This window comes from Lathyrus oleraceus, chromosome 4, assembly GCF_024323335.1.
Source record: "Lathyrus oleraceus cultivar Zhongwan6 chromosome 4, CAAS_Psat_ZW6_1.0, whole genome shotgun sequence".
In the NCBI taxonomy this organism is placed as follows: domain Eukaryota; kingdom Viridiplantae; phylum Streptophyta; class Magnoliopsida; order Fabales; family Fabaceae; genus Lathyrus; species Lathyrus oleraceus.
Genome location: NC_066582.1, coordinates 141,649,052 through 141,793,230, shown reverse-complemented (window position 1 = coordinate 141,793,230; position 144,179 = coordinate 141,649,052). Strand labels below are relative to the sequence as shown.

Genomic DNA, 144,179 nt, shown 5'->3' with positions numbered 1-144,179 from the left:
AATAGATTAAAGACGAGAAGCCATGGTATTACGACATCAAGTGTTTCCTTCAAAGTCAGATTTACCCGTCTGGGGCATCTTTGAAAGATAAGAAGAATTTGAGAAGATTAGCCGGAAATTTCTACTTAAATGGTGATATACTGTACAAGAAAAACTTTGATATGGTTTTGCTCAGATGCGTGGATAGACACGAAGCAGACTTGTTGATGACTGAAGTGCATGAAGGTTCCTTTGGTACTCATTCCAATGGACATGCAATGGCGAAGAAGATGTTGCGAGCAGGTTACTATTGGCTGACAATGGAATCTGATTATTGCAAATTTGTGAAGAAGTGCCACAAGTGTCAAATTTATGCTGATAAGATTCATGTTCCTCCGACACTATTGAATGTTATCTCTTCCCCATGCCCTTCTCCATGTGGGGAATTGATATGATTGGGATGATTGAGCCCAAAGCTTCCAATGGATATCGTTTCATTTTAGTGGCAATTGCTTACTTCATCAAGTGGGTTGAAGAGGCATCGTATGCAGATATAACCAAGCAAGTTGTTGTAAGGTTTATCAAGAATCAAATCATATGCCGCTATGGTGTGCCAAGCAAGATCATTATTGCTAATGGATCGAACTTGAATAACAATATGGTGGAAGCTCTTTGCAAAGACTTCAATATTACGCATCATAATCTTCTCCCTACAGACCCAAGATGAATGGGGTTGTTGAAGCTACGAATAAGAACATCAAGAAGATTATCCAGAAGATGGTGGTCACATATAAGGTTTCGCATGATATGCTCCCATTTGCTTTGCATGGGTATCGTACATCCATCCACACTTTAACAAGGGCAACCCCTTTCTCTCTTATGTATGGTATGGAAGCAGTGCTCCCTGTAGAGGTTGAGATTCCTTCATTGCGAGTGCTCATGGAAGCCAAGTTGACTGAAGCTGAATGGTGTCAGACCAGGTTTGATCAGTTGAATTTGATTGAAGCAAAGAGATTGACTGCCATGTGTCATGGTCAGTTATATCAGCAGAGAATGAAGAAAGCTTTTGATAAGAAGGTCAACCCTTGAGTGTTCAGAGAAGGTGACCTTGTCCTTAAGAAGATTTTGACGTTCAAGCCAAATTCCAGAGGAAAATGGACTCCCAATTATGAAGGCCCATATGTTGTTAAGAGAGCCTTTTCAAGCGGTGCATTGATTCTTACAACTATGGATGGTGAAGAGTTCACTCGTCCTGTGAATGCAGATGCAGTCAAGAAATATTTCGCATAAAAATAAAAGAACAACTCGCTAAGTTGGAAACCCGAAAGGGCGACTTAGGCAAAAATGAGCGTCTCAGTGGATTGAAAACCCGAAAGGGCGATCCAGGCAAAAATTAGAGACTAAAACCAGAAAATTTTCCCGATAAGTTGAGTACCCCTCCTTGGGGAAACTTATGCAAAAATTAGGGATTATGGCAAGTAACTGCATTATACTGATCTTCAGTGTTTTGAAGACTTGTTTTAGCACAAGGGTTGACAGCAGTTCATCATCTCCAACAGCGGTCAAGAGCACAGTGGATATCAAGAGTTGGTAGAAGGATTAAGGATCATTTGTATTCAATGTAACCCTTTTCCATGTAAATTACCATTTTCAACTTTGTAAAATCTATGAAGTCTTGTCATTTACAGACTACCATCCAATTAAATAAAGTTGAGCTTTTATCTAATTGTTTTCTACTCTTATTTACTTTAGCCAATAGTTTTAAATTTTATTATGATCATTTTGAAATTAAAATTTTAAATCAAAATCAAGTTTTCTTTAATATATAAAAGCAAGAACTTTTCCAAAGAAACTAAAAAGAATATCAACAACATTTCAATGAAAAGAAAGTCCTTAAATGCGCAGCATCTGAGGTTCCCCAAGCAGTTAACCCTTCGAGTATCCCTAGACATCAGTGTTGATTCGGTTCCTCGGCGGAGTGCTTGATCCCCGACAGAACTTCTTTCTTTATCCTCAGCTGAGTTGGTTGATTCAGATACCCTGCGGCGTGGCCTTGTCTCCAACAGAATTTCGGCCTTCCCCAGCTGAGTTCGTGTAACCTCAGCAGGTGGATCGTCATCAGGATGTTTTGATCTTCCCCAGTAGATCGCTTTGGTGTCCCCACCAATCTCCATTTATCTTTGCTCCCAGTCAGAGTTTCCTCCTGGTTTCTGAGCAGCAGGGTTGTCTCCCATTTTTATGGTGTTGACCTAAAATTCCCCACGGATTGGATGTTTTATCTTCAGCAGATTTCCTCCATCCTCAGCTAGAGTTGAGCCCTTGGGATGTCGATCTCTCTTTTCTCCAGTAGTGGTCTCCATATTTTGTGGATTGACTGAGGATTGTACCGGTGGTTCAATTTCTTTGTGACACCTCTGTATCCTTTGTGATTGTTTTGTCAGCATAATCACCATATACACATATACATATACATTCATATAAATTCATAATTTGCATATCCCGCATCTTCATATTTGATTTGTTTGAGATTCTCATTCTCTGTTATGGCGGTACTTTATCCCCATACCAAATCAGGTGTTTGTCCTCCTTCAATTGTAGAGCGTTAGCCCCTTCGGCAGAAAGACTTTAACCTTTCTCCGTCTCCCCACTGAGTTTGTCTCCTCGTGGATGATTGTTATTTAAGTTTCCTCTCCAGCAAATTTTCTGGATTGAATTACTCCCCTTGAGTTATGTCCTCATTGGGTTGAGTCTTGATTGACCGTTTTGTTTCTAGCTCTTACCTAGATAGATCTTTTGGTCCCCTAAGAGTCTATTACCCGGTAACTGGTAATATTCTTCTTAGTTTGCCGTTTGTTACTTCTTGCCCAATACTCGACAAAAGTACCCGTTTTTCCTTCAGTAGAATCCCCAGTGGATCTTGTAGCGGGGTATTCGTTACCTTTAGATTTATTGACTAAATCAAAAGTAAGCATACAATTCGAATCGCCACCGCACTTCTATTTATCCAAAGAAAAGGTTAGAAAGCGAACAAAAACCAAGTAAGAAGTTTTATCAAATAAAAAACTAATAAAAATGTCAGAGATCTGAATAAGGGGGTTGGTTATGCAATGGGAATGTTTTAAGCACCCAAAGCATCTTAGTACTCTAAGGGAGCCCTTTTTACAAAGGTGTATTGTAGGTTGGTATTTGTGAAAAGATTTGTGCAAAGAAGATTGGGGAGATGAGAAAAGAATATACATATTATTTACAATTTTGTTGTTTGAATGGATAAACTCATTGCCTACGTACCATCACAAAGGTAGGATCAAAACCTCGTAGTTCGGGGTAAAAATCTCAAAATATGGGTGAATTGATTTGATCAAAAGCCTTAAGGTCTTTTGTTATCAAAGGGAGAAAACTCAACCTAAACCAACAATCCACCATGTGAGCAGAGCTTCAACATACTAGTGAGGGATCCACACTATAATAAGTATGGAAGACTTATAGTCCAAACACTAAGGATAAGGTGAGGTTTACATCCATCACTATGATAACTCAAACTTATGGGTAATGTTTATGAAAAAAGGTTTTAACAAAGGTGGCCATTGGAACCACAAAAATAACTTGAAGTGAGTTGTATTTACAAGTTAAGTATTCACAAAATGAAGTCAAAGTTGACTTAAGGTTCATTCAACATAAGTATTAATGAAAAGAGTTTGAAAAGTCAAAGGCATAATGCCTAGGTTTCTAATTTGAAAAAAAAAACAATGTCAATGTTTGCACAAAAATGAGTTTGGCTTGGGTTAGAGTGGAGAGAAGAAGAGAAGGGCTAGTCCTAAACATGCAAAGATGAGAGAAGAGATAAAACCCCTGGAGTTCCCTTTCTTGAGATCATAAAGATGATTCAAGATGCTCCTTTCCTTTGGACTTAATAATTAACTCAAGCAAATCAAACAAATATTCAATCAAGCTCCTAGGATCTTCCAATTGGACTTGTCTCTCTTAGCTTGGCTATTCATGACAATGGTCCTTCTTACTATCTCAAGTTTGGAATCCCTATCATACAAGAACAAACAATCAAAAGGTTCACAACACAATAAGAGAAATGGACAAAGAATGAGTTTAGATTAGGGGTCCTTTGAAGTCAACTTTGAGATTAAGCATTCTAAAGGCATGAGGCCTAGTTGCTCTTCAACAAATTGAGCATTCTAAAGGCATGAGGCCTAGTTGCTCTTGAACTCCTTTAAGCATAGGTAAGGTCCTAATTCTAAGTCATTTCTCCTTTTTGCATTGGGTTCATACAAGCAAAGGCAAAACAAGCACAAGGCAATAATATATTTACACAATAATGTGCTCAAATGAGCAAAAGAAAAATGGCATAAACATAAAATATGAGCTCAAGTGAGAAAATGGAAAAGGCAATATGAATAAATGAGCAAGAAAGTAAATTTCATTAAAGTAAATTACAAGAATTAAATGCTTGAATTAAAGTTAGTGTTAGTAGTTAATGTTAGTGTGTCATAAGACAATTTAGCGCTATGTTAAGCAATCGTAAGTGGACTAATGTAGTAGTCACACCTATCTGAGGCCGGTCAATAAAAACTATAGGCAAATAAACACAAGTTAGATATCATGACTAGTAAGCCAAGCTCCTACATCTTGCCATGCCAAAAGAAAAGAAGAAAGACCTTGTATGGATTTCAAGTTTTTTTTCTTGACCAAGAAGCAACCTATCTTGGACATAAAGCAACTCACTTGATCTTTGATCAAGTTGAGTTTAATTTGGATCAAATAAGGTTAAGCCTCACATGTGTCAAGACCAACCACTAATCATTAACTCATTGGTCAAAATAAAAAGAAGAAGATGAAGATGAAATGAAATGGATAAAACATAAGGAGAATTCAAAATGGAATATCAAAGCACAATGATCAAATGTGAATCAAAATCAACATCAAACAATGTTAAACAGAAGAGAAATCAAGATTAGAAGTCATCAAGGTCCAACATATTTTTTTTGGTATTTTTGAAATTTAAATAAATGCAAAAATTAAAATGAACAAAAAATGGTCAAACTTCAAATTCAATTCAAATCAACCTGGATAGGTCCAATTAAATCATCATAAGTCTAACATGGTCAAACAAGGTTTGACAAAAAATTTCAACATATTTTGAAAACAGAAACTATTTTAAAATAATTAAAATCAAGAAAAATAACACAAATGAACTAAAATCTCAAATAAATCTCAAATCAATTAAGAAATTGATGAGAATATTTTCATAGACTTATCATCATCCATATGTGTTAAGAAAATATTTTTGGAATTTTTGGATATCAAAAAGTATTTAAAATGAATTAAAAACTATTAAAAACAAAGTAATTCACGAAAAATATTAAATGGAATCACAAAAAATATTAAAATCAGATTATGAAACTAGATTTTGAAAGAAATTTTTTGCAATTGGTCTCATATTTTTTTGATTCCAAATAAAATAGTTGTGAATTTTTGAAAATAAATGGAATAAAAGAAAAATAAAACAGAAAAATAGAAAATAGGAAAATCAGCACCCCTTGGATGGACTTTATTAATTGACGTGGCAACATCTAAGGACTCAGAAGCGCGCGCGTACCGTGGTCCATAGTGAAACGTGAGGTACAACGAATTAAAATAAGTCAAATGAAAGCATGGCTGAGATTAGATCGTGGGAGCCTCATCCAAGGGCCTAGGTTCAACCACGTGGGGACGGTGGTGGAAACCATCGTCTTCTCCGGTGAACCAACTGATTCCGGCCACCAGTTGCAGGTTTTCAAACCTCAACCAAAATGCACAAACCATATGCCAAAATGAAGCTGGGGTGATGTACATCACCTCTGTAACCTTGGATTTCTCTCAAGATCTCTATGGAATGAGAAATCTGAGCTTGAATTTCCAAGTATGAAAACTGAAATGCTTCAATTCACAAAATCAAAGCTACCACTGGCTTGCCTCTCACACGAGGACTCAGAAAACCATTTGAACACAAGCAATTCACATTATATGATGAAATACAGATAAAAAAAGTTTGAACATCTACCTTTGAAGAGCAGTTTTATGCAGCACGATCCACTCAATCTCTTGCTTCCAACTTGATCTTGAGATGATGATGATGCAAGGCTTAGGAATTGGAACCTGAAGATCAACCAAGGAAGTTGAAATTCAATTTTGAATTTGAGAAAATAAAATCAGAATTCCTTTAGGTGAGGTTGGGTATGGATTTCAGCAGAGCTTCAGGTAGCCTTCAGGTTGAAATTTGAATGAAGCAAGCATTGTATTTATAGCTGAGATCCAAGCAATGAGGTGAATAACTCGTGTGCATGATCATTGGGTCCTCCATGCATGGGCTTGTACAGGCGCATGTGAGGCCCAAAATCAATTGGAAATGCAAGTTGATATCTCTCTGAAGTGAAATGGACGTGTAATTTGCCTTGTGTTTGCTTGTGCATGAAGATTCCAATTGAATTGCATATTTGGTCACAAATGTTCCCCTCTTCGAAAGTCACTCATAGAAAATCTAAACATAGGCATGTGAGTAATGGTTGGAAAGTTCTTGACATAAGGAACAAAAGATATGTTGGGAAAAAATCCATTTGGAGTTTGGAAATTTATGAAAACTGGTCTTGAAGTTTGATATACAAAACATGTATAAGGAAAATTTGTCAAAAATGATCAACTTCAAGCCCTTCTATTTCAATGATACATTCCTTAAATGGAAACACCTTCGACATCAAAGTTGTAGATATTTTCAAGATGATCAATTTGAAATTAAATTTTTCTTCATTTGGATTTTTGATGAGAAAGTTATGGGCACTTGAAGTTGGACTTTTTCAATATTCAATGGCTTTGGTCCAAAGTGACCTATAATGTTTTGTATTATCACATGTGTTTCTTTTAGGATTATGAAATTTTGTCCAACATAAAATTTGAATTAGACATCTTAATATTTCCAATTCAATTGGTCTAACCTCAAAATAATAAAAAATGAAGGAGTTAGGTCCTTGGGAAGTTGATCCAAAATTAGGGTTTCAGTCAAAATGACCTATAATGTTTTGAAATGAATTATGACCTTACAAGTTTCAAATGGATTGTTGATGAACATGAAAGTTGTTCATATGGTTCTTACGAACATTGTTTCTCTTGGGGACATCTTCATTTGACGAACACATCAAACGTTAGGCCTCAGTGGATCTCAGTTTGGTCAGATGACTTGACTGGTCAACTTCTCAAGTCCAACCCTCAAATCTTGATGAATGAATGATTGAGGATACTCACATAGGCTCATATATGCATAAAATTATGAACGAAAGAACTTCCCTTAACTAAATTTGATCATAGGTTGAGGTTGCTTCATAAGCAAGGCACAGTCAATGCACAGTTGAATTAGGGTTTCCTTGGGAAACAATCCCAAGCCCCTTGGTTTATCTTGATCAAATTAGAAAATTGAGATACTTGGGAGACATATATGATGTTTGAGAGCTTTGTGGACCATTTTCATGCTTGCTTTCATCTTCATCTGGCCACTTCATTGAGCATAGGAGCCTCATAGGAGCAAGGGCACATGTGATCACTTGAGCTTCAAAACAAAACATGTTGGTGACATATTTTTTTGTGCTTTTGGTTAGTAATCAAAATAAGAAAAGAAATAATATACAATTCAAGCATGCTTGGTGGTCTCAAACCAACTCACACAAGTCCCAACCCAAGGGTTAAGGAGCCAAGATGTTATGATCCTTGAGGCAATGCAATGAGCAATAATATGATGCCATGAGGGATCTTAGGGTCAAAATTAGGATCTGACAGATCTATTCCCCGGAAATTATATCCTTGATATGTTCACCTTAACCAGTGACAAATGTCTTTTCTTTCCCCCGCATGAGTCTATCCTTGATATGTTCACTTTAACTAGTGACATATATTCTCACTTTTGGTATTCTACCCAGTAAAAAGGTAGTTACAATCCCTATTTTGTTCCTCAGAGAGTTAATCCTTGATATGTTCATCGTAACCGATGACGGGTTTTCTTCTCCTTGTGGTTTTCTACCCAGTAATCGATAGTTGTAAATCCTACTTTTTCCCATGTGCAGAGTCAATCCTTGATATGTTCACTTTAACCGATGACGAATTTTCTCTTCTTTAGTAGTATATCCCGTAACTGGTAGATGTAATTCCTATTTTTGCTCCCCTTTTCAGAGTCTATCCTTGATATGTTCATCCTAACCGGTGACAGATTTTCTCTTTGATTTGATTTTCAACCCAGTAACCGGTAGTTGTAAATCCTGCTTTGTCCCCTCGCAGAGTCTATCCTTGATATGTTCATCCTAACCAATGATGGATTTTCTCTCCGACGGTTTTCTATCTGATTTTCGATAGATATTACCCCTTTTGTTCAGTTGGTATATCCTTAATATGTTCATCCTAACCGATGACGGGTATCCTCTTTGACATTTTCCAGGAAAGTTTATCCTTGATATGTTCACTTTAACCGGTGACAGATTTTCTTCCCTATCAAGTTTATCCTTGATATGTTCATCCTAACCAATGACGGATACTCTCACCTTTGGTCTTCTGCCCAGTAATTGGTAGTTGTAAATCCTATCTTATGGAATTTTTCCCCAATAAGGCTATTCTTACCCAGTAATCGGTAATGAATATTCCCTCCTGGCATTTCCTCGGCGAGTCATCCTTGATATGTTCATCCTAACTGATGACGGATGTTCTCTCTGTCAGATCTTTATTATCTCCTTACCCCAATAACAGGTAGTAGATAATAGATTTCTGCTCCTCCTGTGTTGAAACCTTATTTTCCTCCCCAGTTGAGTTGAGTGCGCATTTCCTTAGTGAAATCGTTTTTTCTCTCCAGCGTGAGTCGAGTACTTCAATTTTACCCTGACTTATTCGTATCCCCTACAGATGTTGTTATTTTCCCGGCTGAGTCTTTCCATTTTATATGGAATTCCTCGAGTCCCCCAGTAGTTTTAAGTCGTAGTCTGGTCTACGCATAACCCCTTTTTATCCCCCAGAGTCTTTGTCTCCCCAGCGAGTTTTCCTTACGGAATGCATTATATTCCTGCAGACTTTCGGTCTCTCTGATTTCTTTTTCCTTTGTGGCAATATTTCCCCACAGAGTATTAACTTTTGCATTCAATAATAACAACATTCTACAAATTCATTCTTCACTTTTTTTATCTGTAGCAGGGTTTTCGTTACCTTTAGGTTTATTGATTAAACCAAAAGTCAACATACAATTCGAGTCACCACCGCACTTTTATTTATCCAAAGGAAAGGCTAAAAAGCAAACAAAAGCCTAGTAAGAAGTTTTTCAAATCAAAAACTAATAAAAATGTCAGAGATCTAGGTAAGGGAGTTGGTTATGAAATGGGAAGGCATCAGCTGATCACACTTCTCTCATGTGCATGAAATTTGAGCTTTGATGTGCATGGGCCTGTACAGGAGTGTGGAAGGCCCGAAGATGATTGCAGAAGTTTGCTGAGCTCACATGAAGAGCATTTGGTCGAGCATTTTGGAGGGAACTAGCTTGCATACTCAAGTTTCATCATAAAATGCCAAAATGTACATAAATGAAGATAATTTCGAAACTCACAAATGGTAAATCCAAAAAAGTAATGTGGGTAATGGTTGGAAATCCCTTGAAATAAGGAACAAAAGTCATGTTGGGCAAAAATTAATTTGGCATGTGAAAATTAATGAAAACTTGCCTGGAATATCCAAGTACAAAACATGTTTAAGTCACATTTGAAAAATTTCACCAAAAGCAAGCCTAATCAAACCCCTATGTTTTCATTATGCAAGCTTCAAATGGAAACACCTTCAACATAAGAGTTGTATATATTTTCAAGATGATCAATTTAGACTCAAAGTTTGCATCATTTGGATTTTCTATGACAAAGTTATGAGCATTTGAAGTTGGGCAATTTTTCAAATTCAATGAATTAGGTCCAATGTGACCTATAATGTTTTGTATTATCACATGTATTTATTTTAGGATTATGAAATTTTTTCCAACATAACATTTGAAGTAGACATATCAAGATTTCTAATGCATTCGGTATCACCTCAAAATTATAAAAATTAAGGATGTTATGTTCTTGGTAAGTTGACCCACAATTAGGGTTTCAGTCAAAATGACCTATATTGTTTTGAAATGAATGATGACCTTAAAAGTTTCCAATGGATTTTTGATGAACATGAAAGTTGTTAATATGGTTCCTAATAACATATTTTCTCTTGGGGTCATCTTAATTTGACAAATACATCAAGAGTGGTATCTCCATGGACCTCAGTTTAGTCAGATGACTTGACTAATCAACTTTTCAAGGCCAAACTTCCAATCTTGATGAATAAATGATTCAGGATTCTCAAATAGGCTCACATATGCATAAAATGATGAATGAAATAACTTCCCTTGATTAAATTTGTCATAGGTTGAGATTGCTTCATGGGCAAGGCACAGTCAAAGCACAGTTGAATTAAGGTTTCCTTGGGAAACAATCCTCAAGTACCATGGGTTATCTTGATCAAATTGGCAAATTGAGACACTTGGGAGACATATATGATGATTAGGAATTTTGTGGACCATTTTCATGCTTTTTATCATCTTCATCTAGCTATTGCATTGGGCTTAGGAGCCTCCTAGGAGCATTGGAGCACATGATCACTTGAGCTTCAAAACAAAAAGAGTTAGTCACATATTTTTGTGCTTTTGGTTAGTAATAAAATAAGAAAAGAAATAATATAGAATAAAAGCATGCTTGGTGGTCTCAAAACACTCAAATAAGTCCCAGCCCTAGGGTTAAGGAGCCAAACATGCTATGATCCTTGAGGCAATGCACTAGTGCAATAACATGATGCCATGAGGGATCTTAGGGTCAAAATTAGGGTCTTACAGATGCCCCTATTTAAGGTCGTTCTAGCCGAAGATATGAAGGTTAAAATCTTCATCTCGACGAGATAGAATGAGCTTGAATAATAACAAAGACACGATTTTTGGTCCCTAAGAGACCTCGTGATGCAAGTGTACGCATGCAAAGATAAAATCTTCATGGTGAATAGTTGCCACAAAGGAAAAGAAATTAGGAGAAACTGAAAATCCATAGGAGTAACACACTCACTAAGGAGACAGATACTCTAGGGGAAATAAGGTAAAAATGCGTGAGCAGGTCACGACTTGAAAACTTGCTGGAAGACACGAAGGGATTCCACGAAAATAAATCGATGGAAAGACTCGAGCTGACGCAAAGATGCATGTATTGGGGAACATGCCAATACAACAAAACTATCCACAAAGGATACATCAGATAAAAATTCGGAATCAGGCGGAAGATGTCCACAATGGACTCAGCTGAAGAAGAAACAACGAGTTATTACCGGTTACTGGTAATAAACTCAAAGTGAGACATGTTATCAAAACACCGATTACTGGGTGAGAGAATAACACACTCAGGGAGAAAGAATATCTAAGACCGGTATAAGGGTGAGAGATATCAATCATCCGAACATCTGAGGAGGACCCAAAAGGTACACCTCAACTCAGGAAAATCTGACTCCACAAGGGACAAAAAGTCATAATAGGGAGCAGAAGGAAGGAACACCATGGATACTGGTTACTGGGTATATAATAGGTGACCAACCAGGCGTGAATTGGGAACAAATCCAAGACACTCATCATCCGAAAGGAGGCCTGAAAAAGAAAAATCGACTTACAGGATGGACATTCGATTCCACAAGGAAATACGAATCTTACTGGACTGGGGAAGAAAAAAGACTTCGACTAAAGAGCGCATGAGATATATTATTTATTACCATCATGACGTAGATAACATACTCACATGGAAGATTATCCACAACCGGTTACTGGGTTAATGAAGGATAAATCGACCGAAAAGAAAGGACATTGGGATACCGATTACTGGGTATAAAATGATGACCAATCAGAAGGAGAGACAATCATTACCTAATAAGGGTAAATGAAAGATGAATCTTCGGGGATAAATTGCCTGAAAAAAGCAATTATCCAAGAGATATATCACCGATTACTGGGTGATATACTCAGAACGAAGGAATATCAAAACCGATTACTGGGTAAAGATAACCAACAAAGAGGGGATTACATCTACCAGTTATTGGGTAGAAAACCACAGAAATAGGACTTACAACTACCAGTTACTGGGTAGAAGGCCATAGAAATCCGTTGGGGAAAAAGAAGAACAATTACTAGTTATTGAGCAATTGAACAACTGAACCACAGGGAAATGTAGGGGATAACAAGAAAGGAAGTCAATCTAGGAACAAACTAGAAAGACACAATCAAACAAGACTCAACCCGATGAGGATATAACTCAGGGGAGTAATTCCCATCCCAATACACACTTGGGGAGGAAACTAAAACAAATAGCCATCCCATCCACGAGGACGTAACTCGGTGGGGAATAAAGAAGGAAAGATAGACACTTTCTGCCTATGGGGCTGACTCTATATGGAAATATCAGACTCAAACATCTGCTTGGGGAAGAACATTTCACCAATAGCAGAAGATAACAATCAAAGATATATGGCAAAGAATGCAATTATGAATATCTGAATGCTATGATTATACATGTATATTCATGATTTGTGTATGATTAATGTTGACAAACAGACATATCTAACACAAACAAGTCCAAGAATCAAGAGCAGACACCCGACATAACATCTCAACAAGAATGGCAAAGCCTACTAGAGAACTCAACTCTGGTGGGGACGATCTCTGGAAGAAGAAAAAGCACGGGAAGACGTCGACCACAGCTGGGGATGAGGAAAGTCAAAGCTTCTAACTGCAAGAAACAATACTTTGCACATGAGGAATCTTTTGGGGGAAAACAATCCTGACATAAGGAAGATGTAGAAGATCTACCGTGGGAGTTTCCATCAACTCTCTCGGGGACAGATGGTTAACAACGATAAGATCCGTCGGAGAAGAAACTCTACTATGGAATCTTATCAAGGAACGATATGAAACTCTGTGGGGAATAACCACCAACCAGATGCACATCAATCAAAACACTCCCTTCTATCTGATGGAGTGGAAACTCTGCAAAGGGGAAAAATAGTAATTTGCTCCACTGGGGAAGGAAATAAACACATCTTCAACACCAACTCTCAATGCTAGAAGAAAATCTTCAAACCCATAGAAGATACCAACATCAAACTCGGATCAGGTAACCCTACTTGGGACAAGCTGCAAATATTCTCGAAGGAACTACCCTGGTTGAGGAACTCGGGAATGAATCCTTCGGCAACAAGCGACATGCTAGGGATAAAAAGGGAAACAAGCCCTTCATCAAGTGCTCTAGGCAACTTCCTGCTGAGGAGACCATTATCTGGAAAGATAGCTCTACAGGGAACACATGCTTACTCCGCTGGGGACTTCTACTCATGCTGGGGAAAGACAAACTTCCTCGTGAGTAGAATAACATATCAACCTTTATCAATCTATAAGGGATTTTAGGTCAGTCCACACAAGGGATGACAACCATATAATTGATAAAACACACAAAATGCTAGAGCCTGATATAGAGGGATACACGTCTCTAAAAGATCAAGGCAAGAACTGGAACAAAAGGGATCATCCACAGACCAACCATACAACCAATCATGGATTTTAAGACTCCGCGGGGGCAACAAGCATGTATGCACAAACAAACTATCCGGAAGTGCGTTGGATGAACATCCACAAATTCTGCTAGGGGAAAGCAATCCAATAAGATAGATCAATATACTACCATCAAAGAGGACTTCACATATCAAACTCTCTGGGAAGCTGATGATGCATCATTCTTTCTATGCTCGCTGGGGAGACAACCTGAAAGCTGATGAAGAGGATATAAACATGCCAGAATATGACCAAATGACTTACCTTTTAGTAATCATGCTATCCTTGGAAAAGCACTGAGGACATTCCACTTATCCTTTCAGTCATTGTGAATGTTCATTTTGTTTAAAATAGTTTATAAAAACTTTATTTGTTTAAAACAAATGATATTCATCAATTAAAACATGCGAACATTTGTTAAACAGAAATAAATAAGAGTGCAAAGAATTGGATAAAGGCTCAAATTTATTTAATAGAATGGTAGTTTGCAAATGGCGAGACTCCATGGATCTTTACAAATTTGAAATTGGTGATATACATGGAAAAACGGCTACATTGAATATAATGACCATTTCTCCACCAACCCTGAATCCACTGTATTCGAAGCTTCAGTTGACGATGACTGAGTGAGAATCTTTGACAGATGACAGCTGCAGAACAAAGTCTTGTCAGGATGCACTTACTTGCCAAATCCCTAATTTTTGCCTAGATTGCCCCAGGGTGAGGTATTCAATCTAGCGGGATATATATACATTTTTTTTCATGTCTCTAACTTTTGCCTGGATCGCCCTTTCGGGTTTTCAATCCACCGAGACGCTCATTTTTGCCTATGCCACCCTTTCGAGTTTTCAACTTAGCGAGCTATTCTGTTTTTATTTTTTTAGGTGAAGTATTTCTTGACTGCATATGAGTTCACAGGACGAGTGAAATCCTCCCCATCCATAGTTGTGAGCAACAAAGCACCGCCTGAAAAGGCTCTCTTAAAAACGTATGTACCTTCATAGTTTGGAATCCACTTGCCCCTAGAATCGGGCGCGAAAGACAAGACTTTCTTGAGCACAAGGTCACCTTCTCGGAACACACGAGGCTTGGCCTTCTTATCAAAAGATTTCTTCATCCTCTGTTGATACAACTGACCATGGCACATGGCAGTTAATCTCTTCTCTTCAATCAAATTCAGTTGGTCATAACGACTCTGAACCCATTCAGCCTCAGTCAACTTGGCTTCCATCAAGACTCTCATTGATGGGATCTCGACCTCCACGGGGAGCACAACCTCCATTCCATATACAAGGGAGAAAGGGGTTGCCCCTGTTGAAGTGCGGACGGATGTACGATAGCCATGCAAAGCAAATGGTAGCATCTCATGCCAATCTTTATACGTGACAACCATCTTCTGAATAATCTTCTTGATGTTCTTATTAGCAGCTTCAACAGCCCCATTCATCTTGGGTCGATAGGGAGAAGAATTATGATGTGCAATCTTGAACTCGCTACACAGCTCTTTCATCATCTTATTGTTCAAGTTAGATCCATTATCAGTAATGATCTTGTCTGGCACACCATATCGGCATATGAGTTGGTTCTTGATAAACCTCACAACCACCTGCCTGGTCACATTTGTATACGATACCGCTTCAACCCACTTGGTGAAGTAATTAATGGCTACGAGAATAAAATGGTGACCGTTCGACGCCTTAGGTTCAATCATGCCAATCATGTCAATTCCCCACATGGAGAAAGGCCATAGTGAGGAAATAACATTCAGAAGTGTCGGGGGAACATGAGCCTTATCCGTATAAATCTGACACTTGTGGCATTTCTTCAGTACTTGCAGCAGTCAGACTCCATTGTCAGCCAATAGTAGCCTGCTCTCAACATCTTCTTAGCCATAGCATGTCCATTGGAATGAGTACCAAATGAACCCTCATGGACTTCAGTCTTCAATAGATCTTCTCGTGTCTATCCACGCATCTGAGAAAAACCATGTCAAAATTCCTCTTGTAAAGCACATCACCATTAAGGTAGAAACTGCCAGATAATCTCCTCAAAGTCTTCTTGTCTTTAACAGATGCACCAGGCGGGTAAGTCTGACTTTGGAGAAAACATTTGATATCATAATACCACGACTTATCATCTTTCACTTCCTCAACTGCGAACACGTGAGCTGGTCTATCCAAGCGCATCACAGTAATATTGGGGACTTCATTCCAATAATTGACAACAATCATCGAAGCAAGCGTAGCGAGAGCATCCGCCATCTGATTCGCATCTTGAGGACTATGATGAAAGTCAACTTTAGTAAAGAAAGTTGAAATCCTCCTCGCATAATCTCTATATGGAATAAGGTCAGGCTGATTCGTCTCCCATTCACCCTTAATCTGATTAACAATAAGGGCCGAATCGCCATAAACATCAAGATGTTTGATCCTAAGATCAATACATTCTTCCAAACCCATAATACAAGCCTCATACTCCGCCATACTATTCGTGCATTTGAAAGTTATCCTTGCTGTAAAAGAAAAATGTGTGCCTTGATGAGTAATAATCACTGCCCCAATACCATTTCCATACTGATTGATAGCACCATCGAACACCATACCCCATCAGGAACCAGGCTCTAGCCCTTCATCGAGCGTAGGCTCATCACAATCTTTCATCTTCAAATACAGAATCTCCTCATCAGGGAAGTCATACTGCACAGACTGATAATCTTCAAGTGGTTGATGCGCCAAATGATCAGCCAAGATACTACCTTTAATAGCTTTTTGAGCTCGATACTCAATATCATACTCAGACAACAACATTTGCCAACGGGCAATCCTCCTAGTTAAAGCAGGCTTCTCAAAGATATACTTGATTGGATCCATTTTGGATATCAACCAAGTTATATGATTCATCATATATTGGCGTAAATGCCTAGCAGCCCAAGCCAAAGCACAGCAGGTCTTCTCAAGCATTGAGTACCGAGACTCACAGTCGGTGAACTTCTTACTAAAGTAGTATATTGCATATTATTTCTTTCCTGATTCATCTTGCTAACCAAGGACACACCCCATGGAACCATCAAGCACAATCAAGTACATAATCAATGGTCTCCCTTCAACCGGCGGGGATAGAATCAGAGACTCGGACAGATACTCTTTGATACTGTCAAAGGCCTTTTGGCAATCCTCGGTCCAATCATGACGCTGATCTTTCCGGAGGAGCTTGAATATAGGCGCACATGTGGCCATCATGTGGGATATAAATCTCGAAATGTAATTCAAGCGGCCAAGGAAACCTCGGACTTGCTTCTCAGGTTTGGGCGCAAGCATTTCTTGTATTGCTTTGACCTTGGCAGGATCAACTTCAATACCTCTCTCGCTGACAATAAAGCCCAATAACTTGTCGGAACGGACTCCAAATGTACACTTGTTCGGATTCAAGCGGAGTTTGTACTTCGTCAAACGCTGGAAAAGCTTCAACAAGTGCTCTACATGTTCAACTTCTGTTTTCGAGTTTGCAATCATATCATCGACATACACCTCGATCTCCTTGTGCATCATGTCATGAAACAAGGTAGTCATAGCACGTTGATACGTGGCTACGGCGTTCTTCAAACCAAAGGGCATCACTCGATAATAGAATGTTCCCCAAGGTGTGATGAATGTTATCTTCTCCATATCCTCGGGTGCCATTTTAATCTGATTATAATCGGAAAATCCATCCATAAATGAAAAGACATTGAATTTAGCTATATTGTCTACCAACATATCAATGTGTGGTAGAGGAAAATCATCTTTCGGACTAGCTTTATTCAAGTCACGGTAATCCATACACATTCGAACTTTTCCATCTTTCTTAGGCACAGGCACAATATTGGCCACCCATTGAGGATATGTAGAAGTCACCAGAAACCCCGCATCAATTTGCTTCTGAACCTCTTCTTTAATTTTCACTGCCATATCAGGATGAGTTCTTCTGAGCTTTTTCTTCACAGGCACACACTCAGGCTTCAACGACAAGAAATGTTGCACGATATCAGTATCCAGACTAGGCATGTCTTCATAGGACCAGGCAAAGACGTCAACATATTCTCGTAGCAACTCAATCAACCCCTTCTTAACAGACTCTTCAAGGAGTGCCCCAATCTTCACTTCATGAATGCAGTCTTCAGACCCCAAGTTGATTGTTTCTAGATTCTCAAGATGTGGCTGAATGATCTTTTTCTCGTGCTCAAGCAGACGGGTAATCTCATCAGGAATCTCTTCAACATCATATTCTTCTTCCTCAAACATAAGGAACTCAAAGTTGGGAGATGGTGTTGGATCACTATGTTCAATGGGTTTGATTAACCTGCATAATGATTTTGAGTATAAAAGAGATTTCAGAATTCAAATAAGGCAAATCATTATGCAGATGAAAAGACTGATTTTATTCTCTTTTTAGGATTTTATGGTGATCACCAATTTCATGCAAAAAGAAAAAAGGAAAAATAATTTGAAAAACAAACATTTAACATGCGATTATTGAATGAATATCATTGTATTAATCAATTATGCCAACAATGTCTTCACTTCTCCTTTTGGCATGGGAGAAGGGTTTTTTAACAAAATGAACACATTACATTAACTTATGGATAACTGTTGGAACATCAATAACGACCCAATTATTGCAGATTCCTCCAGGTATGACAAAGTTGCCAAGGTTTTCCTCGTCATCTCCTTCAACGATGGCAACAGCTTCCTGATCTTCAACGGTGTGGATGAAACCTCCACTCTGAAACAACCCAAGATCATTGGAAACACCAGAAGAATACCCTATGCCAGCCGGGATTTATTATCTTCCAACTTGATCATTTTCCCCAAACCAGTAGTTGCACCATGCTCAATGGCCAACTTTGCATCATTATAGGAGACAAATGAAGAAAGTCCTTTCCTAGAAGGCTCAACAGAAGATAAGGCTTGGAACGGAGTTCCAACCTCATCCTCAGCATCAATATAGGAAAAGGAAGATAGATGGTTGACCAAGAGAGCCTTCTCTCCCCCTATCACCACCAACTTTTTGTTCTTAATGAACTTCAACTTTTGGTGCAGGGTCGATGTCACGGCACCTGCCTCGTGAATCCATGGTCTACCAAGCAAACAGTTGTATGACAGATGTATATCCATAACCTGGAAAGTGATCTGGAAATCACTAAGTCCAATCTTGATCGGGATGTCTAATTCACCGATCACAGTTTTACGCGATCCATCAAAAGCTTTCACTACCACTCCACTTTGCCTCATGGGAGGCCCCTGATATGAAAGTTTGGCAAGAGCGGATTTTGGCAATACATTGAGTGATGACCCTGTGTCCACCAACACATTGGACATGGTGTAGCACCTCAAATTTGAACCTCCCATTTTGTACATACATTTTCATTTTAGGTCATTAATATTGCATTAACATTGCATTGTTCATTGCATAGTCCATCAAGTCATCAGTCAGTCTGGTCAGGAGATTCAGTTGTGCAAGCAAGCAAGTGCATTTTCTGTGGAATCAAAGCCCTAGGGTTGGTTTATTGAGTTCATGTGATCTAAGGATCATTTTGAAGTGATGTGGTCAAGCATTGGAGGCTCAAAGCTCATCAGTCAATGATCAATTCATCTGAAACCCTAGAAAGTCAACCAAAGTCAACTATCAGTTCAATCATGGATTTGAAGGTGGGAGATGGTTAGAGAGGCCGCATTCATGTCCATACAAGTCTCATTTGACATTTCAAACATCAACATTGAAGAATTTGAGGTCAGATCAAAACTTTCCAAAAATAGTAAGTGACCTGTAATTTGAATTTGCCAAAAATGGAAAGGTTTTCTCCTCAAGATTACATCATCAAAGAAGCTTCAAATGAATTTTTGTCCAACATGAAAATTTAAGATCTTTCTCTCCCCTTTCCAAAAAGTCCAAGATCATGAATTTCTCATGTATGGTTGAAGAGATATGGATCAATCATGGCCAAGTGAACATGGAACTTCAAACATGCATAACTTTCAAACCAAATGGCCAAATGAAGTGGTTCTTTTTTGTACATTCATATTTTGACATACACTATCCAAATCATACATCACAAGCCATGCATTCTCATCACATAATCATTTGGTTTTTCATTTAAATTTTGGAGGGAATTTTCAAATTTAAAAATAATGCATTGTTTTCACATTTCAACACTTCCATTGGCTTCCTAACAGAATTTCAAGTGGATTTAAGTTCATTTTCGTGCACTGTTCCATTGCTTTTCCCATGCATAGAGGTGAAGTGGTAAATTTGCATTTACACCTCTATTTCCCTAATCTAATTACCATAGGCTTAAGAGTGATTAAGAACATGATTAGGAGGGAGTATAAAGGGCTAAGCATAACTGTTTTTCTAAAAAACACAATCAGAATTCAGATCTAGATCTAGTTTCTCACACTTTTGCTCTCACTTTTTTCTCTCAATTTCTTCACATAACTTCATCATCCATTGCTTGATTCTTGACCTGGAAGCATAATTGAGCAAGGTTGAAGCCAGATCCAAGGGAATTCGTGCAAGGTGGAAGCATACTTGAAGCTTGATACATCAATGGTGAACTTCAATTCTGTTGGAGTCAAGCTCGATTAAGGCTCATTTCTTCATCCATTCATCCATACAAGTGCTGTAGAGGTTCTGTTTGAGCTTTTCAAGGCCTAAATCCATCGATTCTAGTTCTGCATCTTCATCAAGGTCAGAAATCGAATTTCTCTATTCATGAAATTGTTATGTGATTGTTGTAGATCTTTCAATGCTGAGCAAACTGAGCTTTATTCCATGAATTTCCATGCATTATTGTGTTAGATATAGTGAATTAAAGTTTCATGTGTGAAAATGTATGTGTTCGATTCTTCTTATATATGGTGATTCATGCTATTTCCATGCTGGATTTGTGATGAGGGATGAAAGACGAACACGTTTATATGCTTAAATTCTAAAACTGAGAAAAACGTTCTTGGCATGGTACTGTGCGTGATGAACATGATGAATTTGGTGAAGAACATTGCCCAGGCCGAGTTTTGATCCGTTTAGCATGAGTTTTTAGGGTTTGCATGTGTTTGTGGAAATACCTTGCATGTACTGGTCCACTTCGTATCCTGCATGGCGCTTTGATTCGTCCTCATTCGTTTGACCGCATCCAGTCACCATTGACCTGCCATTGGGATTAATGAAACGCAGCGTTTCAATCCCAGGCGCGCCACATTTCAAATTCATACTCACTTCGATTCTGGCTTGTGACGTTTATTCAAATTGCATTTCATGTTTTTTCATGTTATTCCATCCATGTTCATATGCCTTGGTTGCATTTTTTTTAATTTTTCTTTCACTTCCAAAATTCATATCTGGTTGATTAATGATCCAAATAATATGGGAATTTTTGAATTAGGTCACATTTTGTGTCTAGTTTTTTTTGGTTATTTTTTCCAGAAATTGTTCTTGGCTGAAAATTTATTTTTCCTAGGGTTTGTGCACATGTATGCTTTCTTGACCTTGCATTGCTATTTCATTTGTGAAATGATGAGTTTTAATCCAATGCATATGAAATTTGACATGCTTAAACTAGACTTCATGCTGGACATTTTGGTGTTGAGTTTGCATTTTTGTCATTTATGATTGATGAGATATGATCATGTGAATGTAGGTGTGACAATGTGTGTCACACCTTTGCTTGCTCAATTTGATTAATTTTTTTGCCATGCCAAATAAAATCCAAATGCTTTGATCTTTTGTATGATGCTTGATATGGATGTTGTGAATGCTCATGATATTTCTTGGAATTTTTGGATTCATTTCTGATTTGTTTGAGATTTTTCATTCTGGATGGTCATTTGTGAACTTTTGAAGTGTCTTGAATTTCCATTGCTTGTGAAATGCTTGTGCTTTATCATATGGATGTGAAATTTTGCACAATCTTTCTAGAAATGTTATAGATTGTTTTGGCTTTGGTCTGAAGTTTTTATCATGTTGCATTTCTGTTTTAGGCTTGTGCTAAGTTGGTGTAACATTTGGTGCCCCATTTGAGCTTGTTTTGAGTGCCTTGCCTTATACAATTTGATTACCATGCCTAATCATGTCCAAATGCCCTAATTTTTTGTGTGTTGATCATGTTGTATGTTCTGTTTAGCCATGATTTGTGTTGAGATTAATTGAGTCATTTTGGAATCAATGTGCATTTGTTCATTTTGTTGCTTCAATGTGCTTTCAATTTGCATACCTTGCCATGATTGGCTTGTGAAATGAACTTGGTTGATGCTATTGACATGAGACCTTTTGGATTGTGTTCTTAATTGATTGAGGTTGATTCATGTTGAATTTCATGTTCTGTTTTGAATTATTTCTCCCTCTTTGACCCTAGGCCTTGACCTAGTGGTTTGCCTCTCATGTTTGAGCTTTGTTTTCGGGATAAGAAGCACATGGCCATAATGGGATTGATTCACTTACTTGAGTTGACTAATTGGTTGATGTTGACTAATTTTGAGTTGTTTTGTAGGTTGATGCCAAGTCATTTATGTTGTGCATATTGGCTTGTGGCTTGCATTGCTTGCTTGTTTGACTGTGCACTATTGACTGTTGACTATTGGTTGTCTGTTTGACTTTTTGACTTGTATACTGATTGAGTTAGATTTTTTTTAGGTACATAAGTTGCTTAAGTTCTTTTGAACTTGCTTTTGCTTTTGCTTGGTTGCTTAACCATTTGAGGTATAACTCTCTGACTTCATGTAGTCTGGAAGACCTGTCCTGTTACTTGGGCAGGCACCTGTCTGAAGCCCTTCCTAAGAGGCAATGCTTGTGTTTGTTTACTTTTGTGCCAAGCAGGAAAAGTCCTCTTATGAGGCAATTGGCAGATAAAAGAGATGTGTAGTCCATCTCCTGCTATTCAGTGTGTCATCCACTTTGCTCACACACCTTGTGTTGATGCATTGTGGATATTAACCCAAAATCCATGTTGTGTCAGTCATATGTGGAGAAGAGTTCCTACTTTCTGAACTCCCACACTTTCATTTGTCTGAAGCTCTCTCAGGCCAGGGATAAGAGCTGTGAGATCTTACTCTCACTTCCCATCTCATCTGCTTCACCCTAACTCTCAATGTTAGGGTTAAGAGCTAACTACACCCGACTCCAGTTGGCTTGTGTTTCACAGCCTAGCCTTGTGTGAGCCCACTTTGTTTGTATATAGTGTGTGTTAATTGTGTGTATGTTTGCTTTGCTTGTGCTGTTTAAGATAGCTTGCTCCCTGTGCAAGTTAGATAGAAACTTCAACCTAGGACCATGGTGAATTTGCATGATAACTATTAGGCTCGAGTCAGACTCCCTTCTAGTTTGTCATTTCCCAGTCTCTGGTTAGGTTAGAAGTTCTTTCCCTGCGTAGGGGAACTACGTCGCCCTGATCCTCATACCAGATGAGGTACGTAGGCAGGAAATGAGCTGATCTCTCCGGGCGCCCTTTTTCTTTTTCAACCCCTTTGTATGTGTTTGGAGTCCGACATAAGTCCAGCGATTGGCAGTTGGTTTCCTGTGCCTGTTTGTGTGGAGTCTGACGTAAGTCCAGCGATTGGCAGTCGGTTTCCTGTTTGTGTTTTGTCTGGCGTGCGTTAGTCGAGCTACGAGTGCTCTGATTCTTCTCTAGTCCGAGAAGATACGTATGCATAGGATGCGACATCCTAGCGAGCACGTTTCCCCTGTCCCGAACTACGTCGACTCTGATGTCTGTGCCTGACAGACTACGTAGGCCCAGGATGCGATATCCTGCCGAGTCCCGTTTCCTTTGTCTTTCTGTGTTTCTTTCCAGCCTTGTGTGATGTCTGAGCAGTTTCTAGCAACCTTATCCTTTCTTTTGAGCGTGGATCCCGTCGAGTACGACGGATGCATAGGGGTGCTAATACCTTCCCTTCGCATAACCGACTCCCGATCCCATCTCTCTCTGGTCGCGAGACCATGTATTTTCCAGGTTTACTTTTAGCGTTTCCTTTCCCTCTTTTGGGATAAATAACGCACGGTGGCGGCTCTGTTGTTTTGTTTTCCCGCCGGTTTTTCGCGTAATGCGACAGCTGGCGACTCTGCTGGAACAAAGAGAAGTTGACCTCTTGCTGGTCCATCTTCCCTAAGCGAGTCTCTCCTAGCGCTCTCTAGGGTAGGGTTTGGTTGCTTTTGCTGTTATTTATTGCATTCATTTATTTATTGTTTGCATTTATTATTTGCATTTATGTTTGCATTCATTATTCATCATCTGTTCATCTGGCCGTGCTGTGTTGTCTCTCTGTTGGGGTGGGAGTTACATGAGGTAAAAGGCCCAATACCCAGGCTATGAGTGAAATCTAGGAAACCTAGGAATAGAGTGATTCATGGGAAGCGGGTGGTATGGTGCCACTTAGCGGAACATTGATATCACGAGCAGTTCAGACTCTGATGGGGTATTATCGGTGCATACATTAGGTGTGCACAGGATGATATTCTTGAAAGGGTTGTTTATCCTGCGTTTCTCTCGACCTTACCCTGGCCTAGATAACACCCGTGAGTGGGGAGGGAATGATCATTATTACAGGTACAGTTGGTGACTTGTTGGTGACTTGTGATCCTGTTGGTGACTTGGTTCTACAGATTGGGTTGTCTCAGATGACTTTGGGTTTCAGATGAATTGTGGTTCCAAGTTCAAGCCGATGCTTTGATCCTGTGTTCTGAGATGCACAGCCTGCCAGTCTTGTCTGCATCATTTGCATCATAGCATGTTTATTTTCAAAAAATAATGCAAAAAAAAAAAAGGAAAAAAAAAAGAAAAAGAAAAAAGCTAATCTCCTCATGCATATCATTTCTCAGGTTCATTCAGGAGTCTGTTCATTGTGAGAGATGGCAACCGTTCCAGAGTTGAAGAGGAAGACTTGCAGCTACATTTTTCACCGTGAGCCTTTGACATCCCTGATAGAGTTGGGCAATTTTGTGACCAGTGGTAATCAGAAGGGGTTTGTTGATCAGTATGGGGATTTGTTGACGCTATTGAGGATGGTGATAGATCCAGTGCCGTTGCAGACTCTTCTACAGTTCTACGACCCAGAGCTCCGTTGCTTCACCTTCCAGATTGTTGCCAGAGCTCTCCATTTGGGTATCAAAGAAGTCAGTGATAATTGGAAATCCAGTGGGGATGTTATGGGTTTGCCTTTGAGGTTCTTGTTGAGGATGGCTAGAGAAGAAGCAGGGAAGGGGAATTGGGAAGCTTTTCATGCTCAGTTGGCTATTATGATCTATGGGATTGTCCTGTTCCCGAGTATGCCCAACTTTGTGGACTATGTTGCAGTCACTATCTTCATTGGAGGAAATCCGGTTCCTACCTTGTTAGCTGACACTTACTATGCTATCCACAGTAGGCATGGTAAGGGTGGGGCTATCAGATGCTGTCTCCCACTTCTACTCAGATGGTTCTTGTCTGTCCTGCCAGTCAGTGGACCTTTTGTGGATGCCCAGAGCACTCATAAGTGGACTCAGAGGGTGATGTCTCTTACCTCCTATGATATCAGGTGGCAGTCATACCGGATGGATGTGCGGGATGTCATCATGAGTTGTGGAGAACTCCGGAATGTGCCACTTGTAGGGACTAAGGGTTGCATCAATTACAACCCGGTTCTTTCTCTTCGCCAGTTAGGGTTCGTGATGAATGGAAGACCACTTGACGCTGAGATAGCTAAGAGTGTGTATTTTGAGAAGCGGAGTGACCCTGTTAGATTGGAGCAGATAGGAAGAGCTTGGAAGACCATTGGTGTCAAGGATGGAGCTGTCCTAGGGAAGAAGTTTGCCATTGCTATGCCTGACTACACTGAGTGGGTCCAGAAGAGAGTGGAAACTTTGTTGTTGCCCTATGATAGGATGAAGCCTTTGCAAGTGCAACCACCTTTGATCCTTGCTGAGAGTGTACCTGTTGAGCAGTACAAGCAAGCCCTGATGGAGAATCGCCGGTTGAAGGAGAAAGAGCAAGATGCCCAGATGGAGCTCTACAAAGCTAAAGCTGATAAGTTGAACTTGACTCATCAACTCAGAGACATCCAGAGTGTAGATACTGGTGGAGTAAGGAGCAAGAAGAGATCTTATGAAGAGATGGAAAACTTGCTGAATGCAGAACACCGGGAATGCCTGAGGCTGAAGAGAGCAGAAGCCAGCTACCAGAAGAAGATCAGAGACTTGGAGAAGCAACTCAGAGACAAAAACATCCAGTTGAAGAAGGAAGTTGACTTGAGACATGCATCAGAGAGCCAGCTCGGAGGAGAAGTTGTGGAGCTCAGAAGACAATTGAAGGAGAAGCTCACTCCCTTGCCAGAATGTTCAGAGTGTGACTTGTTGATAGACCAGTGTCATTACTTGAAGACTCTCATTCCTGGAAGTCATTTGTCTTAGCTTGTATTTCTGATGTTTATGTTGAGAATCACCTCCAGGCTTGTTGGATGGGATTCATTGTTGTACTTGGATTTACTTGGATCTTTGTTGACTTTGTTGTATGATCTTGTTGCTCTTATCTATAGATGAGATTGTTGGTTTCACCTTGTGAGCATTATCTTGTGTTGCTTTTGTGTTGTTCTTGCTGCAGGTTGCCATCTTTCGAAGATGAATTAGGCTCTTTGAATGCCTGAAAAATGATCATATCATGTGCATCATATGCATTAGCATCATACTCATATCATTTTGCATAACAGGTGTTCTTGTTCGCGACTTCTCACTCTGGTTCCTGTGTCAGGCAGGATAGCTGATCAAAGACCGCATCGCTACTCAACCAGACTGAATCATCAAAGGAATATGGACCAGGATCAGACAGAGTTGGCTGAAATGAGGGCAAACATGGCCCAGTTTATGACCATGATGCAAGGGGTTGCGCAAGGTCAAGAGGAACTTAGAGCCCTGGTTGAGAGACAGGAGACCGTGATTCCGCAGTCCAACCGTGCTTCACCGGTGAGTGTAGCCGTTCATGAGAATGTTACTGTTGTTCCCGCCAACGACTACGCTGTGGGTGATGAGTTAAGGGGGATCAGAATCAACGGACAACCTCTTGCTGCAGAGACTGTCAATGCCAGAGCTACCCGGGCTCCGATTCGTCATCCTGCTCCGATTGTTGATAGACAAGAGGACATGTTCACTCTGCTTAGTGAAGACGATGATTTGGTGAGAGTTGAAGAGAGGGACCGCAAAGTTGATGCCCTTGCTGAGAAAATAAGAGCTATGGAATGTCAGAATTCCTTGGGTTTTGATGTGACCAATATGGGTCTGGTGGAAGGGTTGAGGATTCCCTACAAATTCAAAGCACCCTCGTTCGATAAGTACAATGGTACTTCTTGCCCTCGCACCCATGTGCAGGCGTATTATCGGAAGATCTCTGCTTACACTGACGACGAAAAAATGTGGATGTACTTCTTCCAGGATAGCTTGTCTGGGGCTTCCTTGGATTGGTACATGGAGCTTAAGAGAGATTCTATCCGATGCTGGAAAGATCTGGGTGAGGCCTTCTTGAGGCAATATAAACATAATATGGACATGGCGCCGAGCCGGACTCAGTTGCAGAGTCTTTGTCAAAAATCTGGAGAGAGCTTCAAGGAGTACGCCCAGAGGTGGCGTGAATTGGCTGCAAGAGTACAACCCCCTATGCTAGAGAGGGAACTTACTGATATGTTCATCGGTACTCTGCAAGGTGTATTCATGGACCGGATGGGAAGCTGCCCATTCGGTAGTTTTTCAGACGTGGTGATTTGTGATGAGAGAACTGAAAGTTTGATCAAGGCTGGTAAAATTCAGGATGCAGGGTCCTCGTCTGCTAAGAAACCATTTGCTGGGGCACCTCGCAGGAGAGAGGGTGAAACCAGTGCTGTGCAACACAGTAGGAGGAATGTAAACAGAAATCAGTACCGCCAGGTTGCTGCTGTGACTATTCCAACACCTCAACCTCGTCAACAACAACAACAGAGAGTTCAACAACAACCGCCACAACAACAACAACAACAACGTCCGTATCAGCCTAGGCAGAGGTTGCCTGATCGACGTTTTGATCCATTGCCGATGACCTATGCTGAGTTGCTACCTGAGTTGCTCAGACTAGGGTTCGTTGAATTGAGGACCATGGCACCGTTGACAAAAATACCACCTGGGTATGATGCCAACGTGCGTTGTGATTTCCATTCTGGTGCACCGGGGCATCACATTGAAAACTGCAGGGCTTTTCATCATAAGGTCCAGGACCTAATTGACGCTAAAACTATCAATTTTGCTCCTGTGCCGAATGTTGTAAACAACCCTATGCCTCCGCATGGTGCTCACAGAGTGAATAATGTTGAAGGAGGGGAAGCTGAAGATCTGGTGGTCAGTGTTGATGATGTTCAGACCTCTTTGTCGGTTGTAAAGGATCGTCTGTTGAATGGAAGTGTATACCCGGGCTGTGATCGAGTTTGTGCAGATTGTGCTGAATCTGAGAATGGGTGTATGTAGTTGAGGGCTGGAATTCAGAGTTTAATTGACGAGGGTTGTGTACAGTTTATCCGGGCTGATAGAGATCGTGGGATGGTGTCAACCGTCACAATCTATTTCAAACCGTCAGAAGGACGTGGTCAGGGGGCTGTTAGTGCGCCTGCAACTGGTGGTATTCCTGTTACCATTTCTGCTCCTGTAACCGTCAGTACTCCGACCACTATTGTTGCTCCTGGCAGAAGAGCTGTTGACAGTAGGGCTGTGCCATGGAGATATGACAACGGGTATCAAGCAATCGGAGGGCTGAGAATCAGGTTAGGCCAGTGAATCAGGCGCCTGTAACAATTGGTGTGCCTAGAACTCCTGTGGTTGTGAGTCCAGTTGTGGACTATGTTGGAGGACCAAGAGGGTTTACTAGAAGTGGACGTCTGTTTGCTCCGCAACCTTTAAGAGACAACAATGCCGAGGCACTCGCCAAGGCTAAAGGCAAACAGGCTGTGGTGGATGACGAGCCGGCTCAGAAAGAGGCGCCCGAGGGTTCGTTTGAGAAAGACGTGGAGGAGTTCATGAAAATAATCAAGAAAGGTGACTACAAGATTGTAGATCAGCTGAATCAGACTCCGTCCAAAATTTCTATACTCTCGTTGCTCCTATGCTCTGAGGCACACCGTAATGCCCTGTTGAAAATGCTGAATTTGGCTTACGTGCCTCAAGAGATATCTGTCAACCAATTGGAAGGAGTGATTGCCAATGTGAGCACCAGGCACGGTTTGGGGTTCACTGATTTGGATTTGACGCCTGAGGGTCGCAATCATAACAAGGCCTTGCATATCACCATGGAGTGTAAGGGTGCAGTGTTGTCTCATGTGCTGGTAGATACTGGTTCATCGTTGAATGTGTTGCCCAAGAAGATCTTGAAAAAGATTGATGTGGAAGGGGTTATCCTCACTCTGAGTGACCTGATTGTGCGTGCATTTGACGGATCCAAACATTCTGTTTTTGGTGAAGTCACCTTGCCGGTGAAGATCGGCCCGGAGGTCTTCGACATTGTCTTCTATGTGATGGACATCTAGCCCGCGTACAGTTGTTTGTTGGGGAGTCCTTGGATTCACGCAGCTGGGGCAGTTTCGTCAACTCTCCACCAGAAGTTGAAATATGTCTGGAACGGTCAGATTGTGACCGTGAGCGGTGAAGAAGATATTCTGGTGAGTCACCTATCCTCTTTCAAATATGTAGAGGTGGATGGCGAGATCCATGAAACTTTATGCCAGGCATTTGAGACTGTTGCTCTTGAGAGGGTGGCTTTCGCTGATCAGAAGAAGCCAGGTGCCTCAATTGCGTCGTACAAGCAGGCCAAAGAGGTTGTTGACTCCGGTAAAGCTGAAGGCTGGGGCAAGATGGTGGATTTGCCTATCAAAGAGGACAAGTTTGGAATTGGTTATCAACCCTTGCAGGCGGAGCAGGGTGTGCAGACGGGTCCGAGTACCTTTACCAGCGCTGGGCTGATGAATCACGGTGATGTCTTTGCAGCCAGTAGTGAAGACAGTGACAGTGATTACGATCTAAATAACTGGGTTCGCCCGTGTGCACCAGGGGAGATGATCAACAACTGGACGGCAGAGGATGTGGTCCAAGTTACTCTTCAAACAGAGTAATTTTCTTTTGTTTTTCATTTTGCACAAAACCCTACGTTCTGCCCAAGGAGTAGTGGTTCATTGTAGGGCCTCAGCATGTTTTCAATGATTATCATTAATAACGGACGTTTTGCAAACAATTTTGTGATCCCTGTCTTTCTATTTTTGTTTTTTCACTTTCAAAAAATAAAAATGGCAATGTTTTTGTTTTTTTGTGACTTTCTTGAACTCTTTTTCTAAAATAAAGCATTAAACATGCAAAAGTGATCTCACGGAATCCACTATGAACAATTCTGTTATGGCTCAGTATGATTTCAATAATCCCATCTACCAAGCTGAAGAGGAAAGTGATGAAGACTGTGAACTCCCTAAAGAATTGGTCAGATTGTTGAAGCAAGAGGAAAGGGTCATCCAACCTCATCAGGAGGAGTTGGAGATTGTCAATCTTGGTACTGAGGACGCCAGAAGAGATATTAAGATCGGGGCTGCTTTGAAGGCAGATGTCAAGAGCAGGCTGATTGAGATGCTGAGAGAATATGTGGAGATATTCGCCTGGTCTTATCAAGATATGCCTGGGTTGGATACCGACATTGTGGTACATAGACTACCTCTCAGAGAAGATTGTCCTTCGATCAAGCAGAAGCTTCGGAGAACTAGTCCTGATATGGCTGTTAAGATCAAGGAAGAAGTTCAGAAGCAGTTCAATGCGGGTTTCTTGTCAGTGACAACTTATCCCCCGTGGGTGGCCAACATCATTCCCGTGCCGAAGAAGGATGGCAAAGTCAGAATGTGTGTCGATTACCGGGATTTGAATAGGGCGAGTCCGAAAGATGATTTCCCATTACCTCACATTGATGTATTGGTTGATAATACGGCTCAATCCTCGGTTTTCTCTTTCATGGATGGTTTTTCTGGTTATAATCAGATTAAGATGGCGCCAAAGGACATGGAAAAGACGACATTCATTACACCTTGGGGCACGTTCTGCTATAAGGTGATGCCATTTGGGCTGAAGAATGCCGGTGCTACCTATCAGACGGCTATGACGACTCTCTTTCATGACATGATGCACAAAAAGATTGAAGTGTACGTGGATGATATGATTGCGAAGTCGCAGACAGAAGAGGAGCATCTTGTAAATTTGCAGAAGTTGTTTGACAGACTGAGAAAGTTCAAACTGAGGCTGAACCCAAACAAGTGTACGTTTGGTGTGAGATCTGGGAAGCTGTTGGGCTTCATTGTCAGTGAGAAAGGGATTGAGGTTGATCCAGCAAAAGTCAAAGCTATTCAAGAAATGCCTGAACCGAAAACAGAAAAACAGGTTCGTGGGTTTTTAGGGAGATTGAACTACATTGCAAGGTTTGTATCTCACCTAACTGCCACGTGTGAACCAATATTCAAATTGCTAAGAAAGAATCAAGCAATCAGGTGGAATGATGATTGTCAGAAAGCTTTTGACAAGATAAAAGAGTATTTACAGAAACCTCTGATCCTTATTCCTCCAGTTCCTGGGAGACCGCTGATAATGTACCTATCAGTAACTGAGAACTCGATCGGGTGTGTATTGGGACAGCATGACGAGTCTGGTCGAAAAGAGCATGCCATATACTACCTTAGCAAAAAGTTTATCGACTGTGAAATCAAATATTCACAGCTTGAGAAAACTTGCTGTGCTTTGGCCTGGGCTGCTCGCCGACTGAGGCAGTATATGTTGAACCATACTACCTTGTTGATTTCTAAGATGGATCCAGTGAAGTACATCTTTGAGAAGCCGACTCTCACCGGACGTGTTGCCCGTTGGCAGATGATCTTAACAGAATATGACATCCAGTACACGTCGCAGAAGGCCATCAAAGGTAGTATTTTGTCAGACTACCTTGCCGAGCAACCGATCGATGATTATCAGCCTATGATGTTTGAATTCCCTGATGAAGACATCATGTATCTTAAGATGAAAGATTGTGAAGAGCCTCTTGTCGAGGAAGGACCAGATCCTAATGACAAGTGGACATTGATGTTTGATGGGGCTGTGAATGTGAATGGTAACAGTGTTAGGGCAGTGCTTATCAATCCTAAAGGTGCTCATATACCTTTTTCCGTCAGATTGACTTTCGATGTCACCAACAACGAAGCTGAGTATGAGGCTTGCATCATGGGGATAGAAGAAGCCATCGATCTGAGGATCAAGACTCTTGACATTTATGGAGATTCCGCTCTGGTGATCAACCAGGTCAATGGAGATTGGAATACCAATCAGCCGCATTTGATTCCTTACAGAGATTACACCAGAAGAATACTGACGTTCTTCAAGAAGGTGAAGTTGTATCATGTCCCCCGAGACGAGAATCAGATGGCTGATGCTTTGGCTACTTTGTCTTCTATGATCAAAGTTCATTGGTGGAATCATGTGCCACATGTTGCGGTGAATCGACTCGAGAGGCCTGCATATGTGTTTGCAGTCGAGTCTGTTGTTGATAAGAAACCGTGGTACTATGATATCAAGAACTTCCTCAAGAGTCAGGAGTATCCTGAAGGTGCGTCTAAGAATGACAAGAAAACCCTGAGAAGGCTAGCTGGAAGCTTTTATTTGAATCAGGATGATGTGTTGTACAAGAGAAACTTTGACATGGTTCTGCTCAGATGCGTGGATAGACACGAAGCAGACATGTTGATGCAGGAAGTGCATGAAGGTTCGTTTGGTACCCATGCTGGTGGTCATGCAATGTCCAAGAAATTGTTGAGAGCCGGTTATTACTGGATGACTATGGAATCCGATTGTTTCAAGTACGCTCGGAAGTGCCATAAGTGTCAAATCTATGCTGATAAGGTGCATGTACCACCAAGCCCTCTGAATGTCATGAATTCGCCTTGGCCGTTCGCCATGTGGGGCATTGATATGATTGGGAAGATTGAGCCTACTGCTTCTAATGGACATCGCTTCATCCTGGTTGCGATTGATTACTTCACCAAGTGGGTGGAAGCAGCTTCCTATGCTAATGTTACCAAACAAGTGGTTGCCCGGTTCATTAAGAAGAAAATCATCTGTCGTTATGGGGTTCCTGAGAGAATCATTACTGATAATGGTTCGAATCTCAATAACAAGATGATGAAAGAGCTTTGCAAAGATTTCAAGATTGAACATCACAATTCTTCTCCTTACAGACCAAAGATGAATGGTGATGTAGAGGCGGCAAACAAGAACATTAAGAAGATTGTGCAGAAGATGGTCGTAACGTACAATGATTGGCATGAGATGCTGCCTTTCGCTTTGCATGGGTACCGTACTTCGGTACGTACGTCGACCGGGGCAACCCCGTACTCCCTTGTGTATGGTATGGAAGCTGTCCTACCAGTTGAAGTGGAGATCCCTTCTCTGAGAGTATTATTGGATGTTAAGCTTGACGAAGCCGAGTGGATTCGAACAAGGTTTAATGAGCTAAGCCTTATCGAAGAGAGACGGCTAGCAGCTGTGTGCCATAGGCAGTTGTATCAGAGAAGGATGAAGAGAGCCTTTGATCAGAAAGTGCGTCCTCGGAGCTATCAAACTGGTGATCTAGTTTTGAAGAGGATCCTTCCTCCCGGTACAGATAACAGGGGCAAGTGGACTCCTAATTATGAAGGTCCATATGTTGTGAAGAAGGTCTTCTCCAGAGGAGCCTTGTTGCTTACAACTATGGATGGTGAAGATTTCCCGTCCCCTGTTAACTCAGATGTAGTCAAAAAATATTTCGCATAAATTGACCTGCTGGACAAAAAGAATAAAAGAGTCCAGACAAAAAAGGGCATCCCGGCGAACCAAGAAAAAAAGAAAAAGGTTCGGGCAAAAGTTAGGGATAAAGAATGAAAAAATATGCACACCCGGTAAGTCGAAAACCCGCAAGGGCGACTTAGGCAAAAATGGGTATCCCAGTGGATTGAAAACCCGAAAGGGCGATCCAGGCAAAAGAGGGATTAAAGCGAAGACTACAGTCTGAGTTGTCTGTACTTCATCGCGCTTCATTGTCTGCCATCTCGAAGGATAGGATCGGTCCAATCATTCTTCTCAAAAAGCAAGAGATTTGGGAGGAAAACTGATGATCTGTGAGTCATAACAGAATTGGGAAATAGTGGATGTTGTGTTCACATTGCCATTAGGATAGATTTTTTCCTTTTGTGCGCAATTACCTCTTTCTAGGAATTGCTTCCCGATGTATTTGCCTCTTCAGGCACATTTTCAATCAATAAAAGTCGTTATTCAGATAAATAGCTCTCTTGTTTTTACTTTACTGTTTTGTTTGCAAAAAACATCCGAATTTTTGATAAACATTGCATATAAAAACATGAAGGCTGAACAATAACATGCAGAAAGATAAAACATGTGAAAATCATTTTGAATGTTGAGGACACTTGAGCGTATCTTGTCCATGCAAACCCCTGGGGCATGTTTGTTGTGCTGTTTTGCAGGATGTCATATGTGAGGACGATTCCCCAGCAGATATTTCCCCATTTGAGTTCCCAGCTGAGTTTTGAAGATGGGTTATCCCCACCGAGTTGGAAGGGTGTTGTATCCCCAGCGGAGGTGTCAGTGGAGTGTTATTCCCCAGCAGTCTAGTTTGAAGTATTGCTATCCCCAGCGTGGTCGTGAGCGCTTATCTCCAGCAGAGTTTATCCTACCTGTGGGTAGCTCTCCCCGGTGAAGTCGCCTTGTTTGTCCCAAGCGGAGTCCTCGAGTGGAGTTGGGATCCTTCCCCCAGCAGCAGTGCTATTCTCCAGCATGAGTGAGAAGTCGGTGCTATCTCCCCGCAGAGCATTCCTCAAGCAGAGTCTCCCCACAGAGTTGGAGTATCTGATCAGTTGGCTCCCCAGCCGGAGTTCATCATTTTGCATTTTGCATGTAGTAATCATTGCATCCTCAAATCGCGTAGCATTTCCATTCAATATGGAGCATTACACCATAGAAAGATTCAAACATATGCATTCATGTGTTGAAACCTAGTCAAACCATATCCCCGGTAGAGGCGGATCTTTGTTCAACATTTATACGACACGTTTGCTACGGTTGCTCCTGACAGCATTCAGGATTGATATTCCCCAGAGAGGTTTATTTCCTCACTCGTCCGCGAACGGAAAGCTTGATTCTCCCCAGTGAGATCCCCAGCAAGTGGTTATCCTTGCCCTGACATGTAGATGTCGTCCTTGTGATACCGGTAGGTGTCGTGTCAGCACCCGCGTGTGTTCTTTCTTTGGTGTCGGTAAACACCATTCTTTCGGTGTCGGTAATCGAGTCTTACCCCAGTCATCGTTGATGTCTGGTCATCTTTCTTTGATGTCGGTAAACATCATCTTTCGATGTTCATAACATCTTTCTCCTTCCCCAGGGGTCACCTCTCCGTTGGTGTCGGTAAACATTGAGTTTTTCCTATGCGTCCGTTGACGTATAGTTGTACCCTTCCCCAGTATTCACCTCTCCGTTGGTGTCGATAAACGCTGAGTTTTTCCTATGCGTCCGTTGACGTTTAGTTGTATCCTCCCCACAGGTCATCCGTTGATGTCTGTGTCACCTCTCCGTTGGTGTCGATAAACGTCGAGCTTCTCCTTCTCCGTTGGTGTCGATAAACGTCGAGCTTCTCCCGTTCGTCCGTTGACGTCTGGTCGAGCTTCACCTTCTCCGTTGGTTTCGATAAACGTTGAGTTTTTTCTAGTCGTCCGTTGACGTCTGGTCGAGTCTTCCCAGTCATTCATTAATGTCTGGTTACCTCTCCGTTGGTTTCGATAAACGTTGAGTTTTTCCCATTCGTCCGTTGACGTCTGGTTGTATCCCTTTCTTTCCATTCATCCGTTGATGTCTGGTCTCCTTCTCCGTTGGTGTCGATAAACGTTCAGTTTTTCCCATTCGTCCGTTGACGTCTGGTCCCTTTCTTTCCATTCATCCGTTGATGTCTGGTTACCTCTCCGTTGGTTTCGATAAACGTTGAGTTTTTCCCATTCGTCCGTTGACGTCTGGTTGTATACCATTCCCATTCATCCGGTGATGTCTGGTTACCTCTCCGTTGGTTTCGATAAACGTTGAGTTTTTCCCATTCGTCCGTTGACGTCTGGTTGTATACCATTCCCATTCATCCGTTGATGTCTGGTTACCTCTCCGTTGGTTTCGATAAACGTTGAGTTTTTCCCATTCGTCCGTTGACGTCTGGTTGTATCCCTTTCTTTCCGTTCATCCGTTGATGTCTGGTCTCCTTCTCCGTTGGTGTCGATAAACGTCGAGTTTTTCCTGGTCGTCCGTTGGCGTCTGGTTGTGATTTCTCTTCCCATTCATCGTCTTTCGATGTTTGGAGATGGTTGTACCTTTGAAAAGAAAAATCAAAAACCCCCAGTAATAAACATCAGATCCCAGTTGAGGTTGCCGTTGGTGAATTTTTTCTTGGATCCTCGCAGTGTGCAAATTTCTACGGTTCTTTGGTATTCAATCCCTGTTTACCCTGAAGGTCTGACAGCCGTTGCTCTCATCCATTCGGGTTCCCAGTTGATTGAATAGGGGCAGCTGTAGCACCTCAAATTTGCACCTCCCATTTTGTACATACATTTTCATTTTAGGTCATTAATATTGCATTAACATTGCATTGTTCATTGCATAGTCCATCAAGTCATCAGTCAGACTGGTCAGGAGATTCAGTTGTGCAAGCAAGCAAGTGCATTTTCTGTGGAATCAAAGCCCTAGGGTTGGTTTATTGAGTTCATGTGATCTAAGGATCATTTTGAAGTGATGTGGTCAAGCATTGGAGGCTCAAAGCTCATCAGTCAATGATCAATTCATCTGAAACCCTAGAAAGTCAACCAAAGTCAACTGTCAGTTCAATCATGGATTTGAAGGTGGGAGATGGTTAGAGAGGCCGCATTCATGTCCATACAAGTCTCATTTGACATTTCAAACATCAACATTGAAGAATTTGAGGTCAGATCAAAACTTCCCAAAAATAGTAAGTGACCTGTAATTTGAATTTGCCAAAAATGGAAAGGTTTTCTCCTCAAGATTACATAATCAAAGAAGCTTCAAATGAATTTTTGTCCAACATGAAAGTTGAAGATCTTTCTCTCCCCTTTCCAAAAAGTCCAAGATCATGAATTTCTCATGTATGGTTGAAGAGATATGGATCAATCATGGCCAAGTGAACATGGAACTTCAAACATGCATAACTTTCAAACCAAATGGCCAAATGAAGTGGTTCTTTTTTGTACATTCATATTTTGACATACACTATTCAAATCATACATCACAAGCCATGCATTCTCATCACATAATCATTTGGTTTTTCATTTGAATTTTGGAGGGAATTTTCAAATTTAAAAATAATGCATTGTTTTCACATTTCAACACTTCCATTGGCTTCCTAACAGAATTTCAAGTGGATTTAAGTTCATTTTCGTGCACTGTTCCATTGCTTTTCCCATGCATAGAGGTGAAGTGGTAAATTTGCATTTACACCTCTATTTCCCTAATCTAATTACCATAGGCTTAAGAGTGATTAAGAACATGATTAGGAGGGAGTATAAAGGGCTAAGCATAACTGTTTTTCTAAAAAACACAATCAGAATTCAGATCTAGATCTAGTTTCTCACACTTTTGCTCTCACTTTTTTCTCTCAATTTCTTCACATAACTTCATCATCCATTGCTTGATTCTTGACCTGGAAGCATAATTGAGCAAGGTTGAAGCCAGATCCAAGGGAATTCGTGCAAGGTGGAAGCATACTTGAAGCTTGATACATCAATGGTGAACTTCAATTCTGTTGGAGTCAAGCTCGATTAAGGCTCATTTCTTCATCCATTCATCCATACAAGTGCTGTAGAGGTTCTGTTTGAGCTTTTCAAGGCCTAAATCCATCGATTCTAGTTCTGCATCTTCATCAAGGTCAGAAATCGAATTTCTCTATTCATGAAATTGTTATGTGATTGTTGTAGATCTTTCAATGCTGAGCAAACTGAGCTTTATTCCATGAATTTCCATGCATTATTGTGTTAGATATAGTGAATTAAAGTTTCATGTGTGAAAATGTATGTGTTCGATTCTTCTTATATATGGTGATTCATGCTATTTCCATGCTGGATTTGTGATGAGGGATGAAAGACGAACACGTTTATATGCTTAAATTCTAAAACTGAGAAAAACGTTCTTGGCATGGTACTGTGCGTGATGAACATGATGAATTTGGTGAAGAACATTGCCCAGGCCGAGTTTTGATCCGTTTAGCATGAGTTTTTAGGGTTTGCATGTGTTTGTGGAAATACCTTGCATGTACTGGTCCACTTCGTATCCTGCATGGCGCTTTGATTCGTCCTCATTCGTTTGACCGCATCCAGTCACCATTGACCTGCCACTGGGATTAATGAAACGCAGCGTTTCAATCCCAAGCGCGCCACATTTCAAATTCATACTCACTTCGATTCTGGCTTGTGACGTTTATTCAAATTGCATTTCATGTTTTTTCATGTTATTCCATGCATGTTCATATGCCTTGGTTGCATTTTTTTTAATTTTTCTTTCACTTCCAAAATTCATATCTGGTTGATTAATGATCAGGAGCACCGAAATGATACACACAGTGAAGTTCAGGCTTGTACCACCACTGAGGATTGGCTGGCACAGCAGGAGGATCACGCGGAGTTATCAGCTTCCTATCGATTAAGGAAGGATAAAGTTCAACATAGGTCATAGGAATCGGATCAAAATTTACCCTCTTCCTCTCATAGTTACTGGTGCTGGTGTTGTTATTGTTGCGAGGCTGGTAAGCTTGTTATTGTTGACGATGTTGTTGTTGTGGTTGTTGTTGAACTTCTCTGAAAGCAGGTGCTATATGAGCCACCCGGTGTTGATTAATAGTCGGCCGGATATCTATCCTCCTCACATAGGGTCTTCTCTTGACATGGGAAGAAACAACATGAGTCTCCCCTTCCTTCTTCCCGGAAAATCCCCCATACTTCTTTGCCGAGTAACCATCATCATGAGACAAACGTCCTTCACATACCCCCTATTCTAGCCTCATTCCCATATTCACCATTTCGGTGAAGTCTGAGGGAGCACTAGCAATCATGAGCTCGTAGTAGAAAGAGCTCAAAGTCTTCAAGAAGACCTTTGTCATCTCCTTCTCCTCCAAGGGTGGCACTATCTGAGCTGCCAGTTCTCGCCACCTCTGGGCATATTCCTTGAAGGTCTCCTTGTCCTTCTTGGACATTTCCCTCAACTGATCCCTGTCTGGAGCCATGTCCATATTATATTTATATTGCTTCACGAAGGCCTCTCCAAGATCATTGAAAGTGTGGATGCTTGCACTCTCCAGCCCTATATACCACCGGAGTGCAGCACCTGTCAGGCTATCATGAAAGTAGTGAATTAGTAGTTGATCGTTGTCTGTTTGGGTTGACATTTTGCGAGCATACATCACAAGATGGCTGAGTGGACATGTATTTCCCTTGTACTTCTTAAATTCAGGCACTTTGAATTTAACTGGGATTTTAACATTGGGCACCAAACACAACTCAACAACACTCTTCCCAAAGAGGTCCTTGCCTCTCAAAGTCTTTAGTTCCTTGCGCAGCTCAAGGAATTGATCTTTTATTTCATCCATTTTCTCATATACGTCCGGGCCCTCAGATGGCTCGGAATGATAAATGGTGTCTTCCACACGAGGTAGGGTGTGCACAACGGGAGGTGGCACAGACAGGACCGGGCTAGATGCCGACATAGAAGCAAGAGTGGGAGCGAAACCCTCTGGCATGAAATTAGATAGCATTCCCCAAGGGAATCCAGCTGGCATATTCGGAGCGAAGTGGGCGGTGGCAGCAGGCACTGTAGAGGTAGCCACCTCAGAAATAACCGTCCTCGCGGGAGGAGTTGCAGGAGTTGGAGAAGCTTGACTTTGTGCAACAAGGACTGACTCCATCATGGCAGTCAGCCTGGAAATCTCTACCTTCAGGTCTCTGTTCTCTTTGTTCGAGGTGTTCCATGATCTTCTGATGATTTGCTCGAGTGTTATACCGGTGCGTCAGCTTGTCTTCAAAATAAATGAAGAGCAAAGAGTTAGACCATTGATCAAGAGCTCGAAACAAAACCTGCTTATGCATATGATGCATGCAATGTTTGTGCATATGATTTGTTTTTATCAGAGGAGCTTTATAAAGATCTATTTGCAAATGTTTTTGAAAATATTGAACATATATGGAATACTCATAGCAATAATATTTGGAAACTTTTTACACCAAAGAAGTAGTATAGTTTTGGTAACCAAATACAATACAAGAAAAAATGAGAATAAACATCCTATGGAGCCCTAGAAGCAACCGTCCAAAGCCTTCGAGATCGGAAGATAAGTCGCACGAAGCCTCTTCACCTCTCTCTCATAATTTGCTTCCATATCGGCCTTCTCCTTGGCGAGATGATCATACTTCCTCTTCCAAAACCTAGATGAGTGAGGAAGAAGAGAAGTAACCACATCATCAAGCTCATCAATAACCTGATGCTCTAGAAACTCTATCATTGCATCCTTATCCTTGAGCTGCTGAAGAAGTTCCTCACACTCACGAACCCATGCACGCGACCGGTCTTCGTCTCTCAACTCCTCTACTCCTCGATTAGGGAGGGTTGAAGGCCCAACCATAATCATAGGGGTAGGTCTCGGATAATCGTACGGCATGCGGTACTCAAGAGCTCTTTTCCTTACCCAAGAGGTGTAAGGTTCAAAAGCAACACAGTTCTTTAGACCAAGCTCATTCCTCCCTTTCCTATGAACCTTTCCCCAGGCGCGGACCATCCTATCCTTCAAATTTTGGGGGTCTTTACCCTCTTGAAAGAATAAGCCTTCCAACGAAATGTTGTTAGGTTTATCCTTTAAGGGGAACCCAAGCTGACGACGAGCCAAAGCAGGGTTATAGTTAATTCCACCACATGTACCAAGAAGAGGTACATTGGAGAACTCACCACAAGAGTCAATAATCTGAACGCCATCATACACACGATTATACCAAGAGATATCATCATTAGTGAGAGACATAAGTCTCGTGGACCACCGTAGCCATCCCTTGTTCTCCTTGAAGGCAAGTGTTTGAGGCAAGTGCGAAATAAACCACTTGTACAACAGAGGCAGACATCACACAATGGAACCACCACCCTTTGCATTCCTCATATGCAAAGAGAAATAAGTGTCACCCAATAGAGTCGGAACGGGATTAAGAGAAGAGAAAATCCTAATAGTGTTCACATCCACAAAGTTGTCGATGTTGGGAAATAACACTAGCCCATAGATGAAGAGTAGAAATATGGCTTCAAAAGCTTCCTTACTCATGGCCTTTCCAAATAAGGTAGCTTTGGCAATCAGAAAATCAGATGGGAGACCTTGAATTCCACCTTTGGTAGTCATATGGGCAACAATGTCAAATACATCCACATGAAGCATGTCAACAATCTCTTTAGAAGACGGAATCTTCTCCAAATCACTGAACGGTAACTGGTCCAGGATAGGTATACCCACATGATAGGCATACTTCTCCAATGTAGGCAGAAGTTGGAAATTCGAAAAAGTGAAGCACCGATACAGAGGATTGTAGAACTGCACCAACACACTCATCAGACCCTTATCTACCTTAGTAGAAATAATATACATAAGCTTCCCATGGTGAGCTTTGAACTCCAAAGGCTCTAATACATAAGATGTCAAACTTCTTAACTCTTTCAAGTCGGGTTGTCTGAAACTGTACTTCTTCGTATTCCTTCTTTGCTTATCCATGTTTGAAAATTTGCAAATAGACCTCTTAAGTTCCTTGTGAAATCTTTATTGTTGATTACATGGATGTGAATGAATGCATGAATGCAACAAACACACTCAAGGATCAAGAAAGTCACACCACACAAAGGTCACAGGATGGCTCAAGTTATCATCAATATCAATCATCCATTTTGGTGGATTATGGTTTACACCTTATCAACACCCAAGTTCCATTGATATTGAGGATATACGAGAACGGATCAACCGTGAATCACAGGTTTGTTGTAAGTCACGAGCATGGAGTCTCGGTTAAGAACCACCCAACAGGAGTGTACAATGGTTAAACCTGACAATCATGTTCTAAAAGGTTCCCATAGTTATCATCTCATCTTTCGGATATTATCGGATGAAACGACTACTCGTCTTCCAAAAATATTCTCTAGAGAGACTCTTATGAGTGTAGTATCGCGTAACAATCGTATCAAGTCTTACACTTGAACGACTTTCACACTACGTCCCAAAATAGGCCAAGATAGGCTAGGTATCTAAGGTCCCCTTGGTTTCTAAGGTTCCTATTGGAAAGAATAATGCCTAACCACGACTACTCGTGTGACATTAGTGATCCCAATAAAGACCTCCACCAAGTGAATGGACTTGCAAGTTAACTTGCTAAGGAATAAATCCACACAAGTCAACAAGACTATGTCATTCTCCTATCATAAGTGCACTCGAGTTCGAGTATAGAACTCATCTCACAAGAAACCACCAAGCATACAAGCAATTAATATATCAAGCAATTCATACATTACAAACAATACATTCATCCAAAATTTGCACAAAAATATGTCACAAATAAATATAAACACACAACACATACAAGCAAAAAGTAGGCTAAACCCACTAGGAAGCGATACTCCCCAGCAGAGTCGCCATTTTTCTGTAGTGGGGTTTTCGTTACCTTTAGGTTTATTGATTAAACCAAAAGTCAACATACAATTCGAGTCGCCACCGCACTTTTATTTATCCAAAGGAAGGGCTATAAAGCGAACAAAACCCAAGTAAGAAGTTTTTCAAATCAAAAACTAATAAAAATGTCAGAGATCTAGGTAAGGGGTTGGTTATGAAATGGGAAGGCATCAATTGATCACACTTCTCTCATGTGCATGAAATTTGAGCTTTGATGTGCATGGGCCTGTACAGGCGTGTGGAAGGCCCAAAGATGATTGCATAAGTTTGCTGAACTCACATGAAGAACATTTGGTCGTGCATTTTGGAGGGAACTAGCTTGCATACTCAAGTTTCATCATAAAATGTCAAAATGTACATAAATGAAGATGATTTCGAAACTCACAAGTGTTAAGTCCAAAAGAGTAATGTGAGTAATGGTTGGAATGCCCTTGAAATAAGGAACAAAAGTCATGTTGGGAAAAATTCATTTTGCATGAGAAAATTAATGAAAACTGGCCTAGAAGATCCAAGTACAAAACATGTTTAAGTCACATTTGAAAAATTTCACCAAAAGCAAGCCTAATCAAACCCCTCTGTTTTCATGATGCAAGCTTCAAATCGAAAAACCTATAACATCAAAGTTGTAGATCGTTTCAATATGATTAATTTAGACTCAAAGTTTGCATAATTTGTATTTTCTATGACAAAGTTATGGGCATTTGAAGTTGGGTAATTTTTCAAATTCAATGAATTAGGTCCAATGTGACCTATAATATTTTGTATTATCACATGTATTTATTTTAGGATTATTAAATTTTGTCCAACATAACATTTGAAGTAGACATCTCAAAATTTCTAATTCATTTTGTATCACCTCAAAATCATAAAAATTAAGGAAGTTATGTTCTTGGTAAGTTGACCCACAATTAGGGTTTCAGTCAAAATGACCTATAATGTTTTGAAATGAATATTGACCTTCCAAGTTTCAAATGGATTTTGGATGAACATGAAAGTTGTTAATATGGTTCTAAATAACATTCTTTCTCTTTGGGTCATCTTCATTTGAAAAATACATCAAAAGTTGTATCTCCATGGACCTCAGTTTAGTCAGATGACTTTACTGGTCAACTTTTCAAGACCAAACTACCAATCTTGATGAATAAATGATTGAGGATTCTCAAATAGGATCACATATTCATAAAATGATTAATGGAAGAACTTCCCTTGATTAAATTTGATTATAGGTTGAGATTGCTTCTTGGGCAAGGCATAGTCAAAGCACAGTTGAATTAGGGTTTCCTTGGGAAACAATCCTCAAGTCCCTTGGGTTATCTTGATCAAATTGGAAAATTAAGACACTTGGGAGACATATATGATGATTAGGAATTTTGTGGACCATTTTCATGCTTTTTCCCATCTTCATCTAGCTATTGCATTGGGCTTAGGAGCCTCCTATGAGCATTAGAGCACATGATCACTTGAGCTTCAAAAAAAAAGAGTTAGTGACATATTTTTGTGCTTTTGGTTATTAATCAAATAAGAAAAGCAATAATATACAATACAAGCATGCTTGGTGGTCTCAAAACACTCAAACAAGTCCAACCCTAGGGTTAAGGAGCCAAACATGTTATGATCCTTGAGGCAATTCACTTGTGCAATAACATGATGCCATGAGGGATCTTAGGGTCAAAATTAGGGTCTTACATTATCCAACAACAACAATCTTGTTTCCTTACTAAAAAAACCAAAATATCAAAAAAAATGTATCCTTTTATTATTAGGTTATTATATAGTCTTGGTAACTTAACGTAGTTTAAAAGTTTTTTTAATTTATGTTATTTTGGTTATAAACTATGAAAATACAAAAAACATATTTTTTTTCTTTAGTTAGTTTTACTACATAAAAATCAAAAATAAAATAAAATAAAATCTTTTCTTTTATAAATTAAAATCCATCTTATAAAAATATAAAAATAACTTTTTTCATTAAAAATTCAAATATAAAAAAAATACAAAAAATATGTCTTTTTTTATTAGTTTATTTATTCAATTAAATTACCCAATTAATCCATTTGTACATTGATTAGATTTTTTTTACGATTTAGTTTAACATCGGCGTCCACCTTCTACATAGTTCACAAATAATAACAAACAAAAAAAATCATTTTCTTTACACACGATAAAATCCATGTAGCCTTATTCAGTTGTCGATAATCAACACATAATCTCACACAACCATCTTTCTTTTTCACCATTTTTCTTCCTTTACATTTTCGTTTCTTTACGTTGATCTTTGTATGTTTTTCGATCCATTTGCAATGATCTTGTTTCGTGTTAGCAATTTCGTCATTCAATTCTTATTTGGCATGTGGCATTTCGATATCATTGCGTTAAAAATAACCAAACAGGAGAATTCTTGATGATACGAGAGAATTTGTGGCCTTACGGAAGAATTTGTGGCCTTACAAAATAATTTGTTTCCATACAAAAGAATTTGTGGTCTTACGAAAGAATTTGTAGCCTTACGATAGAATTTGTGACCAGGTCTTTGGCCAGGTCCGTGACCAGGTGTGTGCCTAGGTCCATTTTGCGACCTCGCATTACAATTCGTGCATGTTAACTCAGTATACATCTTTATGTGTTTACTTTTGCGTGTTAACTCTTCTCGATTATTTTGCATAACTTTTCTTCAAATATATTTTCACAACTCGATTAAATCTTTCTCTTAATAAAATCAGAAGAAAGGAACATTAGAGTTTCACATTCCATGAAAACCTTGAATAATCAGCACCGAGGCACACGTCTGGTCTTACCGAGCATTCTCCTCCTGTTATAAAAATCTTTTCATAAAATTTTTGGAAGAAAGGAACATTGGAGTTTCACATTCCATTAACACCTTGAATAATTATCCCCGAGGCACACGTCTCAATCTTACTGAGCATTTTTCCTCAATTATAAAATGTTTTTAAATAAAATCCTTAAATAATCGTCCCCGAAGCATACGTCTTGCTTTTACTGATTCTTTATTTTTTTCTAGAACACCTAATAAAACTTGGAAGAAGAGGAAAATTGGATTTTTACATTCCATGAAAACCTTAAACAATCGACCCTGAGGCACATGTCTTGGACTTAATGAGCTTTCATCTTCCACAAACAAATTTTCATAAAAAATTGGATGTAAAAGACCATGGGAGTACACACTCCTTGATAACCTTGAATGATTGACCCTGAGTCACACGTCTTGGACTTACCGAGCGTTCTTTATCCTCCTAAAAACACTCAGCACATCAAACCTATTTTCTCTCTTCCGCGCGATTGAAAACCTTTTCATAAATGATATTTTATCCATTCTACCGCGATACAAACAAATGCTTAAGCCTCTCATGCACAACCATATAAGAAACTTTTAACCGCTAGGACGTGATCAAGCAGGATACTTTTTATCGTGATACAAACAAACGCTTAAGCCTCTCATGCGCAAGCATACAAGCAACTTTTAACCGCTAGGATATGATCAAGAAGGATCCTTTCTACCGCGATACAAACAAACACTTAAGTTTCCCACGCGCAAGCATACAAGCATCGTTTAACCACTAGAATGCAACCTAAAAATTTGTTCATTAAAATAAATTAACCAACACTCATTTGCTACCAAGCACTACATAAATTTTAGTTTCCTATCGCACCTAGGGATACGTAGGAGAGAGATTAAATGTCTCGTCAAGCACTATAACCAAAAACCCAAAAATATCGTTTTTCTTTTCCAGAACTATGTCATTTTGAATTCCACATCGCACCTTAGGATATGTAAGAGCAAGACTCGCAATCTTGTCAAGCACCCTAACAAAAACATTTTTGCGACCCTTTTTTATTTTCCTTTTCAATCTTATATCACTCTAAGAGAACAAATAACATAAGCTAACATTCAATCTCACATCTAACTAAAAGGTACTCGTTGAGTACAATGGACATGTTGGGTGATAATACCTTCACCTTGCGTAATCGACTCCCGAACCCGAATTTGATTGCAAGGACCATCTTCTTTTACATGTTTTATCAATATTTTCCCTTTTCTTCTTTGGAATAAATAAAGTTTGGTGGCGACTGTAAGATCCCAATTTTGACCCTAAGATCCCTCATGCAATTCCATCATAAGCATAAGCATTAGGACCATACCTTGGCATCCTCCTTACCCCTCTTTCATTGGGTTTGTTTTAGGGAGAGATCACCAAGGACTTTGTGATTATATCATGCTTATATTTTATCATTTCACTAACCAAAATACCAAAAATATGTCTTTGTATTTACCTAACTCTTTTGTAGGAAGGGCATGATCTTATTGATTCATCAAGATCACATCTAGGGTTTGAGACCCTCATCAACAAAGAGCACAACCAAGAATTGATTCAAGAATGGTTATGAATATCATATATGAGTCCCAATGATCTTTACATGTTATATTGATCAAGTTTTCTTCAAGAGTTTGAGGGTGATTTGCCTTGGAAACCCTAGTTTGACTAGGTATCTTGAGTAACTTCTCCAACAAGCTATCCCACCAATTGATCAAATTTCTCAAGGGACGCTTCAAATTTCATCATCTTATGAATATATGATCTACCATGAGCCAATAAAGTCAAGAGAATTGGAAATTAGCAAGTTGGTTGATGGTGGTTGGCCAAATGGATTCATCTGATCAAAACTGGGTCTCCCTAGACCCTATCTCCTACAATTTTCACCATATGAAAATGATTCCAAGAGAAAACTTACTCTAAATGACATTACAAACAACTTTCATGTTGAGACCTAGAGCTAGGTTTTCTTGGAAAATCATTTTCTATGTTGAAACATTATATGCCATTTTATCTAAACCCTAATTTGAAAGTCAACTTCCCAAGGCCATAACTTGCTCAATTTTTATGAGATGGAATATTTCCAAGTTTCACAATCAAATTCAATGTGTCTAATTCAACTTTTATGTTTTTAGTGGAGCTAATTCAACTTTTTTGAGCATGTGATATGAGGCTACATTATAGGTCAATTTTGACCTATACCATTGATCAAGTGATTTTTCCAAACTTCAAAAATGCATAACTCTATCATTTCAAATCCAAATGACATGAAATTTGTGACCATTTTTAAGGTCTTTGAGAGATCTATAACTTTGATGAAGATACCTTTCTCATTTGAAGCTCCTATAAAAAGTTAAGCATGGTGGAATATTGAGACATATGGCTTGACACTTAGAAAAATTTTGATATGTCAAGTTTTTCCAAACTTCCACCTCAAATTACTCTAAGTTCCAAGCTCCAAATGAAAAAGTGTTCAACATAAAACTTGTTCCTCTTGATCTCACCTTTTCAAAGAGATCAAATTCATTCATTTTGGATGAGAAATGCATAGGTTGCGCATGGATCAATCTTCAAGCATCAATGTAAATTTGCCTTGCAATCTAAGCTAACTTCAAAGCATAAAATTTGGAGCTTCAACTATCATTTCATGGGCCTATGCACGCCCATGCAGCATTGCATCATCATTTTCCAATTTTGGAAAGTGAAAGTGAGTGTGCAAATATCACATGATTTAGCTATAAATAGAGTTTCAATTGCTCAGAATTAAACACACCATTGCGCCAGCTTTGATCCCCCATTGAAAACCCTTCACTCTCATAGGATAAACCTGATAAATTCATTTGAATTTGAGCTTAAATCTCCACTGTTTTGGAATTCAATTCTCCAGGAATCCATTGCTTCTAAACCTTTCCATTCTCTTCCTGCAAGCAAGTAGAGTGAGTCCAAGCACAATCCAGATCAAGATCCATCGTGTTCAGACCTCCATTGAAGGTAATTTGCAGAAATTTTAAACTCTTTGATTCTCTCAAATTCTTGCTCAATTACATTGATTCTTTGGTTGTCTAAAGTCCTACCAATGTAGGAAAGAAGATTGAGTTGCTTTGAGGTCAAATCGAAGCAACTCAGTTCATGTACCTCAATTTTCAAATCCACATATCTCTCAATATATTTGGAATTGGAATGAACAGAGGTCAGATTCGAGCTCAGTGCCATTTTTTCTTCAAGATCATGTCCATGTTTTTATTTTGGTAATGGTTCATGTTGACCAGTCCGGTGAGGCTCATCGGAGAAGATGACCGGAGCTCTGGCTCTGAGGATGAGGTGTCTTGCATCTGAACCATAGGATCTTCCTCTCACGTTTTAATCTTGAGAGTTTGTTTTAAATATCATTGGTACAGTGCAGTTGACTAAGGCACGTGTGGAACGCGCATTTTGGATCATCAGATTTTCCACCTCAATTAATGAGGGAGATCTGATGGTCCACGTAATTTAGAATTTCTGAATTTTCATTTTTATTGCATTTTCTTCAATAATTCATATTAAAATTAATATCCAAAAAATATGGGACTTTCACAAAAAAAAATCAAATATTTTTCTCTTTTATATTCTGAATTAAAATTATTTTTTGGATCATTATTAATATTTTTCATGAATTAATTGAATTTGCATTTGTTTTTAATTGTTTAAAAATATTTTTAAGTGTCCAAAAATTATGAATTTTTTTCTCCAAGGTCCTTTGACCTTGTTTGACCTATGATAAATCTCATGGCCATTTCTTTGATGTTTTGATGAGATTTTAGGAATTGGATAAAACATATTTGATTTCAATGCACTACTTTATTATTTTTAATTGAATAAATATCAATTAAATTTTGTTGACCATTTGTATTGACTTGTATGAGTTTGCTTATTGTTGTTGGTCTTGGTCAAGGTTGATTTGACTTTGTCAAGTTAATATCATTGGATTTAGGGAATTGATGGAATGTATATTCCATCTCCCAAAATTAATGAATGATATTAATTTGGTAAAAGTCCTCCTTCGACCAATTTGTGATCTCATTCATCCCCTCCCCTCTTCATCTAATTCCCCTTCTTTATCCATTCATTTCTATTTGGCCTATGACATCTCAAAGTCCTAATGCTAGTTGATTGAAAAATTGACATGAGTATGAATGAGATTAGGCCACACCTTTTGCATATTTTTTGTGTGTGGTATGTTTCATGAGCATAGTTCATAATACTATATCTCCAACATGCATTAACACCAAAAGTCTAATTCCCGACCTCAAATAGTTGTGACTTCTACATAAGTCCAATTACGATTGCTTAACATAGCGCTAAATTTGTGACACAAAAGGCATAAGCATTCTAGTTAGTGAGATTATAAGTCTCCCCTCTTTCATGGTATTGTGTGGAAACTTGACCTTGTTTCCTTCCTTTGGAAGATGTTTTGGCTCAAGGATCCATGCTTGTGATAAGTGGGTTGAGTTTTCTCCAAAGAATGTCTTGAAATCAAAAGCAAAACAAAACTAACTTCTAACCTACTAACTATTAACTTTTAACTTTAAGTTTTTACTTTAATGCAATTTACTTTTAGCACTCTATTTCATTTGCCATTGAATATATCATTCTAATTGTTTATGTTAATGTAATTTCACTTTGTCCATTTGGACCATATTGTGTGAATACTTTGTTAGTGTTACCCTATTTGTGTGGTCTTTGACCATTAATGCACATAATAACAACAAAAAACCCTAAAAAACTTTTTGAGTGGACTGTTGGCTTGATCTTGAGCAAATGGACTTAGAATCTAGGCAACCTCCCTAAGCTAAAGGACTTGGTCAATTCCAATTTGTTGAAGAACCAAGTGCTTGCAATTTGAAATTTATCTGATACATCTTTGAAGATCTCTCTAAGATTCATCTGCAACATAATCATGGTGTAGCTGTTATTTTGAACCTGTGACTTGTGGAATTCATCTGTTGCATGGGCTATTTTGAAGAAGATCATGGAATGGATAAGCTTGGACGAGACCATCTTTATTTGATGCCTTGCTCTTCAAGATAACATAATTGTACATTTGTGTGTTGCTTGATTCTAAAAGTCCAAGGGAATTCTGGGTTTCTATTGACATACTTGTCTACTGGATTGCTACCCATTTGGTCAGATCTTTTCAACTTTAAACTTTTAATTTTGTACATATGGTAATCTCTTCATCTTCTCCCCATTTCTTTAATTTCAAAATATCTCCCTCCATTTTCAAAATCTTCTTTGTGTGAACTACTTTTGTTCTAGACTTTGACCACCTTTTTTGCAAAAAAGATAGAAACTTTGGCCTTATGCCATTGCATTTTCAAACTTATTTTCTTAAATCAAACTTATAAATAAACTTAACTATACTTGACTTAAACTTTCAAAAAGCCAAAAAGAACTAACCCATTCAAATCATTTTTAGGCCTTTGTGCCTTTCAAACTTTAATTTTGTTAAAACCAACACACCCACTTTGAAATTTAATGCACGAACTATGACGTTTTGATCCCTCATTTTCATGTTGGTACGCACGCACAAGACCGAAGATCTTGTCAAACACAAAAATATAATTAATGAATTCTTTTCTCATCCCTCCATTCTATTTTGTTTGTAAACATCACTTTGTACAAAATACATATGCACACAAAAACGGCTCCCTAGGAGTACCTAGGACACTTTGGGTGCTAACACCTTTCCTCTATGTAACCAACCCCCTTACCTGTGATCTATGACTTTTATTAGTTTTTATTTGAAAACTTCTTACCTTTTGGGTTGTGTTCGTACTTTTTCCCATTTCCCTTGGAAACAATAAAAGCGCGGTGGCGACTCTTGTTAATTGATCTCTAGTCTGTCAATAGCTTGATGATCATGAATTTCCCGCTACAGTGACTTTGTTCATTCATTCCACGAGCACAAAATATGGTAACGTTGTATTTTTTAAGATGTGACACATACAACAACGGAAAGAAAAGAATAACGCATTCACTACACTTAGAGTTTTTCATCTTTAGGTTTTTTCTTAAGTGTAATATCTGAATTTCATTGTGTGTATCTACTTGTTAATAAGAATTCTTGTAAACACATATCTTTGTATTGTAACTTTGAGTTATTCCTTGAGGGACTAAGGTTAGTATGTAGCCTCAATAGGTCATCGACAGTTAGTCTTTGAGTTTTTTCTTGAGGGACTAATTTTAGTTAGTAGCCTCTGTATCGGGGTATTCGTTACCATTAGAGATATTGACTAAATACAAGGTAAACCATACAAGTCGAGTCGCCACCGCACTTCTATTTATCCAAAGGAATGGTTAGAAAGCGAACAAAAACCTAAAAGTTTTATCGAATCAAAAACTAGTAAAAATGTCAGAGATCTGGGTAAGGGGGTTGGTTATGCAATGGGAAGGTTTTAAGCACCCAAAACATCCTAGGTACTCCTAGGGAGCCCTTTTCACATTTGTTGTAAGGTTGGTATTTTGTGAAAATTTATTTGTGCAAACATGATTGAAGAGATGAGAAGAGAATATACAAGTTTATTTACATCTTGTGTTTGGATGGATAAACCCATTGCCTGTACCATCTTAAAAAGATTAGGATCAAAACCTCGTAGTTCGGGGTAAAAATCTCAAAATGAATTGGTGGATTGATTGGTCCAAAAGCCTTAAGGTATTTTGTTATCCAAGGGAGAAAACTCAACCTAAAAACCACAAATCCACCATGTGAGGATAGCTTCAACATGCTAGTGAGGGGTTAACCCTATAATAAGCATGGAAGGCTCATTGTCCATCACTAAGGATATAGGTGAGTATTACATCTACCTCAAGGATAACTCAAACCTAATAGCTAAAGGTTATGAAAAATTTGCTTATGAAAGTGGCCATTGAAACCATAAAAAGACATTTGAATGGGTTATATTTACCAATGAAGAGTATTTACAAAACATGGTCAAAGTTGACTTAGAGATTCAATTCAAAATAAGTGTCATAAAAAGAAAGTTTGAAAATCAAAAGCATAAGGCTTAGGTTTCTAATGTTTGAAAACAAGGATTAAATGTTTGCACAAAAGTTTTGGCTTGGGTTAGAGTGGAGGGAAGAAGAAGAATGGCTAAAGTCCTAATCATACAAGAGATAAGGGATAAGAAACAGGACCACAAATGGAGTTCCTCTCTTGAGATCATATTGATGATCCAAGTAGCTCCCATCCTTTGGAATATGCAAGCAAAACAAGTATAAGCTCAAGCAATCAACATAATCAAACAAGCTCTTAGAAATTTCCTCAATGGCTCTTAGACCTCTCTCTCTTGGAAGCTCATGGCAATGGTTCCTCACTTAGGCTCAATGTTGGAATCCCTAGCACAAGAACACACACATTAAAAAGTTCCATCAAACAATAAAGAATGAACAAGAAGGAGTTTTAGAGATTGGTCCTTTCAAAGTTTTCTTCAGCATTTATAGCATTCTAAAGGCCCAATGCCTAGTTGCTCTTTGACTTTTATAGCACTCTAAAGGCTCAATGCCTAGTTGCTCTTTGACTCCACATTTTCATAGGGAAAGTCCTAAAGTCTAAGTCCATTTTGTCCATTTATTTGCATTTGGTCCACAACAATCAAAACAAAACACAAGCACAATAGCATATACACAATTATGTGGTCAAGTGAGTAAAAGGCAAATTGCGTTAACATAAACATGTGCTCAAGTGAGAAAAGGGAAAAGCAAATGAATAATATGTGCAAGAGTAGTAAAGTGCATAAAAGTAAAGGGCAAGAATTAAATGTTAATAGTCAATGTTAGTAGTTAGTGTGTCATAAGGCAAATTTAGCGCTATGTTAAGCAATCGTAATTGGACTTATGTAGAAGTCACAACTATCTAAGGTCGGTCAATAATAATATAGGCAACAACACAAGTTAGAAGTCTTGATTAATGAACCAAGTTCCAACAACTTGCCATGCCAAAAGGAAGAAGAGAAATGATCTTGTATTGGTTTAAGTTCTTTGCATGATTTAAGAAGCAATCTATCCTTAATGCAAAGCCACTCACTTGATCATTTGATCAAGATGAATTAGATTTGAATCAAGGAAGATTAAACCTCCTTAATCAATGCGAATTTATCAACCTTTAACTCATTGATCAAAAAGAAAAGAAGAAGAAGAAGATGAAGATGAATAATGGAGATGAAGAATTAAAGTGCATGGAATAAAATGGAATGTACCAATCTATTAAGAGTTGACCAAAGACATTGAGGATCATGGTCAAACAATCAAAAACAGAAGTGAGATGAAGATTGGAAGTCAAGAAATCAACAAAGTATTTTTGGCATTTTAATATTTGAAAATAAACTTGAATTAAAATATTAAAGAAAGGTCCAACTTCAAATTCACTTCAAATCAACTTTAAAAAGTCCAAGTGAATTATCCCAAGTTCAACATGGTCAAACAAAGTTTGACAAAAAAGTTCAGCATTTTTAAAATTCAGAAACCTATTTTTAATCAATTAAAAATGAATAAAAATAACCTAATTGAATTAAAATCTCAAATATTAAAAATATTAAAAATATTAAAAATATCAAATGATAAAATAAAAAATATTAAAAATCATTTTTAGAAACTAGAAATTAAAAGAGAAATAATGCAATTGGTCCCATATTTTTTGGAATTAAAATGAGAGAGTTATGAATTTTTGAAATAAAATGAAATAAAAGAAATAAAATGGAAATTAAAAAAATCAGAAAAAAGGAGAGGCGTTGGATCCAGTTCGTTAATTGACCTGGCAGATCAGATGGATCTCAAGCGCGGGCCTACCAAACGTCTTAGTCAAACGCGTCACACAATGCATTTAAAAAAGTCATAACAAACAAAGGCCATGATTCAATCTCGGAAAGAGATCAAACGGTTGACATGCAATCTGGCAATGAGACGGTGGCCAGCGCCACCGTCTTCTCCGGTGAACTCCGGCGAAGCTCAAAAAATGCAGAGATTCAGATGTTCATTAAAATGGACAATCCAGACACCGTTCGAAAGGTGAAGTGATGTACATTACTCCTATACCACTCACTTCTACTCTAGATTCCTATTAAGAGAGAAATCAGAGATGGAAGCTTGATGGTGTTCATCATGAACTTGCTCGATTTAGAATATTAAGCATACAATAATGATGCCTCTATAGAGAGGACTTCAGACAACACAATATCAAGGCCAATAGCTCAAAGAACAAAGAGATTCGAAGCAAAAACCAGTTGATCCACACCTTTGGATTATGAAGATTTGAGTCCCTTTCCTTGGTTTCTTTTGCAAAACAAAACTTCAATGGATCAAATGATGAAGGTTTAGGAACTTTAGATCTGAAAATTCAACCAAATGCAATTGAATTTCAGATCTGAATTTTTGAAGAAAGATGAACTTAGTTCCTTTGGTATGGTTGGGGATTCACTCTTACAGCATTTCAGGCGCCCTTAGGTTGGTTAATTATGAAGCATAACACATGTATTTATAGCTGGAAATGGCTGAGTGCATGAGTTTACTCGTGTGCATGGCAAATGGATTTCTCCTAGCATGGGCTTGTGTGATCATGTGGAAGGCCCAATGAAGATTGGAATGACCTGCTGAGCTCATATGAATTGCAAATGGACGTGTACAAGAAGTGTAAACAGCTCATGCATGGCAATTTGAATTGAATTTCTCAAAATGCATTCAATTTTCATGTCTTCGAAAATGGTGCTTCCAAACTCCAAATGCTACCTCATGAGTAATGGTTAGAAAGCTTGTTGCATAAGGAACAAATGATATGTTGATCAAAATTTCAATTGGGCCTTGGAAATTAGTGAATTTTGAGTTTAAAGTGTAAGGTGCAAAACATGCATAAGTGAAGTTTCCAAATTTGGCCAATGTTCAAGCCCTTCTGTCTCAATGATGCAAGCTCCAAATGATAAAACCTTCAACATGAAAGTTTTAGATATTTTCAATACAATAAATTTGGACTTAAATTTTGCATCATTTGAATTTGTGATGAAGAAGTCATGGGCACTTGAAGTTGGACTTTTTTCCATTTTAATGCATTTGGCCGAAAGTGACCTATAAGGTTTTGCATTATCACATGTATTTCTTTTGAGATTTTGAAATTTTTCTCAATATAACATTTGAAGTATACACAATAAGATTTCCAATGCATTTGGTTCCACCTCAAAATCATAAACAATGAATGAGTTATGTTGTTTGGAAGTTGACCCAAAATTAGGGTTTCAGTCAAAATGACCTATAATGTATTGGAATGGAAGATGACTTTCCAAGCTTCAAATAAACTTTTTGTGAACATGAAAGTTGTTCATTATGTCCTTAAGAACATGTTTTCTCTTGGGACCATCTCCATTTGACCAACACATAAAACGTTAGGTCTCAGTGCATTACAAAATAGACAGATGAATTGACTAATCAACTTCTCAACTCCACAACTCATATCTTGATGAATTGATAATTGAGGACACTCAAATAAGTTCAAATATGCATGGAATGATGAATTAAAGAACTTCCCTTTATGGTATTTGGTCATGGGTTGAGGTTGCTTCATGAGCAAGGCATTGTTGATGATTAGATGAATTAGGGTTTCCTTGGGAAACAAACCTCAAACCCCTTGACTTGTTTTGATCAAAATGATGAATTGAGATACTAGGGAGGCATATTTGATGGATGAGAGCTTTGGGAACCATTTCCATGCTTGCTTTCATCTTCTTTTGACTTTATCATTGCACAAAGGATCTCTTAGAAGCTCTTAGATCTTGTGATTGCTCAAGCTACAAACAAGAAATGTTAGTGACATATTTTTGTGCTTTTGGTTAATAAAAAATGAGAAAAAGCAATGATATACAATTCAAGCATGCTTGGTGATCTCAAACCAATCACAAGAGGTCCCACCCAAAGGCAAAGGGAACCAAGATGCTCATGATCCTTGAGGCTTTGCAAATGCAATGTTATGATGCCATGAGGGATCTTAGGGCCAAAATTGGGGTCTTACAGATGCCCCTATTTAAGGTCATTCTAGCCGGAGAAGTGAAGGTTAAAATCTTCGTCTCGACGAGGTAGAATGGGGTTAAATAATAACAAAGAGACGAATTTTGGTCCCTAAGAGGCCTCATGATGGAAATGTATGTATGCAAAAAGGGTAATACTTCGTGGAAATATGTATCCACAAAGAGAAAAGAAATCCGGAGAAAATGATAATCCATATGAGTGACACACTCAATGGGACAGAGACACTGGGACTCTTATGGGGATAGAAAAGGGGATAAATTGCGTGAGCAGGGCACGACTCAAAGCTTAAGGAGCAGAATTCCAAAAGAATAAATCAATGGAAAGACCCGAGCTGACTCAAAGGCGCATGTATTAGGGAATATGCCAATACAGCAGAATTATCCACAAAGGATACTTCGGATGAAAATTCAGACTCAGATGGGGAGAATCCACTAAGGGATCTCGTTGGGGAACACCAGGATGAGGTATTACCGGTTACTGGGTAATAAGCTCGAAGAGACATGTGATCCGAACACCGGTATACGCGTGAGAGAACAACATGCTCGGGGAGAATGAATATCTAAGACCGGTATAAAGGTGAGAGATATCAAACATCCAAAATCATCTGAGGAAAACCTAAAGGTATATTTCAACTCAGGAAAATCTGACTCCACGGGGGACAAAAGTCATAATAGGGAGCAGAGAGGAAGGAACACCAGGGATACCTATTACTGGGCATATAATAGGTGACCGACCAGGGCGTGAATTGGGGAATATTTCCAAGACACTCATCATCCAAAAGAGGGCAAACAGCAAACTCGACTATAGGATGGGCATTCGATTCCGCAAAGGGGATACGAATCTTACTCGACTGGGGAAGATCAAAGACTTCGACCGAAGAGTGCATGAGATATATTATCTATTACCGTCAGAACGTAGATAACATACTCGCATGGAGGATTATCCACAACCGGCTACTGGGTTAATAAAGGATAAATCGACCGAAAAGAAAGGACATCGAGATACCGCGAACTAGGTACAAAATGATGACCATTCAAAGGGAGAAACGATCATTACCAACAAACGGTACATGAAAGATGACTCGCTGAGGATACATTGACGAAGGCAATGATCCGGGAAATATACTAAAAAAAAGGGGTGAAGGACTATCAATACCCAATATTGGATAATAATAACCGTCAAGGAGGGGATTACACCTACCAGATACTGGGTAGGAAACCACGGAAAAGTAGCCGTCATCGGTTAGGATGAAGCAAAAAAAAAGCTAACCCTGCCAAGGGGATAAAAATAGGGTTTACAACTACCGGTATGAGGGTAGAAAACCAAAGAAATGGGACTTATAACTACCGGTATGAGGGTAGAAGGCCACAGAAATGGGACTTATAACTACCGGTATAAGGGTAGAAGGCCACAGACTCCGCCGGGGAAAGGATGGATAATTACTGGTTAATGAGCAACTATTCATCTAAGCTACGGGGGAGCGCGGGGAGCGGACACAAGAAGCCATTCTGGGATCAAACCAGAGAAGCAATGATGAAACAAGACTTGTCCCTATGAGAATATAACTCAATGGGGAAGTTCCATCCCAATATATGTGTTGGGAGGAAGACAGAAACAACCATCGTCCACGAGGGCATAACTTGGTGGGGAATATGGAAGAAAGGATAATAATTTTCTGCTTATGGGGCTGACTCTACATGGAGAGATCAGACACAGACATCTGCTTGGGAGTATATTTCCAACTAGCAGAAGATAACAAACAAAGATATATGGCAAAAGATGCAACATGAATATCTTAATGTTAAAATTATGCATGTATGTATGGTTTATGTATAATGAATGCTGACAGAACAGACATATCTAACACAAACAAGTCCACCGATCGATTGAGTAAACCTCTGGTACTACATCTCAAGAGAGGAAGCCAGGCCTAGTGGAGAACATCCCATCTGCCAGGGTTAGGGGTACCAGGAAACAAAAATCCCTGAAGGGGAATGATCAACAACCAATCCAACTAGGAATAAGATCATTGCACAGATGAATTCCACTTGGGAAGCTGCTCCACCGGGGAAATTATCAAAGGGGATGATGGATCTCCGTGGGGAAAAACCACCAATCAGGGTCACCAAACCGAAAGCTTACACCTGCTGAGGAGGAAGCAGGCTAAAACTTTTACCATACACTCGACTCGAGGGGGGGGGGGAGCCACAAAAAGGTTCCGGAGGAAGAGGATATAAACACGCCAGGAATATGAACGAATGTCTTACCCTGTTGAGAATCATACCATCTTTGGGAGAGCACTGAAGACATCCCCAGTGTCCTTTCATCATTGTGAATGTTCACTTTGTTTAAAAACAAGTTTATGAAAAGTTTAAATAACAATGATATTTCTCAATTAAAACATGCAAAACATTTGTTGAGTAGAGACAAATAAGAGTGCAAATAATTGGATAAAGGCTCAAATTTATTTGATGGAATGGTAGTCTGCAAATGGTAAGACTCCATAGATCTTTACAAATTTGAAATTGGTGATATATATTGGAAAAAACAAACATTTAACATGAATTTATTGAATGAAAATATCATTGTATTTATGCGCCAACAATGTCATCACTTCTCCCTTTGGCATGTGATCACACTAAAATTTACGTATTTTTGACTCCGATTTCACATGCATTCTAGTTGTTTTATTATCATTTTATTATGTTATTGCTATGTTTTTCTTTGTTTACAGGTTTTTACTTTAATCGGAGCCCCGATCGAGAAAAGGAGTGAAAAAGGGCTAAAAACCCTAAAATTCAGCATTTTGTGCTTATGGCCTACCCCATGGCGGGCGCCACAAACCAAGCCATGACGTGTCCAAGTCCAACTTCCTCAACTCCCACGTTTCCCCACTTCATCCACTAAGGCGCCCCACTTTGTGCTTGTGGCGGGCGCCACAAGAAGGAAACGGTTTCCTCTATTTTCAAGTTGAAGGGTGTCGCATCCGTGAAAAACAACCGGCGGGCAAAACAAAACAAACAGAGCCGCCACCGTGCGTTATTTATCCCACAGAGGGAAAGGAAACGCTCGAAGTAAACCTGGAAAAGACATGGTCTCGCGACCAAAGAGAGATGGGATCGGGAGTCGGTTATGCGAAGGGAAGGTATTAGCACCCCTACGCATCCGTCGTACTCGACGGGATCCACGCTCAGAAAGATAGGATAAGGTTGCTAAAACTGCTCAAAAGAATGCACACATACACTGGAATAAGACACAGGTGGAAGAAGAAGGGAACGGGCTCGCTAGGATATCGCATCATATGCCTACGTATCTCATCTGGAATGAGAATCAGAGCTACCGTAGTTCGGCTCACGCACGCCGAAACAAAACACACACACACACAAGAAACCGACTGCCAATCGCTGGGCTTACGTCAGACTCCACACAAACAGGCAAACATGGAAACCGAATGCCAATTGTTGGACTTACATCAGACTCCGAACCAACAAACACACACAGGAAACCGACTGCCAATCGCTGGACTTACGTCAGACTCCACACAAGAAAACCCCAATAGGATATGGAATGCCAATCGCTGGTCTTACATCCATCTCCTAACACACACAAGAAGGTTAACAACCAAACAAGTTAATTGGGAGTCTGGAACTCGAGCCTAATAACTGTCAAGCAAACACACACAGGAAAAAAAGGGTGCCCGGAGAGATCTCGTACGATCTCCTGCCTACGTACCTCATCTGGTATGAGGATCAGGGCAACGTAGTTCCCCTTAACAGGGGAGAAACTTTCTCCTAACCAGAGACCGGGAAATGACAAACTAGAAGGGAGACTGACTCGAGCCTAATAGTTATCATGCAATCCACAATGGTCCTAGGTTGAGGTTTCTATCTAACTTGCACAGGTAGCAAGCTATCCTAAACAGCACAAGCAAACACATACAAGCACAAAAAGCAAGCACACACACTATATGCAAACAAATGGGCTCATACAAGGTTAGGCTGTGTGTCATACCCCAAAATTTGCCCATTAATATTTTAAGACATTTTTCAGGGCACTCCGACTCATTTTTATGACACTGATCTTAAAGGAACGAAGGCCCATCTCACGAATGGCCCAATCCAGAAAATGGCCCAAACTGGCCTGTTCGCTACGCGTTCGCTACACGCTCGCCTAGCGAACGTTCGCTACACGCTCGCCTAGCGAACGTTCGCTACGCGTTCGCCACCAGCTCGCCTAGCGAAGCTGACAGACAAAAAAAAAATTCGGGCTTCATTCTGAGCCCATTAGGTCATGAAAAAGAGCATTATAAATACCAGCACTTCAGTAATGAAAGGAGGAGGACGAAAAACAGAGAGGAAGACGGACGGAAACCCTGGCATAGAAACCCGGGAGATTAATTCAGAGCATTCCGAGTAAAGAAACCCTGAAGGCCGCTCATCCGCTCCGAAGCTACCGCCGCCAAACTCCATTCGATACCAAGCTCAGTTACAAACAGGTTTGCCTATCTCTAATGTTTTATGCTTCTAATCGATGATCTTTACATATATAAGGCATCATGATTAAACTTTCGGATATGTAATATGATTTCATGTATGAATTTAAGTATGCCTGAATACCCTGAATATTTGACCATGCTATTTCTGTAATTGAATGCCATAAGCCATGCAGCAGGTTGAGATTGTATTGTTCTGAAATTCAAAACCCGTGGCCGCTCGCTAGCACATCGCTAAGCGAGCCTGAAGCGAACACTCGCTAAGCCCTCGCTAGGCGAAGCAGGGGCGAACGAGACAGTGGCTGTTTTGTTTCTTTTATATTCTGCCTTATGTTTATCTAACCAAGATTTGTTACAGTTCTACATTATTTGGCCTGATTTTTATGACTGTTGTGTTCATTTTGTGGTGCAATTTTCAATTACACTTTATTTCGGTATTTTAACCCGTTTGCTGAATTTTGTAAGGGTTCACATATTCCCGAAGAAACGGCCGGCTAGGTATTCCACTTTATTTGTGGGATATCCTTGTGGATTTTCACCCTAAATTACCTAATTAATTTTAAATAATTAATTTTAATGTATTAATTTTAATGTATTAATTTTAATGTATTAATTTTAATGTATTGATTTTAATGTGGAGATTCATCCTAATCACCTAATTGACTTTAAAATATGACCTTTAAACATGTGATTTTGGACCTCTCTTTGCTGCCCTACGGTATTACGGTATAACGGTCATGTCCCGCGAATGTAGGGATACACTTAGCAAAGACCCTTCGATTAAATCATCATGTCCCTTTAAAATAAATCATAGTCCCTCGGATGTTGCCTTCGAATATATGATTTTGTCCCTCGATGACCCTTCGGTGTAGCCTACGGTTAAATGATGATCGTCCCTTCGAATGCTAAGGTATCCTTACAACTGTTGCCTTCAATGACCTATCGATGACCCTACAATGACCCTTAAACATCCAAAGGATAAAATTACTTACTTCTCAATAGTAAGGACAGTTTTACCCTCATAAGGATAGGAAACGTTCATAACGACCTTAGGAAGGTATAACTCTCAATTACTGGATCATAACCTAAAATATTTTCAACACCTCACACCTTTCAAAACCTCTTTTGGAAAATCACCACTTGGTATACATTCTTACTAGAATCATTACCGAGTTATATTTTTCTAAACAACTTTCAAAACTAAACGAGATAACCACTTTGTATACATTCATACGAGAATCAGTACAAAGTTAAACTCTCTTTTCGAAACATTTTTAAACAATTCACCAACACTTTTCATACAAAAATATAAGTGATCCAGCAATTAAGAGCCCATGGATAACCATAGATACAAAGGGTGCTAATACCTTCCCTTTGTATAATGTACCTCCCGAACCCAAAATCTATTGAGGTCTTTCCTGTTCTTTTCCACCTTTCCTTATTGGATAAAAGAAAAGTCGGTGGCGACTCTTGCTATCCGCGACATTGCGATAAAAAGAAAAATACCCCTAGTCAGTTCACCGTATGACAGAACTGGCGACTCTGCTGGGGACACTTTAAAAAGAGAGGTTACCTTAAAAACAAGATCACTTATTCCAAATTGTCTGATTTACTTTTAAGGGATTGCTTGGGTATTCTTGAGTGAAAGATCCTACACCCGGATCTAGTGTACCTTAGGTAAGTAGCAATAGATCATCGCGACTATCCGGCGTATACTGGAATGGTTAAAATGATGGCTACGGTTAATGTGACACTTTGGATGTCCTGATGTTCCTCATGTTTACTTGAGGAAAATTTTGGCATCTGCGTGGTGTCATTAAAGCATTAACCAGACTTTTAGAACCCTAATTGACTCATCCTGGCCATTAGAAAGTAGTGAGATAACTGACTTCGGTTCCGACTGGGGTTGGTTGAGACTCGATACTACACTCCTTGAGATTGGACTTTAGGGAAGCTTCGGTCAACCACTTGGTGTTGCACTGAAGTGGACTTGAGGGAAGGTCAATGATTGGAGATCCGTTTAGAACCCGGTTACTATTCTAGGACAGGTTGAACCAACTAAACTTCAGTGGGGAGGGTACTTACCTATGGAACTCATGCAAGCCTTAAAACCTAGGAATGATAGTTGTGTGACTTGCTTGTGCTTGTTATTTATTTAACCTCATAACATCATAACATCATAACATCATGACATCATAACATTGTACTAACCATTTCAAGGACTTAGGGATTTAACTTTGCTCTGTTTTGTAAAGCTATGGCTCCCAGGAAGACCATCCGGATTAATCTTGTAGCAATCTCTCCTCAACTCAAGAACTTAGTGTCAGAGCTTTCCGATCATGCCCAGTTCATCAAGAAACACGGTTCTCTCCTCAATTTGGTTACCACTGGTTTCAAAGAAGATATGATGAGAGTTTTATTCCAGTTCTTCGACCCTAAACATCATTGCTTCACATTCCCAGATTATCAGTTGGTACCTACACTGGAAGAGTTCTCCAGACTGCTTGGGATACCTATCCTTAATCAAATACCTTTCAGTGGTTTAGAAAAGGTTCCGAAGTCTGAAGAAGTTGCCGCAGCTTTACACATGACGAAGTCCGACATTGAAGCTAATTGGGTAACAAGGAGTGGAGTTAAGGGTTTACTTGCCAAGTTTCTGATAAATAAGGCTCGAGAATTCTTAAAGGATATGAATGTCCATGCTTTCGAAGATGTTCTAGCATTGCTAATCTATGGTTTGGTGCTATTTCCTAACCCAGACCAGTTCATAGACATGAATGCTATTAAGATATTTCTCACTCATAACCCTGTACCTACCTTGCTGGGAGACATTTTGCATTCCCTTCACACCCGTACTATGAAAAGGCAAGGGACTCTCATGTGCTGCATACCTCTGTTGTCTAGGTGGTTTATTTCGCACCTTCCTCAATCAGTCTTGAAGAACGAGCAGAATTTGAAATGGTCTCAAAGGATAATGTCGCTCTCCCACCCAGACATCTGTTGGTGTCCTCAGTTCAAGGAAAATGTTACCATCATTGACCGTTGTGGCGAGTTCCCTAATGTACCACTCCTAGGAATAATAGGGGGTATTACTTATAGTCCTGCTTTAGCTCTGCGACAGTTTGGTTATGCTCGAAGAGATGGTCCACATGAAATGATCATCGAAGGCATTGTGTTCGACTATGACAACGATTCCCAAGACCTCCGTCAAAGATTTGTACGAGCTTGGGGCATGGTGAAGAGAGGTACGTTAGGACAGAAAAATTCTATTCCTATGGAACCTTATCTCAGATGGGTACGCGCCAGAGCTCGTGAACTTGTCATGCCATATCTTGCAATCGGACCTCAGATTGTCGAACCTGAAGCTGAAGGAGGTGCTCCTCAGATCATTCCTTATCCAGATATGCCTACCAATGTTGAGGAACTAAAGAGATCCTGGATCCAGTGGAGAGAAGAAAGGGATACTTTCGAGACTCAGTTCGTCGCAGAAAGGAAGAAAGTGTTAGAACTTACCAGTCAGCTTAATGAGGAACGAAGACTCAATGCGTATCTTCGCCCAAAAAGAAGTCGCCCCTGGGAGACTTGAGCTTTCATTGTATTTTTATTATTATTCCTTTTGTAATGAACATTGATCAAAGAAATTAGCAATAAACATTTCTCTCTTGTTGGTGATTTACGCAAAGTTAAATTCCAAAAGTCCTTGAAAACATTTTATGCATTGCATAACATAACATAACACTGCATAACAGGTATTCTACAAGTTCAATGTTCTCACGGTCTTCATTGCAAACAGAAAAATGGATCTCGAACAAACTGTCAAAGATCTCCAGACTCAGAATGCTCAATTCAAGGAGATGATGCTAAGCTTATCCAAGGGGCAGGAGGAACTGAAGGCTCTTTTGCTCGAAAAGAAGAAAGACAAGAAAGTTGTGAGTTTCATTAACCCGGGAAGAAGGCGTAAAGGACAGGCCACAGGAGTCAAGTTTGGAATCCCGAATGGTCCAGAAGAGGGGGCGGAGAATGATTCAGAGGAAGAGAATGCTGATTTCTCCAACCCTGAGGACGACGATGAAGATTATGAAAATGAACAGTACTCTCCAAGAGATGATAAGTACAAGTTGCTGGAAGAACGTATGCTAGCTATGGAGGGTCAGAAGGCGCCCGGTCTGGATTTCGAAAGTTTGGGTCTGGTCTCCGATGTGACCATTCCTCGCAAATTCAAAATCCCCACTTTCACTAAGTACGATGGTGCGTCTTGTCCTCAGATGCATCTGAGAGCTTATGTGAGAAAGATTCAGCCGCATACCACTGGCAGGAAGCTATGGATCCATTTCTTCCAAGAGAGCCCGTCTGACACACAGTTGGAATGGTATTATCAGCTCGAGAGCTCTGACATCCGCACCTGGACTGATTTAGCAACAGCTTTCTATAAACAGTACCAGTATAACTCTGAACTAGCACCTACCCGGCTACAGTTGCAGAATATGACTATGGGATCTAAAGAAAGCTTTAAAGAATATGCTCAAAAGTGGAGAGATTTGGCTGGCAGAGTCAAACCCCCTATGACTGACAGAGAATTGGTGGACATGTTCATGGGCACACTGACCGGCCCATTCTACAGCCATCTACTGGGAAGTTCTTCATCAGGTTTCACTGAACTTATATTAACAGGTGAACGTGTTGAAAGCGGCATCCGAAGTGGAAAGATACAGGCGGCTACCTCTGCAAGCACCAAAAGGTCCTATCAGGGGAGGAACGAATCAAATGCTGTGTACGGTCAAAAGGGTCCTAACAAGAAAAACTGTGACCACGACATTGGAGCAGTTACGATTGCAGCACCACCATCTCAAAACTTCCAGCCCAAACAAGACAGGCCAAGAAGGCAGTTTACCAGGATCAATATGACCTTGGCACAGGCACTGCAGGGAATGCTAAAGGCAAATTTGATCACCCTCAGAGATCCTCCTACAAATCCCAACACTACCTCTTCTCGTTATAATCCCAATGCCAGGTGTGCGTATCACTCCGATAGCCCCGGGCATGATACAAATGATTGCTGGTCATTGAAGAATAAGATTCAGGATATGATCGAAGCTGGAGAAATTGAGTTTGAGCCTCCGGAGACTCCTAATGTCCTCACTGCCCCTATGCCTAATCATGACAAGACGGTTAATGTCGTGGATGAGGACGATCACGTTTCCAATGTGGCGGACTTAACATCTCCTCTCCCGATCATAAAGAGGAATTTATTGCAAGCTGGTTTATTTCCAGGTTGTGCTGAAGATTGCAATCTCTGCATACTCCGGCCCGAGGACTGTTTGAAATTGAAGAATGGTATTCAACGGCTGATGGACGATCGTACAGTTCTCTTCGAAAGGATTCCTAAGGCGGAAAACCCTATTGAAGAAATATCTGTGATTGCTAGGTCCAAAGTTCCAGTGAAGATTACCGCTACCAGGGCGCCTGTGAAGATTACTGCTGAGCCCAGGGTTGCTCCCCTAATCATCACTGCACCTGGCCCGATCCCGTATTCCTCAAGCAAAGCTATTCCGTGGAATTATGGCGGTGATGTTTACGTCCATGGCGTGAAGCAAGTGGATAATGCTGCTAATACTAGTGGCATTGTTGGGACCAGTAAAATTACTCGAAGCGGAAGGATCTTCTCACCAGAAATCTCACCTCCTGTCCTTGAAACTCGAGGAAAGGAACCAGTCAATCCTTCTCAGTCAGAGACACCGGTCGAAGTTACTCCCGAAGATGTTGCCAAACAAGAAATGGAAGAAGTGCTGAAAATCATTCGCAAGAGTGATTTTGATGTTGTAGAACAGTTGGGGCATACCCCGTCTAAGATCTCAATGTTATCCTTGCTGTTATCTTCTGAATCTCATGCCAATGCATTGGTAAAATTCTTGAAGACTGCTCACGTGCCTCAGGAAACATCTGTCGATCAGTTCGAAAATTATGTTGCTCACTTGGCTGTTGACAATGGCCTAGGCTTTTCCGATGCTGATCAGACACCAGCAGGAAAGAATCACAATAAAGCCCTGCATATCTCCATTGAGTGCAGGGGAATCACTTTGTCTCATGTGTTGATCGATAATGGCTCTTCCTTGAATGTGCTGCCGACAGCTGTGCTGGATAAGCTGGATTGTAAAAGCATTGAACTGAAACCTAGTGACATTGTGGTACGTGCTTACGATGGTGCGAAGAGTGTTGTCCATGGCGAAGTAGTCCTTCCTATCCAGATAGGACCTCAAGTCTTCAACATTACCTTCCATGTAATGAACATTCGTCCTGCCTATTCCTGCTTACTGGGACGCCCTTGGATTCATGGGGCAGGCGCTGTAGCCTCGTCTCTCCATCAAAAGTTGAGGTATCCCACAAAGGGCAAAAGTGTCACCGTGTGTGGAGAAGAAGAGTACATTGTCAGTAGTGTGCATACCTTCAGATACGTCGAGATGGATGGTGAATTCATTGAGACTCCTTGTCAGTCATTTGAAGTAGTTCCTCCGACCAATCCTGTCCTTAAGCCAACTTCCTGTGTACCCAAGGTTATTCGTGCTCCTCCTGCTATGATTTCTCTGAAGGACGCTCAAGCCGTGGTTGAAGATGGTGGTCGTACTGGCTGGGGTCAATTGATCGACGTACCGTACAAGTCTGACAAATTTGGCCTGGGGTTCAGCTCTGACAAGAGTCGAATTAATGCTGTAGAAGATGCTGACAGCGATTGCGACCTGGATAGCTGGATTTTCCCAACAATTGGTGACGGACTCAATAATTGGAAGGCTGAAGACACTATCCCGATTTCCTTTAGTCAGGAGTAATTGTTATTGTCTATTTTAGTGTTGCAAATTTTTGTTTTTTTTACAATTGAACTTCTCCAAGCGTTGTGTCTATGCCCGGGGCACAATAGCTAATTTGTTAAGGGTTTTGTCATCTTCATAAGCATATTCATATTCAATAAATCAATGGACTTTTTGCATTCAAATATTGCGCTCTTTATCTTTTCTGTCATCTTCCAAACGAGCTATGTTTTCTTACACACACTCACGTAACGAATTGCAGATCCATACCCACTCTGGATCCTGTTGACAATAGTTCTACTACTGTTCATTATGACTTTGAAAATCCGATCTACCAAGCCGAGGATGGAAGTGAGGAAGATTGTGAAGTACCTGGAGAACTTGCCAGACTGTTACTGCAGGAAGAAAGGACTATACAGCCACACGAGGAGTCAGTTGAGACTGTAAATCTGGGCACTGAAGTAAACAAGAAAGAAGTCAAAATAGGAGCAGGCTTGGAAAACAGTGTCAAGAGAAGGTTGATTCAGAGGTTGCATGACTATGTAGAGATTTTTGCTTGGTCTTATGAAGACATGCCAGGACTGGATACCGATATAGTAGTGCATCGACTGCCAACGAGGGAAGAATGTCGTCCTGTTAAGCAAAAGGTTCGTCGCATGCGTCCTGAAATGTCTGAGAAAATCAAAGCCGAGGTGATGAAACAATTTGATGCAGGTTTTCTGGCTGTTACTTCTTATCCTCAATGGGTTGCTAATGTGGTACCAGTGCCAAAGAAGGATGGTAAGGTGCGAATGTGTGTAGATTACCGAGACCTGAATAAAGCGAGTCCCAAGGATGACTTTCCACTCCCGCACATTGATGTTCTGGTAGATAACACCGCTCAACACAAGGTGTTCTCATTCATGGATGGATTCTCAGGTTACAACCAGATTAAGATGGCGCCTGAGGACATGGAGAAAACTACGTTTGTGACGCAATGGGGCACGTTCTGTTATAAAGTAATGCCATTTGGTTTAAAGAATGCAGGGGCAACGTACCAGCGTGCTATGGTGGTTTTGTTCCATGATATGATCCATCATGAAATAGAAGTATATGTGGATGACATGATAGCCAGATCTCATACTGAGGAGGAACATCTCGATCATTTGTACAAATTGTTTGAGAGGTTGAAGAAATACAAGCTAAGATTGAACCCGAACAAATGCACCTTTGGAGTAAGATCCGGTAAACTCCTGGGATTTATTGTCAGTGGTAAAGGGATTGGGGTTGACCCGGCTAAGGTGAAGGCTATTCAAGAAATGCCAGTTCCCCGTACGGATAAAGAAGTCAGAGGTTTCTTGGGACGGTTGAACTACATTGCCCGATTTATCTCCCATTTGACCGCTACTTGCAAACCCATCTTCAAATTACTGAGGAAAAATCAAGAGATGATATGGAATGATGAATGCCAAGAAGCTTTTGACAAAATCAAGAAATATCTCCAAGAACCTCCAATTCTGGTACCGCCCGTTGAAGGAAGACCTCTAATCATGTATTTGACCGTATTAGAAAATTCAATGGGGTGTGTGTTGGGGCAACATGACGAGTCTGGTCGAAAAGAGCATGCCATATACTACCTTAGCAAAAAGTTTACCGACTGTGAAACAAGATACTCACTGCTCGAGAGAACTTGCTGTGCTTTGGCCTGGGCTGCTCGCCGACTAAGACAATACATGTTGAATCATACCACTTTATTGATTTCTAAGATGGATCCCATCAAATACTTATTTGAGAAACCTGCCCTCTCCGGAAGAATAGCAAGATGGCAGATGATTCTAACAGAGTACGACATCCAGTATACTACCCAGAAAGCAATCAAAGGAAGCGTGCTAGCCGATCATTTGGCTCATCAAGCAGTGGATGATTACCAATCTATGAATTTTGAGTTCCCAGATGAGGATGTCATGCTTGTTACTGATTATGAAGAACCTGGACCGGAGGAAGGACCCGAACTAGGATCCCGATGGACTATGGTTTTCGATGGGTCTTCTAATGCATTGGGCAATGGTGTTGGTGTGGTAATCATTTCTCCCGAGGGTTACCATACGCCTTTCACTGCTAGACTATGTTTTCATTGTACCAATAATATGGCTGAGTATGAAGCATGTATTTTGGGACTCAAGGCTGCTATAGACCGGCGGGTCAAGTTTTTGAGTGTGTACGGAGACTCAACATTAGTAATCAGTCAGATCAAAGGAGAATGGGACACTAAGCATCCGAATCTCATCCCTTACCGAGAACGGGTGATGACATTAATCCCATACTTTGAAGAGATAACATTCGAACATATCCCACGAGAAGAGAATCAGTTGGCAGACGCATTAGCTACCATGTTATCTATGTTCAGAGTCAGATGGGACAATGAAGCTCCCAGGATCACCATTGAGCGACTAGATGAACCGGCATACTGTTATGAACTTAACACCGAGGGAGTACGGGAAAAACCTTGGTTCCACGAAGTAAAAAGATATTTAGAAACTCAGGAGTACCCTAAGGGGGCATCTATCAATGATAGAAAATTCCTGAGGAAGTTCTCTGCTAAATTCTTTTTGAGTAATGGAGTATTATACAAACGTAATCATGACTCAACTTTGCTTCGCTGTGTGGATAAAAAGGAAGCAGAAGAGATTATGGAAGATATGCACGACGGTATTTTCGGGACTCATTCCAGTGGACATACGATGGCCAAGAAGATTCTGAGATCAGGGTATTATTGGTCTACCATGGAAGTTGATTGCCACCATCACTCCAGAACCTGTCACAAGTGCCAGATATATGCGGATAAAGTACATGCACCTCCTGCTCCATTGAACGTGTTGACCGCACCTTGGCCCTTTGCAATGTGGGGCATTGATATGATTGGGGAGATTAAACCTACTGCTTCTAATGGACATCGCTTCATCCTTGTCGCTATTGATTACTTTACAAAGTGGGTAGAGGCCGCCTCATTTGCTTCTGTCACCAAGAATGTGGTGGCACGATTCATCAAGAATAATCTCATTTGTCGATATGGCATCCCTGAAAGAATTATTACTGACAATGGTACTAATTTGAACAACAAGATGATTACTGAACTCTGCACGCAGTTCAACGTAAAGCACCATAACTCTTCTCCGTACCGACCAAAGATGAATGGCGCTGTAGAAGCTGCTAATAAGAATATCAAGAAGATCATACAAAAGATGACGGTGACGTACAAAGACTGGCATGAGATGTTACCGTTTGCTCTTCACGGTTATCGCACTTCAGTACGCACTTCGACAGGAGCAACTCCTTTCTCTTTAGTCTACGGAATGGAAGCCGTTTTACCAGTGGAAGTTCAGATTCCCTCTCTACGAATCATGAAAGAGGCGGGCTTAGATGAAGATGAATGGATTCAGACTCGACTCGACCAGATAAACTTGATCGATGAGAAGAGACTTGCGGCTGTGTGTCATGGACAAATATATCAGAAACGCATGACCCAGGCATTTAACAAAAGAGTCAAGAGACAGGTGTATCAAATCGGCGACTTGGTGGTCAAGCGTATCATTCTACCATAAGGTGATCCCAGAGGCAAGTGGACTCCCACATACGAAGGGCCATTTGTGGTTAAGAAAGTATTCTCTGGTGGAGCCATGATACTTGCTACGATGGATGGCGAAGACTTCCCGCATCCCGTGAACGCAGACATAGTCAAAAAATACTACGCATAAAAGGGACCCGCTAGGTCGACGTATCTAGGCAAAAGTAAGGGCATCCCGGCGAACCAAAAGGGTTCGGGCAAAATTTAGGGATAAACATAAAAAATGTGCACCCGGCAAGTCGAAAACCTGAAAAGGCGGCTTGGGCAAAAAGGGGTATCCTGGTGGATTGAAAACCTGAAAAGGCGGTCCAGGCAAAAATTAGGGATCAAAGCGTATGACTATGTCCCGTTCTCAGACAGCTTCATCCAAGTTCAAAGGACTGAACAAGCTAATCACTTCTATCCGACAGCAGGAGATGAGACGCTTGAAGACATAATGGCAGTAGTAGAATTAAAGTCAATAGGACGTTTTCGGCATAGCTTTCTCTTTGTTTTCTTGACAATTTCCTCTTACTAGGATTTTTGTCTCCTTGTACACAAATTGCCTGTTTATAGGCCCACTTTCAAAATCAATACAATTTTATCTCCAAAAAAAAGATGCTTTGGTTTTCATTTTTTCTGTTTTGTTTGCGTAAACGTCCATTGATTTAATTTGAATTGATTTATGCATTTGAATATGATCAATGTTTACAACAAAAAAAAATTTGCATGCCTAGAATAGTAATAGCAATTACTATACGACTTCAGGATCGAGGAGAAGGTCTAACCATGCTTTCCCATGAATCCGTTGCCAATTCTCTTCCCCAGCAAAGCCAGTCATTCCCAGAAGAGAGTGGCATTACTAGACAAATGGGTCATCTCTTCCACCCCTAGCCAGGCTTCTGTTGAACATTTCTACCATCAGACAGAAATCAAGCATCCCCGACTAAGAAAGGATCACCGATACCAGTATCTCCAACCAGAAGATTGAGATTTGTTTTCCCCAGTAGAGTCCTCAGGAAGAACTTTTCTGATGCATAATTCATTCATTACATCATTTCACAACATACGCATGCATACATCATTCGCATTTAGTTTCAGAAGCATAAAACATCTCATGCATCATGACATGGCATGAAGCTAACTTTATTGTTCAGGTTAATTATCCTCCTGATACAGTCAAAACAAAGGTCCATTCAGACGGACATCCTCGACAATTACGTTCAGATTCAAATACATCTTTCAGATATACTCCATGTCAACATTCATTCTGACATCCTCCTAACGATGGCATCTATAAGCCCATCCCAGACATTTATTGCAAATACAGCATATACAAATACTATCAGATATAGCCTAGCATACGGTTCATTCTGATTCAGCTCTACATATGACTCTTTCAACTCAGATGCGATCTAACGTACGATCCATTCCGACCTTCAACAACTCCAATACGGTCTAGCATACGACCCAGTTGGACCTTCAAGGCCTCAAATGCCACCTAGCGTACGGTACATTCTGAAGTGTAGTCTGGCGTATGACTACCCCCTTTATTATCAGATGCAGCCTAACGGACGGCTCGTTCTGCTACTCAGAGACGGTCTAGCTTACGACCCGCTTGGAGGTTCATCCCCTCAAATGCTACCTAGCGTACGGTACATTCTGAAGTGTAGTCTGGCGTATGACTACCCCCTTCATTATCAGGTACGGCCTAACGGATGGCTCAGTCTACAACTCAGATACGATCTAGCATACGATCCATTCTGATCCTTCACCCCCAGTAACGATACAGTCTAACGGACGGCTCGTTCCGCAACTCAGATACGATCTAGCGTACGATCCATTCTGATCCTTTATCCCCAGCAGTGTATGACTCATTCGGATTCTTATCTCATTTTGATTCGGCACAACATATTACTCCCCCAACAAGTCCGATACGGTCTAGCGTACGACCCATTCGGATCTTCATTCCTCAGATACTACCTAGCGTACCGTACATCCCGAGGTGTAGTCTAGCGTACGACTACTTTTCGTCAGATACAGCCTAACAGACGGCCCATTCTGCAACTCAGATACGATCTAGCGTATGATCCATTCTGATCTGTTATCCCCAGCGGCGTATGACCCATTCTAACTCCCCAGTGAAGTCGACGGCCTAATGAATGATTCACTATACGGTCTGGCGTATGACCCAGTGACACCCATGACTTCAGATATCTTCTAACGTACGACGCACTCTGAAGCTCTCATCATCAAACTTCCTAGATGGCATCTTTAAGCCCATCTCCGTCAAGACTAACTAATTGACAAGTGCAAATTTTTGGGGCGTTCTAAGTGTTCAATAATCTTCCACCTCCAGACCACGAATGGCGTACATACCATTTTGGCTCTCTCGGTTCAAGAATATTGAACAGGGGCAGCTGTCATACCCCAAAATTTGCCCATTAATATTTTAAGACATTTTTCAGGGCACTCCGACTCATTTTTATGACACTGATCTTAAAGGAACGAAGGCCCAGCTCACGAATGGCCCAATCCAGAAAATGGCCCAAACTGGCCTGTTCGCTACGCGTTCGCTACACGCTCGCCTAGCGAACGTTCGCTACACGCTCGCCTAGCGAACGTTCGCACGCGTTCGCCACCAGCTCGCCTAGCGAAGCTGACAGACAACAAAAAATTTCGGGCTTCATTCTGAGCCCATTAGGTCATGAAAAAGAGCATTATAAATACCAGCACTTCAGTAATGAAAGGAGGAGGACAAAAAACAGAGAGGAAGACGGACGGAAACCCTGGCATAGAAACCCGGGAGATTAATTCAGAGCATTCCGAGTAAAGAAACCCTGAAGGCCGCTCATCCGCTCCGAAGCTACCGCCGCCCAACTCCATTCGATACCAAGCTCAGTTACAAACAGGTTTGCCTATCACTAATGTTTTATGCTTCTAATCGATAATCTTTACATATATAAGGCATCATGATTAAACTTTCGGATATGTAATATGATTTCATGTATGAATTTAAGTATGCCTGAATACCCTGAATATTTGACCATGCTATTTCTGTAATTGAATGCCATAAGCCATGCAGCAGGTTGAGATTGTATTGTTCTGAAATTCAAAACCCGTGGCCGCTCGCTAGCACATCGCTAAGCGAGCCTGAAGCGAACACTCGCTAAGCCCTCGCTAGGCGAAGCAGGGGCGAACGAGACAGTGGCTGTTTTGTTTCTTTTATGTTCTGCCTTATGTTTATCTAACCAAGATTTGTTACAGTTCTACATTATTTGGCCTGATTTTTATGACTGTTGTGTTCATTTTGTGGTGCAATTTTCAATTACACTTTATTTCGGTATTTTAACCCGTTTGCTGAATTTTGTAAGGGTTCACATATTCCCGAAGAAACGGTCGGCTAGGTATTCCACTTTATTTGTGGGATATCCTTGTGGATTTTCACCCTAAATTACCTAATTAATTTTAAATAATTAATTTTAATGTATTAATTTTAATGTATTAATTTTAATGTATTGATTTTAATGTGGAGATTCATCCTAATCACCTAATTGACTTTAAAATATGACCTTTAAACATGTGATTTTGGACCTCTCTTTGCTGCCCTACGGTATAACGGTCATGTCCCGCGAATGTAGGGATACACTTAGCAAAGACCCTTCGATTAAATCATCATGTCCCTTTAAAATAAATCATAGTCCCTCGGATGTTGCCTTCGAATATATGATTTTGTCCCTCGATGACCCTTCGGTGTAGCCTACGGTTAAATGATGATCGTCCCTTCGAATGCTAAGGTATCCTTACAACTGTTGCCTTCAATGACCTATCGATGACCCTACAATGACCCTTAAACATCCAAAGGATAAAATTACTTACTTCTCAATAGTAAGGACAGTTTTACCCTCATAAGGATAGGAAACGTTCATAACGACCTTAGGAAGGTATAACTCTCAATTACTGGATCATAACCTAAAATATTTTCAACACCTCACACCTTTCAAAACCTCTTTTGGAAAATCACCACTTGGTATACATTCTTACTAGAATCATTACCGAGTTATATTTTTCTAAACAACTTTCAAAACTAAACGAGATAACCACTTTGTATACATTCATACGAGAATCAGTACAAAGTTAAACTCTCTTTTCGAAACATTTTTAAACAATTCACCAACACTTTTCATACAAAAATATAAGTGATCCAGCAATTAAGAGCCCATGGATAACCATGGATACAAAGGGTGCTAATACCTTCCCTTTGTATAATGTACCTCCCGAACCCAAAATCTATTGAGGTCTTTCCTGTTCTTTTCCACCTTTCCTTATTGGATAAAAGAAAAGTCGGTGGCGACTCTTGCTATCCGCAACATTGCGATAAAAAGCAAAATACCCCTAGTCAGTTCACCGTATGACACTGTGAAACACAAGCCAACTGAAATCGGGTGTAGTTAGCTCTTAACCCTAACATTGAGAGTTAGGGTGAAGCAGATGAAATGGGAAGTAAGGGTAAGACCTCACAGCTCTTATCCCTGGCCTGGGAGAGCTTGACTCAAAATAGAATGTGTGGGAGTTCAGAATGTAGGAACTCTTCTCCACAAGTGACTGACACAACATGATCTTGGGTTAATATCCACAATGCATCAACACAAGGTGTGAGCAAAGTGGATGACACACTGAATAGCAGAAGATGGATTACACATCTCTTTTATCTGCCAATTGCCTCATAAGAGGACTTTTCCTGCTTGGCACAAAAATAAACATTCACAAGCATTGCCTCTTAAGGAGGGCTTCAGACAGGTGCCTGCCCACATAACAGGACAGGTCTTCCAGACTACATGAAGTCAGAGATATTATACCTAAGTGGTTAAGCAACCAAGCAAAAGCAAGTTCAAATTGAACTTCAGCAACTTATGTACCTGTTGAAACATCAAACAAATCAGTTCAACTGTACAGACAAACAGACAACATCAATATCAAACAGTCAAACCCAATGAGCAAAGGCATAAGCCAACAAGTCAAACTCAAATGAGTTAACAACCCTACAAAACACACAAGGTTATTAGCCAAAAGTAAACATCAAATGCTCAAGTGATAGAGCATCACCAACTATGGAACTTGAATGCTCAACCTAAAGTCAAAGCTCAAGCATAAGCAACTAACCACTAGGTCAAAGCCTAGGGTCAAAGATGGAGAAAAAATTTAAAACAGAAGCTGAAATTTAACATGAATCAACTTCAAACACATATTGAAACAATCCAAAAGGTCTCATCTCAATATCAATTAACAAATCCATTTCATGAACCAAACATGGCAAGGCATGCAAATTGTGACCACATTGTGACATTAGAAGAAACAAATGCACATTAAATAAAAAATTATTCAAATAATCTTGGAAAAATTCATGAGTAAACAGGACATACAACATGATTATCACACAAAAAATTAGAGGCATTGGACATCATTAGGCATGGCAATCACATAGCATAAGTCAAGATAATCACAACAAGCACATGTGTGACACAAATTGTCACACCAACTTAGCATAGGCATAAAACAGAAATGGTAATTGGTAAAAACCTCAAACCAAAGCCAAAACAACACTCAACATGTCTAGAAATAGTGTGCAAAATTTCACATTCATTGGATAAGGAACAAGCATTTCACAAACAAATGAAGTTCAAGGCAATGTAAAAGCTCAAATGTGACCATCCAGAATGAAAAATCTCAATTAAATCAGAAATGATCCCAAAAATTCTAACAAAAATCATGCTCATTCACAACATTCATGTCAAGCATCATACAAAAAATAAGGACAATTGGATATCATTTGGCATGGTAAACACATCAATCAAGTTGAACATCACAAGGTGTGACACAAATTGTCACATCTACCTTAACATGATCATAAAACAGAAATGACACATGATAAAAATACCAAATCAACACCATAATTTCAAGCCATGAGTCTAGTTTCAGCATGTAAAATTTCATGAGCATTAGATTAAAAATGAGCATTTCACAAAGGATATGGCAAGGCAAGGTACAAAATGGACATGTATTCAATCACTCTAGCACCAAAAAATATTCAGCCAAGCACAATTTTGGAATTAATGATCAAAATATAATAGACAAAAAATGCAACACAATGCAAAAAACCTGAGAATTTTTGGATGATTATTCAATTTGTTATGAATTTTGCAAGATTGAAAGAAAAATGAAATGGACATGTGACAAATAAATGAAATAAAATGAAATATTAATTTGAATTTTTAAAAGTGGCGCCAGCATGTGAAACGCGACGTTTCACTTAATGTGCTGGCCCAATCAGAAGCGTGCATGGGAAATGTTCATGACCAATCAGATTTAAGCCCTAGGACAAACATAATGGAACGAATTTTCGTGGCAAAAACGCAATCAAAACCGTGGCCTAAAATCTGCATTTCATCTTCCTCAACACGCATGCATGAACAGTGGATGTTCATCAATCATCAAGAAAAAATTCTCCAGATTTTGAAATTAAACACACTAATGTGAAGATCCTTCAACATACATCACAAATCAACGCATGGCTAAGCTTAAATCATCATGTCAAGATCAAATAGAGCAAAACTAATTTCATGCATGGAACTTTAAATCAACCTAACTCAGTGAATATTGCATGGATTTTAATGATTCGAAGCTCAGCATGACCACAACAACAAGATCTACAACAATAGCATAATGAATTTGAGAAAAGAGAGATTCGATTAGTGACCTCTTGTAGAGCAGATCCTTTGAATCGTGTTATCCAGGCCTGGCAATGCTTCCAAGTTCTTCCAGAATGCTTGTATGAATGATTGGAAGGAAAATTGAAGTTCAATTACTCTTGATTTCAACAGAATTCGAATTCACCATTGTTGAGTTCAAGCTTGCATATGCTTCAAACAGGCACGAATTGCTATGGATCTATGTTCAATCTTGCTCCATGTTGCTTCCAGATGATGATTCAACCAAAGGAAATGGATGAGATGTGAAGAAATTTGGAGAAATTTTGAGAGAGAATTTTGAGAGATTTTTCTAGATCTGAAAAAATGACATGTTCCTCTAAAAAACAGTTAGGGTTATGGTATATATATGTCATGCTAATCAAGCTTCTAATCATGTTTAGCCAAATGGTAATGGTAATTAGTAAAATGAGGTGCAAGTGCAATTTTGGTTTTTCACCTTATGCATGAAAATCATGAATGTACAGTACACGAATTTGTATTCATTTTCACTTAAAAATCCATTTTGGAGCCAATGGTGGTGGTGGAATGCTTAAACAATGCACCAAATTTAAACTCCAATTTTTCCCTCCAAAAATGCAAGAATTTGCAAATGATTATGTGATGACAATTGGTGTAATGCAATGTATGTTTTGGAAACTAGAGGTTAAAAGGAGAATTTAGCAAAAAGAACCACTTGAATTGGAGTTTTGGTTGAGAAGTTATGCCCATTTGAAACTCCATGTACACTTTGTCAAGATCTGATCATATCTCCTTAACCACACATGAGAAATTTATGATCTTGGACTTCTTGGAAATGGGAGAGAAAGATCTACAACTTTCATGTTCAACAAAATTTCATTTGAAGCTTTCTTGATAATGTAATCTTGAGTTGAAAACCTTTCCATTTTTGGCAAGTTCAAATTATAGGTCACTTTCTATTTTTGGAAAGTTTTGACCTGACTTTATTTTCTTCAATGTTGATGTTTGAAATGTCAAATGAGACTTGTTTGAACATGAATGAAGTATTTCCACTCACTTCCCACCTACAAATCCAACAGTTGACTTTGCATTTGACTTTTATGATTGATAGATGACTTGGCCATGCACAGATGATTTTGAACCTCAACCACTTGATGAAATGGCTCCAAAATGAAACCCTAGCTTATACAAGCTCAATAAAATCATATGATGATCCCCATCTTAATAAAGACCTCATCTCCCTGAAAATCCCTGATTGGCATAATGCAACTGACTAGGGTTGACCAGAGGTCAAAACCCTAATCCCAAGGAGCTTGATCAGAAATAATGAACCATGATGATGATGATGTACCATCTCAACCAAGACAATACCCAATCTCCTTGAGGAACCAAGAAACCCTAATTGAAGCACAAACCCTCAGATGATTGGTGATCCATTCATGAGACCCTCAAGCTTGAACCTTTTAACCTCTTTATCTTCTGAGTAAGACTTAGGAGGATGACTTGTTTTATTTCTCATGATATGCAATATGCAATGACTAATGCCCTAAAACATGAGATGCAATATGCTAAGCTAGTCCCAAGAGAGGAGGGCAAATTTTGAGGTGTTACAAAGGGCATCCAAGTAAATTCCACCTTTTTTATTTGCTTATAAATAGAAACGCGAATTCAGTTTTACAATCATCCAAACTTCGAGCAGACGAAGATCCAAACTTAGAGCAGACGAAGATCCAAACTTAGAACAGAGGCAAACTCAGAAGCAACTTTGTTTCACTTAGGCATATATTCAGTATTTTATAGTGGTAATCGCTTCCCATTGGAGTGTTACCACAATTGTGTAATCAAGTCTGTGATAGAGTCTGTAATCGAGTTTGGAGCACTTTGGAAGGAAGTTAATCCTGCCGCCATTTTCTTTTCCGCATTGCAATTTACTCAGCCCTCCGACTGGAGTAGGTTTTTATTACTCGCCTTTACTTTATTTATTTCCCGCACTCGCCTTTACTTTATTTATTTCCCGCACTCGCTTTTACTTTATTTATTTCCCGCACTCGCTTTATTTTATTTATTTTCCGCACTCGCTTTTACTTTATTTATTTCTTGCACTCGCTTTAAATTATTTATTTCTCGCACTCGCTTTAAATTATTTATTTCCTCGCACTCGCACTACTTTTATTTACTTTCCGTACTCGCACTACTTTTATTTATTTTAATGCACTTTTACTTTACCATGTCTAGCTAAATTTATAAGGTTAGAATGTAAGGATCATAATTGAACCGATAATCCGTACAATTGTTCGTAGAAACACTTAAGGGCTATTTTAACTTTCAAATTAAGTTTTCCCGCACTTCAATTCCGTTGGGTAAGATCGAAAGCCGTCCAACGTCTATTTAAACTTAATTATTTTTAACTATTTCAAAAACAGCGAAAGCGCTTTGTCTAGTTCATTAGGAGTTTTTAACATTAAGAAGAAAAGAGATTTTAAAACTATCTTCGGACGCGTTTATAAGTTTAGAGTCTGGTTCGTAAGAACCTCTTTTGGTTAAGAAGTCCAGGTTATAATACTTTTCAACTTAGTCAAGATACTATATTTCTTAAAAATAGGTTTACTACTCTAACGCAATGCGCGCCTTTTTATAAGTGACAATAAGAGGGTTTGATTAGGGAGTACAACCTGATTCTGAATACGCGAAAGCGACAGTTCCTGTTAAATTAGTTCTTTTCAAAGTAGGAAACATTGCCCATAAGTAGTTCTATTAGCAAGTACTTGGATTATCAATTGATTACGTGAATTACATTCGACCCTGTCTTTATTAATTATATTCTATTTCAATACTTTACTTTTTATTGCACACTACGAAAACACTTATTTTGATTGCCTTTGATAAACACCATAACAACAGATAATGATAGCTTGACACTTGGTCTCTGTGGATACGATAATCTTTTATATTACTCTGACGCGTTCGTATACTTGCGAACACCGCATCAAGTTTTCCAACGCATCAAGTTTTTGGCGCCGTTGTCGGGGACCAATTTCGTCAAATTTCATTTTCCTGTTGTTATATCGTTTAGACTTAGGTTATTTCCCGTCGGTTAATGCGAAGAACTCGCAGTACCAGAAGTTTAAGCTTAGTAAACCCTCTGGCGGAACCTGAACGTTACGCTCGCGCACGTTTATTCTTTCATAGAATTAAGAGAGTTATGGCCGAAGATCAAAACCAAAGACCTCTTAAGGACTTCGCTCAACCATCTAACGAAGAACCTAGTTCTAGTATAGTAAACCCAATCATCCCAGCTAATAATTTTGAACTTAAACCGTCCCTATTGCAACTAGTGCAACAGAGACAATTCGCGGGTCTCGCTACCGAGAACCCTAACCAACATTTAAAAATATTTCTTCAATTAGCAGATACTTTTAAAACCAATGGAGCTTCTCCTGAGGCAATATGTTTAAGATTATTTCCTTTTTCCCTCAGAGATAAAGCCCTATCATGGTTAGATTCCCTTCCACCCAATTCCATTACGACTTGGGATAACCTTAGAAGAGTTTTTCTTGCTAGATATTTTCCCCCGAGTAAGATCACCGTTCTTCAAAACCATATAACTAGATTTACCCAAAACCATGGAGAATCGTTGTTCGAAGCTTGGGAGAGATATAAAGAGTTGTTACGAGCATGCCCACATCATGGTTTAGAAAATTGGTTAATCATTCAAACCTTTTATAATGGACTTCATTATAACACAAAGATGACCATCGACGCTGCCGCAGGCGGTGCTCTGATGAACAAACCTTATCCTGAAGCTAGTGCGCTCATCGAAGACATGGCTCAAAACCATCAATCATGGGGAGTCGAACGAGCGACAGTTGAGAAGAAGGAAGCCCAAGGAGGAGTGCATGAACTAAGCTCTATAGACATGATGCAAGCTAAGATGGACGCATTAGCCCTTAAAGTCGAGCATATGTGCATAAACCAGAATACTGTAGCCGCAGTTTTGTCGGATTGTGAGATATGTGGAACCCAAGGACACCAATCCGCAGAATGTAGTCTATTGAACGAAACCCACTCCGAGCAAGTGAACAACACCCAAGGGAACCCATATTCGAATACCTATAACCCTGGATGGAGGAATCACCCGGACTTATCCTATTAAAAGAATAACCCTATTCAAAATAATGCACCTCCGAGACCTGGTTATCAAGCCCCTAGATCAAATCAACCTATGCAACATGTACCACCAAAACCGAGCCTTGAGAAAATTATGGAAAATTTTATCACCGCTCAAACCCAACAAAACAAGGAGTTCATGAATAAAAACATTCATGTTAACGAATTGATTACTCAGTTAGGAACCAAGGTTGACCAAATAGTTACTCATACCAAGATGCTTGAAACCCAGATCTCTCAGGTAGCTTTAAACCAAGCCCCTCAGACTACACCTGAAGGATAATTCCCTAGACAACCTCAACAAATTCCGAGAGGACAAGCCAATGCCATTACCCTAAGAAGTGGGAACGCTTATGATGAGCCACCAAACCCCAGATTGAGTGAACCCGAAACTTCTAAGGAATGTACCAAACCCCCGGACGAAGTAAAGGAACCAGAGGAATCTGAAAACCAGGATGGTCGAGAGAAAGGAGAAGAACCTAAAGATAAAATTTACGTACCGCCCCCGCCATATAAACCACCTATACCATATCCGTAAAGACTCAAACAAACCCAGATCAATAAACCAGGATGTTCTTAGGCAGTTATTTATCCCTACTGATTTCGTTGTCATGGACATCAAAGAGGACAATGATATACCAATTCTTCTAGGTAGACCATTCTTATCGACTGTAGGAGCCATAATAGATGTCAAGAAAGGAAAGTTGACATTTGAGGTAGGTGACGAGAAAATAGAATTTATACTTTCGAAATTTCTTGTGGCACCTGTGATGGGAGACTCGTGTTATGCCTTAGATATCATTGATGAATGTGTTAGAGAATTAGAACAAAAAGAAATTATAAAAACAATCAAGTTACCATCAACCCCCATAAAGGAAGATGATGACTTTAAAGAACCTTACATCGATGATAATCTTTACGAATGTTTATCCCTTACCCCAGATCCTATGCCATGCCCTAAGAAACCAACCTTAGAACTTAAGGAACTGCCTAAGAACATGAGATATGAGTTCCTCGATGAAAAGATGAACCGTCCAGTTATAGTTAGTGCTACCTTGAGCCAAGAGGAGACGAACCAACTTTTAGACGTTTTACGAAGATATCCCTCAGCCTTAGGATATAATATCTCTGACCTGAAAGGTATAAGCCCATCCGTATGCATGCATCGGATTTCGCTAGAAGAAGATTCAAAACCCTCTAGGGAGCATCAGAGAAGAATAAACCCTATAATGAGTGATGTAGTTAAGAAGGAAGTTCTTAAGTTGCTTGAGGCAGGTATAATCTACCAGATCTCGGATAGTAAGTGGGTGAGCCCTGTGCATGTAGTACCTAAAAAGGGAGGCATCACAGTCGTGCAAAACGATAAAGGCGAACATGTAGCAAAATGTTTAGAAGGAGGATGACGGATGTGTATAGATTATAGAAAATTAAATAAAGCAACTATGAAGGACCATTTCCCTTTACCATTCATAGACCAGATGTTGGAGCGTCTAGCCAGACACTCTTACTTCTGCTATCTAGATGGATACTCTGGATTCTTCCAAATACCTATTCACCCCGAAGATCAAGAAAAAACTACCTTTACATGCCCCTATGGAACCTTTGCCTATAGACGAATGTCGTTCGGCCTCTGTAAAGCCCCAGCTACTTTCCAACGCTGCATGATGTCAATCTTCGCAGATTACCTAGATGGTATCATGGAAGTGTTTATGGATGATTTCTCGGTTTGCGGATTCAATTTTCACAATTGTCTTGCTAACCTTGAGAAAATCCTGGAGAGATGCATGGAGGTGAACCTCGTGCTAAATTGGGAAAAATGTCATTTCATGGTGACCGAAGGAATAGTTTTAGGACATATAGTTTCCGAAAAAGGTATAGAGGTAGATAAAGCTAAAATAGAAGTTATAGAAAACCTAAAACCACCAAAAACCATCAGAGAAGTCCGAAGCTTTCTTGGACACGCTGGATTCTACCGGCGTTTTATTAAGGACTTCTCCAAAATAACTAAACCGTTAACCGGACTTTTAATGAAAGATGCTGAATTCATTTTCGACAAAAAATGTAATGACGCATTTAATCTTTTAAAGCAAGCATTAATCTCTGCACCCATTATGAAACCGCCCGATTGGTCGGAACCTTTTGAGATAATGTGCGATGCTAGTGATTATGCAGTTGGAGCCGTTCTAGGACAAAGGAAAGATAAAAAATTACATGCCATTTATTATGCCAGTAGAACCCTAGATGTTGCCCAACTTAATTACGCAACAACCGAAAAAGAATTACTCGCTGTAGTTTTCACTATAGACAAATTTAGATCTTATCTAGTAGGAGCAAAAATTATTGTTTACACCGATCATGCTGCCATTCGTTACCTATTAAGTAAAAAAGATGCCAAGCCCAGGTTACTCCGATGGATTCTATTACTACAAGAGTTTGATTTAGATATAAGAGATAAAAAAGGCACTGAAAATGTAGTAGTCGATCACCTTTCTAGGCTAGAACATCTAAAACCAGAACTAGTACCCATAAACGATGATTTCGCCTATGATAGACTGATCGCTAAAGTAGAAACCATTGAAGATAATAACCTAGATCCGTTTGAGCATTCCCAAAATTCCTTAGCAATAAATAACGTACCCTGGTATGCAGATTTCGTTAATTACCTAGCTGCTGATATAGTACCCCCTGATCTTGACTACCACCGCAAGAAGAAATTCTTACACGATGTGAGAAACTTCTATTGGGACGAACCGCTCCTTTTCAAAAGGGGTAAAGATGGCATTTTTCGCCGTTGCGTTCCAAAAGAAGAGGCAAATAATATTATCGAGCATTGTCATTCTGCACCTTATGGTGGACATGCGAGCACCTCTAAGACATACGCCAAGATTCTTCAAGCTGGCCTATTCTGGCCCACCATGTGGCGTGATGCCTATGCTTTCATTGTCAAGTGTAATAGATGCCAACGCACTAGAAACATTTCAAGACATGATGAAATGCCTCTAAGAAACATTCAGGAAGTAGAACTCTTTGACGTATGGGGTATAGATTTCATGGGACCTTTTCCACCATCCTTAGGAAATAGGTATATCTTAGTAGCTGTAGACTATGTGTCTAAGTGGATTGAAGCTATAGTTGCACCCACAAACGACACTAGGGTAGTGATCAAACTATTTAAAAACTATATATTCCCTATATTTGGAACATCACGTTTAGTCATAAGCGATGGAGGATCACACTTTATATCGAGAATATTTGACAAAATTTTAAGAAAATATGGAGTTAGGCATAGAGTAGCAACACCGTACCACCCACAAACTAGTGGCCAAGTAGAAGTATCTAATAGGGAGATAAAACAAATCCTAGAGAAAACTGTTTCTATTTCTAGGATAGACTGGTCTCAGAAGCTTCAAGAAGCATTATGGGCCTATAGAACCGCTTTCAAAACCCCTATAGGAACTACTCCTTACCAACTAGTCTATGGAAAATCTTGTCACTTACCATTCGAGTTAGAGCATAAAGCCTATTGGGCCATTAAAACTTTGAATTTAGACTACCTAGCCGCTGGAGAAAAGCGTATCCTAGACATTCATAAATTAGAAGAACTTAGGCAATCTGCCTACGAAAATGCAAAAATATATAAAGAGAGGACAAAAGCCTATCACGACAAAAGAATAGTAAAGAAAAACTTCAATGTAGGCGATTCTGTTCTCCTTTTCAACACTAGGTTACGACTCTTCCCTGGAAAGCTACGTTCAAGATGGACTGGTCCTTTCGAAGTATCCAAGATTCTGAGATCCGGAGCCGTAGAAATCAAGAACGATACCTGTAGTCCATTCATTGTAAATGGACAAAGACTGAAGCTCTATGAAGGAGGAGACATTCCAGCATACTACTCGAGCCACACCCTGATTGATCCACCGATTCATACTACTACAGGTGTATAAATTCTAACCGCCAAGCTAATGACGTTAAACAAGCGCTGCGTGGGAGGCAACCCATGGTTTTTCTTTTCATTTTACTTTTTTCGCATTTATTTACATTTATTCTTATTTTTATTTTATTTTATCTTATTTTGCATTGAGACTAAAGTTTGAATGGTTTGTATTTTCAGGATCACTTTCCTAACTTTTACAGGATGCAGGGTTTTGATGACATACATGTTGCCTATAGAGACAATGCTCAGAGGGAGCGCTACATTGCTTTATACCAGCGCCCTATGGCACCCACACATTACCCTGATCAGCATTGTATGGAGGCACTGGGTATCGAGCTTAGTATCTGATTCCTTAGCCACCAGCTCCACTGGGACGAATTTGCTGATGACTTGAGTAACACATATAGGAACCTGACTTTGGAGTTCCTGAGTTCATTCAACTACGACCCATATTCTGGACCAGATGGGTATGCTGCTTTCAGGCTCTTTGGAGTTGAGTACTCCTTCAGCCAGAAAGAGTTCGGCGACTTATTAGGTTTCCAGACTACTCCTGATGCTATCCCGGAGACACCTTTGGGATATTTCCTGGGTAAGGAAGTGGAGAAGTTTTGGAGTGATATATCAGGTGGCGGAAGCCAGGATCCATCTACACAGTTATCTTATGTCATACATAATCCAGCCTTCAGATATTTTCAGATGATGTTAGCACATTCCTTCTTGGGAAGACAGGATGCAGAGACACTACTGAGTGAAGAGGAGATCTTCCTATTATTTTGCGCATCCCAGTCTCGCCCAGTAGCATGTGGGAACTTTTTATTGAATAATCTCAGCGGTATCTCTAGATCCACCAAAGGAGTCATCCATGTTGGTGGAATCATCACACAGATTGTTGTCGCTTTAGGTCTGTCCCGCAAGCTGTTGCATCTTCGGACCTATTGTGGATACACTACCATGGACATCGATTTCTGTTTGACCAGAGGATTGATGAGGAGAGCCTCTTTCCACCCATGTCAGTTCCGACTGCTAGTCGACAGCGAGGCCATCCATTACTTCACATTGCCAGACCCTATGATGACTAGTATGCATGATCCAGCGAATTAGAGTTATGCTCTAGAGGGCCAGGGAGACACCGTTGAGGAGCCGAGATCGCCCCCAGTTGCTGAATACACACCTGCACCACCATCTCCTAGAATCACTGTTCTCTCTAATAATCATTCATTGCAGACACCCGACATACGCACCCAGATTACTGAGTGTCGTAGAGAGATTGCAGAGCTTAGACAGGAAGTGGCGGACCTAACTTTACAGATAGGAGTGTCTGACCTTACCCATGCTACTGAAGCCGATTGTCTATACCAGGAGATCGCAGAGCTCAGGCAGGAGATAGCCGTGCTCCGTGGATCCACTCAGGCAGACGACACCCCTAATACCTGATTTCACCATTTCATTTCACTTTATTTCTCTTTTATATATTTATCATATTTGCATTACTCATTTTACATTATCGCATTTGGATATTATATAAACCACTATTATACATTAGTATTTCTATTTTTATCTATATATGTTTTATATTTTATTTGCATTTTAATTTTTCAGTTATTTGTTTATTTATTTTTAATTTTTGTTTTTGTTTTTGTTTCAGTTTCACTTTTTATTTTCGCTTTTACTTTTATAAAATTATGCAAGTCAAAGAAACTAGGAGAATCACAAGACAAATGCTATCCAGACCCCTCAAAACCAAAAGACAAGCGAAGCCCAAACCAAAGGACCAAAATCTGGCCCAGCCAGATTTTACCTTGTGGCGCCCGCCATAGGACCTGTGGCACCCGCCACAGCGTCTGTAAATGGTCGGGGCAGACCACTTTCCTTCACCATTTTTGCAACTTACAACCTCCAAAACCCATTTTTTCACCTTGGAAAAAAGCCCTTGAACCCACAAAAAGCCCATACTTTCCTAACCATCGTACCACACAAATCTTTAATCCACTTTCCATTTTCGATTTCATCCGCCGGATTTTGTAAAAATCCAACCTTTTCACCAACCACTTCATCTTCTTCATCCACTTTTCAAGAGCATTCAAATGGAGTTCAACGGATTCATTCTTCGAGGAGGGAAACCAGGGGAGAGACAAAGAAAAATCATTGAACGGTTGCGAAATCGGGAAATCCTCCCGACAAGGTATGTTGACGAAAACTGTCTCTACACTTTAGGTATCTACCATAGCATTTTCCATTTATTAGACAACTTAGGTTTGCATAATTTCTTTATCAACAAAGAACCCACCTATGAGCGATTGACAATCGAATTTTTAAGTTCCTTAATTTATATTGTCAACCCTAACACTGCTAGCACAGTTGGAACTGTCAAATTTAGAATGTTTGTTGTTGAATACCAATTCAGTACCGACGAACTAGCCAGCTTGTTCGGGATCCCTCATGGGGAAGGTGCTATTTGTGAGTCCCCTTTGGATTCCGAATGGTCTGTTGAGGTATTTTCCTTCTGGGAGCGTTTATCAAACACTTCCATAAACTCTTTTGAAGGAGTTCTTGCCTCAACTATCCATAACCCGACCATCAGAGTTTTTAGATATCTGTTGGCATGCACTATTTTTGGCCGGGAGAATCCAAATAAGGTTAACGCTAGAGAGCTTCTATATTTGCAAGGAAGCCTCACAAATTGGAAAATTAATTCGGTTTTGTTTATGCTCGCCCATATGATTTTAACTCTGAATAAGGCAGGACCGATTTCTTTTGGTGGACTGATTACGTCTATTGCTCGGGCACTTAACCTGAACAATGAGATGGCTACCCTAAACCCCTTACCTCCTCGCACAATTAACTTAAAATTTCTGAGAGACATGAAATTGTGTCGCTCAAGGAGAGAAGGAGGTTATACACTTATGATTCATGGTGTAGCCATCCCATCTGTTATTCTACCTTGCACTAGACGTACCGATATACGTGATGAGAGGAATTGGACCTACGATTTAGATGCTCCACCTGTTTTGGGTCCTCTTCCTCCTAACATTCCTGATGAGGCGGGACCAGACACTGATGATGAATATGATCGGAGAGAGAGATCTCCCGTACCACATGTGTCCCCCCATCATCCTTCACCACCACACACCGCACCATCTTCTTCTTCTGCAGGTACCACTCCTGGCTTCTATATTACAAAGGAGATGTGGCGTGACCACCTGGCTAGAGAGAAAAGGCGTGACGACCTACTCTCTACCATCCAGCAACAAATGACGGATAATATGAACTTCATGCAACAATCACAGCGGAGGACAGACAGGTCCTACGACACTGTCCTACAGTCCCTGCAAGTAATCATCGATACGCAAGCCCGTCAACAACAATACCACCAGAGACACATGGCACTAATTGAAGCCACCCAAGGTTCCATTATTGGTAACCTTCGAGAGGTGAGGACCGCTCAGGATGCCCTGCAGGCGAGGATGGATCAGAGAGACCGTCGTCGTACCCGATCCCGTCATCTACCTCAGGATGGCGAGGGCACTAGTGGTCAGCAATAGGTTGCCAGGTAACTCTTCCTTATCTTATTTCGAAACATTGGGGACAATGTTCGATTTAAGTGTGGGAGGAGACTCTATCGTCTTTTCTTTATTGTTTTTCTCGCTTTTTCTTTATCGTTTTTATTTGCTGTTTTTAGATTATTTAATTTCCCTTTTAGTTGTTTATTTTGTCTTTTTAGTATAATGCATGAGTCTGACGAGTCACCAAATATAGTAGATCCTTAGTACAATCCTACCTCCCCATACCTTTAGCCCCACCAAAAAATTTTTGCAACAGAAAATAGTGTTATTTCGTAAGTTTTTAGGTTTTAAGGACATGTTTTGAGTAAGGATACGGTGACTTGGGAGAACTTTGCGAAACATCAGTATCTGTTTTAGCACCATAAGCTTCGTAAATATAGGAATCATTCCCGAAACCCCATATACCATGGCCTTAATCATCATTTCTGTATAAGTCCTTAGTAGTTTATCTCAGCAGTCAGCTCCGGCCTACGCATCCTCTGCGTAAGGGACCAATGCAAATAAGTGAATGATCCAGAAAAACAAAAAAATAAAAGAAAGCAAAAAGGCAACTCAGGTATAGGTGACCCTCACAAAGTCATTTAAACCAAAGAATTGTAAAAAAAAATTGCTACAAAAAAGAAAAAGAAAAATAAAAGCAGTACTCACTACTAGTTGGTTCAGAGGTGTCTGGCACTGAACTCGGTAGGACGGATTACGATGTGATCCCCCACAACTACAGTTGGGTCCAATAAAAGGGTTTACACATGTTTATGTGCCAGAAACCCCAAGCTCTGATCATAATCACTAACATGCCACTCTACTATGAAGCATGTACCGATAACGGGCTTAATGTGATTGCGCCTGAATGAAAAGGACACAAAAAGAGATGAAGAGGCAGGCCTAGGTATTGTGGGATAATATGGGTTGGTTAATATAGGAATGAAGTTTATGTCCATATTTGCGGATTAGTGTCATCATGATACCCTTAGTTCACTCAGTTAGTACCTATCACTGCATCCCGACTTGAACTTAGAATTTTTACCTGAAGCACTCGTTTACACAAATTTTCTTTTATGAGCTTTTCAATGTTTTGCTTGAGGACAAGCAAAGGTTTAAGTGTGGGAGAGTTTGATCACACTAAAATTTACGTATGTTTGACTCCGATTTCATATGTATTCTAGTTGTTTTATTATCATTTTATTGTGTTATTGCTATGTTTTTCTTTGTTTACAGGTTTTTACTTTAATCGGAGCCCCGATCGAGAAAAGGAGTGAAAAAGGGCTAAAAACCCTAAAATTCAGCATTTTGTGCTTATGGCCTACCCCATGGCGGGCGCCACAGACCAAGCCATGACGTGTCCAAGTCCAACTTCCTCAACTCCCACGTTTCCCCACTTCATCCACTAAGGCGCCCCACTTTGTGCTTGTGGCGGGCGCCATAGCCTTGTGGCGGGCGCCACAAGAAGGAAACGGTTTCCTCTATTTTCAAGTTGAAGGGCATCCAAGTAAATTCCACCTTTTTTATTTCCTTATAAATAGAAACGTGAATTCAGTTTTACAATCATCCAAACTTAGAGCAAACGAAGATCCAAACTTAGAGCAGACGAAGATCCAAACTTAGAACAGAGGCAAACTCAGAAGCAACTTTGTTTCACTTAGGCATATATTCAGTATTTTATAGTGGTAATCGCTTCGCATTGGAGTGTTACCACAATTGTGTAATCAAGTCTGTGATAGAGTCTGTAATCGAGTTTGGAGCACTTTGGAAGGAAGTTAATCCTGCCGCCATTTTCTTTTCCGCATTGCAATTTACTCAGCCCTCCGATTGGAGTAGGTTTTTATTACTCGCCTTTACTTTATTTATTTCCCGCACTCGCCTTTACTTTATTTATTTCCCGCACTCGCTTTTACTTTATTTATTTCCCGCACTCGCTTTATTTTATTTATTTTCCGCACTCGCTTTTACTTTATTTATTTCTTGCACTCGCTTTAAATTATTTATTTCTCGCACTCGCTTTAAATTATTTATTTTCTCGCACTCGCACTACTTTTATTTACTTCCCGCACTCGCACTACTTTTATTTATTTTAATGCACTTTTACTTTACCATGTCTAGCTAAATTTATAAGGTTAGAATGTAAGGATCATAATTGAACCGATAATCCGTACAATTGTTCGTAGAAACACTTAAGGGCTATTTTAACTTTCAAATTAAGTTTTCCCGCACTTCAATTCTGTTGGGTAAGATCGAAAGCCGTCCAACGTTTATTTAAACTTAATTGTTTTTAACTATTTCAAAAACAGCGAAAGCGCTTTGTCTAGTTCATTAGGAGTTTTTAACATTAAGAAGAAAAGAGATTTTAAAACTATTTTCGGACGCATTTATAAGTTTAGAGTCTGGTTCGTAAGAACCTCTTTTGGTTAAGAAGTCCAGGTTATAATACTTTTCAACTTAGTCAAGATACTATATTTCTTAAAAATAGGTTTACTACTCTAACGCAATGCGCGCCTTTTTATAAGTGACAATAAGAGGGTTTGATTAGGGAGTACAACCCGGTTTTGAATACGCGAAAGCGACAGTTCCTGTTAAATTAGTTCTTTTCAAAGTAGGAAACATTGCCCATAAGTAGTTCTATTAGCAAGTACTTGGATTATCAATTGATTACGTGAATTACATTCGACCCTGTCTTTATTAATTATATTCTATTTCAATACTTTACTTTTTATTGCACACTACAAAAACACTTATTTTGATTGCCTTTGATAAACACCATAACAACAGATAACGATAGCTTGACACTTGGTCTTTGTGGATACGATAATCTTTTATATTACTCTGACGCGTTCGTATACTTGCGAACACCGCATCAAGTTTTCCAACGCATCAGCATGTGAGAAGGGTTTTTAAACACAATGAACATTACTTTGACTTATGGATAACTATCGGAATATCAATAGCGACCCAATTATTGCAGATCCTTCCAGGGATGATGAAATTGCCAGAATCCTCTTCCTCCTCTTCCAGAATAGCAGCAACCTCTTTATCTTGATCAGTGTGAATAAATCCACCACTCTTGAACAAACCTTGCTTGTTGAATACTGTAAGACCCCAATTTTGTCCCTAAGATCCCTCATGGCATCATATCATATCATTGCATTGCCTCAAGGATCATTGTGCACCTTGCCTGCTTCCCTATGGGTGGGTCATCTTTTGAGAGTGGTTCTTGATCACCAAGCATGTTTGGCATATATATATCATTTCTTTTCATTTGTTTACTAACCAAAAGTACAAAAATATGTCATCTAACCTTGTTACTTGCAGATGAAGCAATCTTAGGTCAAAGCAGTCAAAGGCAGTCATTGAGCAATAGATGGTGGCCATTCTTGAGAATTTGGGCACCATGATCATTCACAAGAGCTTATATGAGCCATGGTATCATTTTGAATCAAAACCCTAAGTGGTAGTGGCTTGAATCTCATCAAGGCATTCTTCAGTCAACTGAAACCCTAGCCAGTCAACTGTTGGATTTGGAGGTGGGAAGTGATTAGAAATACTTCATTCATGTTCAAACAAGTCTCATTTGACATTTCAAACATCAACATTGAAGAAAATAAAGTCAGATGAAAACTTTCCAAAAATAGTAAGTGACCTGTAATTTGGAATTGCCAAAAATGGAAAGGTTTTCTCCTCAAAATTACATCATCAAGAAAGCTTCAAATGAAATTTTGTTGAACATGAAAGTTGTAGATCTTTCTCTCCCATTTCCAAAAAGTCCAAGATCATCCATTTCTCATTTGTGGTTGAAGAGATATGATCAAAACATGGCCAAGTGTGGATTGAACTTCAAAAGTGCATATTTTTCAAACCATAGCTCCAAATCATGTGGCTCTTTTTGCTAAATTCTTGTCATGACCTATAATTTCATAATCTTGCATTGCATTGCATCATTTCTCATCACATGAACTTTTGCATTTTCACTTGAATTTTGGAGGGAAATTTCACAATTTAAAATTGGTGAATAATTTCGATATTTTGCAATTACCAATGATTTTAAAATGTCATTTTAAGTGAAATTAACATAAATTCGTGCACTGTTCATGCACCATGCTCATGCATAAGGGTGAATTGCAAATTTGTCCAAACACCTCAAACTTTGCTAATTTCAATTACCATTTGTTAATCTTAATTAAGCATGACTAATTAGGAGTATATAATCTCAAACCCTAACAGAAAATGCTAAACACACTTCACAAATCTCAGATCTAGAAATTTCTCTCCAATTTCTCTCTCAAATTTTTCTTCCATTTTCTTCATTTCCAATCCAATTTCGTGCTTAATTCTTGTTGTTAAGTTGTTCTTAAGCAGGATTATACATAGAATCATAGCAAAATCATGCAGTATTGAAGCATTTGAAGCATGGATGCAACAATGGCAAATCAACAATTCTGTGGAATCGTGCATAAGTGAGCTACAATTCTCCTTCCATTCATCTTCACAAGCATTGTAGAAGAGTTTTCAAGCATCACCAGGCCTCGAATCCAACTGAATTCAGTTCTGCTTCTACAAGAGGTTACAAATTCATTCTCATATTTTTGCTTTTTATTGACATGAAATGATAGATCTTTGAATGCTGGTTAGTTTAGGCTTCGAATCGTGTGAATCCGTGCCAATTTGAGTGAGAAATGTTAGTTTGAAGTTTGGTTGATGATTATTGTTTCACTCGATCCATGCGTGTTATGATGTTGATTGATGAAATTGTTGTTGATTCTTGATGCTTGATGAAAGATCTTTGCAATGCCATGATTAATTCGTGTTTCTGTGCACTTTGGAAATTTCTGGAAAATTTGATGATGAAGATCACGAAGATCTTCATCGTGTTCATACTGGCTGCATATTACCTGCGAAATTTCATATGACCTTCATACCGTTTCCTGCGGATTTAGCTGCATGTTCTTCAGTGTTACCTGCGGATTATGGCCTTTGCATGCGCCTAGGGTTTGAGCCAAACGACTGCGCTTTAAGCTAGCGCGCGCCAATTTTCAAATTGTGCATCCCTTCGATTCCAGCTTGTGACAATTTTCCAAAATGCTTCATATGTTATTTGCTATTTCCTTCTATGTTCATATACCATGCTTCATACTTTTTTTATTTTTTTCTCATCTTCTAAAATTCATAAATAATTAAATATGCCTCCAAAAAACATGAGGATTTTTGTGTTAGGTCCCATTTTCTGTCTAGAATTTTTTGGTTATTTTTACTCAAATTGTGCATGGCTGAAATTTAATTGGTACTAGAGAATGTTAACATGTATCATATCTTGTACCTTGCTTGCCATATGCTTTGTGAAATGATGAGTTTTAATCCAATGAATCTGAAATTTTGTATGCTTAAACTAGGCATCTTGCTGGATATTTTGGTGTTGAGTTTGCATTTTTATCATTTATGGTTGCTGAGATATGCTCATGCTAATGTAGGTGTGACAATGTGAGTCACACCTTTGCTTGTCCAACTTGTTGAATTTCTTTGCCATGCCAAATAAACTCCAATTGATCTGATTTTCTGTATGATACTTGCTATGCATGTTGTGAGTGATCATGAATTTTTGTGGAATTTTTGAATTTATTTCTGATTTGTTTGGGATTTTTCTTTCTTGATTATCATGTTTGAACTTTTGAATGGTCTTGAACTTCAATGATTTGGGAAATGCTGGTTGTTTATCATATGGATGTGAAATTTTGCACATTGTTTCTAGACATATTGAAGTTTATTTTGGCTTTGGTTTGAGGTCTTTACCATTTGTCATTTCTGTTTTAGGCTTGTCTTAAGTTGAGGTACCATTTGAAGTCTCAATTGAGCTTATTTTGATTGCTTTGACTTGATGAATTTGATTACCATGCTTAAACTTGTCCAAATGCCTTGATTTTTGGTATGATGATCATGTTAGGTGTTCTGTTTAGCCATGATTTTTCTTGAGATTAATTGATTCATTTTTGAATTAATGTGCATTTGTTCATTCTGTTGTCCCAATGAGGTTTCAACTTGCATACCTTGACATGTTTTGATTGTGAAATTCTTTTGGTAATTGATAATGATATGAGACCTTTTGGATTGTCTTAAGATGTGTTTGAGGTTAATTCATGTTAATTTTTAGCTTCTGTTTTAAATTTTTTCTCCATCTTTGACCCTAGGCTTTGACCTAGTGGTTTGCCTCTCATGTTTGAAGCTTTGTTTCAGGTTACACATTCAAGTTACACAATTGATGATGCCTCCTCTTGAGAGCATTTGATGTTTGTTTTTGATTACTAATGTGTGTTTTGTAGGGTTGCCAACTCATTTGAGTTGTGTTTGTGGCTTATGCCTTTGCTTATTGGGTTTGACTGTTGATATTAATGTTGTTTGATTTTCTGAATAGGATACTGATTTGTTTGATGTTTCCATAGGTACATTAGTTGCTTAAGTTCATCTTGAACTTGCTTTTGCTTGGTTGCTTAACCACTTAGGTATAATTTCTCTTCTTCATGTAGTCTGGAAGACCTGGCCTGTTATGTGGTCAGGCACCTGTCTGAAGCCCTCCTTAAGAGGCCATGTTCTTGTGTGTTTATGTTTGTGCTAAGCAGGAAAAGTCCTCATATGAGGAAATTGGTAGATAAAAGAGATGTGTAGTCCATATCCTACTATTCAGTGTGTCATCCCTTTGCTCACATAACATGTTGATGCATTGTGGATACTAACCCAAGATCTATAGAGTCATTCACTTGTGGAGAGAGTTCCAACTTTCTGAACTCCCACACTTTCTAATATTCAAAGCTCTCCCAGGCCAGGGATAGAAGCTATGAGGCACACCCCTCATCTCCATTTCATCTGCTTCACCTTAACTCTCAATGTTAAGGTTAAGAGCACCACTTACCCCACTCCAGTTGACTTTAAAGTCTAACCTTGTTTGAGCCTAATTGCTTGTATATAGTGTGTGCTAATTGACTTGTTTGTCTGATTACTTGATTCATTTGTGCATTTATCATCACCATCTGTATATCATTTCATAAGCTTTGCTTTATAGCATTTTTGCTTTGTCCATGGAGGAGACAAGCATAAGTCCATTACTTGGCAGTTGTTCCAATGATATGGTGTGAGACTAGTATAAGTCCATTGATTGGCATCTGGTATCCTTGTTTGTTTTAGGAGATTGGTATAAGTCCAGATAGATTGGCATCTGATATCCATGTTTTATTTTGCTTTAGGAGATTGGTATAAGTCCATTGATTGGCATCTGGTATCCTTGTTTGTTTTAGGAGATTGGTATAAGTCCAGATAAATTGGCATCTGATATCCATGTTTTGTTTTGCTTTAGGAGATTGGTATAAGTCCATTTATTGGCATCTGATATCCCTGTTTTGTTTTAGGAGATTGGTGTAAATCCATTGATTGGTATCCGGTATCCACCTTTGTTTATGAGATTGGAATAAGTCCATTGATTGGCATCCGGTATCATTTGCTTTGCTTGTTTGTTATTGCTCATTTGCCTATTCCTAAGGACACACTTGGATCATTTTCCATATGATCTCAAGAGGTGAACATCTAAGAAGTTTTACACTCCCTCACCTCCCATTTTTTGTTTCTTCAAACCTCTTTGCACTTGTTGGCTTTCAAAACTTGAAAATATTATTGTGCAAACTTTTCACCTGTTTTCAAATTAGAAACCTGGGCCTTAAGCCCTTGATTTTCAAACTCTATTTCTTATAACACTTCTTTTTGAATTGAATTCTAATCATACTTTGACCATATTTTGTAAATACTCATAATTGGTTAATTACACTCATTCAATTGTTTGTGGCTTTGTCCATTCTTGATAAGTTTTCATACATTAGCCATAGGTTTCAATTATCATAGTGGTTGATGTAAATCTCACCACATCCTTAGTGAGTTGATTGTAAGTCTTCCATACTTATTATAGGGTTAACCCCTCACTAGTATGTTGAAGTCATCCTCGCATGGTGGATTGTTGGTCTTGGTTGAGTTTTCTCCCGTTGATAATGAAAAGCCTTAGTGCTCTTGTTTTAAAATCAATTAACCTACCTTTTGGAAATCTTTTAGCCGAACTACGGCGTTTTGATCCTTACCTTTCATGGAAGGTACGTAGGCAACGGGTTCATCCATTCAAACACAAAAATAATAACTTGTATATTCTTTTCTTATCCCTTCAATCATGTTTGCACAATAAATATTTCATAACAAATAAACTTTTTATACAACAAGTGTGAAAAGGGCTCCCTAGGAGTACCTAGGACGTTTTGGGTGCCTAACACCTTCCCATTGCGTAATTTACCCCTTACCCAGATTCTCTGATCTTTTCATTAGTTTTCTATGTGTAAAACTTCTTAGGCTTTTGTTCGCTTTTTAGTCATTCCTTAGGATAAATAAAAGTGCGGTGGCGACTCGATTCTTTGTATGCTTTGCTTTTGATTTAATCAATAAATCATAAAGTGACGAATACACCGCTACAGAAAAGTGGCGACTCTACTGGGGATGACTGACACTTCCTTGGTGGTATTGCCTGCTTTTCACCCTTGTTGTGCGATATTGTTTATCTGTTATATGACATATTTTTGTACAATTTGGGATAACTGTATTGATTGTAATGTTTGAATTGCTTGATATACAATTGTTGTTTGCTTTGGTGATCTCTGTGAGATGAGTTCTATACCCGAACTCGAGTGCACCTTAGGATAGGATAATGGCATAGTCTTGTTGACTGGTGTGGAGTATTCCTTAGCCAGTTGACTTACGAGTCCATTCACTTGGTGGAGGTCATGTTGGATTAATAATGTCACACAAGTTATTTGTGGTTAGGCATTATTCTTTCAATCATGTGCCTTAGAAGCCAAGGACCTTAGTTTACTAAGCCCATCTTGGCCTATTTTAGGACGTAGTGCGGAGGTCGTTCAGATGTAAGTTCTGATGCGATTGTTACGCGATACTACACTCATAAGAGTCTCTCTTGAGAATATTTTTGGAATACGAGTATTCGTTCCTCCGATAATATCCGAAAGATGGGACGATGATTATGGGAACCTCTGGTAGAACATGTTTGGCAGGTTTAAACCCTAGTACACTCCCTTTGGGTGGTTCTTAACCGAGACTCCATGCTCGTGACTATCAGCAAACCCGTGATTCATGGTTGAGTCATTCAGACAGCCTTAATATCAATGGAACCTGGGTGTTGATAAGGTGTAAACCCTAATCCACCAAAACGGATGATTGATATTAAGGACGTTCGAGCCGGTTCATGTATCATTAATATCAATGGAACTTGGGTGTTGATAAGGTGTAAACCACAATCCACCAAAATGGATGATTGATATTAAGGATACTATGAGCTTTCCCATGACCTTTGTCTGGTGTGATTTGCTTGATCCTTGAGTGTGATTGTTGCATTCATGCATTCATGCATTCATCTGCATTCATGTCATCAGAAAAAGGAAAATTTTCAAGGAACTTAAAGGGTTTATTTGCAAAATTTTCAGACATGGAAAGACCAAAAAGGCATACAAAGAAGTACAGCTTTAGACAGCCTGATGTGAAAGAGTTAAGGAATCTGACATCTTATGTATTAGATCCCTTGGGTTTCAAAGCTCTCTATGGGAAGCTTCTGCCTCTATTGACTACTCAGGTTGATGAGGGTTTGATTAGTACTTTAGCGCAGTTTTATGATCCTCTGTATCACTGCTTCTCTTTTCCGGATTACCAGTTGTTGCCTACCTTGGAGGAGTATTCTCATCTTATGGGTATTCCGATCTTGGATCAGGTGCCGTTCAGTGGCTTGGAGAGTATTCCGACTGCTCGAGAGATTGCAGATTTGTTGCACATAGATGAGTCTTTGATTAAAGCTAATCTGACTACCAAAGATGGAATTCAGGGTCTTCCTTCTGATTTCCTTATTGCTCAAGCTACCGTGTATGGGAAGGCCATGAGTGAGGATGCCTTTGAGGCTTTATTTGTGCTGCTCATCTATGGTTTGGTATTGTTCCCCAACATCGACAAATTTGTGGATGTGAACGCCATTAGGATCTTCTCAGTTCTTAATCTCGTTTCGACTCTGTTGGGTGATGCCTATTTCTCTTTGCATCTGAGGAATGCAAAGGGTGGAGGGGTTATTGTATGTTGTTTGCCTCTGCTATATAAGTGGTTTATTTCTCACTTGCCGTAGACGGTTGCTTTCAAGGAGAACAAGGGATGTCTACGGTGGTCTCAGAGACTTATGTCTCTCACTAATGATGATATCTCTTAGTATGATCGCGTGTATGATACTGTGCAGATTATCGATTATTGTGGTGAGTTCCCTAATGTGCCTCTTCTCGGTACATGTGGTGGGATCAGCTACAATCCCATTCTAGCACGTCGTCAGCTTGGGTTCCCCCTAAAGGATAAGCCCCATAACATTTTGTTAGAAGGTGTATTCTTTTAGGAGGGTAAAGATCCCCAAGGCCTGAAAGCCAGATTTGTCCGCGCTTGGCGCAATATTCATAAGAAGGGAAGGAATGAATTGGGTCCGAAGAATTGCATTGCTTTGGAGCCATATACTTCTTGGGTCAGACAGAGAGCTGCTGAGTACCTTATGCCGTATGATCATCCGAGACCTACACCATTGGATGTGGCTGGGCCTTCAACCCTCCCCACCCAAGGCGTAGAGGAGTTGAGAGAAGAAGACCTTTCACGTGCCTGGATCCGTGAAAGGGAAGAGTTGCTTCATTAGCTCAAGGAGAAGGACGCTCTGATCGAGTTTCTCGAGCATCAGGTGATCGATGATCCGAATGATACTTGGACTTCTCTGCTTCCTCAGTCTTCCAAATTCTGGAAGAGGAAGTATGATCGACTTGCAAAGGAGAAAGCAGACATGGAAGCAGCCTATGAGAGAGAGATCAAGAAGCTTTGTGCATCTCGTCTTCCAGCATCCCGAGCTTCTAGGGATCCATAGGATGTTTATTTTCCTTTTCCCTTATAATAAGCAAAAATGCTGTACTTCTTTGTTCCAAATATATTTGATGAGATATTTTCCAAATGCTATTAAAATGCTTTAAATATTCAAAAATTTGCAAATAAATGCCCTAAAAAGTTCCTTGAAAATAAAAAAAACAAAGCATACGCACGAGCACTACATGCATCATTTTTTGCATAAGCAGGTATCTTGTTCTTGGTCTTCTTGTCTGTGGCCTAACTCTGTGCTCTTCATTTATTTTGAAGACAAGCTGACTCACCGGTACTATACCAGAGCCAATTCTGCTAGAGTGATGGATCAATTGGAACAAGAGAACAGAGAGCTGAAGGAAGAGGTCGCTCGTTTGAGTGCTCTGATGGAGCAGTTCTTGTCTGCTAAGAACCAACCTTCTCCACCTCCTGCAACTCCTCCCCAGAGGACGGTTATTTCAGAAGTGGTTGCTCCGACTGTGCCAGCTGCCAGTGCTCACTTTATGCCTAATGCCATGCGAACCGGGTTTCCGTGGGGTATGCCTTCGGGTTTCATGCCAGATATTCCACCTCCAACCTTTGCTTCTATGCCGGCATCTAGCCCGGTCCTTGTTGCTGCTCCTCCTGTCGTGCATACCACTCCCAGGGTAGACGACACCATCTATCATTCTGAGCCGTCTGAGGGCCCAGATGTTAATGAGAAGATGGATGCGATGAATGATCAATTCCTTGAGCTGCGTAAGGAATTGAGGACCCTCCGAGGGAAAGATCTGTTTGGCAAGTCTGCTGCTGAACTTTGCCTTGTTCCCGGTGTGAAGATTCCGATCAAGTTCAAAGTCCCTGACTTTGAAAAATATAAGGGGAACACCTGCCCTCTCGCTCACCTGGTTATGTATGCCAGGAAAATGTCTACGCAAACAGATAATGATCAACTTCTGATTCATTACTTCCAGGATAGTTTGTCCGGTGCGGCTCTTCGCTGGTATATGAGCCTTGATAGTGCAAACATCCGATCCTTCAATGATCTTGGCGAAGCCTTCGTCAAGCAATATAAATATAATGTTGATATGGAGCCTGACCGTGATCAACTCAGGGCCATGTCTCAGAAGGATAAAGAGACATTTAAGGAATACGCCCAGAGGTGGCGAGAGCTGGCAGCTCAGATTACTCCTCCGTCGGAAGAGAAAGAAATGACTAAGATCTTTTTGAAGACTCTTAGCTCATTCTATTATGAGCGGATGGTTGCGAGTGCTCCCTCTGATTTCACCGAGATGGTGAACATGGGGATGCGTCTGGAGGAAGGAGTCCGTGAAGGACGTCTGTCAAAAGGTGAGAGCTCTTCTAAACGGTATGGGGCGTTTAAGAAGAAGGATGGGGAGGCACATGCTGTGCAGTCCCATGCTAAGCCAAGAAGACCCTCTGTCAAGAGGAAGCCGGTACGTCATCAGCACCAGGTGGCTCATATAGCACCTATTTTCAGAGATAGTGCTCAGTATCAGCAGCCTAATCAGCATCAGCATCAGCAACAACCTCAGTATCAACAGCAGCACCGTCCACAGCAACCGGCTTACCAGCCTCGTGGCAGTACTAGTAACCAAGCCAATCTGAATTATGATAGGAAGAAGATCAGCTTTGATCCCATTCCTATGTCATACGCTGAACTATATCCTTCCTTGTTGGAAAGGAAGCTGGTTACTCCCAGGGATCCTCCAGCTGTGCCTGCGAACCCGCAATGGTGGTATAAACCAGATCAACATTGTGTGTATCATTCCGGTGCTCCGGGACACAACATTGAAAATTGCTTTCCTTTGAAGACTAAGGTTCAAGACCTTATGCGATGCGGCATACTGAGCTTCGAGGACTCAGGCCCCAATGTTACAAAGAACCCATTGCTCGAGCATGGGAAATCAGTGAACATGGTCCAGGGGTGCCCTGGGAAATATAAAGTCAAATATGTGAGCCAATACAACCATATGGAGCATGACCATGACAGATGCCGCATCTGTTCTGTTAACCGTTTGGGTTGTCGCCAAGTGCGAAGAGAGCTTCAAGAGTTGTTGGATGAAGGAACTATAGAGATTCTTCAGAACCGTAATGTTGATGAAGACGAACCAGAAGTGAACGTGATTTCTCCGGTGTTCAAGCTTCCTGAGCCTGTTGTCATCCGTTATGATGGTAGCAAGCCGAAGGTCTCTCCTTCTTTGATAATCAAGCCTGCAGGCCCTATGCCTTATTCTTCTGAGAAAGCTATTCCCTTTCGCTATAATCCCGTTGCTGTGGAAGATGGGAAAGAAGTGCCGTTGCCTTCAACTTCTGTGGTTAATATTGCTGATGTAAGCGGGTTGACCCGTAGTGGCCGTGTGTTTTCTGCACCCCAAAAGCCTCACATTGTTTCTGATTCTGCTGAGCGTCCGGCTGGGACTGCGGTGAATGTTCAGAACCCGGCACTTGCTGTTGCCAAACCCTCCTCTGTACAAAAGACTCATGTTTCTTCTGTTGGCCCGAGTGGCGCTGTGAATGAAGAATGTGATTAGATGCTGAGGCTCATCAAGAAGAGTGAGTACAATGTTGTAGACCAGCTTCTACAAACGCCGTCCAAGATCTCCGTGCTATCTTTGCTTCTGAATTCAGAACCCCATAGGGAGGCTCTGCAGAAAGTATTGGATCTGGCTTATGTTGATCACGACGTCACCATAGAACAGTTTGATAGTATTGTTGCAAACATCACTGCTTGCAACACTTTGAGTTTCTGTGACGCTGATCTCCCTGAGGAGGGAAGAGACCACAACATGGCTCTACATATTTCTATGAATTGCAAGAATGATGCTATGTCCAACGTGCTGGTGGACACTGGGTCATCTCTAAATGTATTGCCAAAGACCACTCTTTCGATACTGTCATATCAGGGGCCTCCCATGAGGCAGAGTGGTGTTGTTGTGAAGGCTTTTGATGGGTCGCGTAAGACTGTGATTGGGGAAGTTGATCTCCCAATCAAGATTGGACCAAGTGATTTCCAAGTTACCTTTCAGGTTATGGATATCCACCCATCTTATAGCTGTCTCCTTGGCAGGCCATGGATTCACGAGGCTGGCGCCGTGACATCCACCCTACACCAGAAGCTGAAATTCGTGAAGAACAAGAAACTGGTTGTGGTAGGGGGATAAAAGGCTCTCCTGGTTAGCCACCTATCTTCTTTCTCGTATATTGATGCTAAGGATGAAGTTGGAACTCCTTTCCAAGCTTTATCTATTGCTGAGCCGATTGAGAAGAAGTCTCCTTCATTTGCTTCCTATTGCGATGCGAAACTGGCCATTGAATGTGGTGCAGTTGCTGGTTTAGGAAAGATGATTGAGCTTGAAGACAACAAGTCCCGGGCTGGCATTGGCTATTGTTCTGGGGCATTTAATGAGCAAGGTTTGTTCAAGAGTGGAGGTTTCATCCACGCCGATCGAGCTGAAGAAGCTGCTGCTATCTTGGAAGAGGATGCAGAGGATTTGAGCAACTTCATCATACCTGGTGGTGTCTGCCATAATTGGGTCACTGTAGATGTTCCTACAGTCATTCATAGATCAGAGTAATGGTTCACTTTGTTCAAAACCCTTCTCCCATGCCAAAAGGAGAAGTGATGACATTGTTGGCAGCATTTATACAATGATATTTTCATTCAATTAATGCATTGTTAAACATTTGTTTTTCCATTTGTTTTCACTTTTTGCTTTTGCATGAAATCAGTGATCACAAAAAACCCTAAAAACAAGAATAAAAGCAACATTTTTCATCGGCATAATGGTTTGCTTGTTTAAATTCTGAAGTTTTTATTAACCAAAATCATTATGCAGGTTGATTCTAAAACCCATTGAACATAATGATCCAACGCCATCTCCCAATTTTGAATTCCCTGTATTTGAGGCAGAGGAAGATGATGTTGAAAGATTCCTGATGAGATTACCCGTCTCCTTGAGCACGAGAAGAAGATCATTCAGCCGTACCTTGAAGATCTGGAAACAGTCAACTTGGGGTCTGAGGATTGTGTTCGTATGGTGAAGATTGGGGCACTTCTTGAAGAGTCTGTCAAGAAGGGGTTGATCAGTTTGCTACGAGAATATTCTGATATCTTTGCTTGGTCGTATGAAGACATGCCGGGTTTAGATACAGATATTGTGCAACATTTCCTGCCTTTGAAGCCTGAGTGCGTGCCTGTGAAGTAGAAGCTCAGAAGAACTCATCCAGATATGGCAGTGAAGATCAAAGAGGAAGTTCAGAAGCAAATTGATGACGGGTTTCTGGTGACTTCTACATATCCTCATTGGGTGGCCAATATTGTGCCTGTGCCTAAGAAGGACGGAAAAGTCCGTATGTGTGTTGATTACAGAGATTTGAATAAGGCTAGTCCTAAAGATGATTTTCCTCTACCACACATTGACATGTTGGTAGACAATACAGCTAAATTCAAAGTCTTTTCGTTTATGGACGGATTTTCCGGATATAATCAAATCAAGATGGCACCCGAAGATATGGAGAAGACAACATTCATCACACCTTGGGGAACATTCTGTTATCGAGTGATGCCCTTCGGTTTGAAGAACGTCGGAGCCACGTATCAACGAGCCATGACTACCTTGTTTCATGATATGATGCACAAGGAGATAGAGGTCTATGTTGATGATATGATTGCTAAGTCCCGAACGGAAGTTGAACATGTTGAGCATTTGTTGAAGCTTTTTCAGCGTTTGAGGAAGTTTAGACTTCGCCTGAATCCGAACAAATGTACATTTGGAGTCCGTTCCGGCAAATTGTTGGGTTTTGTTGTCAGCGAGAGAGGTATTGAGGTTGATCCTGCAAAGGTCAAAGCAATACAAGAGATGCATGCACCCAAAACTGAGAAGCAAGTCCGAGGTTTTCTTGGCCGCTTGAATTATATTTCCAGATTTATATCCCACATGACTGCCTCATGTGCGCCGATATTCAAGCTCCTCCGGAAAGATCAGTCTCATGATTGGACCGAGGATTGCCAGAAAGCTTTCGACAGTATTAAAGAGTATTTGTCTGAACCTCTGATCTTGTCTCCTCCTGTAGAAGGAAGACCTCTGATTATGTATTTGACTGTTCTTGAAGACTCGATGGGTTGTGTACTCGGTCAACAAGATGAATCAGGGAAGCAAGAATCTGCTATCTACTACCTCAGTAAGAAGTTTACTGATTGTGAGTCTCGGTACTCTATGCTTGAGAAGACGTGTTGTGCTTTGGCTTGGGCTGCTAAGCGTTTACGCCAGTACATGATAAATCATACTACTTGGTTGATATCCCGAATGGATCCAATCAAGTATATTTTCGAGAAGCCTGCTTTAACTGGGAGGATTTCCCGTTGGTAGATGTTGTTGTCTGAGTATGATATCGAGTATCGAGCTCAGAAAGCTATCAAAGGTAGTATCTTGGCTGATCATTTAGCGCACCAGCCAATTGAAGATCATCAGTCTGTTCAGTACGACTTCCCAGATGAGGAGATTCTGTATTTGAAAATGAAAGATTGTGATGAGCCTACACTTGATGAAGGTCCGGAACCTGGTTCCAGATGGACGATGGTGTTTGATGGTGCTGTGAATCAGTATGGAAATGGAATTGGGGCAGTAATCATTACTCCTCATGGCACGCATATTCCGTTTACAGCAAGGCTAACTTTCAAATGCACGAATAATATGGCTGAGTATGAAGCCTGTATTATGGGACTGGAAGAATGCATTGATTTGAGAATCAAGCATCTTGATGTGTATGGTGATTCGGCCCTGGTTGTCAATCAGATCAAGGGTGAATGGGAGACGAATCAGCCTGGTCTCATTCCGTATAGAGATTATGCAAGAAGGATTTCAACGTTCTTTACAGAAGTTGACTTTCATCATATTCCTCGAGAGGATAATCGAATGGCAGATGCTCTCGCTACGCTTGCTTCGATGATTGTGGACAAGTATTGGAATGAAGTTCCCAACATTGCCGTGATGCGCTTGGATAGACCAGCTCACGTATTTGCAGTTGAAGAAGTAAAAGATGACAAGCCTTGGTATTTTGATATTAAGAATTTCCTCCAGAACCAGGTCTACCCGCCTGGGGCATCTGTGAAAGATAGGAAAACTTTGAGAAGGTTGTCAGGCAGTTTCTACCTCAGTGGTGAAGTGCTGTATAAGAGAAATTTTGACATGGTTTTGCTCAGATGCGTGGATAGACACGAAGCAAACCTATTGATGACTGAGGTCCATGAAGGTTCATTTGGTACTCATTCCAATGGACATGCCATGGCTAGAAAGATGTTGAGAGCAGGCTACTATTGGCTGACAATGGAGTCTGACTGCTGCAAATATGTGAAGAAATGCCATAAGTGTCAGATTTATGCGGATAAGATTCATATCCCTCTGACACTTCTGAATGTGATTTCATCACCATGGCCTTTCTCTATGTGGGGAATTGACATGATCGGCATGATTGAACCGAAGGCGTCCAATGGACACAGGTTTATTCTCGTAGCAATTGATTACTTCACCAAATGGGTTGAAGCCGCTTCGTATGCGAATGTGACCAGGCAGGTGGTCGTGAAGTTTATCAAGAATCAGCTGATTTGCCGTTATGGTGTGCCAGATAAGATCATTACTGATAATGGATTTAATCTGAATAATAAGATGATGGATGAGTTGTGCGCTGAGTTCAAGATTGCACACCATAATTCATCTCCCTACAGACCTAAGATGAATGGGGTTGTTGAAGTTGCTAATAAGAATATCAAGAAGATTATCCAGAAGATGACAGTTACGTACAAAGATTGGCATGAGATGTTGCCATTTGCTTTGCATGGATATCGTACATCGGTACGCACTTCAACAGGGGCAACCCCTTTCTCTCTTGTTTACGGCATGGAGGCTGTTCTCCCAGTAGAGGTGGAGGTCCCATCAATGAGAGTCTTGATGGAAGCCAAGTTGACTGATGCTGAATGGATTCAGAGTCGTTATGACCAGTTGAATTTGATTGAAAAGAAGAGATTAACTGCCATGTGCCATGGTCAGTTATATCAGAAGAGAATGAAGAAAGCATTCGATAAGAAGGTCAAGCCTCGTGTGTTCCGAGAAGGTGACCTCATGCTCAAGAAAGTCTTGTCTTTCGCGCCCGATTCCAGGGGCAAGTGGACTCCAAACTACGAGGGTCCATATGTTGTTAAGAGAGCCTTTTCAGGCGGTGCTTTGATGCTTACAACAATGGATGGGGAGGATTTCACTCGTCCTATGAATTCAGATGCAGTCAAGAAATACTTTGCCTAAAAAAAAAAGTATATGCAAATGAGAAACAGAATAGCTCGCTAAGTTGAAAACCCGAAAGGGCGGCTTAGGCAAAAATGAGCGTCTCGGTGGAGAACTCGCAAGGGTAATCCAGGCAAAAATTAGAGACTTGAAAAAAAGGGTATATTTGCATCCCGCTAGATTGAGTACCTCACCCCGGGGCAATCTAGGCAAAAATTAGGGATTTGGCAAGTAACTGCATCCTGACAAGACTTTCTGTTCTACAGCTGTCTTTTCGTCAGAGGTTCTCGATTCGTCGTCAACTGAAGCTTCGAATACATCGAGATTCAAATTGGTAGAGAAAGGATCATTATGTTCAATGTAGCCCTCTTCCAATATATATCACTGATTTCAAATTTGTACAGATCTATGGAGTCTTGCCATTTGCAGGCTACCATTCCATCAAATCAATTTGAGCTTTTATCCAATTATTTGCACTCTTATTTGTTTCAATTCAACAAATGTTTTGCATGTTTTAATTGATAAAATGTCATTGTTTTAAACAAATAAAATTTTTCAAAATTGTTGTTTTAAACAAAGTGAACATTCACAATGATGGAAGGATACTTAAGAATCTCTCAGTGCTCTCCCAAGGGTGGCATGATTTCCAACAGGTAGGACATTTGTTCATATTCCTGGCTTGGTTGTATCCTCTTTCTCCTGCTTTGTTGTTAGGGGTTGTTCCCCAAGCTGAGTTGTTGTTGTGGGTTGTTCCCTAAGCAGAGTGCTTGTTGAAGACTTCGTTTCCTTCTCCAGCAATTTTATCTCCCCAGCATGGATGTTTTCCTTTTGGAAGATTCGATAGTTGGTGGTTTGAGACCCCGGTACCCCGTCACGCTCCCCAGTGCAGTCGCCAACGGAGTTGTTGTTTCTCTCTTCAGCATGGTTGCTTTCTTTTTGAAGATTCAGTGGTTGGTGGATTGATATCCCGGTACTTTACCACTTTCCTCTGCGCAGTCGCCTGCAGAGTTGTTGATATGATATACTGCATTTTTATGCTATATCTTCCCATCGGAGCGTTTAGCCTTCAGCAGAGTAGTGATTATTTTCCTCCTCAGCAGTTGTTGATTTGTTTTGGAAGATGTAGCATTTGGTGGTTGATCCCCAGCTCCTCCATATCCCCAGTGGATTCTTTAGTGGATTTCCCCAGTGGAGCCGTCGGTAGATTTGTGGTTTGGTGGATTGTATTTATGCAAAATCCCCAAAAGAGTGGGTATCCCCCCAGAGCCTCCGCCAGAGCTGGTATCCTCGACAGCGTTGCTTTTGTGGCAGTTTCTGCTTGTTGAAACCTTGTTTCTCCAGTAGGGTCGGTTGGTGGTCTAGCATCCAGAGATTTGGTTGATTTCCTGATTGCTTTTGATCCTCATTAGAGTGGCTTGTTGCGAAATCTACTTGTGTGATCTGTTTATCCTTCAGTGGGTATATCCCCGATGGAGTGACTACTTGTGTTTTCCTAGGTAGAGTTGCTTGTGCAGCCAGATTCTACATGGATGATCTGTTCTCCCTCAGTGGGTTGTTCCCTAGTGGAGTTATGTGGAGTTGCTTTCATAGCAGTTCTCGCCTGTGCAATGCACTCTTGTTTCCCAGTTGATACTGAGGACCCCTGCAGATTTTGGGATTTCTTCCATTTCTCCAACAGATTTGTCTTTGTGGCTGTTTATACCTGTTGTGACTTTCTGTATCCCAGTTGGGTTGATTGTTGATCCATCACTCAGAGATTTTGTGATATCTTTGGAGTTGTTTTGCCTCCTCGCAGATCTTTTCTCTTTAGCACGTAGATCTTCAGCAGATTGGCTTTCCAGTTGGTTTTTCCCCTGGAAGTGTAGTACCGGGTGTTTGATTCCTGGACCCTGTTTGTGTTAGATATGTCTGTTTGTCAGCATTCATCAAACATAAAATACGCATATTCATGCATATTCATAAACATTTAGATATTCATGTTGCATTTTTTGCCATTTATCTTTGGTTTGTGGTTCTCTGCTATTGGTGATATAGATCTCTTCAATAGATCTTCCCAAGCAGATGTCGGGTGTTTAAATCTCTCCATATAGAGTCAGCCCCATAAGCAGAAAGCGTTTGTCTTTCCTTCTGCAGTTCCCCACTGAGATATATCCTCGTGGATGACGGTTTCTTCCGTTTCCTCCCAACACATATGTTGGGATGGGTTTTCCTATTGAGTTATATCCTCATTAGGACGAGTTTTGGTTCAGTCTGTCTTTTCGGATTGATCCCGAATTGGCTATTTGTCAACTGTTTCTTGTGCTTCCCTGTGGAATAAATGAATGAACTGCCCAGTAACTGGCAATAATTCTCTTTATCCCCAGCGGAGTTTGGGCCTCTACCCTTATACCGGTAGTTGTAAGTCCTACGTTCCCTCTTCTTGGCGGAATTTGTGGTTATATACCTTTTATTCCTCAGCAAGAGTGGGTGGTTTGTTATAAACCCTATTTTATTCCCGTACGGATTTGTGATTCTTTCATTCCCACGCGGACGTTGTGGTTTTCTACCCAGTATTCGGTAGATGTAAACCCTATCTTTTATCCTCATCAGAGTTGATGGCCACTACCCCGTATTCGGTAGTCGTAAGTCCTATCTCTTTTCCCCTAGCAGAGGTAACCTTTGTGGTTCGGTCTGGCTGATGGGGTATTTTGTGTTGTTGTGGTTTTATCCCAGCGGAGTCTGTGCTTTTTATGGATAGTTGCCGGATGCTAGCAACCCTATCCCCAGCCAGAGTTTTGGTATTCTACCCCGTATTCGGTAGTTGTAAACCCTAATTTCTCCCTTTGCAGAGTTAACTTTGTTGTTCATCCTAACCGATGACGGTTACTCTTTGTGGTTATCTTCATTCAGTATTCGATGTTGATATTCCTTTTTTTTGCTTGTGTACAATTGCCGGTTGCTAGCAATTGTATCCCCAGCAGTCTTCTGGATCATTGCCGTTTGCTTGCAATGTTATCCCCTTTGAAGTCGCCAGCAAGTCTGTGTGGATAATTGCTGTTTATGCAATTCATCCCCAGCGAGTCTTCTTTCATTTACCCTTTTGTTGGTAATGTTGTTTCTCCCTTTGATTGGTCATCATTATATACCTAGTTTGGTATCCCGATGCCTTTCTTTTCGGTCGATTTATCCTTTATTAACCCAGTAACCGGTTGTGGATAATCTTCCATGCGAGTATGTTATCCACGTTCTGACGGTAATGGATAATATATCTCATGCACTCTTCAATCGAAGCCTGTTGTGTTTCCCTAGTCGAGTAAGACTCGTATCCCTTTGCGGAATCGAATATTTGTTGATCTCTAGGATAATTGCCGGATGCTTGCAATTTATCCCTTGTGAGTTGTCTTTCGTTTACCCTGTTGTTGGTAACGATTGTCTCTCTTTTTGGTTGGCCACCTATTATATACCCTGTAACCGGTATCTCTGGTGTCTCTTCCATGCGAGTATATTATTCACATTCTGACGGTAATGAATAATATATCTCTTTCACTCTTTGGTTGGAATCCTTTGTTGATTTTCCCCACTTGAGTAAGATTCATATTCTTTGTAGAATCGAATATCCATCCTTTAACAAGTTTGTGTTTTGGATGATGAGTGTTTTGGCATATATACCAATTCACATTTTCGGTAGGACACCTATTATATACCCTGGTATCCCTGGTGTTTCCTTCCATGCGAGTATATTGTCTACGTTCTGACGGTAATAGATAATATATCTCATGCGAGTATTCTATCCACGTTCTGACGGTAATGGATATTATATCTCATGCGCTCTTTGGGTTTGTGTCCCCAGTTGAGTAAGATCCGTTTCCCGTTGTGGATTCGAATGTCCATCCTGTAAGTCGATTTTCTTTTTCAAGCCCTCCTTTCGGATGATGAGTGTTTTGACATATATACCAATTCACGCTTTGGTCGGTCACCTATTATATGCCCTAACCGGTATCCCTGGTGTTCCTTCCTTTCTACTCCCTATTATGACCTTGGTCCCCTGTGGAGTCAGATTTTCCTGAGTCGATGTACCTTTTTCAGGTTTGTCTCAGATGTTTGGTTAATTGATATCTCTCACCCTTATACCGGTCTTAGATATTCATTCTTCCTGAGTTTGTTACCCTTATACCGGTAACACCTCATTTCCTTGTTGCTTCCTCAAGAGAGTCTCTTTGTTAGACCCTTCTCCAGTGGAGTTTCTTGTGGTGATTTTTACCCTTTTGCTGTATTGGCGTTTTCCCCAATATATGCATTTTTCTCCGGCAGAGAGGTTCTTTGTGAATCTTTTCCTTGGTCCGAGTCCGGATTTTTATCCGAAGTATCCTTTGCGGGTAGTTTGAGTCAGCTTGAGTCCTTCCAATGGGTGTGTCCTCCTTTGGAATTCTTTCTTTTCCCCAGTATGAGTCCTTCACTTCCCAGTGAAGTCTCCAGTCTAGTTCGTTTCTCCTAATTCAGAGTCGTGTCCTGCTCACGCATTCTTTTTCTTTTTCTTATCCCCTTGAGAGTCTTGTTAGAGTCTCTGTTCCTGGTGAGTGTATTACTCCGACGGATCGTCTTTTCTTCTTTGAGGACTAGTATTCCCCACAGAGTTTGTCTTTTGCATGCATACATCTGCATCATGAGGTCTCTTAGGGACCAAAATTTGTCTCATTACTGTTATTTAAGCCCATTCTACCGCGTCGAGATGAAGATTTCTAAACTTCACTTCTCCGGCTAGAATGACCTTAAATAGGGGCATCTGTAAGACCCCAATTTTGTCCCTAAGATCCCTCATGGCATCATATCATATCATTGCATTGCCTCAAGGATCATTGTGCACCTTGCCTGCTTCCCTGTGGGTGGGTCATCTTTTGAGAGTGGTTCTTGATCATCAAGCATGTTTGGCATATGTATATCATTGCTTTTCATTTGTTTACTAACCAAAAGTACAAAAATATGTCATCTAACCTTGTTACTTGCAGATGAAGCAATCTTAGGTCAAAGCAGTCAAAGGCAGTCATTGAGCAATAGATGGTGGCCATTCTTGAGAATTTAGGCACCATGATCATTCACAAGAGCTTATATGAGCCATGGTATCATTTTGAATCAAAACCCCAAGTGGTAGAGGCTTGAATCTCATCAAGGCATTCTTCAGTCAACTGCCCAGTCAACTGTTGGATTTGGAGGTGGGAAGTGATTAGAAATACTTCATTCATGTTCAAACAAGTCTCATTTGAAATTTCAAACATCAACATTGAAGAAAATAAAGTCAGATGAAAACTTTCCAAAAATAGTAAGTGACCTGTAATTTGGAATTGCCAAAAATGGAAAGGTTTTCTCCTCAAAATTACATCATCAAGCAAGCTTCAAATGAAATTTTGTTGAACATGAAAGTTGTATATCTTTCTCTCCCATTTCCAAAAAGTCCAAGATCATCCATTTCTCATTTGTGGTTGAAGAGATATGATCAAAACATGGCCAAGTGTGGATTGAACTTCAAAAGTGCATAACTTTCAAACCATAGCTCCAAATCATGTGGCTCTTTTTGCTAAATTCTTGTCATGACCTATAATTTCATAATCTTGCATTGCATTGCATCATTTCTCATCACATGAACTTTTGCATTTTCACTTGAATTTTGGAGGGAAATTTCACAATTTAAAATTGGTGAATAATTTGGACATTTTGCAATTACCAATGATTTTAAAATGTCATTTTAAGTGAAATTAACATAAATTCGTGCACTGTTCATGCACCATGCTCATGCATAAGGGTGAATTACAAATTTGTCCAAACACCTCAAACTTTGCTAATTTCAATTACCATTTGTTAATCTTAATTAAGCATGACTAATTAGGAGTATATAATCTCAAACCCTAACAGAAAATGCTAAACACACTTCACAAATCTCAGATCTAGAAATTTCTCTCCAATTTCTCTCTCAAATTTTTCTTCCATTTTCTTCATTTCCAATCCAATTTCGTGTTTAATTCTTGTTGTTAAGTTGTTCTTAAGCAGGATTATACATAGAATTATAGCAAAATCGTGCAGTATTGAAGCATTTGAAGCATGGATGCAACAATGGCAAATCAACAATTCTGTGGAATCGTGCATAACTGAGCTACAATTCTCCTTCCATTCATCTTCACAACCATTGTAGAAGAGTTTTCAAGCATCACCAGGCCTCGAATCCAGCTGAATTCAGTTCTGCTTCTACAAGAGGTTACAAATTCGTTCTCATATTTTTGCTTTTTATTGACATGAAGTGATAGATCTTTGAATGCTGGTTAGTTTAGGCTTCGAATCGTGTGAATCCGTGCCAATTTGAGTGAGAAATGTTAGTTTGAAGTTTGGTTGATGATTATTGTTTCACTCGATCCATGCGTGTTATGATGTTGTTTGATGAAATTGTTGTTGATTCTTGATGCTTGATGAAAGATCTTTGCAATGCCATGATTAATTCGTGTTTCTGTGCACTTTGGAAATTTCTGGAAAATTTGATGATGAAGATCATGAAGATCTTCATCGTGTTCATACTGGCTGCATATTACCTGCGAAATTTCATATGACCTTCATACCGTTTCCTGCGGATTTAGCTGCATGTTCTTCAGTGTTACCTGCGGATTATGGCCTTTGCATGTGCCTAGGGTTTGAGCCAAACGACTGCGTTTTAAGCTAGCGCGCGCCAATTTTCAAATTGTGCATCCCTTCGATTCCAGATTGTGACAATTTTCCAAAATGCTTCATATGTTATTTGCTATTTCCTTCTATGTTCATATACCATGCTTCATACTTTTTTTATTTTTTTCTCATCTTCTAAAATTCATAAATAATTAAATATAACTCCAAAAAGCATGAGGATTTTTGTGTTAGGTCCCATTTTCTGTCTAGAATTTTTTGGTTATTTTTACTCAAATTGTGCATGGCTGAAATTTAATTGGTGCTAGAGAATGTTAACATGTATCATATCTTGTACCTTGCTTGCCATATGCTTTGTGAAATGATGAGTTTTAATCCAATGAATCTGTAATTTTGCATGCTTAAACTAGGCATCTTTCTGGTTATTTTGGTGTTGAGTTTGCATTTTTATCATTTATGGTTGCTGAGATATGCTCATGTTAATGTAGGTTTGACAATGTGTGTCATACCTTTGCTTGTCCAACTTGTTGAATTTCTTTGCCATGCCAAATAAACTCCAATTGATCTGATTTTTTGTATGATACTTGCTATGCATGTTGTGAGTGATCATGAATTTTTGTGGAATTTGTGGATTCATTTCTGATTTGTTTGGGATTTTTCTTTCTGGATTATCATGTTTGAACTTTTGAATGGTCTTGAACTTCAATGATTTGGGAAATGCTGGTTGTTTATCATATGGATGTGAAATTTTGCACATTGTTTCTAGACATATTGAAGTTTATTTTGGCTTTGGTTTGAGGTCTTTACCATTTGTCATTTCTGTTTTAGGCTTGTCTTAAGTTGAGGTACCATTTGAAGTCTCAATTGAGCTTATTTTGATTGCTTTGACTTGATGAATTTGATTACCATGCTTAAGCTTGTCCAAATGCCTTGATTTTTGGTATGATGATCATGTTGTGTGTTCTGTTTAGCCATGATTTTTCTTGAGATTAATTGATCCATTTTTGAATTAATGTGAATTTGTTTATTCTGTTGTCCCAATGAGGTTTCAACTTGCATACCTTGACATGTTTTGATTGTGAAATTCTTTTGGTAATTGATAATGATATGAGACCTTTTGGATTGTCTTAAGATGTGTTTGAGGTTAATTCATGTTAATTTTTAGCTTCTGTTTTAAATTTTTTCTCCATCTTTGACCCTAGGCTTTGACCTAGTGGTTTGCTTCTCATGTTTGAAGCTTTGTTTCAGGTTACACATTCAAGTTACACAATTGATGATGCCTCCTCTTGAGAGCATTTGATGTTTGTTTTTGATTACTAATGTGTGTTTTGTAGGGTTGCCAACTCATTTGAGTTGTGTTTGTGGCTTATGCCTTTGCTTATTGGGTTTGACTGTTGATATTAATGTTGTTTGATTGTCTGAATAGGATACTGATTTGTTTGATGTTTCCACAGGTACATTAGTTGCTTAAGTTCATCTTGAACTTGCTTTTGCTTGGTTGCTTAACCACTTAGGTATAATTTCTCTTCTTCATGTAGTTCGGAAGACCTGGCCTGTTATGTGGTCAGGCACCTGTCTGAAGCCCTCCTTAAGAGGCCATGTTCTTGTGTGTTTATGTTTGTGCTAAGCAGGAAAAGTCCTCATATGAGGCAATTGGTAGATAAAAGAGATGTGTAGTCCATCTCCTACTATTCAGTGTGTCATCCCTTTGCTCACATAACATGTTGATGCATTGTGGATACTAACCCAAGATCTATAGAGTCATTCACTTGTGGAGAGAGTTCCAACTTTCTGAACTCCCACACTTTCTAATATTCAAAGCTCTCCCAGGCCAGGGATAGAAGCTATGAGGCACACCCCTCATCTCCATTTCATCTGCTTCACCTTAACTCTCAATGTTAAGGTTAAGAGCACCACTTACCCCACTCCAGTTGACTTTAAAGTATAACCTTGTTTGAGCCTAATTGCTTGTATATAGTGTGTGCTAATTGACTTGTTTGTCTGATTACTTGATTCATCTGTGCTTAGTTGCTTGAGTGTGCCTTTGTGCATTTATCATCACCATCTATATATCATTTCATAAGCTTTGCTTTATAGCATTTTTGCTTTGTCCATGGAGGAGACAAGCATAAGTCCATTACTTGGCAGTTGTTCTAATGATATGGTGTGAGACTAGTATAAGTCCATTGATTGGCATCTGGTATCCTTGTTTGTTTTAGGAGATTGGTATAAGTCCAGATAGATTGGCATCTGATATCCATGTTTTGTTTTGCTTTAGGAGATTGGTATAAGTCCATTGATTGGCATCTGGTATCCTTGTTTGTTTTAGGAGATTGGTATAAGTCCAGATAAATTGGCATCTGATATCCATGTTTTGTTTTGCTTTAGGAGATTGGTATAAGTCCATTTATTGGCATCTGATATCCCTGTTTGTTTTAGGAGATTGGTGTAAATCCATTGATTGGTATCCGGTATCCACCTTTGTTTATGAGATTGGAATAAGTCCATTGATTGGCATCCGGTATCATTTGCTTTGCTTGTTTGTTATTGCTCATTTGCCTATTCCTAAGGACACACTTGGATCATTTTCCATATGATCTCAAGAGGTGAACATCTAAGAAGTTTTACACTCCCTCACCTCCCATTTTTTGTTTCTTCAAACCTCTTTGCACTTGTTGGCTTTCAAAACTTGAAAATATTATTGTGCAAGCTTTTCACCTGTTTTCAAATTAGAAACCTGGGCCTTAAGCCCTTGATTTTCAAACTCTATTTCTTATAACACTTCTTTTTGAATTGAATTCTAATCATACTTTGACCATATTTTGTAAATACTCATAATTGGTTAATTACACTCATTCAATTGTTTGTGGCTTTGTCCATTCTTGATAAGTTTTCATACATTAGCCAAAGGTTTCAATTATCATAGTGGTTGATGTAAATCTCACCACATCCTTAGTGAGTTGATTGTAAGTCTTCCATACTTATTATAGGGTTAACCCCTCACTAGTATGTTGAAGTCATCCTCGCATGGTGGATTGTTGGTCTTGGTTGAGTTTTCTCCCGTTGATAATGAAAAGCCTTAGTGCTCTTGTTTTAAAATCAATTAATCTACCTTTTAGAAATCTATTAGCCGAACTATGGCGTTTTGATCCTTACCTTTCATGGAAGGTACGTAGGCAACGGGTTCATCCGTTCAAACACAAAAATAATAACTTGTATATTCTTTTCTTATCCCTTCAATCATGTTTGCATAATAAATATTTCATAACAAATAAACTTTTTATACAACAAGTGTGAAAAGGGCTCCCTAGGAGTACCTAGGACGTTTTGGGTGCCTAACACCTTCCCATTGCGTAATTTACCCCTTACCCAGATTCTCTGATCTTTTCATTAGTTTTCTATGTGTAAAACTTCTTAGGCTTTTGTTCGCTTTTTAGCCATTCCTTAGGATAAATAAAAGTGCGGTGGCGACTCGATTCTTTGTATGCTTTGCTTTTGGTTTAATCAATAAATCATAAAGTGACGAATACACCGCTACAAAGACCCCAGAAGAATAGCCTATGCCAGCCCGGGATTTATTGTCTTCCAACTCAATCATTTGCCCCAAACCAGCAGTTGCACCATGCTCAATGGCCAACTTCGCATCTTTATAGGAGGCGAATGAAGGAGTTCCCTTCTTAATAGGTTCAGCAATAGATAAAGCTTGGAAGGGAGTTCCAACTTCATCCTCAGCATCTATATAAGAGAAGGAAGACAAATGGCTAACCAGGAGAGCCTTTTCTCCCCCTACCACCACCAGTTTCTTATTCTTTACAAATTTTAATTTCTGGTGTAGGGTGGATGTCACAACGCCAGCCTCGGGAATCCATGGTCTGCCTAGGAGATAACTATACGATGGTTGAATGTCCATAACCTGGAAGGTAATCTGGAAATCACTTGGTCCGATTTTGACTGGGAGATCAACCTCACCAATCACAGTTTTGTGAGACCCATCGAAAGCCTTCACAACTACTCCACTCGGCCTCATGGGAGGCCCCTGATATGACAACTTCGTAAGAGTGGACTTCGGTAATACATTCAATGACGACCCAGTGTCCACCAGCATATTGGACATGGCATCATCCTTGCAGCTCATAGATATATGTAATGCCAAGTTGTGGTCTCTTCCCTCCTCAGGGAGATCAGCGTCACAAAAACTTAAATTGTTATAAGCGGTGATGTTTGCAACAATACTGTCAAATTACTCTATAGTGACATCGTGATCTACGTACGCCACATCCAACACCTTCTGCAAAGCTTCTCGGTGTGGTTCTGAATTCATTAGCAATGATAGTACAAATATTTTGGATGGCATTTGTAGAAGCTGGTCTACAATGTTGTACTCACTTCTTTTGATGAGCCTTAGCATCTCATCACAATCTTCTTTCGCATTGCCACTTGGGCCCTCAGAAGCAGGAGTTCTCAACGGAGAGGTGGGTTTAACAGCAAGTGTCAGATTCGGAGCGTTCACAGCATTCCCAATCGGGCTTTCAGCATAATCAACGTTGTCATTCCTTCGAGCGTCAGCTTGTGGTTTCGGTGGGGCTGAAAAAACACGACCGCTGCGGGTCAAGCCACTAACGTCAGCAATATTAACAACAGATGAAGAGGGCAAAGGCACCTCTTTCCCATTCTCCACTGCTACAGCATTGTAGCAATATGGGACAGCCTTCTCAGAAGAGTATGGTATAGGATCGGCTGGCTTAATGGTCAGAGCAGGAGAAATCTTCTGCTTGCTACCATCATACTTGATGGCAAAAGGCTCGGGTATCCGTAATATCGGAGAAATTACGTTGACCTCAACAGCATCTTCGTCAACGTTTCTATTTTGGAGGATCTCAATGACTCCTTCATCAAGCATTTCCTTGACATCCTTGCGCACCTGGCGACAACCTCTCTGATTGACAGAACAGACTCGACATCTATCGTGATCGTGTTCATAATGGCTATAATCACACAGCAAACGATGCATCTCCACCAGCGATTGTCGAATATGACTGACATATTTGACCTTGTACTTGCCAGGACAGCCCTGGACCATATTGACAGATTTCCCATGCTCGGGCAATGGGTTCTTCTTCACATTTGGACCTACGTCCTCGAAAAACAGAATCCCACTTCTCACAAGGTCTTGCACCTTGGTCTTCAAGGGATAACAATTCTCCACGTCATGTCCGGGGGCACCATAATGATATACACAATGAAGCTCAGGCTTGTACCACCACTAGGGGTTAGCAGGTACAGCGGTAAGGTCTCGCGGAGTGATTAACTTTCTATCAATCAATGATGGATAGAGTTCAGCATAAGTCATTGGAATTGGATCAAAGGTGACCCTCTTCCTCTCGTAGCTTGTGTTGGCATTGTTGTTATTATTTCGAGGCTGGTAGGCCTGTTGTTGTGGACGCTGCGGTTGTTGCTGATATTGCTGAGATGGTTATTGTTGATAATGCTGGGCTTCTCTGAAAACAGGTGCTATATGAGCCACCTGATGCTGGTTGTTATTGGGGCGGGTGATCTTCCTCTTCACAGAGGGTCTTCTCTTGATATAGGAGGACACAGCATGTGCCTCTCCCTCCTTCTTCTTTGTAAAGTTTCCATATCTCTTTGCTGAAGAGCCTTCATCTCTAGTCAAACGTCCTTCACGGACCCCCTCTTCCAGTCTCATTCCCATATTCACCATCTCGGTGAAGTCTGATGGAGCACTGGCTATCATTTTCTCATAGTAAAATGAACTCAAGGTCTTCAAAAAGATCTTGGTCATCTTCTTCTCCTCAAGGGGTGGCACTATCTGAGCTTCCAACTCGCGCCATCTCTGGGCGTATTCTTTGAAGGTCTCTTTCTCTTTCTGGGACATTGCCCTCAATTGGTCCTTATCAGGAGCCATATCCATATTATATTTATATTGCTTGACGAAGGCCTCGCCAAGATCGTTGAAATAGCGGATGTTCGAACTTTCCAGACCCATGTACCACCGGAGAGCGACACCAGACAGACTGTCCTGGAAATAGTGGATGAGCAATTGGTCATTGTCAGTCAGCGTCGACATCTTGCGAGCATACATCACAAGATGGCTGAGAGGGCATGTGTTCCCCTTATACTTCTCAAAGTTAGGTACTTTGAATTTAATAGGGATTTTCATGTTGGGCACAAGGCACAACTCAGCAACACTTTTACCAAAGAGGTCTTTCCCCCTCAGACTCTTCAGTTCCTTGCGAAGCTCAAGGAATTGGTCTTTCATATCATCCATCTTCTCATAAACATCTGGACCTTCAGATGGTTCAGAGTGGTAGATGGCATCTTTAACTCTTGGTAATGTATGCACAACGGGAGGTGGCACTGAAAGGACCGGGCTAGATGCCGACAAAGAAGCAAGAGTAGGAGCAAAACCCTCTGGCATGAAATTGGCAGGCATTCCCCAAGGGAACCCGGCTGGCATAGATGGCGCAAAATGGGCTGTTGCAGCAGGCACAATAGAAGTCACGATCTCATAAATGACCGTCCTCTAGGGAGGAGTTGCAGGTGTCGGAGAAGACTGGTTCTGGGCAGCCATGAATGACTCCATCAGGGCAGTCAGTCTGGCTACTTCTTCCTTCAGCTCGTGGTTCTCTTGTTCCAAATGATCCATCAGTCTCGATGAGTTGGCTCTGGTGTAGTACCGGTGAGTCAGCTTGTCTTCAAAATAAATGAAGAACACAGAGTTAGACCACAGAACGAGAAGCGTGGAGAAAAACCTGCTTATGCACATGATGCATGCAATGCTTGTGCATATGATTTGTTTTTTTATTTCATAGGAACTTTTAGAGTTCTATTTGCAAATTTGGGAAATATTACACTTTTATCATATATGGAACCATCTCGTCAATGATATCTGGAAAATATTTTTTTACACCAAAGAAGTACAACATTGGTAACCAAATACAATACAAGAGAAAAGGAAAATGATCATCCTATGGATCCTTAGAAACAATCATCTAAAGCTTGGGACACAGGGAGATAAGATGCACGAAGCCTCTTCACCTCCTCCTCATAGGCAGCCTCCATGTCTGCCTTCTCCTTGGCGAGTCGATCGTACTTCCTCTTCCAAAACCTGGAAGACTGAGGAAGTAGAGAAGTCCACGCATCATTAGGATCATCAATAACCTGATGCTCAAGGAATTCTATCAAAGCATCCTTCTCCTTGATTTGCTGAAGAAACTCATCTCGTTCACGGATCCAAGCACGTGAACGGTCTTCGTCTCTCAACTCCTCTACTCCTTGGTTAGGGAGGGTTGAAGGCCCAACCACAACCAAAGGTTTAGGTCTCGGATACTCGTAAGGCATGAGGTATTCAACAACTCTCCTCCTAACCCAAGAAGTATAAGGTTCCAAAGTGACGCAACCTGAAAAATACAGTGTGCGAAAAAACAACCGGCAAAAGAAAATGACAGAAGAGTCACCACCGTGCGTTATTTATCCCAAAGGAGGGAAAGGAAACGCTCGAAGTAAACCTGAAAAGAGGAAAGGAAAAGACAAGGTCTCGCAACCAAATCTTGGGTTCGGGAGTCGGTTATGCGAAGGGAAGGTATTAGCACCCCTACGCATCCGTAGTACTCTACGAGATCCACTTTTGTAGTTCTTGTCTAAAGGGTGTGAGTTTATCTTGTGCTGTTTACTAAAAAGGGGGTTAAATGAAAATGACTCGCGCGGATGTCGCATCCACTGCATACGTATCTCATCTGAATATGAGAATCAGAGTCTTCGTAGCTCGGCTGACCTATGGGTTTGGGGATGTGTGCTCGCTAAGACATCGCGTCTTATGCCTACGTATCTCATCTGGAATGAGAATCAGAGCAAGCCGTAGTTCGGCTAACTACGGGGTTATGGATTGGGTTTTGGACGAACGACGTTACTACGCAATCTACCGGATACTCGACCTTTGGAGACTTACTCGCCTGTAGTAGAAGGAGTAAACGTGTTCTTAGGAGAATAAAAATCAATGAGTTGGTAGGGTTAGGTATGCTCATGCAAAAAGGAAATCCTGGACGAAGGAACCTGCATAAAGTAAACACACAAAACATTGCCTCCTATCGAGGTCTTCCAGCTAAGAAAGCGGTAAAAATACGGGAAAATGTAAAAGTACCACACGGATAAAGATACGAAGTAATAGTAATTAACGGAACAAGGAAACCCTGAGATCCTTCCAAGCTAACACCATCAAAGAAAGTGAGTCAGTACAGGTAATCGGGATGAAACCTCCAGATGGTATCCCACAAATAAAGTGGAACACCAGGCAAACCATCTCTGCAAGAGTCATATGAGCCCTCACAAAACAAAACTCAACAAACAGGTTAGAGAAACAAAATAGGGTAACCAAGAGTTGCCCCCAAATCAAAATGTAACCACATGAATCATGCCCTTTCAATTCACAAAAGCTCACAAAAAGCAACCAAGGGTAGGAGGCCTAAACCTCTTGTCAAACACATGCATCAAAAGGGTATCAAATTCACCCATAATACCTCATACATTCAGAGCATTCAAATTGAAGGCATAAAGATGATGGATATAGGGCAAACCTGATTGGAGAGCTTGATTGAAATTGAGTTGCACCCGTGAGGTTTACAAAACAATCTTTACGGTTTATGTGAGGCAGAGGTGATTTTGTGCAGTTGAGTTCCCTTCAGGGTTTGGAGGTTGCTCTGAACTCTATTAGCTCTTCTCTCACTATCTTTTTCCTGCCAGGGTAATAGGAATAGAATTGCCTTTTGTTTCACTGAAACTCTGAATTTATAACTTGATTTTTGTGGACCTGTGGGCTCAAATGAGAGAGGTCCAAGTCCAAGATTTTTTTCTTTTATTTATTTATTTATTTATATATATATATATATATATATATATATATATATATATATATATTTATTTATTTATTCGTTTTTTTTATCAAAACACGTGGGCTTCGCCTAGCGAGCATGACAGCTCATGAACAAACCTTTGCTCCTTCAAGATTAACGTTTTGACTGACGAATAGACCCCTGTTGGAAGTAACTCAAGTCTTTCCCTTGTGTTGACTGATCATCTAAATAGAGCCCACAAAGTGTCCTGGATGATGTTCAAGCTTCTTGGATCCGATTCCGATTGCCATGATGAAATGCAAATGCTAAATGACCTAAAAATGAATGCATGCATGAGGTGTAGAGCGTATGCTTCCAGGAAAAATGAAGGGTAAATTTTGGGGTATTACAGCTGCCCCTATTCAATCAACTGGTGACCTGGAAAGAAGATAGTGTCATACCCCAAAAATTACCCATCATTTTTCCTAAAAAAAAAAAAAAAAAAAAAAAAATTAATTAATTAATTAATTAATTAATTAAATAATTAAAATAAATAAATAAATAAAATATAACAAATTATTTTGGACTTGGGTCTCCCTCATTCCAAGCCCATTACCCACGAAATTAGTCTATAAATACTGAAGTTTCAGTAGGGGAGTTTACACTTGGAGTTTACACTGGGAGATTTACTGGAGAAAGAAGGAAGAGAAGCAAAACACTCTGAGGTTTCCTTGGAACAAAACCTTGAGGAAAAAGAAAGAGAGAGAACAGAGAAGGACGGATAGAAACTTTGGCATAGGAACCCTGCCTACCCGGAGAATTCAGAGTAAAGAAACCCTGAAGGCAGCCCATCTGCACTGAAGCCATCGCCGTCCAATTCCCGCTGCCTAACTTATTCCGATACTACAAGTGGTCAATCCCTTCAACCTTGAATTGGCAAACAGGTTTGCGTATATAATGCATCATGATTAAATGTTGATATATAATTTGCTTTCGTATGGGAATTTAAATATGCCTGAATACCCTGAATGTTTGACCATGTTATTCCTGTGATAAAATGCCATAAAATTCAAAGTTCCTAACATGGGGCTGTTTTCAAATTCAAAATCCGTGGCCTTCGCTAGGCGAGGCAGAGGCGAACGAGACAGTACCTGATTCTTCTAGTCTGTTTTTTTTATGTTTTTATCATAGCCATGCATTATTTATCCTATCCTATTTATTGTTGTGATATTTCTCCGGTGTAATCTTCGATTGCACCCTGATTTGGTGTTCTGACATGTTTCTTTTTTTGAGTTTTGTAAAGGTTCACATATCCCAGGAAAAGGTTATTGGCTAGGTATTCCACTTTATTTGTGGGATACCCTTGTGGAGTTTCACCCTAAATTAATTTTTAATGTATTAATTTCTAATGTATTAATTTTTTAATATATTATTTTTAATAATTTTAATGTGGAGTTTCATCCTAATTATATAATTAATTGTAAAACTTTGCCTTTGAATAAGTGATCTTGGACCTCTCTTTGTTGCCTTATGATTACGATATTACGGTCATGTCCCGCGAACGTGGGGATACCCTTAGCAAAGACCCTTCGGTTAAATCATCATAAAATAAATTATAGTCCCTCGGATGTTGCCTTCGAATATACAACTTTGTCCCTCGATGACCCTCCGATGTTGCCAACGGTTAAATGATGATAGTCCCTTCGAATGCTAAGGTATCCTCATAACTGTTGCCTTCAATGACCAATCGATGACCCTACGATGACCCTTTTACATCCAAAGGATAAAACTACTTATTTCTCAATAATAAGGACAGTTTTACCCTCATAAGGATAGGAAATGCCCGTAAAGACCTTGGGTCGGTATAACTCTTAATTGCTGGCTCACAACTTAAAACATTTTTTTGCACCTCACACCTTTCAAAATGCCTTTAGAAAATCACCACTTGGTATACATTCATACTAGAATCATTACCGAGTTATATTTTTCTAAACAATTTTCAAAACTAAAACGGGATAACCACTTTGTATACATTCATACAAGAATCATTACAAAGTTAAATTCTCTTTTCAAAACAATTTTCCGAACAATTCACAAACACTTTTTTAGACAAAAATAATATAAGTGATCGAGCAATTAAGAGCCCATGGATAACCATGGATACAAAGGGTGCTAACACCTTCCCTTTGTATAATGTACCTCCCGAACCCAAAATCTAAATTAAGGTTTTTCCTGTTCTTTTCCACCTTTCCTTATTGGATAAAAGAAAAGTCGGTGGCGACTCTTGCTAACCGCGACATTGCGATTAAAACCACAAAAAGTCCAGTTCACCGTATGACAGAACTGGCGACTCTGCTGGGGAAGAGAAAAGAGAGGTTACCTTAAAAACAAGATCACTTATTCAATTTGTCTGATTTATTTTTAAGGGATTGCTTGGGTATGTTATGCTTGAGTGAAAGATCCTACACCCGGATCTAGTGTACCTTAGGTAAGTAGCAAGAGATCATCGCGACTGTCCGGCGTATACTGGAATGGTCAAAATGATGGCTACGGTTAATGTGGAACTTTGGATGTCCTGATGTTCCTCATGTTAGTTGAGGAAATATTTGGCATTCGCGTGGTGTCATAAAAGCATTAACCAGACCTTTAGAACCCTAATTGACTCATCCTGGCCATTAGAAAGTAGTGAGATAACTGGCTTCGGTTCCGACTGGAGTTGGTTGAGACTCGATACTACACTCTTTGAGATTGGACTTTAGGGAAGCTTCGGTCAACCACTTGGTGTTGCACTGAAGTGGACTTAAGGAAAGGTCAATGATTTGAGATCCTTCTAGAACCCGGTTACTATTCTAAGACAGGTTGAACCAACCAAACTTCAGTGGGGAGGGTATTTACCTATGGAACTCACGCAAGCCTTAAAACCTAGGAATGATTGTTGTGTGACTTGCTTGTGCTTGTTATTTATCTAACAACATGACATCATAACAACATAACATCATAACATCATGGCATTGTACTAACCATTTCAAGGATTTAGGGATTTAACTCTGCTAAAAAAAAAACAGAAAAAACAAAAACAAAAGCAAAAACAAAGAGAAAAGAAAAAAAAGCTCTTTTTGTTAGTTTATGCAAAGTTAAATCCCGAAAGTCCTTGAAAACATTTCATACATTGCATTGCATCGCATAACAGGTATTCTAAAGGATCAGTGTTCTCACGATTTTCCTATCAAACAGATTCCAACAGATTCCAGCAGATTCAAACAGATTGAACAATGGCTCTCGAACAAACTGTCAAAGATCTCCAGGCCCAGAATGCTCAATTCCAGGAAATGATGCTGAGCTTATCTAAGGGGCAGGAAGAACTGAAAGCTCTTTTGATGGAGAAGAAGAAGGACCAGAAACCTGTGGGTTACATCAACCCGGGGAGAAGGCTTAATGGACAGGTTACAGGAGTCAAGATTAGAATTCCGAAGGATTCAGAAGAAGAGACCGAGAATGATTCGGAAGATGAGAATCCTAATCTCGTCAATTCTGAGGACGACGATGAAGATTATGAACATGAACAGTACTCTCCGAAGGATGATAAGTACAAGTTGCTGGAAGAACGTATGCTAGCTATGGAGGGGCAGAAAGTGCCCGGTCTGGATTTCGAAAACTTGGGTCTGGTCTCTGATGTGGTCATTCCCCGCAAATTCAAGGTTCCCATTTTCACTAAGTATGATGGTGCCTCTTGTCCTCAGATGCATCTAAGGGCTTATGTGAGAAAGATTCAGCCGCACACTACTGATAAGAAACTGTGGATCCATTTCTTCTAAGAGAGTCTGTCTGGCACACAGTTAGAGTGGTATTATCAGCTTGAGAGCTCTAACATCCGCACATGGACTGATTTAGCAACAGCTTTCTACAAGCACTACCAGTATAATTCTGAGTTAGCGCCTACTCGGCTACAGCTACAAAATATGACTATGGGCTCTAAAGAAAGTTTCAAAGAATATGCTCAAAAGTGGAGAGATTTGGCTGGCAGAGTCAAACCCCCTATGACTGATCGAGAGTTAGTGGACATGTTCATGGGTACACTGACTGGCCCATTCTACAGCCATCTACTGGGAAGTTCCTCGTCAGGTTTCACTGAACTTATCTTGACAGGTGAACGGGTTGAAAGCGGCATTCGAAGTGGAAAGATACAGGCAGCTACTTCTGCAAGCACCAAAAAGTCCTATCAGGGAAAGAGTGAATCAAATGCTGTGTACAGTGAGAGGAAGCATAACAAGAAGAATCGTGACCATACTGTTGGGGCAGTTACAATTGCCGCACCGCCATCTCAGAACTTCCAACACAGACAAGACAGGTCGAGAAGACAGTTTACCAATATGACTTTAACCCAAGCACTGCAGAGTATGTTAAAGGCCAATTTGATTACCCTCAGAGGCCCTCCTGCAAATCCCAACACTACTTCTCCTCGTTATAATCCCAACGCCAGGTGTGCCTATCACTCCGATAACCCCGGGCATGATACGAATGATTGCTGGTTGTTGAAGAACAAAATTCAGGATATGATCGACGCTGGAGAAATTGAATTTGATCCTCCGGCGACCCCCAATGTCATCACAGCACCTATGCCTAATCATGACCAGAATGTTAATGTTGTGGACGACAATTCTCACGTTACTGACGTTGCTGATTTAGCATCTCCTCTCCTGATCGTTAAGAAGAATTTATTGCAAGCTGGTTTATTTCCAGGTTGTGCTGAAGATTGCGATCTCTGTGTACTCCGACCCAATGATTGTTTGAAGTTGAAGAACGGCATTCAACGGCTGATGGATGATCGTACAATTCTATTTGAAAGGGTTCCTAAGGTGGACAACTCTATTGAAGAGGTATCTGTGATTGCTAGGTCCAAAGCTCCAGTGAAGATTACCGCTACTAGAGTGCCTGTGAAGATTACCGCTGAGCCCAAAGTGGCTCCCCTGATTATTACCGCACCTGGCCCCGTGCCATATTCCTCCAGCAAAGCTATTCCGTGGAACTATGGAGGCGACGTTTACATCCATGGCATAAAGCAGGTTGGTAGTTCTGCTAATCCTAATGATATTGTGGGGACTAGTAAAGTTACTCGAAGTGGAAGGATCTACTCCCCAGAAATCTCACCTCCCGCTCCCGAAATTCGAGGAAAAAGACCAGTCAATCCTCCTCAGTCAGAGACATCGGTCGAAGTTACTTCTGAAGATGTTGCCAAACAGGAAATGGAAGAGATGCTGAAAATCATCCGTAAGAGCGATTTTGATGTAGTGAAACAATTGGGGCATACTCCGTCTAAAATCTCAATGTTGTCCTTGTTATTATCCTCTGAATCCCATGCCAATGCATTGATGAAATTCTTGAAGACCGCTCATGTGCCTCAAGAAACATCCGTCGATCAATTCGAACATTATGTTGCTAATTTGACTGTTGACAATGGCCTAGGCTTTTCCGATGCTGACCTGACGCCAGCAGGAAAGAATCACAATAAAGCTCTGCATATCTCCATCGAGTGTGAGGGGATCACCCTGGCTCACGTGTTGATCGACAACGGCTCTTCCTTGAATGTGCTCCCGAAAGCTGTACTCGATAAATTTGACTACAAAGGCATTGAACTGAAACCTAGTGATGTTGTGGTGCGTGCTTACGACGGTGCGAAGAGTGTTGTCTATGGTGAAGTGGTTCTCCCTATCAAGATAGGACCTCAAGTCTTCAGCACTACCTTTCACGTGATGGACATTCGACCCGCCTACTCCTGCTTGTTGGGGCGCCCTTGGATCCATGGGGCAGGTGCGGTAGCTTCGTCGCTTCATCAAAAGCTGAAGTATCCAATAGCAGGCATGGTCGTCACTGTATGTGGAGAAGAAGAGTATATTGTCAGTAGTGTGCAAGCCTTCAAATACGTCGAGATGGATGGTGAATTCTTTGAGACTCCTTCTCAGTCATTTGAAGTAGTTCCTCCACCCATTCCTGTCCTTAAGCCAACTCCCCTTGTGCCCAAGGTTGTTCGTGCTCCCCCTGTCATGATCTCTCTGAAAGATGCTCAAGCCGCGGTTGAAAGTGGTGATCGTATTGGTTGGGGTCGACTGATTAATGTACCGTACAAGTCTGATAAAGCTGGCCTGGGGTTTAACTCTGGAAAGATAGTCAAAAATCAGATTAATGCTATGGAAGATGTTGATAGTGATTGCGACTTGGATAGCTGGATTTTCCCAACAATTGGTGACGGACTCAACAATTGGAAGACTGAAGACATTATCCCGATTTCCTTTAGTCAGGAGTAATTGTTATTGTTTATTCTAGAATTGCAAATTTTAATTTTCTTTTACAATCAAACTTCTTAAAGCATTATGTCTATGCCCGAGGCACAATGGCTAATTTGTTAGGGGTTTGTCATTTTCATAAGCATATTCATATTCAATAGATCAATGGACTTTTTGCATTCAAATATTGTGCTCTTTATCTTTCCTGTCATTTTTCAAACAAGCTATGTTTCTTGCACACACTCACGTAACAATTTGCCGATCCATATCCACTCTGGATCCTGTTGGTAATGACTCTGCTACTGTTCATTATGACTTTGAAAATCCGATCTACCAAGCCGAGGATGGAAGCGAGGAAGATTGTGAAGTCCCTGGAGAACTTGCCCGACTACTGCAAGAAGAAAAGACTATACAGCCGCATGAGGAATCAATTGAAATTGTAAATCTGGGTACTGAAATAAACAAGAAAGAAGTCAGAGGTTTCTTGGGGCACTCGAATTACATTGCCCGATTCATTCCACACTTGACTGCTACCTGCAAACCCATCTTCAAATTACTGAGACAAAATCAAGAGATGGTATGGAATGATGAATGCCAAGAAGCTTATGACAAAATCAGGAAATATCGCCAAGAACCTCCAGTTCCGATGCCACCAGTTGAAGGAAGACCTTTAATTACGTATTTGACCGTGTTAGAAAATTCAATGAGGTGTGTTGGGGCAACATGACGAGTCTGGTCGAAAAGAGCATGCCATATACTGCCTTAGCAAAAGGTACCGACTGTGAAACAAGATACTCACAGCCCGAGAAAGCTTGCTGTGCTTTGGCCTGGGCTGCTCGCCGACTAAGACAGTATATGTTGAATCATACCACCTTATTGACTTCTAAGATGGATTCTATCAAATACCTATTTGAGAAACCTGCTGTCTCCTGAAAGAGTTATCACTGACAATGGTACTAATTTGAACAACAAGATGATTACTGAACTCTGCACGCAGTTCAAAATAAAACACCATAACTCTTCTCCGTACCGGCCAAAGATGAACGGCGCCGTGGGGACTGCTAACAATATCAAGAAGGTCATGCAAGAAATGACAGTAACATACAAAGACTGGCATGAGATGTTACCCTTTACTCTTTACGGTTATCGCACTTCAGTGCGCACTACGACAGGGGCAACTCCGTTCTCTTTAGTCTATGGAATGGAAGCCATCTTACTAGTGGAAGTTCAGATTCCCTCTCTAAGAATCATGAAAGAGGCGGGCTTAGATGAGGACGAATGGATTCAGACTCGACTCGATCAGATAAATTTGATGGATGAGAAGAGACTTGCTGCTGTATGTCACGGACAGATATATCAGAAGCGCATGACCAGGGCATTCAACAAAAAGGTCAAGAGACAAGTGTATCAAATTGGCGACTTGGTAATCAAACGCATCATCCTACCACAAACTGACCCCAGAGGCAAATGGACTCCCACATACGAAGGGCCATTTGTAGTTAAGAAGGTATTCTCAGGTGGAGCCATGATACTCGCTACAATGGATGGTGAAGACTTCCCACATCCCGTGAACGCGGACATAGTTAAAAAATACTACGCATAAAAGAGACCCGCTAGATCGACGTATCTAGGCAAAAGTAAGGGCATCCCGGCGAACCAAAAGGGTTCGGGCAAAAATTAGGGATATATAAAAAAAATGTACACCCGGCAAGTCGAAAACCTGAAAAGGCGGCTTGGGCAAAAAAGGGTATCCTGGTGGACTGAAAACCTGAAAAGGCGGTCCAGGCAAAAATTAGGGATTAAAGCGTATGACTATGTCCCGTTCTCAGTCAACTTTCATCCAAGTTCGAGGGACTGACCAAGCCAATCACTTCTATCCGACAGCAAGGGATGAGATGCTCGAAGACATAATGACAGTAGTAGGCTTAAAATCAATAGGACTTCTTCCACATAGCTTTCTCTTTGTTTTCGACAATTTCCTCTTACTAGGATTTCTGTCTCCTTGTACACAAATTGCCTGTTTATAGGCCTCCTTTCAAAATCAATACAACCCTCTTTCAAAAAAAGATGCTTTTGTTTTTACTTTTCTGTTTTGGTTGCGTAAATGTCCATTGATTTAATTTGAATTAATATGTGCATTTGAATATGATAAATGTTTACCAAAATATATGCGTAGAATAGCAATAGCAATTACTACCCGACTTCAGGATCGAGGAGAAGGTCTAACCATGCTTCCAATGAATCCGCTACCAATTCTATTCCCCCAGCAAGTCTGTTATTCCTCAGAAGAAATTAGCAGTATTCCCCGGCACAGCCAGTTACTCCCCAACAGAGGTCGGCATCATCAGACAGATTGATCATCTCATCCATCCTCAGCCAAGATCTGTGGAATATTTCTACCATCAGACAGAATCAAGAACCCCCTGCCGAGAAAGGGTCATCGTTACAAATATCTCCAATCAGTAGATGGGGATTTATTTTCCCCAGTAGAGTCCCCAAGCAGAACTTCTCATACGCATAACTCATTCATTACATCATTTCATAGCATACGCATGCATACAACATTCGCATTTATTTTAGCATAACACGAAACATCTCATGCATCATGACATAGCATGAAGCTAACTTTTTCTTTGCAGGTTAATTATCCTCCTGATATAGTCAAAGTAGAAGGTTCATTCAGACAGACACCTTTATCAATCACATTCAAGATTCAGATACATATTTCAAATACAGTTCATGGGAACATTCATTCTGACAACACTTCGATATCCTCCTAACGATGGCATCTCTAAGCCCATCCTAGACATTTATTGCAAGTACAACATATACAGGTTATCAGATACAGCCTAACATACGGTTCATTCTGATTCAGCCCAACATATGACTTCTTCAGCAACTCCAATGCGATCTAACGTACGACCCATTTGGACCTTCAAATCCTCAGATGCTGCCTAGCGTACGGTACATTCAGGGGTGTAGTCTAGCGTACGACTACTTTCTTTTTCAGATGCAGCATAACGAACGGCTCATTCTACAACTCGGATACGATCTAACGTACGATCCATTCTGAACTTCAAACAACCCCAACGCGGTCTAACGTACGACCCGTTTGGATCTTACAACCCTCAGATGCTACCTAACGTACGGTACATTTCTGAAGTGTAGTCTGGCGTACGACTACCGCTTTCATCATCAGATGCGGCCTAACAGACGACTCATTCTGCGACGGTCTAACGTACGACCCGTTCGGATGTCCATCCCCTCAGATGCTACCTAACATACGGTACATTTCTGAAGTGTAGTCTAACGTACGACTACCCCTTTCGTCATCAGATTCAGCCTAACGTACGGCTCATTCTGCAACTCAGATACGATCTAGCGTATGGTCCATTCTGATCCTTTATCCCCAACAGCATATGACACACTCCGACTCCCCAGCGAAGTCGGCAGCCTAATGGATGACTCATTATACGGTCTAACGTACGACCCAGTGTGGCACCCATGTCTTCAAATTGGCCTAATATACGGCGCGATTTGAAGCTTTCGTCATCAAACCTCCCGGATGGCATCTTTAAGCCCATCTCCATCAAGACCAACTGTCGATTCTCAAGTGCAAATTTTTGGGGCATTCTAGTGTTCAATAATCTTCCACCTCCAGACCACGAATGGCATACACGCCATCCTAACTCTCTCGGTTCAAGAATATTGAACAGGGGCAGCTGTCATACCCCAAAAATTACCCATCATTTTTCCTAAAAAAAAAAAAAAAAAAAAAAAAAAATTAATTAATTAATTAATTAATTAAATAATTAAAATAAATAAATAAATAAAATATAACAAATTATTTTGGACTTGGGTCTCCCTCATTCCAAGCCCATTACCCACGAAATTAGTCTATAAATACTGAAGTTTCAGTAGGGGAGTTTACACTTGGAGTTTACACTGGGAGATTTACTGGAGAAAGAAGGAAGAGAAGCAAAACACTCTGAGGTTTCCTTGGAACAAAACCTTGAGGAAAAAGAAAGAGAGAGAACAGAGAAGGACGGATAGAAACTTTGGCATAGGAACCCTGCCTACCCGGAGAATTCAGAGTAAAGAAACCCTGAAGGCAGCCCATCTGCACTGAAGCCATCGTCGTCCAATTCCCGCTGCCTAACTTATTCCGATACTACAAGTGGTCAATCCCTTCAACCTTGAATTGGCAAACAGGTTTGCGTATATAATGCATCATGATTAAATGTTGATATATAATTTGCTTTCGTATGGGAATTTAAATATGCCTGAATACCCTGAATGTTTGACCATGTTATTCCTGTGATAAAATGCCATAAAATTCAAAGTTCCTAACATGGGGCTGTTTTCAAATTCAAAATCCGTGGCCTTCGCTAGGCGAGGCAGAGGCGAACGAGACAGTACCTGATTCTTCTAGTCTGTTTTTTTTATGTTTTTATCATAGCCATGCATTATTTATCCTATCCTATTTATTGTTGTGATATTTCTCCGGTGTAATCTTCGATTGCACCCTGATTTGGTGTTCTGACATGTTTCTTTTTTTGAGTTTTGTAAAGGTTCACATATCCCAGGAAAAGGTTATTGGCTAGGTATTCCACTTTATTTGTGGGATACCCTTGTGGAGTTTCACCCTAAATTAATTTTTAATGTATTAATTTCTAATGTATTAATTTTTTAATATATTATTTTTAATAATTTTAATGTGGAGTTTCATCCTAATTATATAATTAATTGTAAAACTTTGCCTTTGAATAAGTGATCTTGGACCTCTCTTTGTTGCCTTATGATTACGATATTACGGTCATGTCCCGCGAACGTGGGGATACCCTTAGCAAAGACCCTTCGGTTAAATCATCATAAAATAAATTATAGTCCCTCGGATGTTGCCTTCGAATATACAACTTTGTCCCTCGATGACCCTCCGATGTTGCCAACGGTTAAATGATGATAGTCCCTTCGAATGCTAAGGTATCCTCATAACTGTTGCCTTCAATGACCAATCGATGACCCTACGATGACCCTTTTACATCCAAAGGATAAAACTACTTATTTCTCAATAATAAGGACAGTTTTACCCTCATAAGGATAGGAAATGCCCGTAAAGACCTTGGGTCGGTATAACTCTTAATTGCTGGCTCACAACTTAAAACATTTTTTTGCACCTCACACCTTTCAAAATGCCTTTAGAAAATCACCACTTGGTATACATTCATACTAGAATCATTACCGAGTTATATTTTTCTAAACAATTTTCAAAACTAAAACGGGATAACCACTTTGTATACATTCATACAAGAATCATTACAAAGTTAAATTCTCTTTTCAAAACAATTTTCCAAACAATTCACAAACACTTTTTTAGACAAAAATAATATAAGTGATCGAGCAATTAAGAGCCCATGGATAACCATGGATACAAAGGGTGCTAACACCTTCCCTTTGTATAATGTACCTCCCGAACCCAAAATCTAAATTAAGGTTTTTCCTGTTCTTTTCCACCTTTCCTTATTGGATAAAAGAAAAGTCGGTGGCGACTCTTGCTAACCGCGACATTGCGATTAAAACCACAAAAAGTCCAGTTCACCGTATGACAGATAGCAGCGGCTTTCGTGCTTTCGAGGTATCAAGGGATTGAATACAGTAAAAGCCCGAAAATTTGCACTGAAGTGAAGTGAAGTAACAATGCCTGTCAGAATCGGCAAAGAGGTGGTCTTGAAAGAAGAATCCGTCTGGTACGGTGAGAGTCAGTCTGAATACCGAAAAAGACTGTTAACCTGGATACCAAAATAAATGGTAACACAAAAATAACCATGGCCTGAATGCCGCTCATCAGTCTGAATACCGGAAAAGAATGTTAACCTGGATACCAAAATTAATGGTAACACAGAAATAACCATGGCCTGAATGCCGCTCATCAGTCTGAATACTGGAAATGACTTCGATTTGAACATCGGGAGATATGAGATTATTAATATCGGTCTGAGCACTGAGAGGCTGGCCTGAATGCCACAAGTTGCGTCGACCTGAACGTCGGAAACTTCTTCGATCTGAACATCGGAAAATTGGCCTGAATGCCATAAGTTGCATTGACCTGAATGTCGGAAACTTCTTCAATCTGAACGTCGAAAAATTGGCCTGAATGCCACAAGTTGCATCGACTTGAATGTCAGAAACTTCTTCGATCTGAACATTGAAAAACTGGCCTGAACGCCACAAGTTGCATCGACCTGAATGTCAGAAACTTCTTCGATCTGAACATCGGAAAACTGGCCTGAACGTCACTTCGGTCTGAATACCGGAAACTTCATGCCTGTCAGCATCGGCAGAAATAGGGAACGATAATAGAGGCGGCGCATGGGTCAATGACACTTGCTGGGGATAACAAAGGTAAGTCATGAACAATCTTCAGTCTGAGTACTGGAAGCAACTTCTGGCTTATCACTTGGGATACCGAGAATGTTTTATGCTTACATGCGTATGTTTGAATTTTTCAATGGCGTAATGCTCCCTGAAAATGGAAATGCTACGCGATTTGGAAAGATGCAATGCAATATGATTCTACATGCAGGGATGCGAAATGTTGGGTAGAATGCCAAGCTGAGGCAAGGGGATCTGCTGGGGAAATGATCACCATCTTCTGGACCCTGGCAAGGCTGCTGGAGATGCACAACGCAAAGAACTATGTGGGGAAATGACCCGCCACACGGTGTTCTAGCAATGACGAAATACCGAGACTCTGACTAGGGAGAGAACGACACTGGAAACCTGCTGTTGGGGAAAGCGATAGTGGTTCTGGCAACCATAACCTGCGAGAGATGACTCAGCAGGGGAAGCAAACACCGATACGGTACCGAGGTTCTGCTTCAAGGAAAGAAACCATGGATCTGGCATTGGGATTATCGATCTGGCCTCGGACTCTGAGGAGCAACCGCTTCTGCTGGGAAGATACAGTCTGGCATTGTCAACTCCGCTAGGGGTATATAGTCTGACACTGTCAACTCTACTGGGGGAGTGTATAATCTAAAACCACCGCTTGGGGGGAGGTACAGTGGTGAGAACCTGTTGGGGATTGAAGAATCCAACGCTCTGATCAGCTCTGCAGGGATAAGATACCGAATTCGTCTGTTGGGGAAACATTCACGATCATCTGCAGGGGATTTTAAGGAAATTCCCCGAGGGTACCTGTTCTGAATAGACGATCCAAAGCACTTAAAATTTACAGCAATTTTAAATGTTTATTAAGCATGTACCAGTAAAGCTCTTATGTGTCATGATGCAATGTTTATCAAAAAATTCGGACGTCATTTTTGTAAACAAAACTGAAAAATGAAAATGAAAACAGAGATATACTGAATAACATGATTTTATTGATTGAACGGTCTCTGAATAGGCATTTACATCAGGAAGCAATCCCTGGAAAGAGGTAATCGCACAACAGATAAAAACAGACATTAATCTAATGGCAATGTGAAATGGATTTCTATTGGGTTCCAATTCTGCTATGACTTGCTCGTCTTCAAGATCCTCCAGATGATCAGCTTTCTGAAATAGTGATTGGACTGTTTCCTATCCTTCAAAAGTTTCCAGTCATTGACACGAGATGAGATTCAGAACTACTCAGAACGCAGTCATTCGCTTAATCCCTAACTTTTGTTTGGATCACCCTTTTCGGGTTTTCAATCCACCGGGATACCCATTTTTGCCTAAGTTGCCTTTTCAGGTTTTCAACTTACCGGGTGTACAATCTTTTCACTTTTAATCCCTAATTTTTGCCCGGACCTTTTTCATTTTCTTGGTTCGCCGGGATGCCCATTTTTTCCTGGACTACTCTTTTTATTGTCCAGCGGGTCTATTTCATGCGAAGTATTTTTTAACTACGTCTGAGTTCACCGGGGAAGTGAAGTTTTCACCATCCATCGTTGCAAGCATTAAGGCCCCACCATCAAAAACCTTGGTGACAATATACGGTCCATCATAGTTAGGAGTCCACTTGCCCTTGTGATCTGTCTGAGGAGGAAGGATCCTTTTCAACACCAAATCTCCGACCTGGAAGCATCGAGGACGCACTTTCTGATCAAAGGCTCTCTTCATCCGACTTTGATACAACTGTTCATGACAAATGGCTGCCATTCACTTCTCTTCGATAAGACTCAACTCATTGAACCTTGTCCGAATCCATTCAGCTTCGTCTAACTTGACATCCAACAGGACTCTTAGAGAAGGAATCTCCACTTCAACAGGTAGGACTGCTTCCATACCATACACAAGGGAGTAAGGGGTTGCCCCGGTCGATGTATGTACTGAAGTACGGTACCCATGCAAGGCGAAGGGTAGCATCTCATGCCATTCTCTGTACGTAACAACCATCTTCTGCACAATCTTCTTTATGTTCTTATTTGTCGCCTCAACAACGCCGTTCATCTTAGGGCGGTAAGGGGAAGAATTGTGATGCTGAATGTTGAAGTTCTGGCACAACTCCTTCATCATTTTATTGTTGAGATTAGAACCATTATCAGTAATGATTCTTTCGGGAATCCCATAGCGACAAATAATTTCTTTCTTGATGAATCGGGCAACCACATGTCTGGTGACCTTCGCAAATGACGTTGCTTCGACCCACTTGGTGAAATAGTCGATGGCAACAAGGATGAAGCGATGCCCATTGGAAGCGGTCGGCTCAATCTTTCCAATCATATCGATGCCCCACATAGCGGAAGGCCACAACGAAGACATCACATTCAAAGGATTCGGCGGCACATGCATCTTATCAGCATAAATCTGGCATTTATGGCACTTCCGAGCATATTTGGAACAATCAGATTCCATGGTCATCCAGTAATAACCTGCTCTCAACAATTTCTTAGCCATTGCATGTCCGCCGGCATGAGTACCGAAGGAGCCTTCATGAACTTCCTGCATTAAAATGTATGCTTCGTGTCTGTCCACGCATCTGAGCAAAACCATGTCAAAGTTCCTCTTATACAGAACATCGTCTTTGTTCAAGAAGAAACTGCCTGCCAATCTTCTCAAAGTCTTTCTATCATTGTTGGATGCCCCTGCAGGGTACTCTTGATTCTTCAGAAAGCACTTGATGTCGTGATACCAGGGCTTGTCATCAACTACCAGTTCAGCAGCAAACACATACGCGGCCCTATCAAGGCGCATCACGTCGATCTTGGGAGCATGGTTCCAACGGATCACCGTGATCATGGAGGATAGAGTAGCAAGAGCATCTACCATCTGGTTCTCATCACGAGGTATATGGTACAGCTTTACTATTGTGAAGAAAGTCAACAGTCTTCTCGTGTAATCTCTGTAGGGGACCAGAGTATGCTGGAGAGTGTTCCAATCACCATTCACTTGATTGATTACCAGAGCTGAATCTCCGAAGATGTCCAAAGTCTTGATTCTCAAATCAATGGCTTGCTCAATACCCAAGATACAGGCTTCATACTCAGCTTCATTATTGGTGCACTCGAAAGTCAGACGAGCGGTGAAAGGCATATGGGCACCTTTCGGAGTTGTAATGACAGCACCAATTCCACTTCCTCTGGCGTTGACGGCCCCATCAAACATTAAAGTCCACTTTTCGTCTGGATCAGGTCCCTCTTCAACAACTGGCTCTTCACAATCTTTCATCTTGAGGAACATGATGTCTTCATCTGGAAAATCCAACTTCATCGGCTCATAATCTTCAACCGGCTGTTGAGCAAGATAGTCTGACAGAATACTCCCCTTGATGGCTTTCTGGGAAGTATACTGGACGTCGTACTCTGTCAGTACCATTTGCCAACGAGCAACTCTTTCGGTGAGAGCTGGCTTCTCAAATATATACTTGACTGGATCCATTTTGGAGATCAGTAAGGTTGTGTGAGACAGCATGTATTGTCTCAATCGCTTAGCAGCCCATGCAAGTGCACAACATGTTTTTTCAAGCATTGAGTATCTCGACTCGTATTCTATAAATTTCTTACTCAGGTAGTAGATGGCATGCTCTTTCCTACCTGTCTCGTCGTGTTGACCGAGAACACAACCCATGGAATTGTCTAGTACTGTCAAATACATAATCAGCGGTCTCCCTGGGACCGGAGGCACAAGGATAGGAGGATTCTGCAAATACTCTTTTATCTTCTCGAACGCCCTTTGACAATCATCATTCCACCTGATAGCCTGATTTTTTCTCAACAATTTGAATATTGGCTCACACGTGGCTGTTAGGTGAGAGATGAACCTTGCAATGTAGTTCAACCTCCCTAAGAAACCACGGACTTGTTTCTCTGTTCTTGGCTCAGGCATTTCCTATATCGCTTTCACTTTGGCCGGATCCACCTCAATCCCTTTTCCGCTAATAACAAAACCCAGTAGTTTTCCAGATCTCACCCCAAAAGTACACTTGTCCGGATTAAGCCTCAGCTTGAATTTCCTCAAACGCTCAAACAGTTTCTGCAAATTCACCAAATGTTCTTCTTCTGTCTGAGATTTGGCAATCATATCATCAACATAAACCTCGATTTCATGATGAATCATATCATGGAACAGAGTCACCATCGCTCGCTGATATGTTGCTCCGGCATTTTTCAGACCAAACGGCATCACCTTGTAGCAGAAGGTGTCCCATGGGGTTATGAATGTTGTCTTCTCCATGTCTTCTGGTGCCATCTTAATTTGATTATAGCCAGAAAAGCCATCCATGAAGGAGAATACCGAGAACTGAGTCGTGTTATCCACCAAAACGTCAATGTGAGGTAAGGGGAAATCATCTTTAGGACTAGCCCTGTTCAGATCCCGGTAGTCAACACACATCCGTACCTTTCCATCCTTCTTAGGTACCGGAACGATATTTGCAACCCATGGCGGATAATTTGTGACTGCTAGAAACCCTGCATCCAACTGTTTTTGCACTTCTTCCTTTATCTTGACAGCCATCTCTGGTCTTGTTCTTCTGAGCTTCTGCTTGACCGGAGGACAGCCTTCTTTTAGCGGCAAGCGATGTACCACGATGTTTGTGTCAAGCCCTGGCATGTCCTGATAAGACCAAGCGAAGATGTCAACATACTCTTGCAGCAATTCAATCAACCCCTTCTTCACATTGTCTTCCAAAGCAGCCCCTATCTTGATTTCTCTCTTGGCGTCCTCGGTGCCGAGATTAATCACTTCAACAGACTCTTGATGCGGTTGAATGGCCCTTTCCTCTTGTTTTAATAACCTGGTAAGTTCTTCAGGGAGTTCACAGTCTTCATCACCCTCTTCTTCAGCTTGACAGATTGGATTTTCAAAGTCGAAGCGAGCCATAGAAGAACCTTTATCAATAGGATCCGGTGATGTGCATCTGCATGAGTGATGGTATGTGCTTATGAGTGTGAAAGAAAAAAAAGTGGAAACTAAACAAAACATTGCCATTTTTTTTTGAAAAACTGCAAAAATAGAAAGACATGGAACGAAATATTTGAATGCAAAAAGACGTCCTTTATTTATGATAAAAAATGCAACTGTCACATAGATGAGCCCTACAATGAGTCATTACGCCCTGGTGGAACGTAAGACTTGGATATGCATGAATAAATAAAGAAAATTACTCCTCTAGACAAGTGGCTTGGACAATCTCCTCAGAAGACCAATTGTTGAGAACTTCACCTGGGATCCTCGGACGCACCCAGTTATCGATGTCGCAATCACTATCCCGATCTTCATTGTTAACCGAAGAGACTAATTTGACTTCTCCTTCAACCATGTTAACGTTGGCTCCACCATGCTGGGGCATGGGATTGTTGACGACATTAGGAGCTGGTGCAAAGTTAACGGCCTTCGAATCAATGAGGTCCTGAACTACGTGCTTAAAAGCTTTGCAGTTCTCAATATTGTGGCCAGGTGCCCCAGAGTGGAAGCTACACCTAGCATTGGCGTCATAACCCACCAGGAGCCTACCAACGGGAGGAGCCAGAGTGCGCAACTGCACAAGTTGTAGTTGTTGAAGACTAGAAAGCAACTGAGCGTACGACATTGGAAGAGTGTCGAAACGCCGGTCAATCGTCCTTGACCTCGGTTGATAGGCGGGTCTGTTACCCGGTTGTTGTGGTTGGTACTGAGCTGGTTGACGCTGTGGTTGTTGTTGTTGTAGTGGTGCTGCAGTTGGAATGGTCACAGCCGCAACATATGGTTGCTGATGATAGTTCTGAAAGTTATTCCTCTAGTTATCCCTGTTCTGATAAGAAGATATGACACTTGTATCCCCTTCTCTCCTCTCCTGTCCCTGAATGAACGGCTTCTTCACCCCTGATGAGGATCCACCTCCACTCTGGGTCTCGTATGTCCTCAGGTAATTCTCCACCCTCTCTCCGATAGAGACTACATCAGGAAAATTGGAGGCATTGCAACCCACCAGGCACTCCAAATAAGGTCCTGGCAGAGTGTTCATGAACATGTTAGCCATTTCCTTCTCCAACATAGGAGGTTGAACACGGGAAGTTGTTTCTCTCCAGCGTTAAGCGTATTCTCTGAAGCACTCATTACTTTTAAGAGACAGATTTTGAAGTTGAGTTCTGTCCGGAGCCATGCCTGCATTATACTGATACTGCTTCACGAAAGCCTCAGCCAAATCCCTCCAGCAACGGATGTGGGCTTTGTCCAGCCTCATATACCATTCCAGGGATGCCCCAGCTAGGTTGTCCTGCAAAAAGTACATAAGCAACTTTTTGTCATCGGAGTATGCAACCATTTTACGGAAATAGGCCTGCACATGGGTCTTCGGGCAAGAGTTGCCATTGTATTTGTCAAATATCGGGACCTTGAATTTTGGTGGCACTCTCACACCTGGGACCAGCCCCAAGTCAGCAACATCTACTCCCAGAGGATTCTGTCCTTCCACTGCCTTCAACCTCTCTTCTAATCTTCTAAACATGGGGTCCACACCATGACCCATACCAAAGTCTTCCTGCAGTAGGGGGAACTGATCGTCCTGATCATCATGAACGGGCTATTGACCGGAGGTGACATGTAGGATTGGGATAGGCCCCGATCCATTGGGTCCATTAGCCTCTCCAACTGGAGGATCAGTCACCGTCTCTGGTTGAGCAAGGGGATTCCTCGGTATCATCTGCCTAAGCTCTTGTTGTCCCTGAGCCACCCCTTGAACCACATCCATGAATTGATTCATGTGGATTTTCATCTCGGCGAACTCTGCCTGTAGGCTTTCCATTACTCTCTGTTGGTTTCTACGGGTACCGTACCGGTGAATGCTTGGGTCAGCTATCCTGCTGATGGAACACCAAACAAACTGAGAACATTGTGGCGGTACCTGTTATGCAAGACATGCTAATGAATATGTAAATGCAATGACATGTTTATCAATTCCAAAGGTATTCTACCCCCTTGATTCCAGTCTCTCAATAGATAAACAATGTAAAAAAAAAGACTAAGCCGTTGATGAGAACCAAGAAAATTCCGACTAGAATCAAGTAGAAGATATAAACCCCACAGAAATGGATAAACATGTGTGAATGATTATGAATGCAAAATGATGTGAATGCAGTGCAGTGGCATGGGAATCAGGATCGCTGTATCTGCTTGAACATCTGTCAGGTTGCACTGTCTGGAGAGAAATTAAGAGCACACCAAACAAAGGTCATGGGATGGATCATGTTATCCTTAATATCAACCACCCATTTTGGTGAATTATGGTTTACACCTTATCAACACCCAAGTTTCATTGATATTAAGGATACCTGATCGGATCAACCATGAATCAAGGGTTTGTTGCAAGTCACGAGCATGGAGTTTAGGTTAAGAACCACCCAAAAGGAGTGTACTAAGGTTTAAACCTGCCAAACATGTTCTACAAAAGGTTCCCATAGTCATAATCCCATCTTTCAGATATTATCGGAGGAAGGACTACTCGTATTCCAAAAATATTCTCAAGAGAAACTCTTATGAGTGTAGTATCGCGTAACAATCGTATCAAATCTTACACTTGAACGACTTTCGCACTATGTCCTACGAATATGCCAAGATGGGTTTGGTAAACTAAGGTCCCCGACTTCTAAGGTCTATATTGGAAAAAGTAATGTCTAACCACAACTTACATGTGTGACATTATTGATCTCAACATGACCTCCACCAAGTGAATGGGCTTGCAAGTCAACTTGCTAAGGAATAACTCCACACAAGTCGACAAGACTATGCTATTCTCCTATCCTAAGTGCACTCGAGTTCGGGTATAGAACTCATCTCACAAAGATCACCAAGCAGCCATAGCCAGCCGACAGATACAACAATGATATGTACACAATGCAATAAGGTAAAGCAGGTAAATAAATAACTGTACAGAAGCATGAACATCCAATAAACAAACAAACTACAAAAGCTAGGAGGGACTCGCTTAGGGAAACCGGGTCCCCAGTGGAGTCGCCAGCTGACGCAACCTGAAAAATACAGTGTACGAAAAAAAAACCGGCGAAAGAAAATGACAGAAGAGTTGCCACCGTGCGTTATTTATCCCAAAGGAGGGAAAGGAAACGCTCGAAGTAAACCTGAAAAGAGGAAAGGAAAAGACAAGGTCTCGCAACCAAATCTTGGGTTCGGGAGT

The 144,179-nt window shown here is 40.4% G+C and overlaps 1 non-coding gene across 1 annotated transcript; it reads right to left on the bottom strand.

Moving 5' to 3' along the window:
• Positions 1-81,512: 81,512 nt before the first annotated feature.
• On the bottom strand, positions 81,513-81,619 carry LOC127077820 (small nucleolar RNA R71). Its single transcript, XR_007787591.1, has one exon. It is a non-coding gene; the product is annotated as a small nucleolar RNA R71 (small nucleolar RNA).
• Positions 81,620-144,179: the final 62,560 nt, after the last annotated feature.